The following is a 144,179-nucleotide window of genomic DNA, read 5'->3' as shown; positions in this document are numbered from 1 at the left end:
GGAGACAGAATCTTTATTTGGCTAGAGCTTCCAGCAGAGGCCAGCCTTTGCAGGCCCTTGTGGTCATGCTAGGTAAAAATTCTTTATCTGACAACAATAAGAACCATGAAAAAGCTTAAGCAAGGAGGATGATATGGTCAATTTACATCTTGAAAAGACCACTTAGCAGTGTCAAGAGCAGATGAAAAGGGCCAAGGCTAGATGCGAGGAGTTCAGTCAGGAGTCTACGGCACTCTATCAGATGAGTGACAACAGGGGCTTGAGTGAAGGTGGTAGCTGTGGAGGTGGAGGTAAGAAGATTGCTTTGAAACATATTGTAGAGACGTCACTGGCAGTACTCGACGATGGATTGGGTACAGGATTGCAGGAGAGGAGAGGGATGAGGCCAGGATGATGCCCAGGTGTTTGGGTTGCTCAAGAGAGGATTGTGAGGAACTGATGAGAGGAACACTTAAGAGGACTGGGTTTGGGGGGTATAATTGAATTAACTCTTGGCTGTGTTTAGATTGAAGAGTTTTTTGAGACATTCAAATGAAGGCCTTGAGTAGGCAACTGAAGTTCAGGAGTCATCGATGCTTTGATGGCAATTGAACTCACAAGTGTGGGTGCGATCACCTAGAGATTCTGTGGGAGCCAATGGCAATATACAACAGTGGTTGAAAACAGGGGTCCTGGAGTAAAACTACCTGCATTTTCAGCCCAGCTTTGTTACTTCTTAGCTGTGCAGCCATGAGGAAATGACTCAAATACTCTAAACAAAATTTTCCTACCTGTAAAACAGAGACAACAATATTCCCTACCTTATTACACTGCTGGGAATATGAAATGTCATGATGCATGAGGATGCAAGACTAAGCCTTGAGGAAATCCAACACTTAATGACTGGATAAAGAAGAATTTGGGAACAACCAAGTTATGGTCTGAAACTGTTCTGTCCAAATCCACCCACCAGAGAAACTAGGTCAGCAGCTTTATCTGGAGCCTGCTAAGGGGAGTTATCCCTGTTAAAGCAGCTAGAAAATGAACCAAAAGTCCTTGAAGGGAGCCCAAAGTCAAAGGCCTGGTCCAAGGAATAAAAGGAGATAGAGAGTAGGGGACAGAAAAGCAGAGTTAGAAACAAGCTGGAAATAGGCTAGAAACAGGTGAGAAACCAGGGAGGTAGGGGCTGGGAAATTACTGTTAACCGCAGGATGCCCAGAGCATCCTAATAAAGGTAGGTGAACAGGATGGAAGAAGCCACAGACTTTTATAACATTTTTGAATGATGCTTGCTGCTCAGAATCACTGATATGATGATAATGATGATGGTAATAGTGGTGTCATCAATGTCATTATCAATGTTTCCAGTGACACTAGGATCTGGTCAAATGTGATACCTGGGCTATGAAAAAAACACAGGTATCACATGTGTGGAGAGAGTGAAAGAGCAGCATGCAAAGGCAAGAAAACTTAATTAAAAGCAAATTTGGATTGAGACCAAATACAAAGCCATAGAATTTGCATTATTAAAGTATTGATATTGGCTCATACTCCTAGAAATCTATTCTCATTATTACGATAGCTTCTATTTCTCCCATTAGAGTGATGAATTGCTGAAGGAAGCAAAAAGTGAATTTGTCTCAGTAAGTAAAAATCATTCCATTGAGCATGAATTTCTTTTGGTCCAGCCCCAGTACTAAAATAGTCACAGGTTGAATATTAAATGATCTTTAGTCCAGACTATTCTCAGTCAAAGCAAATACACACTGCTTGTTCAAAGGGAGGAACATTATTACCTGAAATTTAACAAAGATCTTGGGAAATATTTAAATAGACTAAATCTACCTTTAGTTTTTTCTTCCTGAGTAGAAATGTTGTTCTGAAAGGTCTTCAGGCTGACATAGGCTGTTTACTTATTGATTGCACTTTCCCACAGTGCCAACAGCATTATAGTCCCTGGGATCCTTTCTGAATGTAGCTTTTTAGTGTGTGTGTGTGTGTGTGTTTAATTAGGGCATCGTAACGTATTAAAGGCAGGCAGAAAGTGGAAAGTACCTGTCTCTCCCTACACACCCACAGGCACACGTCCACTTCAACAATAATCTCTCATCTGGGCCTACACCCACAGTGCTGCCCTTGGTTTCTGTTGGGATTTGGGGGCAGGGTAAAAATCACTCATCCAGTCATCACCTTCCAATTCCACACAGTTAAGAGCTTGGCAAACAGAGCAAGCAGAGAGAGGATCAGAGCACAGCATCGGCTTTACCGTCCGTGAGGCTGGATTGGATAACACTGTGCGGTCCAAGCACAGTATCAGCTTGATGCGATGGGCCAGAGAGCACAGGGAGCTTTGTTTAACTACGTGGGAGGTGCAGCCGGGCCTGCTATTTCTGTGCCCTGTGTCTGCATCTGGACATACACTGAACCCTGACATCTTACCCAACTCCAAGCAGAGAAGCAACGACAAAAGACTTAGCTGGGGCCCCTGTGACAGGCGAACCACTTGGAGACTTGAGGTGGGCAGATGCAGCTCCTAGGTGCCCTGGATCTATGAGACCAAGAAAAAAAAGCCATGACCTATCAACGCATAACTTTGCCCAGTTAAGAAATGTGGCCAAGTAGGTGGCATGCTTTCCACAGTCTCGCTAATCAGGAAAATTGTCTTTCTCTCAAGGCTAAGTGAGCAAGGGCAGGGCTATAGCGCTTTCCCCAGAGGGGCCACTGACTATTCTAGATGCATATGGAGAAACCATTATATTTCATTATTTCTCCAATGAAAAGAATACTATATATTTTTTTCCTTTTCATATCAAGTATTGGTTATAGATGACCCAAAAATCCAAGAATGGGAAGGACTTTATTGAGGTAAAGTTTAATTACTCAGGTTCGCCATTTTGGTGACTATTAACCTTCTTTTTCAACTGGCAGCGAAGGATTTCCAGAGATCAGCTGATTCAGTCTCTCTGAAGAAGTGTGTACAGTTCGTTGTAAATGTGTTTTGCTCCACAAACAATAGTGCTGTGATGGAACGGTTAGTCCATGAGTCCGAATAAATGAATAAATCGCACACCTGTTAAATTGTGTGCTGCACATAATGAAGGGGTTGTGTGTGTGTGCATGTGTGTGTGTTTAAAGCAAAATGTGGCTTCTCTCCATTTGCTTTTCTTAAACAATTTCTTAATGTAATGCCTTGTGTATCTCCCCTTTTAATGAAGCTCAGAGTGTTTGTACGCACGAATTCTAACTCTATTTATTCTCCTTATCAATTCTCAGAATTGCAAATAAACACTGTGATTTGGCATATGAGCAAGTTAAAATATATTACCATCCTGTACCAGTCTGTATTATAAGTCAAATATGGAAAAGTAGGAACAATAGAGCCTGAACTGGTGCCATGGGCCTGCCACTCACCGGGGTGGGTGCCCTGTGGAGGGGTATAAGGCGTACCGGATCCTGGAGGAGCTGCCTAAGCCTCAAAGCCTCAGGTGCGAATTCAGCCACGCTCACCACAGATGCTCTCCGTGCCAGGAATACGGCCGTTGTGTTCACCAGCCCAGGCCAAAGGAAGAGAGAAAACCATGAAGCTGCGGGGTTGGAAAACTTGTGCATGGAGAGCTTCTGAGCCTTCAGTTGTATCTTGGAGCTTCGAAACTCCTCTTCTAGAGTAAGGAGACGTACTCCATTATGAATGAGGACATTACATCTTTATCTAAGCTAAACCATAATTACAACATTGATTTTACCCTACTTTGTACCTATTATCTCCCAAGATAGGCAAGGAAAAAAGTATAAGCTTTGGGGCCATACGATTTAGCTTTAAATTCATGATCCACATTCTACTTGTTATTGGCCAAGGTACTTAACTACCTGGATTTGTTTACTCAACCAAAAAATGGGCATACGATTATTAAAGTGCAGGGCTGTTGGGGAAATTAAATGAGATTGTGTGTGTGTGTGTGTGTGTGTGTGTGAAAATAAAACATATAACACAGTCAGATTGAAATAGACCTGTGGAAGATAGATACTTTTACTGGATTTGGTCATTTATGAGCTAGCTTATTTATTGGTCCATCTGGTCCATATTTATCTGTAACAACATCAAACAAAGTTCATTAACTTAAAATATCATAAAGACAAAGGAAGATGTATGTGTGAGAGAGAGAGAGAGAGAGAGAGAGGAAAAAAGAGAAAGAAAAAAAGAGACTTGAAAGTGACTGAATGCTGTATTACTAAGAGCTACACACAGTTGACTCAGGCACAGTTGCGCTGATAAACTGCACGTTGTAGACAGCGCAGCTCTGATGTAACTTACAATTCCGCCTCCCTAAGAACTTCAGAGACTTACAGGAAAGATGAATAGCACGTCTCCGGGCTGGGATAAACTTTCCTTCCTCCTTGTATTAACTCAGCTGAGCCGTGCCTGCATGCACTGAGAAGCTCTTTCTTCCAGTTGGCCCCTGTCCTCGCTGTTCTCCCATTCACTCGCTCCAAGTTCACTTTCCTCTGAAAAGAGCTCTTAGCACTGTGTTGCTAAGGAGGGTCTTATACTCTAGTAACTGAGCCGAAATGCTAGCCACTGTTTACTTGGAATATCACTGAAAGGCTTCTCTTTTTATTTTGTTTCTCTGAACCTACCTTTCTTTTTTTATCTGAACATTCTATGGCATACTGTAGAGGTGGGGAGATTTGACTTCAGTGTTTCTTTTCATTCTCTGCTCCTGTTGGTGGGAGGAGTGATTTCCATATTGGTTTCATCCTGAACAATGGATTCCCTCACTGGGTGAAACATGGAGACCATGGCACTTTCTGTATCATTTCTGTACCGTAAAGGTTCATGTGGCTCTGGTGTGGCATGGCTACACTCCTTAACCATTTATATCCATGCTGAGCAGGTTTCTAAAGTATTTAAAGTGGTATTTAAATCTGTATTTGTTACTTCAAGTGTTGTTTTCAAAGGTATGTCAGCAGGGCATTCTATCCTTCTAAAATAACTAAGTAGAAGGCATTAATGAAAGCCACCTGGCCTCTAAAATACTGCTTTCTTCTTCCTCACCCCATAATTTTTCTATAGCTCCTGAAATTCCCAGCATTGTTCATTCACTCTTCAATCCACAGGTATTTGTTGAGGTCCTCCAAGAATTCAATCACAGAGCTGGGTGGGGGAAATTAACATAATAGTAAGTGTATATGCATGTACATGAAGCTGTACACACGCAGAGCTCACAGGCCAACTGGAAGGTGATGTTGGTTTGCACCCTCAGAAGCTTCCTGGGTGAAATTTGAAATGGGCCCCGGTACATGCAGGGCAAGAGAGACCAAAGAAAGAGGCAGACCACCCCACATTGTTAGGTGGCAGTTTTAATAAGCAAGGGAACTTACACAGGAGGTGTGTCCTAGGCGCTGCAAGATGAGTAGATCTCCGCAGCCGCCTTTCAGAATCTTAAGATTTTACATAGAGGTCCCGTATTCCATCCACATGGGCCCAACAACACGTTGCTCTCTCAGGCTTTATGAGGTCCTTAGTGCAGGAAATATGGGCGGAACCTGCATTCTAAAGACGAGGGGTGAGGGGCCTCTGATTATCCAGGTCCAGCTAGCTGTCAATCAAGGGTCACATCCTGTCACATCCTCCAACAGAGGGACAGTTAAACAAGTGACCACAATAATGGGTGCTGCATGCCCAATCAGGAAAAGTACACATTACTGAGGAGCCTTACTAGGAACTTCTACCTTGTGGGGACAGAGTGAGGCTGGAGGAAGTGGGATTTTAACAACCCCACGGTGCCATTCTTTTGACCTAAGGCATTTTTGACCCCTGTTAAAATGCAAACCACTTATTTAGAAGAACAACACTTTTAGATCATAAGAACTGTGGTATTAGCACAGATAAATGCCCACCCAAACTGGGGCCATTAGGAAATAAATATCAGAATTGTTAAATTTTAGATGGCGGCAAAAGGAAAATAAAGCCCTGGGCACTGTTTAAAGAGCAGAGAGCCACTTATGTGGGTGATTTTGTATCTGCAGAGATTTGGGGTGCCCAGGGGGGAGTTGAGGTATAGACTCAAGACGTTGAAACAAAATGCAGCTACAGCAATAATTTACCCCTACATCACAGTTTTGCCTGAAGCCTACGATACACTTGAGCTAGTCCTTACAAGTCCCACTCATCAAAGAAAATGCCTCAACTTGGCTCCTAGATAGCTAAAAGGGAAGTGTGAGAGGAAAATTATCTTTATGAAATCTGACAGTCTGTCTAAGGTGGTTGTGTGCCAACACAAGTTCGCCTGGAAAAATCTATATTGTCTTCTTACAGGTTGCCTGTACAACCCCTCCAATGTGATTTATTTATGACCGTGTGCTTCTACACCCAGCATCAACATTGGTCCTTTATTATTTCATTATGTTACGTGAACATGCACCCACCCTTCCTCATTCCTCTAGCATTCCAGTAAGTGAGTTTCTTGTTTACCACCTAGAAAATCTCAACTGGGCATCGTCACAACATAATTTATATAGGCATTCCGGATGTCATAAAAACCTCCAACTCTGATCTCAACTTGTGTTCTTTTTTAATTCAGTTCAAAACATTTGCCAAGTTATTTGTTTCCTTCTATTAAGCAAATAATAGGAAGTGTTTCCTTGTGAAAATGAAGAGAGTTTACAGGTGTTCAGCAACCAGGAATTTTGTCTTGATGCCCCTCCCTGCTGTGAGAGGTGTGAACTCTGTGAACCTGTACCCCTACGTCTCCTCCTCTTACTGATTGTAGTGTGTGTGTGTGTGTGTGTGTGAGAGAGAGAGAGAGAGAGAGAGAGAGAGAGAGAGAGATGTCTGGAACGAGGAGGAATTAAGCTTAGAGTTCCCACCTCTGCTGCAGGACAAAGATCTGTCCCTGGTGTTTCAACACGGAAGCGTGGAAATGGGGCATGTTTCATGGAAATGATAAAGATCTGAATAATATTTTACAGTTTCACTTTCACTTTATCCCAACAACACACCTGTGAAGGTGGGTTAGTTACAGTCACTCTTCTGTTTACCAACTTTCAGCCCTCGGGTGTTCATAGAAGAAATCAAAGCTCCCCTGCGAGGACACTCTCTTGGTTCCAGCAGATGAGGTTGGAAGGCAAGCTGCTGCCTTTTGTTCTCTAAAACTGTGCTGTTGGCTCTCAGTGCATTTTGCTCCGTGTTTATTTTAAGATGTATTTCCAAGCATTATTAACCACATCAGGTCCAGTAAGTCCAAAAGCACTGAGAGTGTTAAAAGTCGTTGTGAAGATGTACAATCACCGTGGAAACAGAAGATATTTTTAAAACTTTAAAGTGGTGAGAAAAGGAGGAATGTTTCATGGAATACAGAGTGAATTATTCAGGAGTAGAAATGATTCTGAAAGACAGAGCAAATCATGTAACGCACGAAAGTGTGCCTGCACCAATGGATGGTATCAACAAGAGAATGGAAGAGACCCACAATGGAACAATTTTTAAGTGGGCAGCTAGACACTGGGTGGGTAGGAGCTTCATGTTCATTCGAGGTACTGGAAAAGTTTAAGGATTAGCAGAGGGGCCCTGCTTCTGAAACTCTAATCTCTAGCCAAAAAGAAAAACCTCCTCCAATCTGGCTTACATCCACACAAAATGTGGGGTGGTGAGAATGCAGACTGTCTGCTGAGGGAAGGCCCAGGACATCCCCAAGGAGGGCAGTAATCTGCCTCCACAGACTTCCAGTAGACACAAACAAGGATGATTTGGGGAAAAGATGTCATTCACTCATTCGAAGTATATATAGTTAATGCCTCCTACGTGCCAAACATTATTCTCTCAGCTGGGCATACCAACACAGGACATGTACGAGCAAGAACACTAGTCTCAGTGAAAAGTTTGGGAAACTGATTCATACTTCTATTCTTGGAAAAGCATTTGGTACTGCACGCTTAGTTGCTTTGGACTTCTCAACAGATGGCTTCACTCACAACTTGACTGTCAGTAGAGTTTCTATGTTAGTATTTTCAGTCTACTGGTGAGGAAAGGAAGCTTTGGAGAGGTTAAGAGGTGTGTCCCGAGTAGTCAGAGGTGGAATAAAAGTTTAAATCCAGCTGTTGACTTTAAAGCAGTGTTCTCTTCTACTACGGCATAATTCTTTAAAATGTGGTCTTATCCAAAAATTGACCAAAAACTGATCCCCAAAATTTCATTCCTTCAGTTCTTGGAAGCAAATGATATCCAATGTCTTAGATTTTCTTTTTTACACACGATGAGAGCTATTTTCTAGTAACCTACAATACAAACAATACAAAGTATGTTACTAAGTACTACTAAACATGGTATCATCGTCTAAAATTAACACTTTATTAGAGTTTACCAAGGATTTAATTCTATATTCTACTAAGAAGATGGAATAATACCAAAGGATTGTCAACTTTGGCATATGACCTACTTAAAGACGTGGAGACAGTTTGGGACTTCTGTAATTTTTAGTAAACACGCTGTACATTTTGATCGTGTCATCATGAGTGGACTGAAGATTTCAACTTCTGCCATTCTTACCTTTAATTATAATTCATTGTTGATTTAATTTTAAAATTCTCACTTTAGTTTGTGGTGGGTTGTTGGGTTAATCCTATAGTGAATAGTAATGCATCAGCAGTATTTTGGCTCAAAGTTATCTGATGACTAGATTTTAAGATATAGGCCCTTTGAAGCTTAAAATAAGCATTCATTTTGCGAAAGCACATATATGTAGAATCCACCTTCATCCAGCAAATGTACTTGCACAGAGATACTTCTTTTTTAAAAATTGATTGGAGAGAGAGAGAGAGAAACATTGATTGGTTGCCTCCCGGCCAGGACAAAACACTTCACTTTTTTATCAAGTAATTTTTTTATTGGAAAGTGGGAATGAAGAGAAGAGTGAAAGCAATATTTTTCACCTGTGCTCAAAAACATTTGAGAGTTGCTTTAACCTCTGGAAGACAATTACTACTATCCTTTACATGTAAGTACCATTCACTACTGGTTGGCTATTTAAGAGCTGCTCCCAGCCCTATCTCCCTTGCTGCCTCCCACCATAGAGGCTGGAAAGCAAAATACCTGCTTTCCCATTTTTCTTGAAACTAGAGACAAACATGTGATCCTGTTGGGGTCATGAGGTGTAAACGGAAGTCTTCTGGGGGAGGTTATTTAAAGAGCTTGTTCTTTGCCGATAAATAGAGACACCCCTCACATCCAAATTCTTCTGGCATTGAAGGCAATGCCTGGAACAGCAGCAGCCATTCTATAACTATGAGGAAAGTAGCAAGAGAATTACGGATGCACTGTTAAAACCCTGAACCTCTGCTGACAGTTGCCTGTCCACAAACTTCTTATTATGAGAGAAAAAAAATAAACTCCTATTTAACAAGGTCAGTGAGGGTTGAGTTTTTTGTTAAGATTCAAAAGCTTTTTCACTTGGGGAAGTAAACACACAATACAATATACAGGTGAGGTATTATAGAATTGTACACTTGAAACCTATATAATTTTATTAACCAATGTCATCTTAATAAATTCAATAACACTTAAAAAATAAATAAATAAATAAATAAATAAATAAATAAATAAATAAATAAATAAAAATAAAAAAAAACATTTTCCTCCTGGCCAGTGTGGTTCAGCTGGGTGGGCTTCCTCCTGTACACTGAAGTGTTGCCATTTCAATTCCCAGTCAGGGCACATGCCCAGGTTGTGGGCTCAGTCCCCAGTAGGGGGCATGCAGGAGGCAGCTGGTCCATGTTTTGCTCTCACATTGCTGTTCCTCCCTCCCTCTCCCTACCTCTCTCTAAAAACCAGTAAAAGAGAATATTAAAAATAAAGAAACATTTTTACTAATGCCTACGTATGGGAAAGTAAGGATTTAGGTACTGACTTTTATGTGTAATTCTTATTTATAACATTGTTTCGCGGGGGGGGGGCATTCTGGGTTTAAACAGACATAAATTTTTAAAACATGGAAACATAACTCCCTAACTGATAAACAAGTTCAAGTGTTCATTTTTGTTATATCTCTCTCAACTTGCTCTTGCTAGCACTGCACACACATTTGTGCACACACACCTGCTCAGAGACCTATATTTGCCCCTATTACCTAGTGCTGGGATGATAAATTGGTTTCATCTCAGGTGCCAACGGTGATAGATTGGCAGTGGCTGTCTGGATCGCCATGCTGAGAATAATTTTGAGGCAGACAACGCAAGTCATGAAGAAGAGTGCTGTGATCAATCGGCCAAGTCTGCCATGAATGTGAAAAACGGGAGTGGCAGCACCTGTGTTTGTGTGGCTGTTGACCTACCCCGGTGTATCGCATTTTAATTACTCAGTCTACTGTAATCCCTTCTCTTCTCTCAACCCTGTAGGTAGGAATTTTGTATTTTCAGATTGGGACATATACTCCTTACATTGGCTAGAGTTTACTAACTAGAATGTCAGGGTAGGCTAAATAAAACAATCTCCAGCTAGGGTTTGTAGGTTGGAATTGTAGAGAAAACAGCATGTCTGAAGGAAAATTTAATATATGCTGTGCTGGCCATGGGGTGTACCACTTGTCTCTCCCTTCAGGAAAGAGCTTGCCACTCAGCTGCAAGAAGAGCAGTTAGCTGACAGCATCCAGCTGCTGTGCCTGCAGAACTCAGCTCTCAAGCCAGAGCCGCGTGCTTGCCAGGCAGACCCAGACACTGACCGAGCAGGGCAGGGGGTCACCGCCCGCCGTTGCCATCCAGCGCAGGGCTCCACTGCAGGCAGCCTCTGCTCTGGGACTCCCAGCGTCGGCTTGGTTAAGACTGCATCAGATCGGCTCTGTGGTGGGAGGCACTCCCAGCTTGATTCTGTTTCCTCCCACCTGTACTTTCACAAATGCCAGATCAGCATCGCCGCCCCATCCTGCTCCCCCCCCTTTATGTTGCACAGATGGTAGCTCTTCTCTCCCTCCACGTGCCCCTAACTCCGTCCGTTAGGGTGTCTGCCTCCCGTGGGACCCAAACTGCTACCCGGTGTACCTACCATGGCTATGAGAGGGGTACAAGGGTAGAATAAAAATAGGACTTTTAATTTTCCCCCCTCTTCTCTTCCTTTCTCTTTCCTTTCCCTCCCTTTTACTAACAGAATGTGTAAGTAATTGATTAATCAACTGTATATGCTTAACCTTATGTTCTGGCTAAGATTTTGTTGCAGTTCCCAGTTAACCAGACAAGAACATAGAGACTTTTAACCGGCCCTGAACTTCCACTTCTGGCCCCCAGGAATTTGGAGGCTGATCCATTAGGTCTCAGAAACACTGGGATGACGCCTACCCGGTCACTGCCTGATGGGTTTCAGGCGCTGACCATCCTGTGATGAAGACATTCATCATGACCCAAGACCCCAGCAGGGACTCAAATTCCAGGGATGCAATTCACCAAGGAGACCCCCCTGTACTCCCTACCCGTATTCACTTGTATAAGCTTACTCTTAACAAGTTTAAGGGGAAGGTAAGTGTTAGGGTTTTTACCCGTTACCTTCCCAGATTTCTGGCATCTGATATTAAACGCACACCTGTAATTCACTCTCTGCCTCTGCTTTTTGGCTGGGTGGCGACAGGTAGCATGAACTCCGGTTTCAGATATGGCTACTTAACTTTATAGAGCATTTACATTAAATGTACAAAATTTCAAAAGAGGCAAAGTGCTATGTTGGCTTTGGCATCAGAGAGCGTGGATTAAAATCCCAGCCACTTATCATCAAGTGCCATTGAACTAGCACCCTCATGTGTAAAGAGGATACTAATGGCGATACTTGATGGGACAGTGTGAGGATTAAATGAGATAATAGCTGTGGAATTGATTTCTAAACTATTAAGCACTGCATAAAATTTAAGTATCACTATTATTATTATTCCAAGTAATATTAAATATCAAGTACCGGCTGATCAATGAACAAATCTTTATCACGCCCTTACCAGGGCATGGGTGCTGATCTAAGAAACGAAGCGAGCAAAGTCCCTGCTCCAGAGAAGCTTACACTTTCTAAATTAACCAAGTAAATATGAGTTTCATTTAAAAATACTCAGTTAGCAGCAGTTCACTCACAGGGGAGGCCATTTCTCTGGCTCACTTCAACTCTAATAGCAGTTGGGTCTTGTCCCAGGATTTGCCTTTGTTGAGCTTTCCTGCTGAACTGCCTTTCTTTTCATGTCACCATCCTGACGCTGTGAATCCCACAGGGGACTAACAGCCTAGAGTGATAGCTTCTCCCTCCACCCACGGCTCAGCTGGCCCAGCCGCTTGCCTTATACACTTGCTTTTTTTTCTGTTTGCCTTTCTCTCCTTTCTGAGCCTACCCCCTTTTCCTAAACCTTGGCTACGTCTCAACCTCTCTGCTCTTTGGCAATTTCGCATTTCCCCTTTTGCTATCACCCTCAGTGGGAGAGGCTCTCTCTGTGTCTTCAGATGACCCTGCTGTTCTGGCAGAAAAGTGCAAACTTCCTGGCAGAGATAACAGGAAGACACACTTCTCAGGAAACAAGATCACTGATTCTCACAACTTTCTGGGGCCTCTTGGTCGTAGAAATCAGCATTTATCTCTCAGAGTTTCTTCACTTTAAACTGACTCAGGTCTCAACGAGACAGAGAGGGATGCAGCCGTCATTCCGGCTGTGGTGAGGGCCAGCTGGTCACCACGCTCCGAGAGCCTGGCTGGAATTGGCTCTGCGCAGTGCCCGATGTCGAATGTCTGCATAACAGCAGAACCCTCTGGTTCGGTCCAAAAGATAAATATTTCCTCATATTTTACACCCATAAGTGCTTTTTGTTTGTTTTGTTAACCCTCACCTGAGAATATTTTTTCTATTGATTTTTAGAGAGAGGGGAAGAAATGGGGGAGGGAGCAGGGGGAGAGAGAGAGATAGAGAGAGAGAGAGAGAGAGAAACATTGATTTGAGAGAGACACATCGATTGGTTGCCTCCCTCATGTGCCTTAACCAGGCCGGGGATCAAACACGCAACCCAGGTGTATGCTATTGACTGGGAATTGAATCAGAGACCCTTCGGTGCTTGGGCCAAGGCTCCAACCACAGAACTACCCTGGCCGGGTCTACACCCAGAAGTGTTTAAATGGATTTTTTTTAGTTATTACCCTAATGTCCGGAATCCTATAGAGAGATCAGTGACTACCAAATTTTTTGGCCATGCTCTACTGTTAGAAATAAATATGTACATGTATAAATATATATAATACACATATATACATATGTGTATTTGTGCACACATATGTGCATACCTGAAACAAGTTTCACAAAATAATACTTAGTCTTATTATGTGTGGAGCTCAATTTTTAATTTTTTAAATTATTTTAAAAATATATCTTTATTGGTTTCAGAGAGAGGAAGGGAGAAGGAGAGAGAAAGATAGAAACATCAGTGATGAGAGAGTCATTGATGGGCTGCCTCCTGCACGCCCATCTGGAGATTGAGCCTGCAACCCAGGCATGTGTCCTGACTGCAAATAGAACCATGATTGCCTGGATCACAGGTGGATGCTCAACCACTGAGCCACTCCGGCAGGGCTGGAGCTCAATTTTTTTATATTTCTTTTAAATCTAGTCTATCATAATAACTTTTCTTAAGTGCTGGTCATCACCTAGGGATCGTTGCCCTTTTTGTGTGTGTATGTGCCATTTCTGTTCAATACAGTGACGCTTATGGATCCCTTCTTAGAGTGATGTTTTTAAATGCATAAATCAAAATTCATAGGATTATACTGAATACAGTCCTACCCTTGGGCCTGGGACAGGGGGTGGGGGCAGCGGAGAGGCCGTGTCCATGGACCCTGAGTTAAGAACCCCTACAAACTAAATTGATTTCACAGCCAACTGCTGAGCCACAGCCTGTAGTTTGGAAAATGGGGCTGTAGACAAAGCCTCAGCACATTGTGTAGTAATTAAATATTTCAGATGCTTATTATCCTGTCATGGTTTATTGCTCTCTTCCCCCCCTTTCCCCATGCTTCCCCTTCCAGTCACACCCGCCCCGCCATCCCCACCTTCCCACCCCATCCCCCCGACACATGCAGATCTTAGGTCATATATTTGAAATGAGAGGAGGCACCAGACCTCTGGGCCCAGGGCTCCTACCTCCCAATGCCCTGGCTACCCCTGTGTCCTGGCCCCTCTGGCTTCCTCCTGTAAAGTCTGGTTATCTCTGTAGGCCAGAGTTCACGGTTGTGGCTTTCTTGGGTTGCTTCCAATTATCTAACAGCCCCAGAATAACGGTGGAGGCTGGTGGTGAAACAGTCCAGAGCCCTCCACCTTTATTTTCCTGCTCCAGTGAAACTTCCCTGACAAGTGCTTCCTTTTGATAGGAGGACGCTTCTCATCTCAGCATCTCAGCCCCAGCCAGCGGCGCCCAGCCACTCCCAGCCCGCAGCTGGAGCCCTAACTCGGCCCAGGGTGACCACGCTGAACACACTGTGTCCCCAGCCCGGAGCAGCGCGGGCTCCGGAGAGCCGAGCTCCGCCACCCCGCGATAGGCAGGTGCTGTCTCCAACACCTGGCTGGCTGCTGCGGTTTTTCAGGGAAACGTGCACACGCCCAAAAGCAAAAAGAAAACAGGAAGCCAAGGGGGTGGCTCTGGGCTGTCACCTCTGCTTTGTTCTCGCCAAGTTCTGACCTGATAACAAGTCAGAATGATGCTGATGAACATTTTCACTAAACCCAACGCCCTTAATTTCAAAAATAGATTTTTCTGGGTGTTATCCTAATGTCTAGTAACCAACAAACTAGTGACTAGTTTGTTTCTGACCATGCTCTACAATTAGAAATGCAAATATACAGAATAAGACCTTGCAGGCCCAACTGACTTCATGCAAATATTTAGAACGGGGCCTCACAGGCATTGAATCCTACTGACTTCATGCAGAGAGGAGGACCCTGGGGCCCCCCCAGAAAGGGATGGGACTTGCCCAAGGTCACAGAGCGGGAAGGAGCAGATAGAGGCCCAAGTTCCTCCCTCTCCTCCAGTGGCTTCCATTTTGCATCCTGTTAAGGAGGTTTCCACACCATGATAATTAAATTTGTTTATTCATGCCTTACCACCCTTCCCCCAAACAAGCATTTAGAAGTTGAAAGTTCACAAAGGACTCATAAAATGACCCAGAAAAACCGAAAGGCATCTGATGACAGTACTTCAAAATCTGTTTTTCATGAAGATAGCTTTTATTCCTCAGATAAAATTAATTTTTCTCCCCCAGCCCCCTCCAAAGCTCTTCTAATTGTGCCTGGGCCTCCCTTTTTTAAGTCATTTGAAACAGTCCTTCCTTTCTGTACATTAATTATTTCACAATGCTCCTTCTTCTAGCAAATAAAATTCCAAAACTTTTCTTTAATTTTCATTTTAAAACCCTTAGTTTTTGTCCCTCATCATAATTCACTTTTATCCTGTTTAATATTTCCACCATTAATTATTTGCTCAGCTTCCAAATGATTGGCTATTGTGTATGTCATAGTTTTCTTCTGGATGAAAAAACTCTTCTTTCACACAATAGTGCCATTGCTTTGATTATCCCTCCTGTCACTGGGGGGGGAGGAGCGGGATCAAGAACCGGACAATTAGACTTTTATTTGCAGTCACTGCGGAGCTGTCCTGAAGGTCACCACAAGCCTCTGCCACTGTGTGCGTTCATCTTGGACGTGTCATCTGAGACACATAGGACGGCGGCAGTCTTCAAAACCACGATGTCTAATCCCTTCACTTCACAAAAGAAGAAACTGAGGCACCCAAGGCCACAGAGCAAACTAGGGGCAGATCCAGAGCCCAACTTGGGCCTCTGACTCCCAATGCACTCGCTGTCTTTTCTACCGCCTGGTGAGTCCTAGGAATTCCTCCCGACCTCCGTGAGGATCGAAGTCCATCTGCGTTCATCTCAGCTGTATGGAAAAAAGGGAATGTAGTGACTCCCGGCTCAACAACATGAGTTTATTATGTAACAATTTACCTAACCTTGTTGATTAGTTCCAAGTTGCTCCAACTCCAACTTCCAGTCTATCTTCGGAAGTTCTTTCAGGTATTAGAATTCAGAAGCTGTTTGCAAGATCCTGCACATGACCTTGCTGTGGCCAGAAGATGGGCTCTCGCATCAAACCTGGGCAAGTTATTAACCCCTCTGCCTCACTTTCCCCATAAGTAAAATACAAATGCTGATAGCATCTGCTCACGCTGCTGTTGTTGATGATTAAATGAGACAATGCGTGGAAAGGGCTTGATAGTTGTAATAACTCAATAAATATTAAAGATTACTTTTCTAGCTACCAAAAAGAAATATGACTTGACAGTGTTTTAATAAAATTTTAAAAAGAAATGTAGGAGGAATCAGTGCAACTGCAACCATTGCAGGGCAGTATATGGACACCATCTGCTGTGTTTTGGGAGATCTGAGCCTCAGATCCAGCTCCGCCACTAACGAGCTCTGTGGCCAGCAAGAAGCAGGCTCATCTCTCTGGGTCCCAATTTTTTAATCAGCAAATATAATTCTAATCTCTAAATGAGACACAGAGAGAGAGAGAGACCTCCTGAGAAGTACAACCTAAGGAACTCAAAACCAGTCTAAGAAACCCCATCTCAAGTCAGGAGAAGGTGAACGTCGGCCAAGTGTTACCGTCTTCTCTGGAGTGAGGTAGCTGGTTCCTTGGTCAGCCTCCAGGAGAAAAAACAATCGCTGGACATCACTCTGAAGCACCCTGTCCCCGCAGCAACCCAGGAATAATTCCACCCTCGCCTTCGAACAAGCCACCTGCCTTAGCTCCAGCCAGAGAAGAGAGCAACTGAACAATGAATGTCACAGCAATTAGTTGTGGCAATTAGGCAGGCAATTAGTTCTGCAGCATGTGGAATGGGGGAAGAAAGTAAATCAGCGCTGAGAGGTGACAGGGAAGTATGATTAGGACATCAGGTTCCAGTGACACCCGGTGGGGAGGCGTGTCTCAGGGTCCCAGCCTCCCCTTCCCGTCACTGCCCTGACAAAGGAGGCCTTTGAGAACAGCTACTCTAAAGGAAGGGGCTTTCTGCCCACTGTCCTAGTCTCTCTTTCAGGGACACCTCACACCTCCAGTGTTCACTCCAGGCTAGTTGCTCACCAGGAATTCTGCTCACAGTGTTAAATAAATGGACCAGAAGTTTCCTGGGGACTGAGAGTACGTTTGGTTATTTTTGTTTGTTTGTGTGTTTTATAACTTTGTTAGTTCTTCTCTAGGGACAAATTAATTCCACATTTTGTTTGCGTTGGAGGGACATATTAGGAAATTGTATTATGTCATGAAGGACAAACTGAGTTTGAAGGTCGCAGACCTGGCCTTGGATTCCAGCTTTGCCCCTTGCCAGGCTCTGAGCTTTAGTTTCCTCAGCTCCCAAATGGGCATAATGACGGGGTTCCCAGGGAGTAACTCTTCTCCAAGGACAAGTTAATTTCATACCTGGGGAGGAGGGGCACATTTATATTTAAAAACTACTTGTTTTTATGTGAAATTCAAATTGAAGTGGGCATTCTCTGGCTCATTTGCTATGTTTGGTGATGCTAGGTAATAATAATAACACCTACCTCAGAGATTTGCTGCGAAGATTAAATCAAACACTGTATTAAAACCCCTCGTAGCCTCCCTAGGAAGAAGTAGAGGCACAGCTCAGGTTACTTTCTTAGAACTTGCCTCTGCCGCTACCATCTGAAAGGTTAAGCTTGTTGTACTGAGGCCCATTAGCATAGAGCAATGGCCATAGTGACAGGTTTTGACTCCAGACAAGGTAAAACCTCTCTAATGGGTGGTCTCGGGCAACGGGTGGGAGCCCAGGCCCAGATGCCTAGAGGAGGAGAGTCGGGCAGAAGAGGGGAGGCTAGACAGACCCTCAGGTAGGTCCCTGACAACCCTGACAGCCTGGACTGGTATTTCGAGCTGATTTCCTCATGATTAAGAACTGAATAAAGCTTAGGAGGAGACAGAGGTGAAATCAGAAGTGTATGAACCCCTGAGAACCACAGCAGTTTGACTAACATGCAATGGTTCCTGGGAAAAACCAGGGGTGGGATTCAGTGGTAGGTTTCACCCTTCCTGTTATTCAGTGTCCACCTCATCAAAGGCACTTTCAGGCTTTGCAAGGTGTGAAGCTTACACACCTACGGGAGCCCTCTTTCAGGAAAACGAAGGCAGGTTTACAAATACAACATTGGGTATGACTGTAAATATTTACTTAGAACGAGAAAAGAGATCATGACAAATTAGAGGAGCGCTGGAGAATCAGGTCCCTTTGTTCTGAGATCTCTTCCAGTGATTTCCCAGGAATGCTGACATAGAAATGTTTCTGATTCTACCTCTGCTCCTCTCTCCCCCTGGAATGCTCTACAGCTCAGCTACTCAGCTCTCACAGGGCCCAGGCAAGGGAGCGGGGAACTTGCAGCTCACCCTTTATTACTACCATGGGATATCTTTGCCTGCACCTAACTACATACTTTTGCAACTGTGCTTATTACACAATAATATTGTAAGAGTGTTTATGGAAAGCTAAAAAATGGGGAGGATTCTCATAATCCCACCATTCTAACTAACCATCTGTTTCCTTTTTTCATATTCTTTTTTCAGCTTGTTCTTATATATGCATAATTTATGTACTTAAAATCGTGGTAAGGGTACAACGTCATATTCTTTTTCACTTAACGTGCCATCATTTCCCTGGTGTGTTTGGTTGTCTTAATGTGATATTTCAAGGCTGCAGAATAATCCACTATCCTAGCATTGTTAAAAATTCATATTATACAAGTGAGAATTTTGAAGGTAGGAGCAGAACTTTAGCCTGACTATGGAAAATTGTAACCTCCAAATGTTTTTTAAAGAAAAGATGTTTTAGCAGCATTGCAATTCACAGAAGCATAAGTAATCTGTCAATTTAAAGGGAAAAAAAATCAATCAAACCAGTTATTAGGTATGGGTAGGTAAAGAAACCATCAGTGGGCTGGATTTCCACTTTTCAACTAATTTCTCCAGTGAAGCAATTGAAAATCCAGTGTGGATGACCCTTCTCATGGGGCCGCTGAACAAAATAAATAGAGATCGTGACTAGATACTACAGTGGGCATTTTTTATCTAAGGACTGTTTCCTGATGGAGACTATTCCTAATGGAGCCACGCCGTGCCATTTCTATAGCAATAATTTAATTATGCCAATTAGAATACAAATTATTCCACAAAACACTGTGAGGACCCCCTCAAACTTCTGAACAAAACATCTCAACAGTGCTCAGTAGTTTTGCCTTCCTGGGTAGAAATTAGAAGTCGATTATAATATGATTCATAACTTCACAGAACAGTTGCTGTGGGTGGATTGGTGTCACTCACATCCCCCTTTACACCCATGGCTATACCTCCTTACCTTTTACTTTCTCAGCTTCTCAGTGGGGCGCAACAGCCCAACCACCCTGTAGAGGGTTGCGTTTTTTAAAACTCCAGTATAAAAAACTCAGGTGGTAAAGACATGGCAAAACAATCCAAAGTTCCTATTTTAAACTGATTGGATGTCAGTCATATCAGTTGGAAAGTTCAGGTTTGAAACGTCTTTTCTGTGGTTTGCAACTGCCTCCACGGCCCATTCAATTGGTAAGTAAAGGCGATCAGGGCTCTTCAGAATTTACTTACAGCGTTACACCAAACTGGGCATAAACTATTGAAATGATGGCTGTCGTGGGGTTGGGGCTTGGTGGAGGGGGTAAGTGTTGGGGGGGAATAGGGGACATCAGCAATAAAAAATAAACTTAAAAAAAGTCGGGCTGTCATTTTTAGAATGAACCTTCACATTCATCGACATGACTCATTTTATTTTGAGGTTCCTAATATATCAACCGTGGTGGCAAAGGTTCCCTATGGGGTTTTTAATCTGCATTTCTCATGTAAAGGGCAGGATGGGGGATCAGAGGGCATCCGAGAGAAGCCAGGTCTCTCTTTTAGCACAAGGTGTCTTGGATCCTATGATGAGACAATGTTGAGGCTTAGCCCCTCCCCACGCCTCAGCCTGTAACATCCCCTCAGACTTCAGGGTTTCAGAGCCTCGTCCTGAGAAATAAGATTTGGGTGGTAACTGCCAAGAACTGATTTCGTAGAGTCTCCTGAGGCATTAGCCTTCCTTCTGTACCAGTGACTCACCTGATGTCACAGGGATGGTGGTGATCAAAGGGCTTCTGTCTGGCAAAGACAAAAATGTGTACTTTTTTTTTTTTTTTAATTTTATAAAAGCCAACATTTATGTGAACCCCAAACAGGGAATGACATTCTGACCAGCCAATTTTCTCACTGAAGCTTTTGTAAAATGAGATTTCCTTTGCTTCCTATTTTTATGCCGTCTTCCAGTGTTGCTGGCACGGGTAACAATCACACTTGGAGCTTCTGTCGTGCTTTTCATCCAAAGATTTCAAAGTGCTCCGCAACAGGATCTCGTCCTCTCTGCAGGCAGCAAGCAAGGTCAGCTCTATTATGCCTGGTGAGCCGATGGGGTGCAGGGAGGTGACGGGACTTATATGCGTGCCCTGCAAAGCTGCAAAACCAGGGTGTTGCCCAGGCTTCCGAATTCCTGACTCCGTCGGCTGCTCACTTGCCCAGGCTGATGTGGCCTCTTCTTTGAAGGGCTGGGCATTAGGCTCAGCAGGACACACTGTGAACGGCTTATGTGTTTTACTGGAAAGCCACCACGCTAAGGTGCCTGACCTCAAGGAGAAACTGGAAGCCCAAATCAAAACAGGTTCGATCTGTTTTTGAGAATTACTTTTCAGTCTTTGAGAACTTGGACAAATAAGCCTCAAAAGTTAGTGCGAATCTCCTAAGTGAAAAATGACTACCAGATTTCAATACTTGAAAATATCAAAGTATTGGCAAGGAAGGCTAGCAACAAAAATCTTATACTCTGCAGTTGGGGATGTAATTAGTACAACCACTCAGGAAAACAATTTAGCACTAGCTTGTAAAATTGAACATGCACAAGTGGTTCAACCCAGTAATTCTATTCCCATGTATATACACGTATATATAGGTATACATCTTATATATATATATATATATATATATATTCATTGAATGAATTATATCTTTACATAAAATATGGCTAGATCTTATATATTGTACTTAATGGAAAAAAGCAAGACTGAGAAGATGAGATAAAGGATGAATCTATTTTTGTAAAGCTCAAAAATATAAAAAAACTAAACATATGCTCAGAGGCACAAACATATACATGATAACACTGTTTTTTAAAGCAAGAGAATGATGACAAAAGCATCTTGGAAAAGGCAGGGATCTGAAATTGGGGAGCGTATATTAGTCAGGGTTCTGCAGGGAAACAAAACCGTATAGGAAGAGATTTATTATAAGGAATTGGCTCATGCAATTATGGAGGCTGAGAAGTCCTGTGATCTGCCATCTGCAAGCTGGAGACCCAGAGCAGCAGTGGTGTCATTCATTCCAAAGCCTAAAAGGAGGGAGCCAACGTCCCAGCTCCAGTAGGCAGGCAGGAAGCAAAAGGGGTGAATTTTTCCTTCCTTTGCCTTTTTATTGAATTCAAGCCTTCAACACACTGGATGATGCCCACCCACCGTGAGGAGGGCAGTGTACTGTAATGAGTCCACCGATTCAAATGCTAATCTCATACAGAAACACCTTCACAGACACACTCAGAAATACTGTTTAATCTGGGCACCCCATGGCACAGGCAAGGTAGCCCATAGCATTAACCATCGCAGGCCGGAACACGGGGGACTTGGTATATTTTAGATCTTGGATTGGGTGGTGATTTTGTTTTACTAATTTTCCCAAAATTACATAGATGTTACACATATTATTGTCAAATAGTACAGAATAATTTTAAGACTGAAGAGCTATGAATGAAAGAAAAGGACTTTTAAAAGGAAGTGCAGGCCGCCCCCAGGGGTTTTGTGTGTGTGTGTGTGTGTGTGTGTGTGCACTCGCTTGCGCAAGTGCAGACTTTAACATACTGCTTGAAGATCACAAGCAGCTAAGATTTTTAAGGGTCAGTATTTTTAAAACATCCATCCAACACTAGATCACGAAAAGTATTTGAAGACAAGGAAAAGTATTAGAAGCAAAGTATGACGTAAAAAGAGTTATTATGGTTGGTCTGTAAAGAGTGCATATAAATTGAGAAAATACTAGAAAAGAATATAAAATCTGGGAAAATATATGAACAATACTTACAGGAGAGTCCAAATGAGAAAGATATGAAAGAGGCTTGAACTTCATAAGTAAACAAATAAATGCAGATAATTTAAGCTTTTTTTAAAACCTAAACTTTTTTTTTAAACCTATAACATTGGTGAAGATTAAAAACATACTTGGCATGGCAGGAGTTCAGTGGGCCAGACATAAACACTGCTGATGTGTGCGTTCCAAAAGCATTTTGGAGATAAGATTCAGTAGCTCTAACTAAGCCCATAACTTTTCACCCAATAAAGTCCCGGAAACCTTTCCAAAAGAAATAATTAGAAACCCAAAGATGTTCACAGCAACATTATCCTAACAGCAAAAATTAGCCTAAATGCTGAACAACATGGGAATGGTTAAGTAAAGTATCCTCAATGAAAATTATACAACCATTAGCAATGGTGTTTTCAAAAAGTATTTATTGAAATGGGACAATGCAAATGCATGTGGAAATCCAGATACAGAATTGTTTGTACTGCACAATTTTAGTTGCAAAATGTATGTACACACACACACACACACACACACACACACAGGGAGGGAGGGAGGGAGGGAGGGAGGGAGGGAGGGAGAGAAGCTCATGGAAGGTGTAATAAATGGAGATCTCTGCATTATGAGTGCAGTGCGGCTTTTAGTTTCTCTTCTATTTCCTTCCATTGTTTCTACCTTTTGGTTTAATGATAAAATATAAATATTTTTTGAGATAATAGAATGTATCTACAACAGAGGGACAGGTGTTTCTTGTAATAATACCGTGCTGGATCATAGAATGTCCATTACAGGGTAATAAATTCTCCCAGTTTGCCTGGGATATTCCCAGTTTCAGCAACAGAAGTGTCACAATCTGGAACCCTCTCAACCCCAGGAAAACCAGGACAGTTGGTCATCCGACCATTTGGCCTGAAAAACTCATAGGACTGGAACAATTTCCCTACTGTAAATTGCGCCAGTAGACTTGATAGTTCCTCCAGTCTCCCTGTACAAGTGGCTATTTTGACCTTGCAGATTTCTGAAGGTGCTTAAATAAGTCACATCTTAAAGAGCTTGTTGAAAGCAGAGCAGGTTGCGTAAGTGCTAAATAGGCTGGTGAAGCTACATTGTACAGGCTCTGCGTGTGCACTCAAATAGGTCAGGAACAAGAACTACCTCTCGTTTTAGGGAAGAGAAGCCCATTTTTGTTTTGTTTTTGTTTTGTTTTTGTGCTGTGCACATTCTTTCCTCTTGCAAGAGGGAGAGTGGTGGGTGTATTATGTCACCAGAGGAAAACTGAGCTCTGGGGAATCAGCTTACAGGGAGACGTGAACTCCCTGGTTAAGGGGAAGAACAGCGATTCAGGTTACAACTCTTTTTACCGTCTTTCTTACACAATCACAGTGATTCTCCTCCAATGCTCAGTCTCCAGGAAGTTTTTCTACATCTTTGCTGAGGGGAGCATCTTGAGATATGATAGAAAGATTGTGCTGAGATACTGTGTGTGCTAAGAGCAATCTCTGTGTCACAGAGGAGAGCCACATGTGGTGGCTCAGGGGTGGCGGGGACTTCGAGATGCCTGTGTCTGAGTCAGGCCTTGCCACGTTCCAGTCTCCTGAGTACCTCGGGCCAGTCACCTAGCCACTCTCTGTGCCTCAGGTTCTTCACCTATAAAAAGGGGATGCTAATAACACCTGTCTTATAATACTGTAAGGCCTGCATATATTTATAGTTCATAAGAGCACAGTGCTCGGAGATGAGCACATGGACGGTTTACCAGGGAGCGCTCCTAAAATCAGCACCAGGTGTAGCAAAGGAAGGAAGAGGCTGGGCTGGGATGAAGTCTCAACGGGGCCTCAGTGGGGACTCTCCTGATCTGTCCTGAGTTGGGCGAGTGGGCAGTTGGCCTTAACACCCCTGCAATCAATCAGATGAGTAGGGATGTGACCCTGGGGGGAGGCAGCCTGTGAGTCACCTCTCGGGACTCCTCCAGGAGTCGTAGGGGCTGGCATCTGAAATCCATTGCTGTGTTTCACTTGTAGGGATATTTAGACAGGCCTTTCCTGGGAGGTCAGGGACTGATTTGGTGGCTGATATTGTCTGGAGAAATCCCGGAGGGCCTTGTTGAAATTCCTTAGATTTCACGGCATTCTAGGATGACCCCACACAGCCTCCATCCGTCTCTCCTCTATCTAGCATCTGATTCCTTAAAATTTGTAGTGAACATTGTGATCTTTCGCCCCAACTCCCCTTTAGGAGCAAACTTTAAAATTTGCTATTTTTTGATCTTCTTTAATTTCATTTTATGTTTTAAATATGTAAAACTTTGCGATTCAAAAATACTAAACGAACAAACAAAACCAAGACGTACACCCAGAAAATTTAGGTGCCCACCTGGAAAGGCAGAAAACAGGGAGAGGAATTGTTCTGGACTAAAAGAAACTAAAGAAACACGGAGACCAATTGATTCCAAGGGAAATCCATGTAGCTATAGCTAGATACAAAAACAAACATGGCAGAATGCTAACAATTGTTGAATAAATTCAAACACTGATTTATTCTTTGAGTCTTTCCGTACACTTTGAAAATTTTCAAAAATATACATTTTTTGAAATAAGCAATTTCTCCAGGTTGAAGTGTCTAGCACTCAGGTTCTTATTTAACTGCAAACATGTTAAAGCAGGAAAGGCAATAGTGTGGTCTAAAGGGAGGCAAATGAGTCAAACACTTAAATTACAACCTAATTTCCTATAAATCAAGCAGGAGATTTCTGGTCGAGGGAGATCTCTGGGTTTTACTCTAAAACATCCTTTAATCCTCAATGGGATTCTACACAGGAATTAACCACAATCTGGGAGCACTTAAAAAGGAAAGCGGTGATCACCAGGAGACGACATATGCTCATGAAGACTAGGTCATGCAAGAATCCACCTTTCCCAGTGGGGAGCATCAAAGACATAATATAATTTACTTACAACAAGGCATTTGCGATTAAAATGGAAAAATATAAGCTGGGTTATTAGCTGAGCTTCCCTTCCCAGCCTTCATGTTTTTATCCTTGCAGTCATTTGTTCAATATTAATTATGTGTCCAGCACTGTGCTAGACAATCACCCTGTTAGAATTAATGAACACATCACTGTCAATTTAGACGTAAAGGTCACTTCTAAAGATGTTTCTAAAATGTGACCCAGGACCAAAAGCCTCAGGATAGCATGTGCTTGTTAGAAATACGCATCCCCGGGGGCCCATCCCACTCTTACTGAATCAAAATTTCTGGAAATGAGGCGTAGAAATCTGCATGTTTGACAAATGTCCCAGATAATTCTTTTTTCCACTAAAGTCTGAGAACCACGCTGAAGTTCTCTGCCCTCTGTCCTGAAATCGTAAATGTTAATCAATGAATTCGGTGAATTCCAATACAAATTTTGCCTATCAAATTTGTAGAAAATTGGAGGAAAAGCTGATAAGCCACATTAAATAATCAAACTTGAAAAAGACCTTGACAAAGGAGAAGGGAAGAAGGAAATTAACAGTATACAACTTAATAGGGTCAAATGTTAAGCTCCACATCTAAGTTCAAAGAATCAACTACTTAAATACAAGGTAGGAAAGCTCCGGGCTGACAGCAGCTCACTTGGAAAAGGTTTAAAGTTCACTGAGAGTCAAAAAATGTGGTATTATTTTTTAAAAACGGATACAAGTTTTATGACAAACTAATAGAAACTGAAATTAAGGAAGGGAGGGACAAGGTTACGCCCATCATATTTTGCGTTGGCAGAGCGCATCTGTTTTGAAATATCTAAGTTACTATTTTTTAAGAGGATATTGTCAAACTAAGAGTGTGTTCAAGGGAAGGTGACTAAGGAGTAGAGTGTCTTAAGCCCACACCATATGAAGAATTAATTCAGGAATAGAATATGTTCCACGTAGAAAAGTGAAGACTCACGTGTCACGATAGCTGACTTTATGGGATTGAAAGGAATTTATTTTTTCTGTGTAGTTCCACAGGAAATACCTGAGAACACTGGGGCAAAGTTATAGGAAAGTTATTTTTAGTTTAATGTAAGAAAGAATTATCTAAGAATTAGAGGGTTCTGTATATGGTATAGGCTGTTCCCTTTAGAGATAGTTTCAGAAATAGATTAAAACACCCATCAGAGATATTGAGGAGAGGATTTCAATCAATCAATCATTCAATCAATCAATCAATCAATCAATCAAGGGAGGCCTTGCAGAGACCAATAGTGACCGTGGGCTAGGAAGTAAGGAGCATGTTTAATCAACCCTCTATAACTGAAATACAAAACTTTTTTTTAAGGGAAAAGAAAACAAATAAGAAAGGATGCCTGCATCACATAGGTGGTCCCTTCAAACAAAGATCCATTCTTTAAATTTCTATATAAGTTTACCCAGAATTTCAGTTTCAAGAGAATTTTCAGACCCTTATCTGGTTATATTGGTTGCTTTTCCTTCCAAAGGAATTCTTTCCTAGCATCTTTTACTGGGATTGTTTTGGAGAAGGCAAGAGTCAGAATGCCCATGGCACACTTTTTCGGCAGAGGACACTGGACCACGATGAATCCTTAATATGACATAATTTTAATCCTTACACTGTGTCACTCTACTGACAACCTCACCAGAAGTGGGAACCGAACTGGATGGCCAATAAGACTTTGGCTGACAGGTGCTCTATGAGGCAGCTTGGCACAAAATCTATGTCAAAATAGGGATAATGCTGCCCCAGCCAGTTTGGCTCAGTGGCTAGAGCGTTGGCCTGTGGACTGAAGGGTCCCGGGTTCGTTTCTGGCCAAGGGCATGTACCTTGGCTGCAGGCTCAATTCCTGGCCCAGGTTGGGGCGTGTGTGGGAGGCAACCAATTGCTGTGTCTCTCTCACATCGATGTTTCTCTCTCTCTCTCTCTCTCTCTCCACTCTCTCTGAAAAAAAAAGTAAGAGGAAAAAATGACCTCAGGTGAGGATTAAAAAAAATAGGGATACTGGTGATTAATTGAAAAAATTATATTCCCTCCTTTGCAGAGTTTTGTATTTAATACACAGATTGGCTTGGCCATTTGAAAGATGGAGCAGAAGCAAAAGATACCCAGAAAGAAAGTAGGTTGTAGAGGCTGTGAAAGACTGCTGGATAGACTGAAACTAGTAGTAGGCAAAAGCTGTCACAAAGTAGAAAACAAAGCATACATAAAGCAGTGGGGAGGGTGCTTGGCTGGTGGGCGTGAGCCCTGTTGAAGCGGGCCTAGACGCCCTTGCCAGAGTTATCTTAAGGGCAGTGGATGAAACAGTGAGCTGCTGAGGTGATGGCCAGATAATTCATTTGCCAGAGCCACCTTGGGTTTTTTAGCTAATTGTTCTTTGAACAATATTCCAATCTCTATCATTAACTGTTGTGCGGCTCTTGCTATTTATCATCTTTATTTCTACGTGAGTCCTATACAATACTTCTCTGACTTTTCCAGTTAACCAAAGAAAAGAAATGAGTGTCTGCGACTAGCAGTCTGGGACTTGGCCCAAGCAGCTTATCACAAGTTCAACATTTCTTTGCAATCTCATGTTATTTTTATCTTTAAAATTGCATGAGAAATTTGCATTTTCCTTGTTAAGAGACCTGTACTACTTTTTGTATAAAAATTAATGTTCAAATCCATTGATTAAAGTGAACAACTTGGGGAGATATGCCACTTTATTTTTTTCCCAGTTGTTTCCCATCTCTCCTGGCTGGTGTAATTCTCTGAGGTGTGGCCTACAGCTGAGAAAAATGGTCTTACAATAAACTTAACATTACTTGAGGTTAGCTGAGTGACTGTTCCCTGAAGATTCCAACCAGCATAGTACTTTTAGGGAGATTGTGTGTGTGTGTGTGTGTGAGAGAGAGACAGAGAGACAGAGAGACAGAGAGACAGAGAGACAGAGACCTGGAAAGCAAGAAATTCATTCCACCTGTGTCTTCAACTGACACCCAGGTGATTATAATACTTAAACCCCTTTCTATAATAAAATAGGCATATTAGTACATCCCCTAGCCTGGATAACCATAGAGCTTATAAGAATTGCACCAGTTCCTCCTCTATACCCTCAAAATTCACTGGGGTATGGCAAGTGGACACACCTGTATGAATGATGCCTGTTAGAGTGAAATACAATACACTTTTTAAAAATTGTTTATTATTATTATTATTATATCTTTATTGATTTCAGAGAGAGTAAAGGAGAGGGGAGAGAGAGACAGAAACATCAATGATGAGTCATTGATTGAGCCCGCAACCTAGGCATGTGCCCTGACCTGGAATCGAACCCCAATCGCCTGGATCCCAGGTCGATGCTCAACTGCTGAACCACGCCCTGCCAGGCACAATACACATTTTTAAAAACAACTCTATGGAGGTATGATTGGTATACAAAAAGTTTTACAGAATTAATGTATAAGACTTGATGAGTTTAGAGATAAGTATAAACCTGTGAAACCATCACCACAATCTAGGCCATAAACATATCACCTCCAAAAGTTTCCTTCCACCTTCTTATTTATTACTGTTTCTGTGATGAGAACTGTTAACAGAAGATCTACCCACTTACCAAAATTTTGAGTATACAATACAGTATTGCTAACTGCGAGCACCTTGCTACACAGCAGATCCCTAGGACTTACTCATTTTGTACACCCAAAACTTTGCACCCTTTGACTAATACCTCTTCCCCTCAGCCCCAGCCGCCACCATTCTACTCTCTGCTTCTACGAAACGGACTCATTCAGATCTCTCATATAAGTGGTATCATGTATTATTTGTCCTTCTATGTCTGGCTTTTTAAATTTAGTATAATGTCCTCCAGGTTCCCCTTTGCCGTTGAAAAATGGCAGGATTTCCTTATTTTTTAAGGCTGAAAAACATTCATTGTATGTATATACTATATCTTCCTTCCCCATTCATCTGTTGCTGGACATGAGTTGCTTCCATGTATTGGCAACTGTGAATAATGCTGAAATGAACGTGGGAGTGCAGATACCTCTTTGGGATCCTGATCTTTATTCCATTGAGAATATACCCAAAAGTGGAACTGCTGGATCATATGGTAGTTTTCTTTTTAATTTTTTGAGGAACTTCCAAGCTGTTTTCCATAGTGGCTGTGCCAATTTGCATTCCCACCAAGAGTGTACAAGGATTCCCTTTTCTCCACAGCGCACTTTTCATAAACGTCTTCACATCGAAGTCCCATTGGACATCTTTCTGTGTTTTGATAGCACAGGTTCCATGAGTTCATTGTCCCAAAGCCAGTTTTCCAGCGTGCGTCTCCTTCTCTGTTCCCAGTGCTGGGCAGGGGCATTGCTATTCACCCAGGGCTCTTTCCAGGAACTTAGCAGTGACCCCTGACCCTCCCTCCCCTTCACCACTCACACTCAGTTCCTAAGGCCCAGGAAATCTAACTCCAAACACCAAGTCTGCCTTCTTCCTTCCACTTCTATTGTGGCTTCCTCAGTTCCTCTTCATTATTTCTACGTTTAAACAACATAATTGTGAAAGCTGTCTCACGGAACTCCCTGTGCCCAGCAGAGCTGTCCCATGCAGTGGCAGAGATCTAACATCACACATCTCTACTTATAATACTTCCAGGCTGCTCTGCTGTCTACAAAGTGAAATCCAAACAGGGTAGACAAGGTCCTGCCTGCTCTGACCCTGCCTCTTTCTCTAACCTCATCTCGCACCTCACAACACCTGGCACTCTGTGCTCTGATGATACCAAAGGGATTGGTTGTTTCCCAGAAAAACTCTGTACCTTCGCTCATGCAGTTCCCTTTGTCTAGTACTCTGCTACTCAAAGTGTGGTCTGTGGACCAGCAACATCAGCATAACCTGAGAGCTCGTTAGAAATGCAGGCTCTCAGGCCTCACCCCAGACCTACTAAATCAAAATCCACACTTTAACAAAATCCTCAGGTGATTCTTGCACACATTAGAATTTTAGAGTACAGCAAGTCCTCACTTGACGTCGTTAACAGGTTCTGAGACTTTAAGCAAAATCACGTATGGCAAAATCAATTTTACCTTGGGCTAATTGATATAAACAAGAGTTAAATCTGTTCTGTATGTCATCAACGTTACAAAGAAACGATGTTATTTGAGGACCTGCTGTACTGCCTAGAATGCTCTTTCCGTCTACTTTGCCCATCTCACTGGCTCCAGGCTTAGAGACTCAATGGCCCCTTTTTATATATTAAGAAACGGAACCTGCCCTTTACTATCTTGAAATAAATGTCAAGGATAACATATCTACACTCACAATTTTAAAAATCCAATAGAATATTTTAACTGTAATAATAAAAAAGGCAAGTAATATGAAATAAAACATGTACTGTATTTGTGTATGAAAATGCTTGGAGACGACTACTCCCAAAGATATAACAAAGTAATGAAATGTTTACCCAGGATCATTGGGGATTGACAGATATAAATGAAGATCGATTCAGGTGTATTGTATTGGTGACACAAAGACCATGAGCAATGACACAGCCAGTGATAAGACCTTTCAAGATGGTGAAGGACTCTTGGCAAAGTTCCAGAGAGAACAAAACACAATCTTTTTTTTGCTCATAAGGGAGTCTTATTCCTGGAAAATGCAGGTTTTATTAAAACTGCACAAAACATGTTTTGTGTTTATACATGACAGGAGTTGGGTGTGGGGTTCAGCTCATTATAATAGCCAGATTTTCACCTACATAAATGTCTGGGAGGACAGTGAAATGTCTTTGATATATAGGCTAAACCATGCATAGCAGGACATCTAGCATCTCTGGCCTCCCTCCAGTAAACACCAAAGCTGTCCTCCCATCAGCGACCACCAGGAATACCCCCTAAGGTTTCCAAACTCCCAGAAGGGGCAATACCATCACTATGGGCAATGCCATCCTGCTGAGAACTGCTGGTCTGGCTGACTCACCTAACGCTTCCTTGAAGCCTCAGTTTACACAGCCAGCCTCTCCCTCCCCAGTGCTTCCCTGTTCCCTTCCCGGTGCCCTCTTAGTTGCCCTCAACCTAGTTCTGGCCCAGTCCCTCGGAGTGCAGGAGGGCAGGTTTGTAGGAAGGACTGTCTCTTAATCGCCTTCCTACTCCCAGGGAATCACACAGTCTGAAACTGCGTAAAATCTTCAACACAGGTTGTTGAATAAATGACTTAAAAATAATAATAATAATAATTAATAAATAAAACAAACAACTCTGAGAGCTTGTAGATTAGCGATATTGTGATCCATAACTGAGTGTTTTCTAATATATCGACTTTACCCTGAAGATAACATAATGAATGTAGATAACCTTTGGCAATCTTTCCTTTTTCTTTTTTATAACAGCAAGTATTTCTGCACAGTCTTTATTCTTTCATTTGACGTATTTGCTCAGTGCCAGTGGTGTCAGGCACCAAGCCGCAAGTTCCTTTGAGGGCTGCACAGTGCAAAGTACATAACCTGGTATATTTAAATCTGATGTTACGCCTCCCTGGTGGCACCGAGGCTTGAAGGAGTGATTAATTCTGACCGGGGGATTTGGAATCTCATCTTCTACATATAACAGAGCAAAGGATCACATGTTGGGACTCTCGTATAAAGACGGTATGAAGAAACGTGTGATTTATTCATTGATGGCACTTTTAAAAAATATCTCTATAAAGAAAAAGAAAAACAGAAGGCAAGCATTTTCCCAAAGGCTGTTTGGTATGGATGGGTACATTATCTCCCCTCTGATACAGGACTTGGGGCCCTTCAGCAGCTCTTAGGACAGCTGTTAAAACTGGCCTTCTAAATGGGATGGCCTATCATAGTGCTCTCGTCAAAGAGGCAATCTGAAATTAATGTCATTGGTTCCTCCCCCCACTATTATAGGGTGTCCCCCCAAAATGCATACACACACTTTTAAAGAAAATGCATTTTATTAAAACAAAGTGTTTATTAAAATACATTTCACTTCCAAAATTGAGCTATTAGCTATCAAAGTGTGTATATATTTTTTTGGGACATCCTGTATACTGTGTTTGGTACTTGTGCTCTGAGGACATTTACCACTAAAAACTATACTTCTTGCTTGAGCCAGTTTTGCTCAGTGGTTGGAGTGTCAGCCCATGGACCGGAGGGTCCTGGGTTCGCTTCCCGCCAAGGGCACATACCTCGGTTGCAGGCTTGATTCCCGGCAAGGGTCGGGCCCGTGCAGTGATGTGTCTTTCTCACATCAGTGTGTGTGTCTCTCTCTCTCTCTTCCTTCCACTCTCTCTGAAAAGCAATGGAAAAAATATCCTCAGGTGAAGATTAAAAAAAAAAACCCAAAAACTTCTTTAGTTCAAATGGTGAATAGAATAGGTCTTGAATATATTTGTATTTTTAGGTGTGGGTTGTGGGGACAGTGGTAAAAAAATTAAAACAAAAAATACTTTTTACAGTTCTAACATTTAAGAATTACAATATATATATCTGCCTGGTCCTTCTCTGTCCCAGAGTATCCCACGGCTCCAGGCCTGTCTGAGACGTATAACAAATATTTGTCGAATGAGTTAATGCACGCCTACATCAATGAAAGGGTCTGTATTTCCACTTGTTCTGAACTTCAGAATTTTTATGAAACTTAGCAAGTTTTAAAGAAGTAAAAAAACCCAAAATGTTAAGGAAAGGGACTGGGGACAGGTTTCCTTCCCACCGGGGAGTGAATGCAGCCTTTGAGGCATTGGGGACTCTCGGTCAGGGAACGCTCTGACCTCCCAAACCTAGCACAAAGGTGGCCTTTTTTGTTTTCCTCCCTCTCTTCACTGGTTTCACGAGCTGGTGCCAGCTGGGTCTAGATGGTGCGCGTTTCACACTTGAATGAAATACTCCCTGCCCTCGGTTCTGGGAGCTCCACTCTGCTGCCTCCATCTGCTGCTCCTGATAAATGCTCACATTTTAAATATATTCCTATCAGCTCACTCCCAAAGTGGTTTGCCAGCTCTCCACACAGCAAACAACCCCACTGGCACTGAGCCCCTTCTTGGGTGGAAAGAATTTGGGCAGAGAGAAGACATATCTCCCAGTGGGGAGAGAGAAGGGGGAGGAAACTGCCCGGAGAAACCTGATGGCAAAGGCCCTGACTGCGTCCTGTCCTGCGGGCCTCCAGGGGCCTCAGGAGGAACTCGGGGCTTTGGGGTGTCTACACAGAGGGCCAGCGGGTCTGCTGTTGGGCCTTTCTAAGAGCAGAGCTGAGGTGAAGTTGAAGAAGATGCTTTTCTCAGAAAATGAGTTGGATGTTTAATGTTCTTGGCCTGTCTGCTGACAACCCTCTGTTATGAATAACTTCCAAGAAACAAAGATACCCAGGAATGTGCCTCCAGCCCTCAAAGCCTCCTCAGGCACGAGCATGGTTTAAGCGGCTCTTCCAAGTCCCCCTGCTAGTTTCAGCTGGCAGTTGCCTTCCCTTCAGTGTTTCTTCCTTCCAGCAATGGATCTCTAGCCAGCATAATCACCAATTGCATTTAGGAAAGATGGAGTAATGTGGAGTGTAAGGTCTCCCTGAAAAACATGATCGCAGTGGAAGCCAGCAGGGTACATGTTTATTTCCTCACAGTCATGGAGACAAAGACTATTAGAGCTAGAAGGGGAGTTAGGGAACGTCTAATCCAATTCCTTTTTCCTAAAGGCATCTTAAATTTTCATGTCCCAAACTGACTCCTGATATACCCCCCCCAAGCTCCATCAAACCTGCCTCTCAGTTTCTTGCCACATCAGCAACAGTGGTTCCATTTCTCCAGTTACTCAAGATAAAAATCCTGGAGTCATCCTTGGTTTCTCTCACAGCCCACGTCTGGTTAGACCGCAAATCCCACAGGCTCTACCTTCCAAGAATAGCATGTGCCTGACCCCTTCTTTCCACACCTACAACTACCACCCTGGTCCCAGCCACCTTCATCTCTCCTCTAGATTATAACAGCCCGAGGATCGGCATGGGCCAAATCTGCTCTGCCATCTGGTTTTGTAAATAAAGCTTTATTGGAACACAGCCGTACTCATTACTTTACCTTATGCTACCATAGCAGCATCAAGAGTTGCAACAGAGACCTCACGGCCTGCAAAAAATATTTACCATCTCTAGCCAACCTGTTCAATAGACTATTAAATTGCAAGTTGAATAATATCACTGCTCTGCTCAAAATTCTCTGACTCAGAGGCAAAGCTAAATTCTTAGGCTCTGGGTGAACCTCTGTGCCCCATATTCTTCTGAACCCATCCCCTACTGTTCCCCTGAGTGCTCATGCTCATCCGGCCACCCTGTCCACTCCCCCCACCCTAGGTCCCTCTACCCCCACCCACCCCTGCTCTTCCTCAGCAAGCCAGGCATGCTCCTGATACAGGGCCCTGTGTTCACTGACTCCTCTGCTGCAAATGATCTCCATGTTGACATCTGCCCAGTTTGCTCAGTTTTCATTCACTTTTTACTAAAATGTCACTGTCTACTGAGCCTTCTCCAACCTGTTTATTTAAAATGGTACTCTCACATATGCATAAGCCATGGACACAGACAATAGTGTGGTGGAGGCCTGGGGGGGGGGATCCAGAGTGGAGGGGATCAATGGGGAAAAGGGGGGACATTTGTAATACTTTCAGCAATAAAGATAAATTAAAACATTAAAAAAAATCAGTTGTTTTCATTCACCAACAATGAACAAAGTATTAAATAAATAAATAAATAAATAAATAAATAAATAAATAAATAAATAAAATAAAATGGCACTCCCTCCCCATCTCCCTGCACCACTTTATTTTTCTCCATGGCTTCTACAACCATTTAATAAATGTACCACATTTCCTTTATTTATTGTGTCTGTCTTCTCTCCCCACCTCCCCACTAAAATGCAAGTTCCCCAAGGGCAGGGGTTTTGTCTGTGCCTAGCCATGTACTAGATGTTCAATAACTTTTTGAATAAATAATTTTTTGAAAGTAGTGATGTTACAGCAAGTGTGAAATATATCAGTGACTCGGCAAGAATTTCTATGAGCACGTCTGCTTAGGGAAGGATCTCCAGGAGCTCCAGGCATAAATGACCTATGGATTGGGGGAGGCACTTTGTTTCCCATTTTCCCACTTCCCTTTTTTTTCATCTTATGTCTTAACCATGTAACTAGTATCTTTGTGCTATTCCTTGAGTCTATGGTATAGTTTCCATAGCATTTCAGGTCTCACTCTTTCTTTTCCACCCGTCATTACTAAAACATATCTCTCTGGCTTCCATCACCAAAAGACTCTTCTAAGCTGATAAACTCATTAAAGTCCAAATATTAATGAATAATAATGTCTCTACCTCGTAGAAAATAATTTGCATTTAAACAACTTTCAGTGCCTGGATCCAAAGAGGCCAGTGAGGTGGGAATTCCCAGCAGGCAAAAGGCCTGGGCCAGCTGGAATAGCCATGGAGAGGTCCCGGCAGCAAAATCAAATCTCAGCCACCCGGCAGCTGTCCACTTTGCCTCTGCAGGGTGAGTCCAGCCATGGGTATGTCCATCAGAATGTGCGAGCACACAGACACACGGGGTGTCAATCAGAGGCACTGAGAACATCTTCACTCGCATGGAAATGAGCCTGTCACTTATGATACATGTACACGCTTACATATATTACTATCGATTCCTCCCCTTCGTGCTTTGATAACTTTTCATCGAGCTTGCAGTCCCACTAGCACCAAGCCACTTCTTGTGGAGGAACAGCAAGCTGGGTAGGACTAGGACTCAGCTGCCAAAGAGGGGGAGGGGGGGTGACTATTGGAGCACAAATAGTTATAAGCATGTTCCATTGGCCTTCTGGGGTCATACTTACCAAGCTACAAAACACAGTGAGGGTTCTGAGGAAGAAAAGATTGAGAAGTGACACCTTTTCTCCAAAAAAGGACCCAAAAAATAAATTTAAAAAACCCTGGTGTACAAAATTTTATGCTGTGCAAGGAACACAGTAGACTTTTTCAGGCAATCTAGTGCTGCCAGACAAAATTAAGAGAATCACCTGAACAACTGCAGAAGAGGGATATATGCATTAGCCAACCTGACTGATTTGTCTTTCAGGAACTGTTCTGACATCTAAGAGGGAGAAGTGCTCGTGCTCTCCCCATGGACAGGATGCCGCTGGCCTCCAGGACTGCTCAGGTTATGACGAGCCCTTTACCTTAATTTACCAGGACCAGCTCCAGGCGGTCTAGCCCTTGTGGCTGTCGTAAATGAATGCATCATTTTCTTTTGAATTATGATAGAGTATTAGTCATTTCTCCCCTCCTTCACGGGCTACCACGGAGGTGCCTCTGAGTTTGTCACCTGGTGAAATGGGTATTGATCTGTCATTCCTCCAGGAAATCTTTCAGTTTCTTTACTTCATTCCCCAGACAATTATGTAAACATTGGAAAGATCAGTACATTTTAACAAAATGGCATCTCATAAGTGGAAACTCATGAGAATTAGCACAGACCTCAGATGCTAAGTATCCTGATGGACGCACAAAAAAGGTAGTTTGTAAACTACAGTGAAACCAGTTTTTTAAACCACTTCTAAACCCACTAAATATCGAACTAGAGAGATCCTCAAACCACTTGGAAGGACACACTGATTTCTATCAGAACAGGAGTAGGATATGAGCCCCTTTGCAGTAAGATGGTACAGAATTCCTCTCCACATGACAGCTTTCTCTTGGGGCTGACAGGATTCTGTCTCCTGGGTGCTGCCACCCCTCCCCCATCCACCTCCAAAGAGCACTTGTGACTACAAATTATACAAAATGCCCATTGGTCCAGGAGACAGCCAGGCTTCCCAGGGACTCCCCATTGCACTATAGGTGGGCCTTTCCTGCCAAATCAAAGGGGGCAGAGTTGCTGATAATATTTTTACAGAGATGCATCACCTCCTTGGCAGGCCACCTGACCCTATGCTGGTGGCTCTCAAACTTCAGTGTGCACCACAGTCACCTGGGGGACTCCCTAAACCCACAGATCTCCAGGCCCCACTCCAGAGTTTCTGGCTTAAGAGGTTCGAGATAGGGCCAGGAATTCGTGTTTCTAGTAAGTTCCCACGTGCTGCAGATCCAGGTACCACACTTTGAGAACCATCCCTCTAAGCCCAGTGTCTATATAACTTTTCGCCTCCCTCCCACTGTTGTGGTTCATGGAGCCTGTGTTTGGGGAAAAGAGGGTGGAAGTTACAGCAGCTGGCATGTGGGGGGCCTTCAAGTCCAGGCTGCCATTCAAGATAGACAGACATGGAATCAGGAAAACTTCTTTGTGATTCCAAATATGCCCTTCACTTTTGAAGCCCATCTGATGATAGTGTGAGCCCACTGGCCCACACCCATAGCAATTAGACCAGCATTAGAGACAAGTAGATCAGCACATGTAGAAGACCAGAGAACTCATGTAGCATTAATAAACAGACTTCATGAGGCATGTATCTCCAGCAGTTTTGCACACGTGGTCATAGCAGGGCAGGGAGGAGCACACTCAGAGAGCCCTGGTTTAGCCAGAGACCAACGTTTTCTCAGCAGACATTCCTGGCTGCTGCAGTGGGAGCTCTTCTGAAACCCAGGATGAGACTGTCAGCCTGAAAGGCAGACAGCTACTCTGTAGCTAATTTCAAAGAACACCCATGTGCTCTAGCTGTCACTCTTTTTTCCTCCTAGAAAACTTGCCCCTGTAAGGATACAAAAGGCTATCTTTAAATCTATTTCTTTCTACACCTTGGACCCAAAGAGGAAATATATAGTGCAGTGAAATATTGCCACTGGAATTGGGACTAAAAGGAACAGTGAGCCTGCAAACTAGCTTTGGTAAATGCCAGCATTCAAGGGTGTTTTCATTTGTAAGGAAAGCAGTGGGGGGAAGCCTTAGCTGCTGGGAAAATCTCTGAAGGGCTGGGCTGTGGTTATTGAGTCCTATCAATGATGTCTATCACTGGCTATAGTGGGATGAACAGTATCCTCCCAAAATTAATATCTACTCCCAGAATCTCAGAGTGTGACCTTGTTTGGAAATAGGATCTTTGCACATGGATTTAGTTAAGGATCTAAAAATGATATTACGCTGGATTTAGGATGGGCCCTAAATCCAATGATTTGTGTCCTTATAAGAAAAAGAGAGGACATAGAAATAGAGAAGAGGCCACGTGAAGATGAAGACCGAGGTTGGAGCGTCGCAGCTCAAGCTGGGGAACTCCAGGTGTCACCAGACGGGTCTGGGCCTGGAGAGGGTCTGCCTCTGGCTACTGGTAGTGTGTGGGTTCTTGACTTGCAGGAAAGATATCACAAAACAACTCCAGGTGATTTTGAAAGGATATTTGTTACAACTGGGGACAATGAAACAAAGAAGGGCTTAGGATAGAAGAAGGAACAGGAGAGAGCCGAGGCGGGGCTGCTTTGGCTCACTGGAAATGTTACAGGAAAGAAGCAGGCCACGCTGGGCTGCATGAACTCAGTGAGAAATAAAAGGCACAGTGACAGACGTGAGCCATGGTGGGGCTGCTGTTAGCTCACTGGGAAGTCAGAGAAAATGGGGCCTTGTAGACAGGTTCAGGGTATAAGCCTGGATGAGCTGATGCTGCCTGCTGCTCCCCTGGTTGCAAGTCTCATGGGGGCTGTTAGAGTTTAGGAGAAAAGGAGCGGAGGTACAAGGTGTGGGCATGCTCTAGTGAGAGTGCGCCGTGGCGGGTCCTTTGTCTTGAGGCTTTTTATCTTTCTTCAGCTGGTGGGAGTCCTAGGGTAGGTCTCAGGGGAGGGTCTTAACAGAATATCTATTAGCTTTCCAGGTGTGTCCTTCATTATGTTGATTCATCAAACTGTGCATATAGAGGGGTCAGGGTTATTTCCTGGTTAGTTTTATTTTCAAAGAACATCATCAAAGAGGGACAGACTAGAATGTATAAGCCACCTTGTGATTCATTAGCTGGCTGTAAATTGCTCAAATTATTTGGCCTTGTTTAATTATTTTGTCTCAGTTTCCCTCATCCCACTTGTCAAGGAATTTCCCTAGCTTCTAACTATCCCGCCTCACAGGATTGCCAAGATCTTCCAAAAGCTGGAATAAGGCCCTGCTGACACCCTAATTTCAGATGTCTAGCTTCTGGAACTATGAGAAGATACATTTCTCTTGTTTTAAGCCCCTTGCTTACGGTAATTTCTTAGAGCAACCCTAGGAAACTAACACACTGGGCAAAGCAAGTCACATTATACCCGACTCCAAGGGGGTGGGGAGGGACAGTCCCGCTGTGCTGAAGAGTCTCTCTCAGATCCACTCTCTCCCCTTCCCTACTCTGACCCTGAAAAGCCCAGCTTCAAGAACTGCATAAACAGACTTCTTTCCATCTAGCTTCTGGTTGGGATTTGCCCAAAGCAGAAGTTCGTAAGGTGGGAAGAGAGTGAAGTCAGAGTGTTTACTTGGCCTTCCTCTCTGCCAGGCAGGTATTGGCTGCTCCTTGGCCGAAGGTCACAGCTCCAGCCAGGCAGCCCTCCTTCAGTTCCTCCTTTCGGGGTTCTCATAACCATTTTTTTCCTTGCACCTCCAGCACTAGAGAAGGGGGGTGTGTGTGGGGGGGGTGACGACAGCTGTTGTTAACTAACAGCACTTCTCCTTTCCTTGTCACTCTCCTTTAACCCTGCCCACTCCTCTGTAAACAGTTCCTTTATTAATCTCTTCTCAGTATATTCATCTGAGCATGCCATCTGCTTTCTGCTGAGACTCAGTGGATACACACAACGTGCAATTAGGAGGAGAGCTGGAAACTTGGTGGATGCAGTGGGGATGGCCTCACTGAGCTGAGAAGCTGCACCAGTGAAGCCACAGTGGGAGGTGCAGTGGGAGGGACAGACCACGCAATCACTTTGCTTCCACCGCTCCTTCGCTCTAGCAGAGGAAGGGGCCTGAGCTCAGAAGCAAGACAGACTCCAGCTCCACCATTTATTACCTGTGATATGAATGTCTCTGGACCTCCGTTTCTTCCTATGCACAATGGGTATAACAACATTTCCCTTATTGGGCTGTTTAAGGATCCAGGGAGATAAATATAAGAAGAACCTAACTGAGGTGGGTAGAATAATGCCTCCCAAAGATTTCCAAGCCCTAATCCCTGGGAATCTTCCAATATGTTATTTTACATGGCAAAAGAGACGTGTGGATGCATTTTAGGATACAGACCAAAAGAGGGGGAGATTATCCTGGATTCCCCAGGGACCCAACCTAATCACTTGAGTGCTTTAAAAATAGAAGGGGAGGAAGAAGAGTCAGCCCTAGAAGTGCGGCGGAAGGGCAGGCAGAGGGAGCATGACAATAGAAGGCTTTAATGTGTCATTGGCACTGCACACAGTTACCCAAAGCAGGCCTAGATGCTAACTCCCACCAAGATGGCAGTCAGGAAGGAAACGGGGACCTCAGTCCTGCAGACACTGAATTCTGCCAACTCCTTGAACGAACCTGAAAATGGATTCTCCCCGAGAGCCTTCAGGAGGGAAAGCAGCCCAGCCAACACCTTGATTTTGGCCTTGGGAGACCAGAAGAAGAGAAACCACTGGCTTCTGACCACAGAACAGTGAGATAATGAATGGGTATTGTTTTAAGCCCCTCCATTTGTGGTCATTTGTTCTGGCTGCAATAGACAATAAATACACCAGCACAATGAGGTCTTGGTGCACAGTAACACCCACTACATGTATGTCCTCAAAGAGGAGAGTTAGGCAAGGTACAAAGAGGCCTTCCCAGGACCCCAAACATTATGTGCTCTCAAAGAAATACACCTGCTGTGATTTTACAACTAACCTAGAAGCTGGCTTTCTCTAGTGCTTTCCAGCTGTCAGGACTATGGCCCCCTACCTGAGCGGCCTCCAGCAGCAGCAGCAGGAGTAGGAGTGCTGTGCTTCTCTCTGGCTTAGGCAAAACAAGCCTGGGCACAAGGCTATCCCCATGGAAATTCATGCCAGATCCCACTGTCCTCTCTCTGGTAGACTATCCCCTACCCGAAACCCTCAATCCTACCATCCTCCTACTTGGAGGCAGCTTCTGATTCTAATATTTCCCCCTCATTGAAGCACAGGCCAGGAAGATCGTTTCCTGCTGCCAGAGCCTTCCTTCTGTTTCCCTAAACCAAATCCATCTCTTCTAACCACATGTCAATATCTCCCAGCTGCCTAACTATCTAAACCTGGTCCTTGCCTATTGAGCAGACACTCATGGCTACACTGCTTTATTGGATGACCGGGACAACTGTGCTTTTTTAAGTGGGTCAGGTTTAACTAACACCCTAGGACACTGGGCCCCGAGCCAGGTATCAGTGATGTGGGTCCCTCGGCATTCAATCACCAACAAAGTGTACAGAAGAACACACAGATTGAGGGCTACCCACTGGGCACAGACTTGTGCCTCTGACTTGAATAAAAATTGTAGACACTTTGCCAAATCACAGGGCCTCTTCAGGGTTTCAGACCAGCAATTGGTGACCCTTTAGACAATAATTGTCACTGTCCTTCTAGGAGACTCATCTCACTATAAGAAGATTGTAATAATAGGTGCTAATATTGATTGTGTGCTTACTGTACACCAGGCACTGTTCTATGTAACTGTAAAAGTGTTAACTGTAAATTCTCAAGGCAATTTAAGTGGTTAATTTCTATTATTTTTATCATCTAGCTTTACAAATGAAGAAAGGAGGGCTCAGAAGGGTTAAGTGACTTGTCCAAGATTAACCTCAGTAGGCGGGTAGAGCTGAAAACTCAAACCTGGGCTAGAGTGTTTGTGTACACTACTACACATCACACTGATTTTCTTGGTTGATTCAACACACACAGAGCTTCTAGATCTTGACCAAGCACTGTGACAGACCCTGGAAATATAAATATACCCAGGAAAAATTTCATTTTCTCCTAGCTAACATGACGGAGGAGGAGACAGATATGTACAAAGAAACATATAGATACATTTTATTAGCAGCATGCACACAGTGCAATGGAAGAGGTCATTAGATGTTACAGGGTGAGAAGGAAAAGTAGGAAAGAGGGCAGGAAAATAGACATAAAGGAGACAGAGAAAGAAAAGTACCACATAATCATGGGCAAAGTGCTCATTATTCCTCTTTCCCTTTGTTTCCGTGTCCTTAAAATGGAGATCATAATACCCACTCCATGGCTGTTATGAAGATTAATTTCAGTAATAAACCGAATGTGTATTACCTCTGTTCAAAATATTCTAACATACATTACTCTCTCACCTTCTACCCAAGAAACCCCTTAAGTAAAGATTAAGATGAGCTCAAAATCCAAATAAAAATGCTTGCAAATGTTAAAAGGAAAACAGAAATGTAAGGTAGTTAGATCCTGGGGAAAGCTATTTCGAAGAGAAGGTAATCAAACCTAGGCAGCTTGCTTTGGATTCTGTCTCTATAGTAGGCCTCCTCTTGCCCCACCATCAAAACACACCCCAGCCAGATTCCCAAGAGCCGAGGTGGTCACCCGGGTGGCTCCCTAATCACAGGACTTAAGATGACTCCATTTTCCCCACAAAGCGGCATTAAGTGCAAGGCCTCCACAGCTCCTGGTATAAAACAGAGCATCACTCCCACTCTGCTTCTGAAGGTTGGGGACAGTCCTTCCCAGTCGCTCTTCAGCTTTAGGGGGTTCGGTTGGTTTCAGGGACAGCTGACAGCCTTATTTAGCCAACCAGCTGCTCTGTGATACACAGTGTCCGGAATGCTCCAAGTCTGGGGGCTGATTCTTTTGTACCCACATAAGCAGCAGTTGGAGGATAATCCATCAGTTCCTTTGGTAGCCTCAGGGTGTCAAAGCTGCCGTTCAAATCGTGAGCTCCGTAATTATTAACCATTGCATTAGTGAGATAACTGTTTTTCTTTCTTTTTTTAATCATTAAAAAAAACACAATCAAATTTCACTGGAGCAATACTTGCCTCAGGTCAGGACACATTTATTAACCCCCTTCTGTTTACCCGAACGGGCTGTCTTAGAGGAGGGAATAGTTAAAATACTCTCTGATTTTTAAGAATTGATGGTGCTGTATGAAAGAGGTTTACACGAGAAAACCATGAAAAGTTCCATAGTATATAATGCACTGCTACGGTGTCAGAGAGCGGAAATGTTATTTCCTGGATTTTATGACTATGAGGATGGGGTGCGATGGGAGATGCCATGGGTAGGGGATTTGGAGAAGTGTGATATCCTGGTGGGAAATTGCTTTCTTTTCCAGCAGGTAAGAGAAAAACAACCACAGACGCGGACAGGATATGCACAGCCCATTAGAGTAGCCACTAGAGCCTGACTTTGTGACAAGAGAGTTCATCATTGAGGATAAATGTTACTGGTAGTTTCAAAAGGGCTTTTGCTTCAGTTTGAATGATGTGGCCTGTGTAATTCAATGAGATATTGAAAGAAGGTGAAGGGATTAGTCAACAAAGATGTGCGTGCGTGTGTGTGTGTGTGTGTGTGTGTGTGTGTGTATACATAACACAGACACCAGCGTGGTGATATCCAGAGGGAAAGGGAGTCAGGGGCTAGGCGGAAGTGGGCCAAGGAGGGGGTGGGGAGTGGAGTGAGGGGGTGGGGGTGGGGGTAGGGGGGTGCGGGGTCGGAGAATGGGGGCAGAAAGAGACTTTGGGGCGATTTGGGAGCATGATGCAACGTGTATGATGTTTTATTGAGTTGTACACTTGAAACCTGTATGGTTTTGTGAACCAACGTCACCCTAATAAATTCAATTAAAAAAAATCCTTATTCATACTGTGGCTTGGAGCCACACTTTCAAATCCATTATTTTTTCAAGCAGGCGAGGACAGCGGAGGGAGGAGCGCGGGGCTGGCGGCGGCGCGAGAAGCAGGGAGGGAGGCGCGGAGGGCGGGCGCGGTGAAGTCCCCAGCGAGCGTGGGAACACATGCCCACCCTCTCGTGGCGAGCGGGGACACGGACCCAGGCGCGGGGACGGTGGCGGGCGTGGCGTGGCGGGGCGGGCCCGGGAGGCCTGGGCTCGGGCTCCGGGTCTCGGCGGAACCCGAGGGAACGTGGACTCCAGTCCACGAATCCGGAGGACTCGCGTCAGCGTCTCGGCGTTGGGGCGGGGAGGCGGGCGCGGGCGCGGGCGCGGGCGCGGGCGCGTGCGCGGCGGGCGCGGGCCGGGGAGCGGGTGTGCGGCGGCGGGAGCTCGGGAGCGCGCGGCAGGCAGCCTGGGCGGTGGGTCCTGCTGGTGACGGAGGCAGTGCAGGGTCCTGATTGTGACCGCAGTGGCTGTTCCAGACGCCGGCGGCGGCGGCGGCGGCGGCGGCCCCGCGGCGCGCGCGATGTGGCCCCTGGTGGGGCTGCTGCTGCTGGGCTCGGCGTGCTGCGGTGAGTGGCCCCTCGGTGCTGGCTCTGCGGCTGGCCGCCTGCGCCGCACCTCCGCGGGCGTGGGGGCTGGCCCGGGCTCCCTGGAGAGGGTGGCGGGGTGCGGGACGCGCGGGCCCTGCCCGGCGGGTGCGGACGTGGGAGGGCCCCGCGGGTGATCAGGCGCCCCCTTCCTCCCTTTCTTCCCTCCTCTTCGTCTTTCCCTGGGTAGCCAGCGGGGCTCACCGCCTTCCCCCGTCCTCCGCCTCCAGACGCGCAGACCGAGGAAGGCTCCGAACCGTGCGCCTCGCGCAGAAATTAGCTGGAGAGAGAAAGGGCGAGCTCGGAGGCGAGTGGGTGGCAGCCGTTAGGGTGCCCCCTCTTTCGCACCCCTCTTCCCTCCTCAGTGCTTAAATGCACCGGGGATAGAGCGGGGAGAGTGGCAGAGCCCTGGCCTCTTGCGCTGTAAGTGCGCATTTTGGCGAAGTCTGCAAGACGGGTTTTTTGTGTTTTTTTTTTGTTTTTTTTTTTCCCCTCTTTGCTCTCCCACATGAACATAGGAGTTAAGGGGAAAGAACGGATATAGTTAAGTTTTATTTCCAACCCACCATGTAATCAAAAGGATCTTCTGGCCGCCTTTTTTTTTTTTTTTAATTTTTTATTTATTTATGAAACCCTAGAAATAGGCTTCCTGAAAACTCGCGCTACCTCCACGCCCCACCAACCCGTTTAATACCGTCCAAATTGCACATTCAAGTTTCCCCACTGTGTTTGGGGAACGGGTTAACAGTAATGCAGATTTCGCTTGAAAATGAAGACAGCAACTCCTAGTCAAAACATATTTGCAGCTAAGTGGGATTTGATGTTTTTCCAAGCCAAAGGCGTTTTGGCCCCAAGCTTTTGAAACCTATTTGGTGGTGGTTGTTTTTCAAAAACGTGTGCTTCGTAAAAACTGAGGAAGGAATGGGATTTTTTTTTTTTTTTTTTTTGTGGCTCTATAAGCAGTGCCTGTCACATTGCACATCTATAGAGCCTTTTGTGAACTTTTCCTAAGATTCAAATCGAGTTTGAGTAACAGTAGCAATTGTTATATTTAGTTGTAGAAAGCTAAATTAGCATCAGAACAGCCTCACTGTGCGGTTCCTAAAGGTTTGTGACTTCAGCTATTTTCAGGATGCTCTCTTAAGACCAGGCTTACCACTTTCCCCACCCTCCTCGTATATCCTGGGATGCTGGACATGTTAATAATCACTATATCTATTATTTAAAGGGTTGATATTAGATAAAGTAGTGTTCCCTGTCATTGTCGTCGATGGCTTGTTGCTGTTACTGTCAAAATAGCTAAAATAATACTGCTTTCAGAAATTTGTTTTTGATAAGAAAGCATATTGAACCAGAATCTAAACTTGTGATAAAATGTCACTAATTCATACTGTAGGCATCAAAAGCTATACTGGAGAATAAAAATTATAAATCATGTACTGTTTTAAAAACAAGGTTCCTGTTTTCAAGTAGGTTAGAAAGAACGGCTAGAATGGTACTTCGGGGGATGGGAATTCTCTTTCGGCCTCCTTTAGCAATAGTTAAGATCATGTATAATTAGCACTCATTTATCTATAATATTAATGTGCTCAAGTCCCTATGGAGTCATAGGATTCAGAATTTATGGTATTTTATTGTACTTAGTTAATAATCTGATTTTAAAAAACCAGCATAGAGACATTATGCATTTGAATTCTGTTAAGTGTTGAATGTAAACCAATGGATTTTTGTGTGTTTAATATTTAGTTTTAAAAGGGCATGTGTGAAGAGATGCGAACAGTTTTAGAACACAAGTGGTTATAAACCAGGGTATTGGAGAGACAGAATTTAGAATCTAGAATGAGTAAGAAAGTCTGTGGATTTGTGTGTTCATTTGTCTTTAAACATCGATTTTGCTTCCAGTTTCACTTATAAATTACTGGTAATGAAGGCCGTTTCCTGGTAGCCGCTACAGTTTTGGTTGCCTCAGTGGTCTTGACAAACTGGGAAATAAAACCTTACTCAAATAATGACAGTATATGATCTGTCAGTAGTCGAATGACTTTCCAAAGTGAATTTTAAAAATCAAGGGTGCACATGATTAAAAAACATGTTAATTGGGCAAGGCTAGTAGTAATTTGGCTTGCTTAAAAGAAAATGTTTTCTCCTAAAAAATATATTTGAAACACAAGTTGCCATTTTAAGGAAGTAACTGCCTATTTAAAAGTACTTATTTACGGGGCTGCCCCAGCAGTCTAGAGGCAGTGTGTTAAAGCATTATACTAAATGCCTACCATTAGGACATTTGCTCATGCTGTCATCTATATTTTGGCAGATGTTTTATCTTTGCCACTGAGTTGTTAATGGAGATTTGAAAGGCTAGATTCTGAAGATGAAAAATAGGTGTGTTTCTTCAAAACTGATAAATATTCTAAATCCAAAATTACCACTCATATTATTAAAACGAATTTTGTATTCCTTAATGTCAATTCAGCTATTGCTAGTATAAGCGTTGCTTTTAATACATTAATGTTATTTTTGTGACACAATTTTTATAAAGCCATTTACCCATATTTTAAGTTTTTGCTGTTACAGCTTTTTATAAAAGATTTAAAAATTCTATGTTTTTATATCTTGTGTCTTAGCCTAATATAATGCACTCTTGGGTGGTCATAAAGCTACTTTCACTTGTACTAATGCAGGTGTTTTTTTTCTATGATAAAAGAACAAGAATAATAGTGTAGGATCAATTTTGCTGAACTCATTGTAATACTAAACTAAGAAATATAAAGAACTCAGGCAATTTGACTCTGACAGACCTAGACTAAAACAACAGAACCTGGACTTTCCCTCTGTGTGGTTATGGGGAGGTGAAACAGGAATTAGAGGCAACACCCTCCTTTACTTCATTCCATATCCATGGACCAGTTGTATCTGACTCAGAACCTGGACATCCCCAGGGTTTGAGAATATTTGTGCATATTTGAATAGGTATCACACTTATGTGTTAAAAGACAGGGTAGGGAATTTGGCAAGGTGCAGGGTCTGTCAAAATTGCTTTTCCTGTTTCAAGCCAAGTATGAGCCCTTGCTATGCTCTGAGCACTTTGCAAGGCCTTCTTGGACTTAGAGACAAATTTCAGGCTCTATGCCTCTTAATAACGTAAAATGTAGTTTATAGATAGTAGGGATTTTTGGTTTCAATCCTTCAGTGGTACTTAATATATTTTAGGTGCTTAATCAGGCCTTAATTCTGGATGTTGCTGACTTTAAACTGCCCTCGCCTTATAAGTCTAGGCCAACCACTTCAGTTCTTGTAAGGCCCCTTTACAATCTAGTGGGGGACTACTTTGAGTCAGAACTAAACACTTTGTGGCCATCCCCACTTAACCCAAGGCCTTATTGGATCTTTATTGAGGACAGATCTGACTAAAGCCTCATTTTTGACCCTAGTTCTAGCCCAATTCAGTTTGAGGCTCTGGTTTTCATACCAGGGTCAAAGTCTGATGGCAAAAAGGATTCATTTCTAGCAGGTACCTTTACTCATGAGCTTTGTTTCCTTTACCTTAGTGACTGCTGGGACTTCTTACCCCGTTCCTGAACATCCATCCCCAAGTAGATAATTAACTCCCCACTCTAAGCTCTCTCCACTTCCCTCCCACCATTTCTAAACTTATCTATAATATCTTAGGCAACCTTCATCTCTTTCTCCTTTCTCACCCAGTTTCAGAAGTATACCTGTTCACTGTTTTTTTAAGGAAAAAATTACCTGTCTACAGCTCTTTCACTTCCACCACCTTGGAGACCTACCCAATCCATTTAATTCTTCAGTCTTGTATCTCAGGTCTTCCCTTTTCCGTTGGTTCTTTCACCTTAGCTTGCAGACATGCCTTAAGTTTTACCCCATATTAAAAACAAACAATAAATAAATAAAAGCAAACAAGCAAGAAGAACCCAAAAATATCCTGCCCTTGTCGTCTCCGCACTCCTTCCACTGATCGCCTTCTGTCTGCTCCTTTAGACTGCCAAAGTTCTTGAAAAAGTATCTTGCCTCTCCTTTCTCCCCTCCCATTTACTTGCCAAATACAGTCTGACTTCTGAGCCCACTAGTCTGTTGACAGTGCGGCAGATAAAGAAGCTAATGATGTAATTTTTAATCCGGAGGCTATTTGTACTTCTCCCACTTAACATCTTTTTTGTCCATATCAAGACCCTTTCTTGGTGTCTACAGTGGAGTTCTCTGTTTCTCACTTCCTTAGTTTGTTCCTTTTTAACTGTTTGTTTCATTAACATTGGAATTCTCCAACATTTAATTCTCTGGTGTCTGCTCTCTTGCTTTATAAGGACTGTCTTGGGCAATCTTGTGTATGCTCATGATTTTAATTATCAGCTATAGTCTTGGTGATTCCCAAGTCTTTGTAGCTCCAGCCTTTCTCCTTAAATCTGGATCCACCTATCCTGGGATCTACTGGATATCTTCATTTCATTGTACCACAGATACTTTAATACTCAGCCTATTAAATATTAAAAAGATACTCCCCCTGCATCTCCTAAATCTCTTTATAGTTAAGTCCACAGTCTAACTGGTTACACACACTATTTTGGTTAACAACTTTCATTTTTCTCCCCACATGTCCCACGTCTGACTTACGTTGACTTTATTTCTTTGTTTTTTTTTGCTATAATTTTTGTCCTCTCCAGTTGTCGTTTACCTGGACTGTTGTAGTGATCTCTGAATGGACCTCCCAGCCTCACCACCATGCCTGCCCTCAGTTCACCGTACACATTGCCGTAGTATTTTTTTTAGATGCAAGTGAATCTGAGTGGTTCACTATTGCTTGTTTTATCAAGTCCAAACTCCTCAGAGTTATATTTAAGGAAGCCTTTCAGTATTTCTTAATGATCTTTTCTAGTCCCCTTTTCTAGAGCTCACCTGAATAATCTGCTTCCAGTTATTAATTTTCTTCATTCCTCTGTACATGTTACTACTCTGCCTGGAAGGCCCTTTCTTTTCCATAACATTCCTACTCATCCTTCAAGACCCAGTTTAGACATCACCCTCTAAGAAGATCATTCTTTATATTCATGTAATTTTTAAAAAATATATCTTTATTGATTTCAGAGAGAGGAAGACAGAGGAAGAGGGAGAGATAGAAACATCAATGATGAGAGACTCCTCACTGATTAACTGCCTCTTGCATTTTCCCTGCTGGTGATCGAGCCTGAAACCTGGGCATGTGCCCTGACCGGGAATCGAACCTTGATCTCCTGGATCCTAGGTCGATGCTCAACTGCTGAGCCAGGCCCAACCGGGCTCATGTAATTTTTTAAGGAACTCTCCCACCTCACCTGCAATTGACTTGAGATTTTCCATTGAAATATGTAGCTTCATGATTCCATAATCAGGTCTAAAAAAGTAAGAAGAAGTGGAGAATTCTCTTTTGAAATATGGGAGAGGAGTGAATTCTCTCTGATATAATTTTTAGATATTCCTTTCTTAGGAATTTATACTTTAAATTTTTTACATTCATAAGGAATGTATTGAGTCTTACTTGCTGGACCCTGGGTTGAATCCATAGGATACCAAATGAAGAGATTGCCCTTGCCTTTCTGCCTTTTGAGCTTAATGGGGAGATCAGTTAAATCAAGCATTAATTAGAAGATTCAATAACAAGAGTAGGGGATGATGGGAGCAATAAGGAGAGGATGAATATAGTTGAGCCGTGCAGGGAAGAGGAACAGGATTAAACATCTCAGCTGTGCTTTAGCAGGAGGAGCCAAAGTTAGTCAACTCTAGCTGCCATTTACTGAGCATTTGCTATCTATGTGAAAGACACTGAGATAACTTCACGTTCCTTATCTCATTAAATCTTAACGAAATCTCTATGAAGTATATTCTGTCAGTTCACATTATATAGATGAGACTGAGGTGTAGAGGTTAAATAATTTGCTTGAGGTTATATCTCTAGGAAGGGTTAAGTCTTGAGCCCAAGGTCTGACTCCAAAGTGTGTGCTCTTACCTGTACACCCAGTGAAGGGTGTGGGGCCTCTTTAGGCTGAGGGAACATATGCAAAGGCAAAGATGTGAGAGTACCTATGCCTATTCATGGGATTTTAAGAAGGTCATTTTGATTGGACCTTAGTTTGGAAATGAGGAAGGACAGGAGGTGGGGCTGGACAAGGCCCTGAAGGACCTCGTTTGTATTCCATGCTAATACACTTAGAATTTAGCCTGAAAAGAGGGAAGGAAGGGTGTTGTTAAAGTATGTTAAGCAAGAGTACACATTTGCATTTAGAACATTTATTTCGGGAACTGTGGGAAATACATTGGGGCTGGGATGGGGAAATGTTGAGGCTGGAGTCAAAGAGCTACTTAAATGGCAGTAGTCCAAGGGAGAAATGATGAATGCCTAATTTATTCATACAGACTTTGGATTTAGGAACTATTCAATAGGCTGAGTCTACCAAAAATCCTACATGGCTAAAAAGAGGGAAGAATCCAGCATGGTCTTTAGGTCAGGTCTTGTTGACTGGTAGATGGTAGAAAATAGTTTATGGAGGTGAGAGTTTTGGAGAAGGGTAGGGAGAGGGTAAATTGACTTTTAGACATGTTGACTTTAATGTAGCAGTAGTCTAAGTAGAAATGTGCAGCAGTTGGCTTTCCCGGATCTTAAGGAGGAAGGTGGGACCTGGTTAAATAAAAACTGTGTACGTAGTTAAAACGATGAAGTATGGGAGAGTACTGGGGAGGGGGGGGGAGGTAGTGCTGAATAGGAAGGCCTTAGGTACACTAACATTTATTGTGAGGCAAGGAATAAGTTTCAGTAAAGAACAGAAGCTGGGATGGGTGACCAATGCAGTAGAAGGAAATTCAGAATCCAGAGATACAGAGGTCAAGGGAAGAGAGCAAGAAAGAACCTACACACTGGCTCAAGAACTGTAGGGAAGTTAAGATAGAAAGTGAGCCATACATACTCCATTTTCCACTAGGGATTATTGGTGGCTTTGGCAAGAGCTGTTGCCGTGAAGTAGAGGTGGAGAGGTGGCAGCCAGGTGGCAGAGATTTAAGAAACGAAATGGAAGTGAAGAAATGCTTTTAGTTTGTTATTTTAGGATGCTAGGGAAGTGAGAGACAAATATGGGGGATTTTTTTTTTTTTTAAGCTGGTGAATAGTCAAGCATTTTTAAAAAATGTTTATCCACCCCCCGCCCCCAATCCTAAGTAGATGGAATAGGGGCATGTGGGAGGCTGGTGATCAACTAGGGAAAGTCCTCGAGGAGATTGATGGGTGTGGAGGCAGAAATGGAAACTAGCTCTCAGGTGAAGGGATTCATTTCTGGAGGAGAAGAGGGTGTGTGTGTGGGGGGGAAGAGCTGTGGATTGTTGGGGTTCCAGGTAAATTTATAGGTGGAGAGTATTTAAAGCTTCTGGCTTCTCATGTGAAGGACTCAGTTTGAATTAACGAAATAAGGAGAGAGGGCTGCTTTGGAGAGTATGGGATAAGCTCTTGCAGAAGGAGATGAAGTTGTGATTTAAGAGCCATTACAAAGGAGAAAAAATTTACATGGAGCATGTTTAAAAAGATAGAGGACCACCCAAGTGGGTGGGAACTATGACAAGTTTCTATTGTTCCCCTGGTAGCAACACACATTTTCTTAGAAATCTGTAAGACTGATTCTTCTCCTGCCCCTCCAGAGCACGTTGTTCATACAGGAAGGATAGCACTTACATAACCTTGTGCTATAAAAAGTACGTATCATTCCTCCAAGTGAGAATTGCAAGCTTTGAAACGATAATTCATACTTTTTCCCCATCATTGTATCCACACATCCTATCACAATGCTTCAGATCAGGTAATTCTCAATAAATGTTTGCTGCATTTTAAATTTCTGAGTTTGACTTGTGTACTGTGACTGCCATTTATTGAGCCTTCTCTGCAACTACATGTTGGCTGTTTTTAGGGCTGGGGGACGAGATGGTTTAGGTTGGTGGTTTGCATTCACAGAGATTGTAAAGTCCAATATTTTTGGCTGTCAACATAAAATAATTTTCCCATTTCATTTTTAGTCTATTGGTGACCCTGGCATCACTGATGGTTATATTTATACCTTTCTATCTGATTTAGACTGCTATAGGCATATCTTGATGATTCAGAATTTTACTTGTGTTAATTATCTCTCTTCCTTTATTGGCTCTATTTCAGATCTTTTCTTCATTTTACTGTTCCATCAGAAGGTAGTAGGCAAAAGAGAGAACACCCAAATCAGATAATTTTACAATTTAATAGTTTCTTATTAAGTGTTTATAGAAGATAAAGTTGTGGTTAACAGCTGGCATTTTTGGACTACCCTTATTTATTATTAGTGCAAGGGTTGTTCAAGTTATGGTTTATCCAGGTTAATTTTACTTGAATTTTATTGACAGCATTAATTCTATTTAAATTAATTCAGTTATAAGATATTTTTTATATTACAACAAATAATGCAGTGCAATTAATACTTCCTGTATTCCGCAGGAAATTTATTCTTTAAGCATAAGTTATGGAATTGCAGAGTGTTTGCCGACCACTTTTTACTTACCTAGAGCATTCTAAAAAAGTTCACTAGGATAACTGAGCTCTTCACTCATATCTCTTTTATTAAAAGACAATTTTTAGAAAGTAATATCCTGACTCAAACAAATATAAAATGAACATGTGTCAAAGATTTTATTTCACGCATTAATACGCAAACTAGCAAGATGGTAAGACCGTCTTGGTTTTTAAAAACAATTGGAAGATCAGACACGTGTATAGGCAATCAGGAATGCTAAAATGAATTTGTGAATATATGCAAATTGGTCAACGTCCTTAGGGCAATAAACGTAGTTTTTTTTAAATCCTCTCTTCTACCAGGCGGAAATAAATTGCAGAACAAAGTTTATTTCTATCTCTGTGGACATGAATCATTTGCATTAGTATCAGTTTTCTACATCTTACAGAATTGTAAAATAGCTCAGTCAAATACAGTGAGAGGCACAGGCCCCTATAGAATCGGATATTCCCAAAGGATCTGTCAGACAATGCCCAGAGCTCCATTGAAAGGACACTCAGTAATCCTTTTCAAAGTTAGTCCCCATATTTTCTGACACTTTCCTTCTTTTCTAATTCCAACATCACAGCCACTTTCTTCTCTCCTTGTTTTACACTACAGCGTTCCTCTCAATGCTTCTTTCTCAGGGGAAATAATTTAGAGCCCCAAGGTTTTAAAAATTGCAATTGGAAGTCCAGGTTTTGCCTGGGGCTTCCTAATATTTGGATGGCTAGAAATGTAGAGAACTGGGAAGAAGCGAGCTGTGAATGCCCACAAACTTGGTTCAAGCAGCAAATTCCCAGAAATATAACAATTTGCACCTTCCAGTTAGAGAAGGTCTAGATCATTACACAAAAATGCTGTTTTGCCTAGTTTTTAGAGTATTATCCTGCATATTTATAGCACAGTATTGTTTAGAGGGCACTTGCCCATATATTTTCTCCTTCGATAATCACCACAATTCTGTGAAGTAGTCCTGTGTTCTTTTTTTGTTTTGTTTTTTAATCCTCAACCGAGGATATTTTTTCCATTGCTTTTCAGAGAGAGTGGAAGGGAGAGAGAGAGACATATTGATGTGAGGGAGACACATTGATTGGTTACCTCTGGTACATGCCCTTGACCAGAATTGAACCCAAGACCCTTCAGTCCGAGGGCTGATGCTCTAACCACTGAGCAAAACTGGCTGGGGCTCTAGTGTTTTGGTTTTTTAAAAATATATCTTTACTGACTTCTGAGAGAGGAAGGGAGCGGGAGAGGGAGAGATAGAAACATCAATGATGAGAGAGTCATTGATCAGCTGCCTCCTGCATGCACCCCACTGGGGATCAAGCCTGCAACCTGGGCATGTGCCCTGACCGGGAATCAAACCATGATCTCCTGGATCCTAGGTTGATGCTCAACCGCTAAGCCATGCTGGCCCGGCTCCAGTGTTCATTTTTGATCCTCTTATTTACAGAGAGTAAACCAAGGCATAGAAAAGTTAAGTGGATTGCTTGAGGTCATGTACTGAAAAGTAACAGGGTTTATACTCAGGCTTTCTGAACATTGTCCTGTTCATATTTCACTACACATCCTAGCATTCAATTCAATGGGCAGCTACTGAATAATATGTCCCTAGAATAATAGCATTCTATGCCTTTGATTTTTATTCCCAGTGTATATAGAAGGAAGAAATCATAAGGATGAACTATTAAAGTTGACATTTTACTTATATTTATATAGTGCTTTCTTTTTTCAGGGAAAAGCCAACTAGCTACTTAGATAAAAGAGTTGATAAGTGGGCCCTGTCCAAATGCACCCAACCTCTACATAGGGGACCTCAAGCTGTGGGTTGTTGATAGCTTCAAACAGGGTACTCAAGGCCAGTCACAAACAGTGTCTGAAATTGGCCTGCACCAGAGACCTTCCAGAAAGACTGGGAGCCCTACCTAATGCATAGAAACAAACCCAAATAGGCAGCCAAAATGGGGAGACAAAAAAGCAAGCCCCAAATGAACAAGAGAAGTCTCCAGAAAAAGAGCTAAATGAAATGGATATAAGCAGTCTATCAGATATAGAGTTCAGAACATTGATTGTAAGGATACGCAACAGCATGAAAATAGATATGGAAACTATGAATGAACAGTCAGAAGCGAAGAATGACGTTGCAGAAATAGAGAATACGTTGGAAGGAATAAACAGCAGATTAGAGGAAGCTGAGGATCGGATCAGCGAATTAGAAGACAGGGTAGAAAAAGCCATTCAGAGATCCAAAAGGAAAAAAACAGTTGAAAAACAGGACAGTCTAAGGGAACTGTGGGACAACGTGAAACATAACAATATTCGCATCATAAGAGTGTCAGAAGAGGTAAAAAGTAAGCAAGGGTCAGATAACCTGTTCGAAGAATAATGGCAGAAAACTTTTCTAACCTGGTGAAGGAAAAAGTCGCACAAGTTCAAGAAGCACAGAGAGTTCCAAGCAAGTAGAACCCAAAGAGGCCCACGCCCAGACACATCATAATTAAAATGCCAAAAATTCAAGACAATGAGAGAATCTTAAAGACAGCAAGAGAAATGCAACCTGTTACCTAAAAAGGAATGCCCATAAGATTGTCAGCTGACTTCTCATCAGAAACTCTGCAGGCCAGAAGGGAATGGCATGAAGTATTCAAGGTAATGCAAAACAAAGATCTGAAACCAAGACTACTATATCCAGCAAGGCAATCATTCAAAATAGATGGTGAAATACCGAGCTTCTTAGACAAAAAAAGGCTAAAGGAGTTTATCGTCACCAAACCAGCATTTCAGGAAATGTTAAAGGGACTGCTGTAATTAGAAGTAGAAATAGAAGCATTGCAAGAAATGTTAGGGGACTGCTGTAATAATAAGAAGAAATAGAGAGAGAAACATAAAGAATTAAAATGGCAATAAATAAGGACCTACCAATAACCTTAAGGACTTTAAGGGAGAGATCAACAGCAGTACAGTCATAGTTGTAGATTTTAACACCCCACTGACTTCACTGGATAGACCTTTCAGACAAAAAGTCAACACTGAAACAGTGACTCTAAATGGCACACTAGATCAGATGGATTTAATTGATATTTACAGAACATTTTACCCCAAAGCTGCAGAATATACATTCCTCTCAAGTGCACATGGATCATGCTGAAAGATAGACTACATGTTAGGACACAGAACAAGTCTCTACAAGTTCAAGAAGATTGAAATCATAAGCATCTTAGATCACAAGGGCATGAAATTAGAAACCAACTACAGTAAAAACACTCAAAAACATTCAAACACATGGAGGCTAAATAACATGTTATTAAGCAATGAATGGGTTACCAATAAGATCAAGAAAAATCAAGAACTTCCTGGAAACAAATGAAAATGAACACACAACAACCCCAAATCGATGGGACACAGCGAAAGCAGTCCTGAGGTAAGTTCATAGCACCGCAGGCCTATCTCAAAAAGCAAGAAAAATTTTCAGTCAACTATCTAACCCTGCAACTTAAAGAATTAGAAAACTCCCCTGTGAGGCTGTCTAGACCAGGGCTTGTGCTTGCTGGGAGGTTTTTTTATTGTTGCTTCGATTTCATCAGTTGTTATTAGCCTATTCAGGTTTTCTGATTTTTCCTGATTCACTTTTACATGATCTTACTCATATGTGGAATCTAATAAACAAAATAGACTGAGGAACAAAATAGATCCAGAGACATAGAAGATTGGAACAGACTGATGAATCTCAGTGGGAAGGCGGGGGTGGGGGAATGGGTGGGGAGAGATTAATCAAAGAACTTACATGCTTGTATGCATAACCCATGGACACAGACAATATAGTGTGGTGAAGGCCTAAAGGGTGAGGGGTGGATGCGGGGTGGAGGGGGTCAATGGGGGGAAAAGGGGATATCTGTAATACTTTCAACAATAAAGAAATTTTTTAAAAAGTTGATAAATGGCTGAAAAATATGGAAGACAACTACAATTTCTCCACAGTCTTGCACATTTTAGATGAAAGATGAGTGATTGCATTTACTTTCCCAATTCCTGTTTTGTAAGACAACTGTTAGTTTATCCTACTGAGAAGTGTTTGATAGAATATACCCTACTTATTGGCAGTATCTGTTCTTGGTTTCAACTTGTTTCTTAGCTTTACTTTGAGTGGTTTATGGTTTCTAGGAGGAAGGAATACCTGTAATATACATTTGGAAATTGTTCTATAGCTTCAATGGAATGTGGAAGTAGAGAAAATGCCTTTCAATTGTATATAATTCTTTATAATATTTGCATACAAAATGTCTGTTGCTGTCTGTATTTTGCAATGGGGAAATAGCCACAGAGAATATTTTTTCTCCTTAGTATTCTAAGACTTTCCATCTTAGAGAAAAGATGTGATGTGATTCATCGGATTTACTTTTTATATTAAAGTACACTGTAGCTCACCACATTTCTTGGAAATGCAACATAAAGATAAACATATCGGTTTAGCAAGTTCTATTTAGAGGAAGTATATCGAAGTTGAGACTGAATATAATATTTGGTTTGATTTTCTGTTCAAAACTTTCCCATGGTAAGCACAGTATTCTTCTACATACATCAATGAGCAATAATGATTACTTCAGAGCTTCTGAAGCCAGATACTATACCTGCATGTTCCAACACAGGTTGCTGAATTTATTCCCACGGCCATGGTAATGTATACTTTGTATTACTGAAAATGAATAAGGAAAAGTTACAGTGGTATCTACCATCTGCGTATGTTAATATTAAAATAATTTGTTTCTCTTTTTCACCTTGCCTGTGTTCTCTCTGTAGCTGACTGCTTAAGTAAATAATTGAAACATTGCTCTTTTATCTTAAGGATTTGTAACATACCTAAGATCTTATGGTATAGAATTCTATAATAAAATGAAACTTTTTTCTTTTCCAGGTTCAGCTCAGCTCATATTTAATATAACTAAATCGGTAGAATACACCAACTGCAATACAACTGTGGTCATCCCATGCGTTGTTATTAATGTGGGGGCATTAAGCCTTAAAGAAATGTTTGTAAAGTGGAAATATGGAGGAAAACAATTTTTCGTCTATGAAGGAGAGACAAATACTATCACCCACACCAACACCAACTTTTCGAGTGCAGAAATTGTACCAGAAGCACTACTAAATGGCATTGCCTCATTGAAGTTGGATCCGAAGGAGGCTGTCCCAGGAAACTACACGTGTGAAGTAACAGAATTAAGCAGAGAAGGCGATACCACCATAGAACTAAAATATCGTGTTGGTAAGAATTCTATAGAATTCCCTTTTTTGTCCTGCAGCAACCTAATCTTATTAGAAACGGGGCGCAATGGGGCTAGGAACTCCTTTGAATCAAAAAGTAGGCTCTTAATAATAAATGATTATGTAATGTTTAGCAGCTTTGAGACCATGAGTTTTATTTGCTCTTCTCCTTTTCATAATACAACTCTTTTGTAGTTTGTTACTTGTGTATTGTGTGGTTCTCAAACTTTTGGTCTGATAACTAGTCTTTTGGGATGAGTGAGGGGTCCTGGGGTCATCTATTCTGCATTTCTGCTTGCTGCTATCAAAAGTACTTTCTTTCATGTGATTAATTTTCCATGCTCCTTCCAGTTATGTAGCTTTAAAAAAATATATATATATATTACCTACACTTTGGTCAAGGGCTGACAAGCTCAGCCATGCTCCAGGTGGTAAGATTAGAAGGAGAGTCAAGAGATTAAAAATCAGGTTCTAGTGATGTTTCCTTGAGGTGTCCTGTGCTTAGTCTTGCTATACTGTTCTTTTTCTTGGCCAAGATGGGGGAGAGCTAGGGATCCAATTTAATTAATTTGAATTCAGCCTTGGTTATAGCACCCTGATTCTGCCCTTTCTTCACAAACTTGGGCTGGTGAGTTGCATAAAGCAGTCAAGTTAGCTGAAGTAAACAGTCTGCTTTCTTTTCTGTTCCTTGCTGTGCCAGCTGATTGCTTTAACCACATACAGGTGCATGCTGACTTTCTCTTTTGAAAGCTCTATTTAGAACCACTAGACATATTACTGATCGCAGGATTAGACAAGCCTTTGAGAACCTCTGCTTTAGATGGAATCAGGAATCAGTTCAGTTGAATCAACTCTTTGCCTCCAATTCTTCTAGTGTTCCCTAGACAAAGTTTATAATTTTTTTTTTTTGGTTATAAAATGTCTATTACCAGATTGGGAATGGGTGTTTAGTTTGATGGAATATTTTGACATTGCTTAGGGTTAGGAATCAGGAGATCTGAGTATATTCCCTATTCTGCAACTTAACTTTTCCTCTATTGAACTTGAGAAGTCACTTCAGTGAGTCCGAGTTACCTCATCTCTAAAGTGGGGATGAAAATAGATTCCTGCTTTTATGTATTCTGCAGTCGAATGAGCACCAAATGAGATCCTTTGTGTACAAGTCCTTTGTAAACCAAAGTACTTTGCAAATGTTAGTTGTCTTCCTGGGCTGTTCATTTTATCCAGTGAGGTATCGGGGTGTTGAAGCTGGGATGTTAGCAGAAGAGTGTCAGGGCAGTGCAGCATGGCGGAGATGGCTTAGAGCAGCCCAGCAGAACATGGAAGGCATTTCTGCTGAAAAATCTCTCCTACGTTGTGAATTTCATTAATTTGATATTAAATTGGGCCCCTGAGCTTTTTTTTTAAGTATACCTTTCAGCAGGGGTCTAATCATTGAGTCACATGCACTGTGAGTGACTAGAATGAGATAACCTAATACCCAGTTGAAATTTTTCTGAGGGAATGTACAGTTCCATGGAAATGAAGAAGAAAAAGACATGGGGGAATAGTAATTTTGGAGTATAGTGTAGGTCACTGAGAGGGAAAATGGTACACTCAAGAGGCTTGAAAGGCCAGAAGATGGAATGAAGATGGATGGGAAAGGAATGCCAGTATCTGGGATAAATACCAAGTATACAATTTTTTTTGGTAAATCCTCACTCGAGGATACTTCTTCCATTGATTTCTTAGAGAGAATGGAAGGAAAGAAGCGGGGGGAGGAGAGAGAGAGAAAGGAGAAACACTGATATGACAGAGACACATTAATTGGCGGCCTCCCACAGGTCCCTGACCGGGGGCCCGGGATCGAACCTGCAATCTAGGTACATGCCCTCGACCGAGAATCGAACCTGTGACCCTCTGGTGCACTGAATGATGCTGTAACCACTGAGAACACTGGCCAGGGCCAAAGTCTATAATTTTATGTGTGATTGTTTTATCTTTGTTATCAAAGTACCCCCCCAAAAATGAGCTATGCTTACTTTTTGGGGCCAGTAAAATGAGAAGGTGGTATTTTGTTGTAGAGAATGTAGAAAATTCTACCAGAGTTAGACATTCGTCTTTGCACCCATTTTTATTTTTTTGAAAAAATTATAGAATCATAGGGAGTTTCAAAGATAGAACAGAGAGGTGCTGTTCTTACCCAGTGCAGCTCCCCCCAGTGATTAATTTTATGTAACAGTAGTTAAATGTCAAAACCAGCCAGTTCACAATGGTACAATGTGTATATATTTCTTTGTTTTTTTATCACATGTGTACATTTGTGTAATCACCACCAAAATCAGGATATAGAACTATTTCATTAACACAAATATCTCCCCCATGCAACCCCTTTATAGTCACCCCCCCTTACTCTCCCTAACCTGGCAAGCACAATTTGTTCTCCATATCGATACTTTTGTCATTTCAAAAATGTTATGTAAAAGTTAACCTTTTGAGATTGACTTTTTTCCCCCCACTCAGCACAATGCCCTTGAGATCTATCCATGCTGCAGCATCATGTGTCAGTACTTCTCCCCTGCCCTACCTCTCTCCCGCTGAGTAATAGTCCATGGTCTGGGGGTATCACAGCTTGTTGAACCATCCACCTACTATAGGGCATCTTGGCTGTTTCCAGTTGTTTTTGGCTGTTGCAAATGAAACTGCTACAGACAATCGTGTGCAGGTTTTTATGTGGACAAAGTCTTCATTTCTCTGGATAAATGCTCAGAAGTACGATTACTGGGTTGTATGTAGTATAGGCTTAGTTTTAAAAGAAACTGCCAGACTATCCCATTTTTACTATGCTGTGCTTTTTTTTTTTTTTGCAAATATAGGCATATGAGGACTAGAAATTACTTAATAGAGAATTCCACTTGGTAGGATGTGGATTAATGGTGGCCATTCTTTGTTCCCTTTTGAGGAGCACAAGGACTGAATATGTGGAAAAATCATCACTGAGATATAGTTTTATATCCCTCTGGTGCCTGTGTAGACTATAATACTATGGAAGGGGCACAGAACTTGAATTTAGAAAGCTTTTTTCTGCACTTCACAATTTTTTAATTTAAGAAAACTTAGATAAGAAACTCAACCTATCTGGCCCTCAGTTTTTATCTGTGAAATGAGGATACCATCATCATCACAGGATTGTTTGAGATGTAAATATGTAATCTCTCTCTTACTTTAAAAAGATTTATTGAGGGTCTACTATGTGCTAGGCACTGTATTAGGCACTTTGGATTTAGTGGTGACTAAGACATTGATCCCTGCTTTCAATGAAGTGATAACAGTACACATAAGAGCAGTAAAATAACATTTATTTGAGCATGTGCCAGATACTTTATATTGACTCCTATGAGCTCAGGAACTCTAGGAGATAGATACAGGTCTTACCACTTAACAGAAGAGAGATTTAGGGTACTTGTTCAAAGTAAGAGCCATAGCCAGGATTTAAGTCTAGATCTGTCTTCAAAACCCAGTGTTTTCTTTTTATCCCCATGGTATATAGTTTCTGTTAAAACACCTTATAAACAGCCAGATGCTAAATGTAAATAACAGTTATAAAATGTTATTAATTCTATATTTATATTATTAATTATACAAAAACTTGGAAGCTTAAGATTTTACCTTTTTCTGAGTAAGCTATTAGGATTTTGTTTTAAAAGGTCAGTTCAAGTTCAGCAAAGTTGTTGCTCCCATCATTGTCAACATAATATACATTATGTTCATAATGTTGACATGAAGGCATTGCAAGATTCTTGTATTAGTTTTCTAGTGCCATATAACAAATAACCACAAGTATCATAGATTCAAACAACACCCGTTTATTACCTTACAGGTTTGTTGGTCACAATTTTGGTCATGGCATGACTGGGTTCTAAAATCAAGGTGTTGACCAAGCTGTATTCTCATATGGAGTTTGGAGTCCTGTTCCAAGCTCACCTGATTGTGGCAGAATTCAGTTCCTTGTGGTTGTAGGACTGAGGTCCCTGTTCTATGCTGGATGTCTGCTAAGAGCTTTTCTCAGATCCTAGAGGTTGCCTCTATTCCTTGCCGCACAGACTCTTCCATACTTAAAACCAGCAAGGAAAACGGTTCTCTTGTTGAACCCCTCTCACATAGGATTTCTTGAGCACAGACCCTTTTAAGGGCTCACTTGATTAGGTCAGCTCTCTCCCAAGGACAGTCCAGTCCCTTTTCTTAAAGTCAGCTGATTGAAGACCTAAATTACATCAGCAAAATCCCTTTTGCCATATGACACAATAATCACAGAAATGAAATTCATCCTATTCACAGTCCCACCTCTCCTCCAAGGGGAAGAAATTATAAAAGGCTGACTGTAGGGGCCAGGGATTCCGGGAACCACCTTAGAATTCTGGATTTGATCAAATAACAGGCTATCGCCATCACAATCCTTAAACATCAAGCAAAAATTCGGCTTGAATTTTAGTGTAAATTTTATTGCGATCTTCTTTTGTGGAAACTATGTTCCCTGTGTTTGTGGAGGCTTACCATGTACAGGCTTACCTCAAAGACATTATGGGTTTGGTTCCAGACCACCACAATAAAACAAATATTGCAGTAAAGCAAATTGTAATCTTTTTGCTGGTGGAGGGTTTGGCCTTCAATTGGTAAAACAAAACAAAACAAAACAAAACAAATAATGCAACATTTACCAGACTTTAACATTATAAGCTTAACACAAGCAATGCGTGGCTAGCATTATGGTTTGAAAGCCCACAGGGTTCCTCACATGCTGATACAGTGGAGGACTTGGAAAGGTTGATTTCAGAGCCACACCACTGCTTGCCTTGTGCAGGATTCCAAAGTGTTCCTCACCCCGCTAGTCCTCGCATACAGACAAACTCTGAAATGCTTTCAGTGCATTTATTTGGCTTTATTGTTACAGGAGGAATCTCATAGATAAAAATAAGGTCTTAAGCGTTGATCAGATGCAATTAGACTTAATTTTTAAAAATTCTCGACAAATTTCATTTGAAGTCTTAATATCACAACTTCCTTTCTGTAGAATGGGTGGCAGCATTTTCACTGTTTAAGTAACAAGTGACCCACTTAATAGGAACTTCCTTACTACCTAAAGCTCCTCATGTTACTTTTTATGGAAGCAGTCATTTTTTAGCTTAATTATTTGCTAATACATCTTCCCTTCCAAAGCTGGAGCTCCCATCTGTCTTGGTCTTAAGACACAGTAAGGGGAGGGTACACCATTCTCACTTCTCCCCTGAGTCAGTCTTTACAGGAAATTAACTCTTGCTTTAAGGTAAATTCTTGGCACGTTACACTTGCCGGTATTCACCAGAGACAGGAGCACTTGATAATAATTGTAGTTAATGATTACCGAGCACTTCAAGTGCCAAGCTTTGTTTTACGCCTTTTCCATTCCTAGACTTTGTTAACAGTCACAACAGTCCTTCAAGGTGTAGGTACTCGTAAGGGTGTAACAATGGAAGAATAGAGAGGTGTTAGACTGTCCAAGGTCACAAAGATTGTTAGAATTGAGTTTCAAACCCAGGGAGTGTGGCTGTGAAGCCTTGTTCTCAGCTCCTGGGCATATATACCTCCTTCCATAAATCACAGGCTATGGAGAATGATGGAAAACAAATAACTAGTTTTTTTGTTTCATAAATATTTGTTATATAAGTAAGTTATATGTGTAATTATTTATATATTGATTAAGGCCACAGTTTTAATTATTTTTATTTTCCATCTCCATAATAAAATATATTGTTGACCATTCATTGGCAGGACTGAAAGTTATTATAGTAAATATTAATTGTGATTTTTGTGTGTGTTTTTTTCTTCCCAGTTTCATGGTTTTCTCCAAATGAAAATATCCTTATTGTCATTTTCCCAATGTTGGCTGTACTTCTGTTCTGGGGACAGTTTGGTATAGTGAGTAAGTACTTAATTCTATTTTCTTTTATGTCTTAGTGATGCAATTGTTATTTCCAGGAGGCAATATTAGTGAAACATTCTATTTAAATTGTTATCAGGAAGTGTGATAATGTTATAAATAAGATACAGTCTTAATATTAATATTCTCCACGAAGTGTATATTATGAAGTCCCTGTAATTTGCTGCAGTTTCTAAGGAGTATTTTTTTTTAAAGGATGAATAATGGAACTCCTAATAACAACATACCTAAAACTCATGCTGATGTTCATGTTCACAGAACATTTACACACACATTCTTTTTGGTGAGAAGATGGTCACAGACTACATTACAGTGTTCAGATCGGATTTTGCACTTCTGAGTGCTGGGACTTCCCTTCCTTTATTTTCCCAGTTTGAACATCTCTGTATACATGTGTTCATCCTTGGAAAGCTGTGTTCACCATCCTCACTGTGCAAGTCTACAGCCTCTCAGGAGGCAGCCAGAGGAGGCTTGTGTGCTTTGATCATGTTTTGCTGTGATAACTTTGTGACCAGACTTCTCAGGGCAGATCTTGGTGCTCCATCAGATGTAGCATCAACAATGTAGAATTGTTACTGCTAAGTAAGAAAGCTGTGCATTCTGGTTAATGACTATACTCAACCTTACAGCTGACCCTAAACAGCACAGGGTTAGACTGTGCGGGTCCATTTATCGTGTATGGATTTTTTTTTTTCAGGAAATACTGTACATGCATTCCTTATGGCTTTCTTAATAACATTTTTTGTATTCTAGCTTACTTTGTTGTAAGAAAACAGTCTATAATACATGTAACATACAAAATATGTGTTCATTTTATAGGTAAGGCTTCTCATCAACAGTAGGCTATTAGTGGTTAAGTTTTTGGGGAGTTTAAAGTCATATGTGGATTTTTGATTACGTGGGGTGGGGGTATCAGCTTTCTGAACCCCTGTGTTATTTAAAGGTCAACTGTATTTCCACATCGATTTGGTAAAGGAAATTTACTAAATTAGTGAAGTTTTAAGCTGCTGGTCTAAACTTTTAAACTTTTAACATGTAAGATTTAGGTCTTACCCCCCATAGTGCACTGAAATAGTCAGTCATTGAAGGCCAGTTAACATTTATGCAAGGCAAGGAGTAAATAATGCTGATTTCATTTATTTATTTCATTCGGCAACCTTTAAAAAAAAATGAAAATTAGTAAAATATTATAGAGGATTGGCCTGTCATATGTTTCATAAATTTTACTTTTACTCGGAAGTGTAAGGCATATGTATCTAAACTGATTATATAAAAATGGAAAGAGAGATGACTGGATATATATATTAAGGGCTTTTCTCTATGGATGGCTCTCTGGAAATGCTTTGTGATTTCAAAGCCGTTCTCAATTTTTGTTTGAAAAGCCAAAAAGGGGAAGGAAAGGGCTAACAGTGACAACTGTCAAGGCATTTCACAACTCTCACTTTCAAAACGGTGTCTAGAATTCCTACGGAAATTTTAGAATTTTGAGAAGCCTTTTATCAAGCAGGAGACTGGCATAGCACCAAGACCTCATCAGTCTTCACTGATATTTGGGAAGGCTTTGAACCCTAGTGGCACACCCAGGTGTTAGGGCCTAAGTCATATAATTTAGGTAGGAAATTGCCTTTTTTTAAGATCATGAAATTATTTCAGAGTGTGATTTGTTGCATTTGGATTGACTGCAGTTTGATGATCATGGCATTCTCATTAGCAACATTATTTTTAGTGGACTGAACCAGGAATGAGGCTGTTCCTGTCAGCCATATTTTGACAAAGTAAGATTTACAATTTTTTTTCTGACTTAAAAAAGTAATACATGTCACTGTAGAGTACCTTATACAATATAGGAAGTTATAGAGAGAGAAAAAAAATCTAGAATCCCATAACCTAGAAATAAACTGTTGGTTTAGTCTAGTGAATTTTCTGGTTCCTTTTATTTTTCCTATGTATTTTGGTTACCTCTCTTAAAGAAAAACTGTAAATAGACTCATAAAGCTTATATACCTGTACATCCTGATCCCTCCCCCTGCCATGTTTTCAGAAATCTTTTTATAGCTGCCCATGCTCTGCTTTCATGATACACTATAATTTACTTAACTCTCATCTTGATGGATATTAAGGATGTTTCCAGGCTGTTGTTTTTTTGATACTAGGAAAGTAACTTTGCTAAAGATATGTAAGACTGTAAATGACAGAGATATTTTAAGACTTTTGATACATACTCCCAAGTGTTTCCCAGAAATGTTGTATCGACAACTACTACAGATGAGAATACCTGCCTTTCACTCACAATCCTGACACCATTATAATTCTAAAATCTTTGCTAATTTGATGGATGAAAAGACTTCCTGTTTTAATTTTCATGTTTGTTTTGATGAAGTGAATGTTCTTTTTTATATTTATTCTACTGGTCATATTTTAAGAAATGTGCTTATAACCTAAATATTTTGTTGGCAGTATTTTATTTAGGCTCATCTTAGAACAAATAGCTGTGTGGGGGGGTGTGTGCATGTGTGTGTAAGACACATATATATTTGATTCACTCAGCCTAGACTCAGATTTGAAGTTGTTTATAAAGATAGCCCGTAAACATTTGTGGAGTTCTTGTGCTGTGTGATGGGCTCTGTGTAAAGTACTATTCATCTTGACTTGTATGTCTCTTTCCTTCACCAGGTTAGGGAATTTTTTCATTATTTTTTCAAATAGGTTTTCAATTTCTTGCTCTCTCTCTTCTCCTTCTGTTACCCCCATGATGTTAATATTGGTACACTTGAAATTGTCCCAGAGGCTTCATACAGTGCCTTCGTTTTTTGGATTCTTTTTTCTTTTTGCTGTTCTGAGTGGGTGTTTTCTACTCCTTGTCTTCCAAATCCCTGATTTGATTCTCTGCTTCATCTACTTTACTGTTAATTCCCTGTAACGTATTCTTCATTTTAGTTATTGTATTCTTCATTTCTGATTGGTTCTTTATGTTTCCTATCTCTTTGTTGAAGTTCTCACTGAAATGGTTGAGCATCTTTATAACCAGTGTTTTGAACTCTGCATCTGGTAGATTGCTTGTCTCTGTTTTGTTTAGTTTTTTTGTGGAGTTTTGTTCTGTTCTTTCATTTGAGACATGTTTCTTTCTTCCTCATTTTGGTAGCCTCCCTGTGTTTGTTTCTTTGTATTAGGTAGATCTGCTAGGTCTCCCAGTCTTGGTAGAGTAGCCCTATGTAGTAGGTGTCTTATAGGGCCCAGTGGCACAGCCTGCCCAGTCATCCAGGTGTGCCCCCTGCGTGGGCTGTGTGCACCCTCCTGTTGTAGTTGAGCCTTGATTGCTGTTGGAAAGCCATTGGAAGGGATTTACCCCCAGGCCAACTGGCTATGAGGACTGGCTGCAGCCACAGCAGAGGATCCTACAGAGCAAGACTCATTTCAGCAGGGCTCTGGTACCCAATGAACCTGCCTCTTGAGTGTGTCTTTGGTGGAGGTGGTTTGGTGGTGCTCCAGAGTCTGAAGTTGGCCACCAGGTACACTGGCTCTGGTGCCTCTCAGGAGGTGCAGGCTGAGATCAGCTTTTGCCTGTGCCCTTCCCAGGGCCACCTGGCATGAGCTACAAAGTGATGGTTGTTAGTTGTGCTGGGGTTGGAGGTGCCCAGGAGAGGCCAAGCTGCGAACCAAGGCCAGCTACCACTAGTGCCAGGCCTGGGGCCACTTAGCAAGAGGATGGGGCACACTGAGGCCAGATGCTGCTTGTTTGGGGTTTGTGAATCATTGAGAGAGTTTAGGAAAGTTTGAAGCATGAGCCAAGACAGGTTGTTTGTATGGAAAAGCCACTGAAAAGGGCTTGGGTGAGCATGCAAGTTGGGTGGGATGGGGGTCTCAGGGAATCAGGGTCTCAGGGTGGGACTAACAAGTGTGAGCCAGGTTGGTGGATACTCAGATATGGGGCTGCTGGCTCTGTAAGAGGAGGTCTCAGCAAAGGAACAAGGGTTTTTACCAGTCCTTCTGTCTTGGAGAAAGCTGGCCTTTCAGCCCTTGCCCCGAAAGCTAGACAATTCAGTTTCTCCCTATACGTCCCTGACATGTCTTTGAAGCTTTGGCCCCAGAGCTGGGGTTCAGAACCTATGAGTAAGTCCATGGATGGGTTCTTTGAGATGAACGCCTGGAACTCCAGCAGCCCTTCGTGTCCCTCAGTCACAATCCCCGCTGGTTTCCACAGCCCGAAGTTATGGGGACTTCTCTTCCTGGCACTGGGACCCTGGGCTGGGGGGCCTGGTGGAGCTGGGACACCTCACTCCTCTTGACATTTATTCACCACGTGTGAGTGTGGGACCAGCCCATTCTGCATCTCTGCCCCTTCTACCAGTGGCTTTTTCTTTATATCCTTAGTTGTAGGACTTCCGTTCGGCTAGATTTTTCAGTAATGGTTGTTTTATACTTTAGTTTCTATAGTTTTGATGTGGTTGTGGAAGGAGGTGAGTACTATGTTTACCTATCTGCCATCTTGACTGTAACTTGTACACTTTGTAGAGTGTGGTATCTTGTAGCCCCTGAACTATAAATAGTAACTGTGCCTCATGACTTTTACTTTATATATCGATTTCTAGTTCTCCTTGCCTTCTTCCGATGACCCTTTATGGTCTGTACTTGACAACAGGAGGTTTCAGTGGTTTTTCTAACCCTGCATGTCAGTCTTTGGGTGGTTCAAAATAAACCCTGGGCCTTCTGTAGGCTAAACATTCAGCAGAGTCAGCAGTGTATGCCTTCACTTTGAGGAGAAAAGGGTATCTTTATACCAGAATGGCATCTTGAACTGATCTCAGGAGGCCATGGATCCTTGAGGAAGAAGCCTGAAGAGACTCCTGAACTCCTGAAGCCAAGCCAGGGGATCTCATACAGTGATTCCTAGACCACCTTTTGAGGACAAAGGTCTCTTATAGGGAAGTGTTCCTACATACCTTCACCTTTGGCTTTAACTTGTGAATTTGTAAGCTGAGCCTTATGCTTAGCAAACAACTTGGCGATTACTGGAATCAAACACTGAGCTTTAACCAAAGTAACAAATCTCTAACAGTGCTGCCTTTCAGGCACTTTGTTCTGACTCATAGTTTTCCATTCCACTGACAATTAAGGTCCTTGTTGGTTTTCACTGTTTTTCTTCCTCATTCTTTGATAATATAACAGGTACTTGTGACCATTGAGATATTGGGAAATGATTTCAAGCACTGCTTATCTAGACCTCTTGTTCCTGTAAGATTAAGGTTCACCTCCACATCAAGAACTGGCTAACGCTTTGAAATTCTTTGAGATAGGTATATCCAGGCTTACTTTTCCCTTCTTGGAACTTCTATTGTATACGAGTCATCTTCGCTTTACACAGACCTGTGAGACTGTAGGCATGACCCTGTGAGCTGAAACTCTGTAACAAATATGATAACAAATATGAAAAAATCGATAACAAATATGAAAAATTTCTGTTGCTCCATGACCTCTAAAATGTTTGTCAAAAGATTAAAAACTTGCCCTAGCTGATTTGACTTAGTAGTTAGAGCGTCGGCCCTCAGACTGAAGGGTCCTGGGTTTGATTCCGACCAAGGGCACGTACCTTGGTTGCGGGCTCGATCCCTGGCCCCAGTCAGGGTGCATGCGGGAGGCAACCAATCGATGTGTCCGTCTCACATAGACGTTTCTCTCTCTCTCTCTCTCCCCCCACCCCCCTCTCTCTTCCACTGTCTTTGAAAAAGCAATGGGAAAAAAATCTCCTCAGGTGATTTAAAAAAAAAAAAAGATTAAAAACTACCTATACACCTGAAACTAATATAATATTGTATGTCAATTGTAATTGAACAAAAAATTTTAAGCTTTCTTGCTGTCAGTAATAACTGCATTAGGAAATGAAAAAAATAATAAAATGAATATTTAGTACATGATAAATTAAAACGTTACAAACATTGAAAATGAAAGTGTTTTATCAAGAGTAGTTTTAACATTGCTTGTCCTGTCGTGTAACTTTGAATACAGAGCAGGCATCGTTTCTATGCTCTGGTGAATGGTCATACTCCTTCTAAGTTCCGATCAGCTCCCAGCATCTTATCCTTTGCATTTTCAGTGTCATGAACTGTCTCTTTAAGAGTTCCTTTCTTTTTTTTAAAATATAGCTTTATTGATTTCAGAGACAGGAATGGAGAGGGAGGGAGATAGAGAGAGAGAAACATCAATGATGAGAGAGTTGTCCTTGATCGGCTGCCTCCTGCACGCCCCCGAGTGGGAATCGAGCCCACAAACCAGACATGTGCCCAAAGTTTTTTTGCCAGAGTCACTTCTTATGGGATATCTTTCTTCTTTGTGTCACAACCTCCTCACTGTCCTAAGTTATGCCAATAAGCTCACATTTACTAAGTTTCCCTGGCTGCATATCTAGAGTTCCTTGAATAGCAGTAGTGTTGACATCCCCACAGTCAGCTCTTTCTTCTATAATGTCATTTATGTTCTATTCGAATTTCACTTTCAGCATTATCACTTTTCATTTCTTTGCTCTTTCATCTTTATTGCCCAGTTTCCTCTTTTGATTATCCATTGTAAAATGTCACAGTGGTTTATCATTGGGAAACAGGAGGCAGCACAGCATATGCTTTGCCATCCGTGCGTGAGGTGAATAGCAGATGTGTAGTGACCAGTCCCCAACGGTCTTTGAAAGAAGTGACAGGATTGGTCACTGGTCATGATGCATAGCTGTTATTTAGGTAGTGATTTGGGGACTGAACAGATGGCAGTGGAGTTTGCGCTTTATGCAGTCACTCAGTTAATATATTGTGGTAGTGAAGCTTGAACTATGATTTTAGGGGACTTTTTTGGTTTAACTGCATCGTGGTATCTGAAATTCATGCATATCAGAACTGGGCAAAGCCAAGACTGCTGTGATTTATTCCAAACTTGTGCAATCTAGTCATCTTTTATTTCATTCCTTCACTTTCTAGTTCCTGCACAAAATTATTCTGCAAGGATTTTGGATACTGCTCAGAGATATTTGAGTAGCTGTCCCTGTAGAAATCATTGTTGGGAAATTCAAGGGAAAACATTCTCTGTCTCAACAGCCTTGAGATCCTGCAAAGTCCTTGAGTTCAGTCTTGAGGACTAGCTTAATATTGAAAGTAATTAGGCCGTGAAAGCACATTTTAAAGAAGTAGTGGGACAGGGAATGTCGTTGTAGATTAGAAAAATCATTCTGAAGAAATGAGGACATACTGTACATTAACCTGCTCTGGGAAATTTCTATCCAAGAAGGTAAAATATCATCATCATAAATATTATTACAAAGAATCATTCTGTGACCTGCTTGATGGCCTCTATTAATAGAATTTTGTTATTAAGTTTACTCTGAATTCTATTAAATAATACTGAACTCCCAGTGCTTCTTCTTGGTCCTGTCCTCATAGTTATCACATTCTGTTACTAAATAATGTTTTATGCACTACTTCTATTGTAGGAGGAACAGAACTGTAGCTCAGCTGTATACTCTCCCCGTAGACATTAGGTACTTATTCTTTTGACCTTTTCCAAACTCAGACACCCCAATTTCCTGTACACGCTCTGAAGATACGGCATCGTCCACAGATCAGGGGACGTTTGGAACCAAGAAAAGGAAGTTAGTGTGTTGGGCAGCTGTTCTTTAACCTTTTATATTCAAAGTATTGGCTGCGCAAAGCGTGGGCTCTTTCATTCCTGGGTCCTGTAGACCGAGAATGTGATTTCTGGTTATGATTTATTTTGATAGAATTGTGTCATCGAAGCAAGCTGGACAGTGTATGGAGTTAATTACGAAATTATTTTACCTGCCTTCTGGCAAGTAACTAGTTTGTCGTTGGCATTAATATTCCTTTTTCCCGGCACCAGTTTCACACCTTCATCTCCCCCCCGCCCTTCCTCCTCCTCTCTTCTTTTTTATGAGTGTTTTAAGTATTTTTAAAATAGTATTTTAAATTTAATTAAATAGTTTTTAAATTTGAAATTGTAATTTTATTTTTAAAGTTATCATACAGGCTTTACTTTGCATTGACGACAATATTGACTTTCAGCTCAACAGATACCAAAAATATCCTAAAATTACTTTCCTAAAGTTATCAGGAAATTGCACTATGATAGTAAAATCAGCCACATCAACCCTTTATGATTTATTGCTAATCCGATCAGCATTATACCTCACTGGTTAACTGCCTTGGATCATTACCAAGTCGCTAATCACTTAGTAAGTGAGTATCTAAAGGTCATGTCTTTGAGTAGGCTTTCAATTCGTGGATTTTTGGGTTTTGTTCCTAGACTGTGGTCTGTGTGGGCCTACATGGGCTTATCAAATTCTGTCTTTGGAGTACCATGAAAATAAAGATGATAGATATTACTTGATCTCCAAATTGACCTGCTAATGGCACTAGATTTCATCAACCACAACCTGAATTCTCTTATATGTGCTTTATATCGGTGACAGGGAGACAGGAAAACCCAACTGGAGTATGTTTCTAACTATTAGCTGTTTCTTCAGGTGACTAGAGGGACGTGTCGTTTCTTCATTCACATGAATTTGAAAAATTACTTAAAGGGACTTTCTTAGGTTAGAGTAGACCCACACCTTTTATTTAACTGGGGACGAAGATCTGGGACTAACACTTCTCAGCACTCACCCCCATCCATTACCAAACACACCCCCTCACTCATACATTAGAACCCAAGGGTCTTGAGGCAGCACCTGGAATTGTGATCAGCACATGGTAGGTGCTCACTCAATACTTGAATAAAGCAACCTCCTCGTACCTGGATTTAGTTGAGGTGGACTAATAAAAGGGCCTGCTACTTTGTATCTACACAGCAAATATTTGTAGAACAAATGACTGAAGCAACCTAGTTCCTGCTGAGAAGTAGCTAGCTAGAAAACTTTAGAATTCCTAATTTTTTGACAAAAATGTAATACTGTCTCCCAGAATTTTTGGTATTCCTGTGTCAGGTAGCACTAAGGTTATAAGTTTTGTTTAAAAATGTAGACGCTGACAACACCACATGCTGATGACAATGGAGCAGCAGGAACCTCTCACAAAACTGCTGGTGAGTGCACATGGTACAGCCACTCTGGAAGACAGTGTGGCAACTTGTTGCAAAATTAAACACACTCTTTTATATGATGATCCAGCAGTTGTGCTCCTTGGTATTGATCCAAATGGAGTGGAAAACATGTCCACATAGAAACCTGCACATGGATATTTATAGCAGCCTAAACATGATTGTCAAAACTTGGAAGCAACCAAGATGTTTTTCAGCAAGTGAGTGGCTAAATGCACTGTGATACATCCAGATTAAAAGAAATGAGCTATCAAGCCATGAAAAGACACAGAGAAGCCTGAAATGCATATTACTAACTGAAAGAATCCAATCTGAAAAGGCTACATGCTGTATGATTCCAACTACAAGACATTCCGGAAAAGTCAAAACTGTGGAGTGGGTTCAGGGAGAGATGCACAGGCAGAGAGCGCAGAGGATTTTCACTGCCGTGATACCACGATGACAGATAAATGCCATTTTGCATTTTTCCAAGGAATGTACAACACCTAAGGCAAACTATGGACTTTGGGTAATTATGAGGTGTCAGTGTAGGTTCATCTCGGTAAAAATTGTACCATTCTGGTAAGTGATTTTGATAATGGGGTAGTGATGCATGTGTGGGGGCAGGGAGTATAGGGGGGTGCTCTGTACCTCCCTCTAAATCTTGTTATAAATCTGAAACAGTGCTTGAAAAGTAAATGTGTAAATACTGTTAGTTCTCATATTTTATTTTGTGTATTGATTTCAGTACTTTTAGTTGAGGGCGATCTTTTAAAGCATGCAGATTTTTAAAATTATATAGATTGCCTTGTCAAAAAGCCAGAAAATCATACCAGGAGGTTTGATAGGAGCCTGCTAAGAACACATTAAATTATCTTTATCTTAATGCTAAGTGTTTGTGGAGTTACTTGAATTTATTGTCTTTGTTTACATTTAAAATTTTTATAGATTTGATAAATAAGGATAAATCTACCTATTAAAGGACCAAAAAAAGATCACCAAAAAAGGATCCTTGTGATTACTGAGTTTTATAGCATCTATATCAGATTCTAAACCCTTTAGCTACACTGCAAAAACTGACAGCTGGGCTACAAAATGCCTTCTCCCCACTTGCTGTGGGATGTGCTAAAATGTGGCCACTGTGGCAAAGGAAATGAGTCAAAAGAAACTCTTTTAAAAAGAGTCACTAAAGAAAACATGGAGATAGATACTTTTCATTGCCTGTGATTACTTAAGTAGATCTCACTAATGCTTTTGTTAGACATGGTTGATTAATGTAAGGAAGAGTTGGAGGTAGCTTTGAAAAGAAATAGTAGTTGAACCAATCAACAGAAACTAAAGCTACCTCCAGTATCTATATGCAAAGGTTTTGAAAAGGTCACTCTGTGGTAAAACGCTGTTAATCGGAGTGTTTTATGGTGTTTTATTTTTGTTGCTATTGTTGGCATTATTTTTCTCCTATAACTCTTCTAAGCCTGAAGAAGTTGAATTTTTGTATGAGAATCAAATTCTCATTAAGCCAGCCTTTTTGCATGCACTTCTACTATACTCTAAAGGTGAATTCTTGCTGCTTGATCTCAGCAGCTCTTTTATGTATTCAGTTAAACCTGGAAGAGTGTCTGTGGAACATTAGATTAATTGTGAGGCGCATTTGAAACAGCTTCTGTTTCATAACCCTTTTGTAGAACTTTCAAGCTCTATTTAGATAACAATATGCAATGAATTAAGTGGAAAACTTGACATTTGTCTAGAGAAAGTTTATTTTCCTTTCGATGTCTGTGCTTTTTGTAACCTATACACTGAATTTTATCCTCAGTAGACCTTTCGAGTCTAGAAAATAGGGAATCTGTGAAAATCTGTGCCCTCGTAGAAGGCAGGGACATGACTGAGTCATAGTCATGACTTGGTGACCAAGGGCTGAGTTCCCAGGCTGGATGGATCAATGAAAGCCTGGGGAACTTGCCATATTGTTTTTCACTCTTTCCTGATTAATGTGGATTTCAGTCACTCAGCTTCAGGATTGATGATTGATTAGCTCTCCATCTCCCCCTAAAGAGAATAAAGTTGAAGTTTACAATCTAAAGTATGAGTAGGTGGTGATTTTTAAAAGTCTTCACGTGCCTGTATCATACCTCAAATACCTTAACCATAGGTTATCATATAACCCTGAGTAATAATACCTTAAAAATAGATTTTAGCGTGGTCATTTAGGGGGTTATTTGTTGTCCTTACTTTGTTTGATCTGTTTGTCACTTTAGTGGAAGCAAATGTAATGCTAAATATACCATTTTTAAAAATTTCCCCCTCGGGACCTTGATTAATGACCTGGACAAAACAAAACAATTTCAATCATGCACTGTTTCTCTGTTACTCAGTCTGCTTTTAGGTTACCTTTAACAGCTTTCTTGGTAAAAACATTAATGCTAATATTATCCAAAACAAAACCCAAAAGGTGAAGATATAGTTAAAAATATATGTATTTTTAGGCATATCCATTACATTGTTCTTTCAGGAAGGTACCAGATATTTGACAATAGAGCTGACAGTAATCTGTATAAAGAGTCCTATTGAGTATAGTTTATTTCTTATGAAATTATTTTAGTTGAACAATTTAAGCATTCCCTCCCCTCAGGATTTCAGGTGGGTGTGATTTGTCCAATTTTATTCTACTTTTTCAAAACAAAATATCTAGATTTCCAGATGCTTTACTAATTTTATATATAGTGAAACAAAGTTCTCTTCCTCTCAGTATTACTAATTAGCCAATTATTTCCCATCAGCATTATCTATATCAGTTGTAAGCCCGAGGCAGTTTTATTCCTCCCAGGGACATTGTGCAATGTCTAGAGACCTTGTTGGTCGATACAACTCGGGGGCTGTTACTAGCAGGCAGTTTGGAGGGAGGCAGGGATGCTACTAAATGTGCAGAACAGCCCCCTTCGTCCACCAAGGCTTAGCTGGCCCTAAATGTTAATAATGCCTCAGTTGAGGAGGCCTGATGGATGTGACCTCATCTTTCAAGTGCAGGGGAATGAAAGCATCACCGGTAAGTATTTGTGCTGCCAGGACACTGCGTAGCCGTTGACTCGCTACGAGGAGGATTTGAGGTGGCTCGCCGTGGTATGACCGAGCTATTCCTCCAAGGTTTTCAGTTATAGCACGTTACCAATTTGTCTCTGCACTTTTTAAGTTACAGAAATGGCTTCACTTCTTGAGACTGAATTAATGGGATTCTTTCTTTGTGTGTGTGTGTGTTTTTTAAGCACTTAAATATGCCTCCAGTGTTGCGAAGGAGAAAACCATCCTTCTGTTCGTCACTGGGCTGCTGCTCACTACGTTCGTCATTGTGGGAGCCATTCTCTTCGTGCCTGGTGAGAAGGACGGTTACTCTGAGGGAAGTCAAGTTGGATAAGTTTAAGACCATTGCGGGGGGAGGGCCTTCTGGTTTCCTAGGGCTGCTGTAACCAACGACCACAAACCGGGGGTCTTGAAACAATCGCAGTCCTCTCAGCTCTGAGATCAAGCTGTCTCATGACTCTGCTCCCTCCCAAGGCTCTAGGGGAGAACCCAGTCCTGGTCTCCTCTGCTGTCGGGTGTTTGCTGGCAATCTTTGCCCCTCCTTGGCTGGTGGCCGCATAACTCCAATTCCTCTGTGTTAAATCTCCACCCGCCTTTCTCTTCCAGAGACACTTATCGCTGGGTTTAGGGCCCACCTGGTTAATCCAGGATACGTGCCTTCTTTCAAGATCCTAAATTTATTCACGTATTTTGCCATATAATGTAATACTTACTCTTTGGCTGTATAAATGAATATTCACAGACCCCTGGGTCTAGGAGATAGACAGATCTTTAGGGCCACCATTCAACCCCCTGATGAAGGCCAACTTCATCAGCCAAGACACGGAAGTGGGAGTGAATGTGGGAAACAAATTGATCTGAAACTGTTTGCATTTGGAGGACGGGAAATAGGCTTTGCCCAAGCACATGGAAGGAACAGCAAGGACAGGCTGGGACTCAAAGTGTAGACTGTAGAAAGCCACTGTGGTGTTTTGTTTTTTTTTTAGCAGAATACAGTATGGGTGTAATGCTTAGGAAGAGAAATTTGGCAGCTCTGTTTGCAGCTGGATTTAGGATGTGGGGAGGAAGGAGATGAATTCAGAAGACAGAAAGAATAACTATTTTGATTTTGGGGCAGATTGAATATTAGCAAATGAAGGGATTGGTAAGAGAGGTTCCAAGGTAGTTAAGGAGGCAAAGCCAATTCAAGGTTTCAACATGTTTGGACTTAGATGTTGACATTTAGATGTCTTATGTTCAGTCTTAAATTTAAAAAAGTCACGTATTTTGTGTGAACTTTTGGGGGAAGTATATATTTTTAAACGCTTTGCACTTTATAAGAACAGTATTGAGATGAATACATTTAATATATTATTTTAACTTCGCAGGAAGTGTATAGGAAAATATTTTAAATATTATTTTTATTTATTTACAGGTGAATATTCAACAAAGAGGGCCAGTGGACTTGGTTTAATTGTCGTTCCTACTGTGATATTGATATTGCTTCAGTACTCTGTGTTTATGATATGTAAGTATTTGTTTTAGTATGATCGTCCCCAGCTTTTTCATTTAAAAAACAGCATTTTTGATTAAAATACTCTTATATGGGTGTGTTTTTTAATAATGCAATAAAAGTTGGTTTATCTCCCTAGCCGTTCTTGGTGAAATTTTTCCCCATATGGATTAATTTTAAGGTTATATTAGGTTTTCAAGGTATTTATTTTCTAAAAAGTGATTTTCGAGATATATTTAATGCCAGTCAGTGGATTTTTAAAATTATGCTATATAATTTCTTAATGATTACCTTCATATACTTATTTAAGTTTTTGAAGTTATAAGTAGCTATTAAATATTCTCGTTCTCTTCTTTTGCTCAGCCTCTCTTTTAAAAAAAACTAGTTCTACAAAATAGGGTTGTAAATCATAAAGAGTGGAAATACATAAATATATATATAAGTTATTGGCAAATCTTAACATTGTAGCTTTCAAAGATGATATAGATATCCAGCCTATAATTGGTAACATTTTCACTGCATTTTGGAAGTAAATCACTAAATATTTTTGTTGTTATTAAAGAATCTCTCCCCCTCCCCCCCCATTTGCTCATTGAACTCTTGGTGTTAACCCGTGTCTGGGTTGCAGTACATTGAGGGCATTCATCTGCTGTAAAAACACAGGTGTAGCCCAGGTAGAGGTTATGGTGTCTCAGTGGCAGGCCTGCAGAGTGGCTCTCCACGAGAGCAGTTTTGTGTGCACGGGCCAAAGCCCTGCATAACGGCCGTTCCTATTGTCAGGCCTGCAAGGGTGGTAAAAGCAGCATTGTTCTAAGGTTTTGGTTAAAAACTGCCAGTTCAGCTCAGCTCGCTGCAGAAATAAAAGGCTGCTGAGTGTGTGAATGTGGAGCTGACTACTTGAGTGGGAAGCTGTGGTTTAGATCTCTGGGAAAGCATCTACCGTCTGACAAGGAACTCCCGAGTCAGTCTTTGGTTACAGGATAGTGGCCTCGATTGTGCAAAATACAGGTCGGTGGGATTGCTTCTTAAGCACTCTCAACATGCTTTCTCCTCGAAGCTCCAGCTATCGGGATGTCGTCCTTCAGCATTGCCATACTGATCCTGCAGCTGCTGGGCTTCGTGCTCTCTGTGGTTGGACTAAGCCTCTGTGTCTCAGGTAAGGGTCACGTTTCTAGTCCCTTCTTACCGGGAATTTCTCTTGGACAGAGCTCTTTTATTTTTCTTATTCTTTTTAAAATACATAGACTTTATTTTTTTTTTTTTAGAGCATTTTAGGTTCACAGCAAAAATTGAGGGGAAAGTACAGAGGTCCCCTGTACCCCATCTACTCAAAGCCGCCTCCACTGTCAACAGCCCCCATCAGAGCGCTACATTTGTTACAGCCTGTTGAACCAACACTGGCACATCATTATTACCCAAAGTCCATAGTTTATATCCGTCTTGGTGCTGTGTGTTCTGTGATTCTGATAAATGTATAATGACTTGGATCGCAGGTGTAGAATATCATGCAGAAAAGTTTAACTGCCCTAAAAACCCTTTGTGCTCCGCCTGCTCATCTCCCGTATCCTGAAACCCTCGCCACCACTGATCTTTTCACTGTTTCCATAGTTTTGCATTTCCTAAAATGTCTTATCCTTGGAATCGTACAGCATCTAGCTTTTTCAGATTGGCTTCTTTCACTTAGTAGTGTGCATGTAAGGCTCCTCCATGTTTTTTTGGCTTGATAACTCATTTCTTTTTAGCACCGAGTAATATTCCATTGTGCGAATGGATCATAGTTTGCTCATTCACCTGTTGAGAGACATCTTGGTTGCTTTCAGTACATTGAAAAGGTATTGATTTGTTATAAAATCACAGTGGACACAATTTTCAACTTCATTTGGGTAAATACTAAGGAGTGCAACTGCTAGATTGTTTCTTAAGGGTGTGTAACAAATTACCAAACTGTCTTCCGACCTGGCTGTACCACATTTTGTGTTCCCACCAGCAATGAATGAACATTTCTGTTGCTCTGCATTCTTTCCAGCATTTAGTGTTGTGAGCTTTTGTTTTTTAATTCTCATTTTGCCCCCCCTGAGATCATGCTTTCCACATTGGCTGTGTGTGGCTTATGGGCTGATGGTTCTAGCAGCCAAACTTCAATGCCTGTATTCGTGGGAGAGCTTTTAAAAAAAACAACAGGCTTCAATTGGTTGGAGGCTTAGGCTTTACAGACTATTTCCCATTAGTCTTGATGTGATAAGGAAGATGTTATATGAACGAACGCTTTTTTATTTTAATAATTTGGAATTATTTCATTGACTGAGTTAATAATGGATGACCATGTGTAGGTATTTTTTTGTTTCTTGATAATGAGAAAAATAATTATTCTCCTTAAAACTTGATATTATTACTATTATTGTTTCTTTTAAGAGGTTCGGTTATTTCATGTGAATTTCTAATATAAAATTTTATTTGTTTTTACAGAGTGTACACCAATGCACGGCCCTCTTCTGATTTCAGGTTTGGGTATTATAGCTTTAGCAGAATTACTTGGATTAGTTTATATGAAATTTATTGGTAAGTAAACTTTATTTTTGTTAGTCTATGCCTAGAATTTCAAATATACAGGGTGTGGCAAAAGTAAGGTTACAGTTGTGAGTACACAAAACACAGAGTTTATTCTTATATTATTATTTATTAACTATTTCCCATATGAACAACTGTAAACCCACTTTTGCCCCCACCCTGTACAGTTTGGGAAATGCTTTTGGTTGGTTCTTACAGCTTAGGAACAAAGAAATGTATTGGTAACTAATTAAAGAGGGTAGATATCATATGAATTAATGAAAAGTTTAGATTATAGACTAGTTTAGAAGAAAATGGCTTTATGTTTTAGAATGTATAAACCTTTTTATGCTATGGAAAAGGAGAGCAGGTTGAGGATTCATTTTAATAACTAGAAAATGATTTTTAATTGGCCCATTGTTTCTATGGTAGAGCTCTTTCACAGAGAACCATTTGTCACTTGCTCTTCTTACAGACTGTTTATAGACCTTGACACCCCTAAGTGGACAGGAATTGAAATTCAAAATCTGTCACTTTTCCTAATTAAAGAGCAGTGTTCTCTGGTACTTGACTTTAAAACATTTTTAGTTAAAAGCAATATACTATAACAAAAACATTGAGTTTTAAAATTTAGGCTTTTATTACTTTAAAATTAATTGTTACTAAATATGGAATCAACTTATTGTTTTTAAACTTTGTATTTAATCTGACAATTTTCAGTTGATAGGTTTCTGTATGTTATTTTTAATATATATATATATAGAGAGAGAGAGAGAGAGAGAGAGAGAGATGCTTTTAATAGTGTCTAAAGATGTTTCTTACAATATGGGAACTAATATAGTGTCCCTTAAAAAACTCTTTGTTTTGCTTATGAAGTAAAACAAACAAATATTTGTCAAAATAATCAAAAGTTACAAACTGATAGAGTAAAAACTTCAGTCTTTCTGCTTTGCTTTAGGCGAACTTGACTGTATGTTTCTAAAACTTTATACAAACCTTGAATTGTTAAATTCAAATAATTTTTGAATTTATCAAATTCAGATAGTTAATTTTCCACGTGACTTGCACAGGACTTTCAAAGAAATTTTATCTCTATTTTTTAACATCAGCTTTTGCTGACTGGTTGCTGAGTTCAATTCCATTATATGTTCTGTTTCCCTTTACTTAATGCTTATTCAGTAAACAATTAAAATACAGTACTTAAATAAAATTTACCTATCTTTAGTTTATGTGTTCATAGTCAGAGTGGCTTTGTCACTGAGATTTTCTCTATTCATGCCTCCGAAGTTCCTAAAATACAATTAAGACTTCTAAAGCTGAATGGCATCCATTGGGTAGCTATCGTGAGCATCACTTTGTGAATGCTGATACATAATTCTATTTTTGTTGAGTCTTTCTTCTAATGGCCATTTGTGTGGTTCTCGAAGATGACACGTCTGATTATATCGCTTCCTATGAGTGCCTGAGAACAGTGTGAGCTACAGTATCCGTACATCTTATGTAGTATTAGGTGTCACTGACTGATGGTCAGTCTTTGTTCTGCTCTTCCCTTATTATCTGGTTTGCCACACGTCCCCACGCCTTCCATGTCTAACAAAGAATGATGTTCGGCACCATTGCCGGTAGGTCTGGCGATGCCGACTCAAGTGGAAATGGGCATTGCCTGGCTGCCACCCCTTGGCCTTGCTCTCCCCGCTTCTCCACTGCCAGCATCCCTGAGAAGCCTACGAAACCAGTGTAATTGCAAACGTACTGTTCTCACATTAAGATCAAAGTGAAGGTGAAATTATGACCCTTTCCCCAGGCTATTTTTTCTTTATCATAGTTTAACATATAAATATACCATATGTAAGTTAAGAATTTAGCCCACTTTTATTGACATGGTGAGAATATTCTACATTAACTTTTCACATCGACTTGTCTAACGCCAGAGCTCAGTGACACATCTGCCTTCAATTGAAGGGCAAGAAGAGCAAAGGTACAGGAAAATGCTCTTTGTATACTATCATGAACTAGGAAAATGGGTGTGGTTTTCTTCTATAGTCTGTAAATCTGACTTATGTAATATTAAGGTTGCAAATTTGAGCATTTGAATCAGGAAGTGAAAATTGTAAATGTTTTTAAAATAACTTTTACTCATTGCAAATACTCTGTTTTGGAAAAGCGTAAGGAATATGTCTCGACTTAAATGCAATAAAATACTCAGATAGTTAAAAGAAAATCCAAGCTGTCTTTTTAAGATTAAGTTAATGTCCCTATGAGAAGTTCAACTTTTATCATTTTCATTATTTCCAAGTTTAAATTTGTAGCCTTACCTGTTACTTTAAGGAGTAAGATTTTAACTTTCATTTTTTCTGGTCTTTTTTAAAACTACGTTGGATTTTTTAAATTTTTTTTTAATGGAAGCATTTAAGCTGTATAAAATGAAATTAGGGGCTGGGAACAAGAACAATGTGAGAGCATATAGAAAGTTAAAAGGAACTAACTCAACTGGGTCAAGTTAGGCTTGTTATTTACATAGGGTATTTATATACTTGTTTAATTTTTTTAAGGTCATTACCAGTATAAGGACATATAATTGTGTTTTGATACAAATCAACCTACTAGCAGTCAGAAAACATATTTATCACATCTCAGATATATGAGAATGACGTGGAATATAGAAAGTTATAAAAAATTCAGCGATATTGGCTTACTCATTGTTGAGGAGAGGTGAATCTGGTATCGCTAGAAAAAGTATTCCTGAAAATTCATGATCTAGAAATATATTTATGATGTGTCAAGTGTTTCAGGGAGAGAAGACCATATCAAGAAACAGTGCAAGTGAGCTCATATGAAATGCTTAAGGCTTTGCGCTTTTATGAATGTGTAGCTACGGCTGTGGAAGCTTAGGCCCGTGGCGGCAACGTAAATTACAGTCATTCTCTTGTTACATAGGTCATACGCTTATTGGAGAGGATTAACTCGAAGCGAAATTAACTTCTCCATTGTTTGGTTTTATAATGTTAGAGGGATCACAGCTGACCTTACTCCCTGTTCTTTATAGATCCCTTTTTTCATAATGGGCTAGCCAAATGTGACGTTCCTTGTGCCTGAGACTCGGAGCTCAGAAACTATTCTTTACACATGATTAGGATAGAAAAGGAGCGACGTGGCAGTTCTTAATCCTAATTCTGATGAATAAACTTCTGAGCTCAGAAATATAACTCTAAAATCTTACCTCTGCCTCTTCACATTAGCAGTCAGTAATTTACACAGCTGTTCGGTTCTCTTTCCCTTGATCGAATATAGAGGGCATGGCTTAGCTGAAGTGAGCCATGTTCGTGTAGCAATCGTAACGGTGCCTAATAAAGTTCTGTAATTCTGCCCGGCTTATGTGGAAGGTTACTAAATGTGAATTCGCGCATTCCTAAACCCACTTCACTACGTAGTACTTTAAAACAAGGGTTACTTCTCGTTTGGTTGCAAGGACCAGACCACTGTCCATGTACCTGCAGTGAGGGAACTTTAAAGCCACACATGACAGTCACAGAGATGGGAGTCTCGTGAGGGCAGATACATAGCTGGGCCTCAGAGCGTAACAGGAAGTAGTTTAGGGATCTGAAGGATCCAGCACATCTCAAAGAACCGAGTCCTCATGTCACCCTCTCAGGAACAAGAGTCAGTCAGCCCTTCGGCCAGTTATAGTCACGTAGTTCCTTTCTCTCTGGTTCTTTACCTGCCAGTCAGTTAGCTCGTCCCCTCCTCTTATGGCCTTGTGTTTTCATCCCATTTATGTCTTCTCGCTCACAGCTTATCTTACCCAGAGAGAGCTCTAAGCTTTGAGCTTCTCCTGGCTCACTTTCCTTGTCACCTTCCTTTACCGTCACCAACTTTCTAGTCTTCATTGTTTCACTCCCTTCAGATTTCAGTGGCAGAAAGAAACTTCCGGCCAGTCGATTGTCATTGTCCCTGTTTCAGAGCCTCATCAACTCTGGCTCGCCTAAAGAGCGGCTGCCCTCGGGTTGGGTCTCACCCCCCCCCATTTCCCATCAGCTTCAGAAGCTTGATAAAGTGGGTCTGGAGGAGTGGTAGTCAGTAAAGAGCACAGAAAACGAGAGCAGTTCTGGGGCCTGCCTCAGCCCGCTCATAAGCAAATCCGGTGCTGTCGTCCAACCCAGAGAGCAGTGGGATTGAGGGTCATTCACAGGATGTTGCTGCTCGAGGCTTCCGTATCTGCAGGATTCTGGTTCTGTATTTAGGACTGGTTTTAGCTGCTCTGGCTCCTCCTCACTTGGTTTTTGTAAGGAAGTTCTCCCTTCTTCCCTATGCCACCAGAGCAGTTCTCTTTCCTTTGGCACATTCACGATGCCCTGCATGCCTTCATCTTCATTAACCAATCCGTTTAGGAGCGGTGAAAGGTGAGCTGAGAAATAACACACTTGTGTACAATCAAGAAGGACTTGACTGTAGCTAAAACCAGGCGTCTAGCATAATTCCTTAAACTCGGAGGGATCTGAATATTTGCTTTCGTTTGGTACCTGTCTGGAGCTTTGTAAACTGGAAAGATGAAAGAAAGGAGAAAGACTAGGCTGCAAGGAACCAGAGCCGTGAGCTCTGGGTGGGCGATGGAGCAGAGGCGGAGATTGGTCATTGCCACATTCTGTCTACTTGGCAGGGAGGGATGGAGAGTCTACAGTGGGGTGAGCAGATGACAGTGTTTGCCCACCACAAAGTCAGGAGGTAGGGCATGCACAAGCGAGCAGGGGGATATGTTTGTTACTTGATGTAGGTGGATTATTTCCATCATTTTATTCTGTCATTTCGTATACTCAAGAATGTTCTGTACTTTTTAATAGATTGTCAGAGCTGGAACTCTTTCACTGGACTTTCTGGCACCTCTAGCTTTAGCACTGAACATTTTATTTTAAAATTAAACAGTGTATTGGCTTAATTTCTTTCATTTATTAAATTCATTTTCTTATTTTTTAAATTTTATCAGCTTCCAATCAGAGGACTATACAGCCTCCTAGGGTAAGTTAATGTTTCTTAAATGAATTGGGTCTGATCACTTGATGATTTTGACTGAGGGATGGTAACTGAGATACTGACCCTTTTGCTGTCTGTTTAGTGTAACATCAGATTAAGAGAACGTAGGAGTCCTTTCATGATCTTTGCATAAATAGATCCAATTCTATTTTAAAACCCATGTTTGGTCATTTAGTAGCAATGGGATAGAATAAATAGTTCCGTAAGATGATGCTGACTTCTCGTACCTAGAACTGGAAAGTTTATGTGTAAGAATGATGGTGGTTGTCTCTGCTGAAGGAAAGCTGATTCCAATCTGTTGCCTCATCTGTTGGATTTTTTTTGATGTGCATATACAAAACATGACTTCAGGCTTGAACTGAGGGAGAAATTAATATTAAATTGATTTTATTTAAAATAATCTGTAAAATAAATGGAAATATTGCTTTAAAATATCTGTTCTGAGGTATGATTCATTTCCCTCATTTTATAAGCATTTTTCTTCCTCCAAACTGTACTGTAGTTTTCACTATATCTTGGATATCTTACTAAGCTATCTGAGAAGATTCCAAGAAAGGGCTATATTGTAATCAGTTTCCCATAAAGGATTTAATGACACTGTGCCTGGAATGCTAAAGTGAGACTCCTGTGTGTGGCAGGAAGTGGAGACTGCATATGCTGCTAAATCGGATAAGCCTCAGCAGACCTGCCCGAAAGGCAGGCAGGGGGGAGTAGGGGTGCTCTGCCATGGCGTTTATTCGAAAAAGATTGGTGCCGTAGCTGCCTTGGTCACAAACACACAGCAGTTCTTCCTGTTCCTTTATTAGAGATAATCCAGCCATTAAACCCTTAAATCCTAATGCGTTTTCTTTGCATGACTTAAAAATGATTGTTTTGCTTTCATCTCTTGTTTAATGGTATTATTTATTATGTTGCTATTTATTTTGAACTTTAATAATTTTTTCAAGAAGTCAAGATTTCTTGAACTGAGAGAGACTTGGGTGGGGTGGGAAATTCTGCATAGAAAAAGAATGTTAAAGAGAATAAGAGTTATTATTAAACCATTAGTGAGACTTGGCAAGCTTTGCTTTTTAGACTTTATTGTCTTGCTTTTAGATTCACTGTTTAACTGCATAGCTTTAAATGTTAGCATATATAAATTTTAGTACGAAGGACATGAAATAAATTCCACTTTTATATAAATATATTTTAAATATTTTCCAGAAAGCTGTAGAGGAACCCCTTAATGGTATGTGATTATTACAGACTTATATATTTTTCTTGATCCGTTACCAGATCATAATTTGAACTGGCCCCAAAAGCAGTTAAATGTTCTGTCTATGCCTTGGGAAGAATCTAGGTTTTTTTGTTTGTTTGTTTTTCCTTCTTTGACCTTTCTTTTTTTTAAAATTATTAACCAAGAATTAAGAGTATTGCCTTTGTAATGTTCTCACCTCTGAGAAAACTGCGCTGCTCTGTGTCTCCCAAGTAGTTGCATGCATTGGCCAAGTGATATTGGGGGAGGGGACTACTGCCTTTTTATATTGGCCAAAATGAAGTGCTGTAGCACCCCCAGGATAGAAGAATCTCAGTTGATTTTAATTTCTGGTTTATAAACTCTAGAAAGAGACAGTCTCTCATTGTGGAGTACGACCAAAACACTTTGCTTTCTTTCTCCCTAAATCTAGATCCGTATTCTAACAGTCTGACTCTGTTTCCTTTGTGGGGGCTGTGGATATTGTTCACAGAAAGGCATCGTAATCAAATGCCTTAAAGTTAATTTGGATTTACCACTGTGGTATAGTTGGCATGATGTTACTGTAAATCTGTCTATTTAGAAGTGATTTTTCATTGTGGAATCTTACTAACTGCTTGCTTGGCTTATTACTAATTCTTAGCATTTAAAGAATCAAAAGGAATGATGAATGATGGTAAGTCTAAAATGCACCTGAATTATAGATTGATTAAAATACAGACATTGAAAAGAAATAAAATTGCTTCTTGAAAATTAGGCTTTTTAAATAAAAGGACACTGTCAAATCATAAAGGTTTACATGTCTTGATTTATAAAACCTGAATCTACTATGTTAAAATTGCAAAACTAGTAACATAAAAGTTGTACGGTGTCACCAATCAGACTCCTCAGTCATATTGCTCACAGCAAAGAGAGACTACTGCTTTTTAAAAACATGTTTCAGATCCAGTGACTGTAACTTCAAAATGGTTTTTATATGACACATAGATAATCTGGCACAAATCTTTATAATCTTGACAGTTTCTTTTTGTGCTTGTGTTGGTGATTTTGTTGCATTTAACCCACAGAGGCTTAATATCTCTGCTTTTCCATGAAGGAACTTGGTTCTGATCTTTAGGGAGAGGATTTAAAAAGAGAGAGAAAAAATGGTTGGTCACTCCAGCTTTTGCTTTTCTGGGGGGACTCCGGGCTAACAACTTAAAATTTTTATTAAATATTTCAAACACATACATTTGTTAAAGAAGTCAGAGATATTGAATGCTATAAGTATTCATTCATCTTAATGTGTTTTTATCTTATCAAAAACTTCTTCATACCTTTGGTATTTACTGTCGTGCCTTGATAATGTAAATAGTTTACGTTCCATTTTACTGTTTTAAAGTCTGTGACCTACCTGCTCCCCTCCGTAGCAAAGCACATCATTTAACTCAAGAAGGCTATATTCCCGAGCACAGTGAACGTTGGCATCAGAGTAAAAACATGCCGATTGTGTGTTGGTGGATTAAGTTTAAAACAATGTTTAGGCTGTGTTCAGCAAGGAGGCACAGATGGCCCCACTTTTTTAGGTTTGTGTCACAGCCTTTATTACAAAAGTGCATGTTTTATTATACTAAAAAAATCGTAGTTAGTAGGAATGAACCAAATGGTATGAAACAAGGAACTGGTGCCTGGGACTGTGGCATGGTTTGGTCATGTGTTCATTCTCGTGTTCTATTTTTCAATTTTGTTGTTCTCCCCTTTTCCTCCTGTGGAGTCATTCTTCTGTAGATGGGTAGAGAAACAGAACTCCTTTTCACCATGGTCAGAAAACCAGTATAAGAACCTTGAGTACCTCCTGCTTTGTTACTTTCCCCTGGGACGTGACTTTTTTTGAACCACTGTATCCAGGAGATACAACAGTTTTTGTTTGTTCATAGCACATAAAATCTATAATGACCTTTGAAATGTCCTTAATTTTGCTAATATTTCGCTGTTCAGGATTTGTCAGTTATTTTTAAATGTCTGTCTGGTGGGATCCTCCAGCTGACATCTAACAGCATAATGCTCACAGCGTGTCTGCTGCATCCGTGAGTGAGGCTCAGAGCGCCCTCCTAGGGACCTTAGTACCATTTCCTCTGACTTTTACCTAATCACATGTTTATTTCACTGACATGAAGTGAATGATGCAGATCTAAAGTGAATGCGATGAAGTATTAGTCTGTGAGCAGTGTGTTTTGCTTTTATAAAATCAGCATCCCTTGGCTTCTCCTCAGCTGATCCAGCAAATGGAAATGATCAGACTTGGCTGATCTTTCCTTTCCCTTGGCATTGCCCTTTTCCTTACCGCAACAAAGACGGCTGATGATTTGCCTGCTTTATGTCTGTGACCTCTGCAAATTTAAGATTAAATACTTTACTTTTAGATATTATATATCTGAAACAATTCCAAATTTTTAAGATACATCAACTTGTTAATGCATAGAAAAATAGACACATAGTAATTAAATGTTCATTTTTCCATTTTTCAGAGTAACTAAATTGAAGAGATGGACTCTGATTCAGAGAGTAGTAAGACAAGAAAGGAATGCACTTGTGTTTAAGCATCATGGCCTTGATTCACCCACTGTTCAAGAGAAGAAAACAAGAAAAGCAATTGACTGTCATCATAAGAGAAAATAAATCATGGACTTTTAAATGGTTATTATGGCTAAGTTTTTATTCAAACCCTTTGTGATTTAGTTAATAAAAGAATCATGATGTGTTGTGTGCCCAATGGAGATCCAGTTTTTTATTGTTACTTTTCTTCAATTAAGGGCAAAAGTAGAGTGGTCAACTTCCAAGAATGATGCCTTTCAGATCCTAGGACTTCTTGACTCTAGGTCCCACCAGTGTAAATTGGTTCAACGTGAGAATTACCTGGCACTAACCTGTTGGTTACTCAGAGACATCGCTGAAAAACAGTGGCTTCCACTGAACCTTAGCAAGCTCAAGTTCACAGCCACTTTGCCAGTTATGGTGTTAGCTGAATAATGTGTCTGCCACTTCTAGGTCAAGGGAATAGCAAAAATTAAGTAGGGATAGGAATTTGGTTGGAAACATGTTGTATTTTGCTTATATGTGATGTGATACTGATGGAAATCATGGTGTTCATTCTTGGAGGTTGCCATTCACACATTCTTCCTTCAGCGGATTTAGGGTAATTTTATTGACGGATGTCTTTTTCTTTTTACTCACACAACCCTTTAAACCCTGTCTTGTCCTCCTGTTATTTGCTTCTGCTGTGCAAGATGTAGCACCTTTTCTCCTCTTTGAACATGGTCTAGTGACATGGTAGCATCATTGCAGAAAGGAGCCAGACTTGTTCTCAGAGAACTCTGTTCACACTTTTCAGCAAAAATAGCTATGGTTGTAACATATGTATTCCCTTCCTCGGATTTGAAGGCACAATCTACGGTGTTTCTTCACTTCTTTTCTGATTTGGGGCATGAAAAACCAAGATTGAGGTTTTTAACTATGTGTCCCCTGCATGGCAACATTCTGTGTGTCACTGTCAGGCCAATAGGCCAGCCCTCGAAAGGGTGGTTTTATCGCTATTGTATCTATGTTGCATGATGAACACTCATCATCTTCCTCCTGTAGTCCTGCCTCGTATTCCCCTGACTCCAAGATTGAAAAAACATGACCCCCACGTTTTGTACCCCGTTAGAAGAAAATTAACATTCTGACAGCTGTGATCGCCTGGAGTACTTTTAGATTCTTAGCACTCGTTTCCTCCTTTGTGGGTGTGTGTGTGTGTGCACATGTATAAGGTAGGCACATGCATCTTCTGTACGGACGATAGTGGGGTACCTGCAGGAGAGCAAATGCTCATATGCTGTGTGCAAAAACATTTAAAAACAAAGATCTTTATTGGGTGGGATTATATTGGATGAGAATATTTGATCACTTAAAACTTTTAAAACTTTTAAAACTTCTAGGTAATTTGTCCAATCTTTTGACTGCTCACCAATACCCTCTAAAAATACTAGTGGTTTGCCCTGCTTGTGTAATAATAAGACTTGCATATTTGTAGTTATATTATGAATAGTTATTTCTCAGTCCACTGAGTGTGCCCATGTGCCTCTTTTATGCCAAATTGATTGTCATATTTCATGTTGGGACCAAGCGGTTTGCCCAGGGCAAACCAGAATTTATGATCTTCGGATGCCTCTCAGAAAACCGAACACACTATGAAGACAGCGCTTCTTGGAAAAAAATAAATAAAAGGAAATTAGTATTTCCCTGTTTGTGTTGCTGTCCAAAATATTATCATATGTAGAGGGAGCTGTATTCCTTTATACAAATCGCATGGCTCCTGCTGCTCTTTCTTCCTTCTGAAAATATTTATATTTTAGTAATATCGTTTGTTACTGTTCATACTTGATGAAAGGGAAAAAGCAGATGGGCTTGAAATAAAACATCCAAACTCTTCTTCTCTATTAAGAAAGAGTCAGGCATGAAAATCTCTGTACTGAACTTTTTTATAAACCAATGTCGTGCCCTTTAATACGCAGTAAGCTCTCCTTTATGTGGGTGCAGCCTTGGGACTTACCCGTCCTTTCGTTCCATGCTGCCTGTCTTGTGAGGCACTCACTGCACGAGACAACGAGGGAGCAGGAAGGAGGCCAGACGACGCCAACTCCTGCTCTTCCTAGTTGTCAGCTTCTCTGGTAATGGGACCACAGCGGGAGCAACCCTCTTGCTTGGGCATCATTGGGCCAGTTTTTTCTCATTCAGTCAGACTTGTAATGGCTCCCAACTTTCTGTCACACCTAATTAAAATTGTTTTGGGCATCACATATCATTCCCCCCCCCTCCATAATCTGCTTTTTACTCACTGATCTGATTTTTTGCCATTGACTCTTCTATTCAATTTTATTTATTGTGTGTCCTCAGAGTGATGCCATTTGTCATTTTTGCAACAACCGTTTCAACCTTCCCGGCCAAATCAAATTTTCCCTCTGCCTCAAAACATTATCCTTCAGCTCTCCCTTCCCCGCTGGCCCCCCTTTGCGGTCCGCCCCCACCCGCCTCGCTGCCTCTTTCATCTCGACTCACCTTTCCTGGTACGTCGTGTCTCTGCTGAGCCCTGTTGGTTGTCATGCTTTCTGTCACTCAATTTGAAAAGTCCTCCATAGCAAGAGCCTTTATTTTGTTCCCGTCTCTTCCTGCAGTGTTTTGCATACATTAGATACTCAGTATATGTTTGATGACTGCGAGTTGGCTGTATGTAGACTTCCCACTATTTTTAATAGGGTGAGCTAGAGAGTTTTCTCTTTCTTTGACAAATTTCACATACTCTGAAAACCCTCAAAGGAGATAATTTTTCACCTGGAAACTCCAGGTTCAATCTGTTAAAACTTCTGAGAATGTCAGAATTCAAATGATGAGGCTATCCCATCATTGGAAGGATGGTGGTTTTTAGGAAAGCTGTAGTCAGTTTAGTGACCAAACAAATTGTGGCTTGATTAATAAAGCTCAAAAGTGATAAGTTTACTCCTCCATCTCAGAAAGAATTAAGCTGTATACCACTTCTAGATTTCTCTTGTTCTAAAACGAGTACTCAAAAATGGGTATCTGCGGTGTTACGTATGGTAATACATAGCCCCTTGTCTACCTACCCTTGGAAACCAGAGAAATGATTGTTGGGCAATCCTTTATTTTCTTATTGTGTTTTATTTGATGGTATGTTGAGAAACAGTTTTACATGTGTCATATTTTCAAAATCAGTAACTGCCATCTGCCACTGGGGTCCTTTGTCATTTTCCATGGCTAACGGGGATAACCCAGGTAACTTTCAAGAGATGAGCAGTGAGTGGGCAGTTTTCCTGCCTTTGGTTTGTGACAGCTCCTACTTATTTAAGACCAGCTTTCCCATAAATGTAGCCTTTTGAAAAAAGAGAGCATTTGTAATAAGCTTCTCTGTAAGGTAACATCAGTGGAATCTTAGTCATGTTGTTTTTAGGGTTGGTGAGAGAGGGAAACATTTTTGTTTTTATTAAATGGAGCATTATTTACAAGAAGCCATTGTTGAGAATTAGATCCCATACCAGATGAATACCCATTAACCATTCTAAGTACAGAAAACTCCAGTGTTGCTATGTGCGAGATCCTCTCTTGGGGGCTTTTTTCCATAGCAATTAAAGGTGTGCTATTTGTCAGTAGCCGTTTTTCGCAGTGATTTAAAGACCAAAGTTGTTTTACAGCTGTGTTACCGTTAAAGTTTTTTTTTTTTTTAAATATGTATTAAATCAATTTATCACTGTTGAAGCTTTGAATATCTGCAATCTTTGCCAAGGTTACTTTTTTATTTAAAAAAGCATAACTTTGTAAATATTACCCTGTAATATTACATATACTTAATAAAACACTTTAAGCTATTTTGTTGGTCTATTTCTATTGCTGCTACAACAGACCACACACACTACATTTCTGAGAAATTTTATTTATCAATGTATTTTCAAGTTCATTTCCTAGTAACAATGAAAAGGACGACTTAAAAATATTAATTTATAAATTTTTTAAAAGTATAATATACAATAAATATACTTTTAATTGGAGCAGAGTTTTAATTGAAAGTTTTAAACAAGTCCAACTTGTTGGTTTTTCCCACAGTAGCGTGAAAACATCACATAAGAAAGCGAGAGACTGGACCCTAGTCCTGGCTATGCTGCTCACGAGCAGAGGAGCTCGGCAGGTAAGACGAGCCACCTACCCTCGTCTCAGTGTCCCTCTGTAGGAGGAGATAAGCCTCTTCCAAAACTGAACTGTAAACCCAAACGCATCTCCATTTTAGTTGGTTATCAATTAGGACCATTTTGATTGCAAGTGAAAGAAACTCTAAGAAAAAAGGGACTTACTGGCTAATACAACTGAAAATTCAGATGTACGACTGGATTCAGGGGACCCAGTGTCTCACTAGCTTTCAGCTTTCCTCTCCCCCCTGTTGCTCTCTTCCCAGATTGTGTTTGAGGGCAAAGGGCTCACTGCAATCCCAGACCCATTCTCTCCCGAGTTCAGGGAGAGGAGGGGAGAAGAAAGTGGCTCTCCCTTTCTCAGGAGTCCCATCCACCCGGGATTGCACCTCGACCGGGGCATGTGCTTCCCCCACTTGATCACCGAGCCCAGGCATCTCTGATGCTGTGACTGAGCCCACCTGAGGCCTGGGTCTAGCCTAGAATGGAGGTGGTGGTTCCACCTGGAGTGGTGCTGGGCCACTGAGGCGAAGTTAACCTGAGGCCAAATCGAGGGATTACTACCAGATGCTGAGATGTCATTAGATTGGGGGGCACGGAATTCCTAGTCAGTGCTGCATTCCTTGCAGGCATGGGCTCGGATTCTGCATCGTATGAGTGATTGTAGACCATTTGAACAGAAAATAATCTTTGACAGTCAAGTACTATCTCATTCCTTACTCATAGGCAATTTAATTTTCACGCATTTATGAGGACTTTTTCAGCCTGAGTAGGAGGAACTGATGGAGTTCAGAAAGCATTTAATGGCCCACCTCCTGCATAGAAAGCTGTTCCATGTGCCACAGTACCTTCCTCTGTCTTATGAGAGCTCCCATGATGGTGCAGGCTTCCAAATGCAACTGGATTTCATTTCTTTGCGGCACCTTTCCAGCCCAAGGCCTCAAGCCTGACACCTTTAGAAAATAATGGATTATAGTAACACCATCCATGTATGATATGATTTCACCGGTGGCTCCGAGATTTAAGCACCGCTGACAGTATTTGGTGTGAGGAGTGAGACTGCTGGAACGCGATGCCCAGTGTTTATTTCGCATGTGTAAGCTTCGTGCTCAGAGGGAAATGAAGTTTTTTACCCTGAGTTATGGATAATTGGACTGAGGATAATGTTGAAGACGGCTCTATGGACTGCATAGCAGTGAGTGGACCTAATGATCAGAACTCGACTTAACAGTCATTTATTTATTTGGCCATTGGACCAGGAGGCAGCAGCTTTGCAACTCTGATAATAGGCAGCTGGGGAAGAACAGGTATCTTTTCCCAATTTGTACTTTAAGAAATGCTTGGTAAGGAGTCCGGTTTGGAGAGAAACAGTTGGTAAGTGTGCACACAGTCCTAATGCTGATTTGCAGATGTGCCACACTGTGGCCATGGTTCTCTTACAGACCTTCCCACACCATGCCAAGGCACTGGCTCTGGGATCCTCCTCTTAAAATAGTCCTGTTTGATCATAGGCCTGCCTTCCAAAAAAGGACAACTATCATTCTGCTTTCTAATATTCTGTGAGTTGCCTGCGAAATTCCTCAAGGTTAAACTGACAACAGTAAGCTGATGGTGTTCCTAAACAAATGGATTATTTGCCAAGTTTAAGTGTATTTGTTCAAAACATGGAGAGTATCTTCCATGGAAACGCTCTACTTTTTATTTATTTTATTTATTTAGTTACCTACTTATTTATTTTTAAAATAGTAATTTAGCTCTTTCAATCAATCCATAAAGGATTTCTTAGTCATTTTTATTAAAAGCGTTGTTTGGGGATGATGTAGGTAAGCTGCAGGATGGGTGAAATGAACTTTCACGTACAAACCCACCATCGTCTATGTAATACATTCTGTGGGGAGATGTCTCTCGCATGCTGACTCCAGATTGCAGTGTGCACACTTACCAACCATTTCTGTGCAAACTGGGCTCCTTACCAAGCATTTCTTAAAGTACAAATTGGGAAAAGATACCTGTTCTTCCCCAGCTGCCTATTATCAGAGTTGCAAAGCTGCTGCCTCCTGGTCCAATGGCCAAATAAATAAATGACTATTAAGTCGAGTTCTGATCATTAGGTCCACTCACTGCTATGCAGTCCACAGAGCCGTCTTCAACATTATCTTCAGTCCAATTATCCATAACTCAGGGTAACAAACTTCATTTCCCTCTGAGCACTAAGTTTACATGTGCGAAACCTTCGCTGGAACCTTCTCTCTCCCCCCACCTTCTCTAGCATTAGTAGGACTAGCTGCCCAGGCACCTGGGGGAGAGCCCCATGGCGAAGCACCTCCAACCCCACCTCCCAGGCAGCTCTTCTAGGAACGCTTCTCGCTCCCCAGGGAGTCTCTAGACATTTTTAGAATGTAATGTTCATAAGCCTCATTTTTTACAAGTGAGAGGATACATATATTTGGTTACCCGAAAAAACCTTTCTTTATTACAGGGTTATCAAGTGTTCAATTCTCACAGTTGAATTGGTTAGGTATATATCTTGGATTTTTAAAGATTTGGTTATCATGGATTCAATAGGGCCCAAGTCTCCTATCTTGAGCTATATGCCAAGCTATCAACAAGGATTGTTCTGGTAACAACTATTACTAAATGGAAGAGAAAATATTGCTCTGGATTCTGTGTAGGAGTATATTTGAAAACATCAACATATATCCATTTTTCTCACCTGTATTCAAAGAAATCTATCAGAAAGTGATGGAATCTTTCTTTATGCTTTAAGCTAATTGGTAGACTGTAGGGCATAATTGCCTGAAGGAGTTGTTTGAAATTATACAAAAAAAATATTTTCTTCAGCTTTTTCAAAAGCATTACATTTAGTAAAATAAAATACTCTTGTATTATTTTTATGTCCCTGGAAAAATATTAAATACAATCTCCTGGAAATCATTTAGCTAAAGGTTTTGCATGGAAGAGTTACCAAATCCTATCCTTGGACCTTCTGGCCAGCATTGTTTTCTTCATGAATAGACTAGGCTTAGTAGAGAGACCAGCAAGCTCTTGGCCTCCCTCCTCAAAAGCAACTGGGATTCGCCAGAGGATTCATCATGTAAAGGGATGAGAAGTGCTCAGAGAAGATTTTTCCTGAGTGACCGAGTCCCCTGGGAGGCCACTGAGGTGCTTTAGCAGGTGTTAATGAGGCCGGCATCTCCACCTGAGCCAGGTACTTATTTATACCACTCTGTCTTGCTCCTCAAAGGATTTAAAGTGCCCGTTTTGAGTTTTCTCACACAGAGAAAATCTGCTTTCCATGATTACAGCCACTTTAATGCTGTCACAAATAGGTCTGGGTGTCCAAGGACAGTGGAGCTATGGTGGGTAAACATCTCTATGCAAAACCTTGCCTCAGAATGCCTTGCTGAAAGCAGCTCGGCACGGAGGCCGAGATTAATTTATTCATAGACAGAACAGTTCTTTATTTTTTTCCCCCTGAGAAGCAAAACCACCACAATAATTTTCACTATATGTAGAAAACGAATTTAGGGGGAAAAAAAAGAAAACAAAACAAAATTCCAGCATCGACACATTTCAGGTGCCTGGATGCTGCCCAAATGAACCTGGCCGTGACACAGGTGCTGGTGAAAACAACATTTTATGAGTCTACCTTCTCTGGTCCTCCTGGGCATTTTTATTCTTCAAATTGGAGATAAAATAAGAGCTGATATCTCAAGGGGAGATGAGAGAGAGCAGCGTGTGTTCTTCAAAAGACTCCACAAGATAATAGATTTTTTAAAAGCTGTTGCTGAGTGTAACTTACTTATAGTTTCACAGGGCTTTTTTAAAAATAAAATCTTTGCAAGCAATCGTAAAGAAACCTAGAGCCCCCTGGGGTGATGGTTAGAGTTCTGTCAGGGATTTAAATCTAATTATTAGCCTGAAAGTAAAGAAGAGAAAGAACCCGCTAAGTGTCAGACGGAAAACAATAATAGCCGTCATTAGTGCCCTAAAGGCTAGCTGAGCGAATTCATTCTTACCCTGGGAAGAAGGCACAGAGATTCACTGGTTTCTGATAATAGTTTCTATGGAGTAGAGATGCTGCATGTGCGTCTAGATACCACCTCTTCCTTGCACCAAGCAGACCAGGAGCTGGCTCCGTGCAGGGCTCCGAGGAGAGGCCCTCGCAGGGTCGGAGCGCCTGCACCTGCGCTCACCAGCTGTGTGACCCTGTGCAAATAACCTGACCTCTGTGTGCCTCCCATCTGTGCCTGTAAAATGCAGATTAAATAGGAAGATTAAATGAGATAATACATGCAAAGTATTTAGCACAGAGCCTGGCTGGCCCAGTGTAAACACTTGGGAACTGTAAGCTTTTTCTCTCTTTTTTTTTAATTCTTATTAAACATTGGCAAAGTGTGGCCAATCTAGAGATAAGCATGACATATACTCGAATACGTATTTTCCTGTGCTAGGTTATTGCCAAAGCAGCAAACAGAACATAAAATGGCTTGGAGTGTAAAATAGTATGACAAGGGCAGCTACACTGGAGACTCACTAACTCCAAGCACACTGTTCTTGTTAGGACACCCTCTGGTTCCCTCAGTGACACCAGAGGACAGGGGCTGACATTAGAGAAAGGCACTGAGTAACCCTATTTACCCTTTCCTGGAAGGCAAAGAAGATGGAAGCGAAAGGGCTGGTCTCCGGATCCTCACTTCTCCAGCCAGCATCACTCAGCTCACCTATTGACTCATTCGTGTCAGTGACTGATTATTAAAACTTCTAAACTGTGTTAAGAGCAGGCCCTCCAATCACTCTAGAGAGAATTCGATTATGAAGGTATCGCTGTCGTTAGGCTAATAACCAGCAGAAACTAAATTCAAGTATATGGGAGTGAAGATGGATATTTAATATATTGAGGCCCGGTAAATATTTCACAAATGGAAGTATTTCAGTCGAGGGGTTTTGCTTAAGTTATAATCAGGCCGCTCTCTTCTCTAAAATGAGTCTTTGCTCCATCAGTCCTCCTGGGTGGATGTGTGTGGGGGGAAGGCAGTAGGAGACATGCTGGGAGTTGGAAGTGGCTTCTGTCTACTTCTTGCCCGCCTGCTCATGTGGCCCCGCTGATGCGGGTTCGAGCGGGAATCAAACGGCAAGCGGGGCTGCCTGGCCTCAGGCCTCCCAGCTGGTGCCGGGCCCGCAGTAGAGGGTGCTGATTGAAAGCCTCGAATTCCTCTGAAGGCATGGTTTTCTATTAAGCCTTAATGCTTACAATTCTATATATTTTTCATAGAGAGGAAATCTGAACTGTCCAATATGTGGGTGTTCTAACTCCTGACTCCCAGCTTATCCAGGGGTGCACGGCGAATCAGTAAGTCACGGGCCATTCAAAGATGATTCACTGTTTGTCTTTGTTGGGAGCCTGGAGATGCCGCAGCTATACCAGTCTTTTTTTAGCCTGTCACCTGTTCCTGAGGCACAGAAAGAGATGCAGAGAGCCAATCACAGCACTGATTATATCAAAAAGTGTGGGCACTTGTATCCTTCATTAAGACATGCTACCTAATGAAGAGCATTTTATGGACACCTCCCTCTCTTTTCTTTCTCCAAACCAATCCCTTGCTTCCTTCCACCCAATGTAAAAGTACGCCGTGAATCGTGGCTTTGTCGATGAATTTTCAGTGGGAAGGATGTTCTGAGCAGTGAAAACTACAAATAAATTGGCTTTACACTGGAATTAACTGTGGAAACAGGAAGATAAACGCAGCACAACTAATTGCATCCAAGCAAGGTTAACAAGAATGCTGTTCTACAGGGGAGGGGGGATTCAACAGCATGGATGAAAATTAAGCAATTTCTCAGTGGAACTAGTAGATAAATAAATATACATCTGTTTAATTAAAAGCAAGACCCATTTATGTCTCATTTCTTACTGAGCTGCTTATATCAAGAAAGTCTAACGTTAAATGAGAAAAATCAGCCCAGGACATCTTGTTATCAGCATTTAATCAAGACTTCTGTGTCCCATACAAGCTTTTAAGACAGGTGGTGGCAAAGCTGTATTTAGGAGTCTTTTGTGCACCTCCTACTGAACCTGACCAATGGGAGTGCCCTTAGAGTTCAATGACCAAAATCAACACATACAGATAATTACATGAAGCTTCGCAATAAATGGGCTAATCCCAAACTACAGGTAGCATTCACACATTTAAAGGAAGGGAATGAGAATCGGGAATGTTAATAAACTTTGGAGCAGAGAGGTCTAAAGAGGTCATGGTGGGCTAACCCCCACCTTGCCTCTTTCCCCTGACAAACCCACTGAGCCTGTGTCCGACAAGAGATGGACACATCAGACACAGAGCCCAAAGTCCCTGAGTCCTCAGGTTGTGTAACTGACTGCTCTTTCCTCTGATTCCAGGCTCGCCATGAAACCCTGGGATAATTGGCTTCCCAGGGAGCCCCCCACGCAGGGAGAAGCTGTCTAAATACTCCAGCAGTTACTAAAAGCCCAAGGTGATATTCTACTTAATCGTCCTTGCGGAGTTTAATGATAGTCCCTCCTAAGTGATGGGGACGGGTGGGGGGAGGCCCTCTCCCTAGAAGTGCCTGCAGAGAGAGAGAGAGCGCCCTGAAGTCTCCAGGGGTGCAGAACGAGTGGACAGTGAGTCTGGCCCTTACTGAATCATTCCGTGCCACATGTCCCCTCACTTGGCAGGAATACTGCCAGGTTGGTAACAAGACAAGTGAGCTAACTGTCAAACACCTCCAAACGCGTGGAAGAAAGATGGTGTGACATACCAATCATTCTTAGTTCACTATTAATTATGCAAGCCTCTTCTTCATCCCACAAGGTCTTTTTTCATCTTTCGTGAAGGTCTCATCACTCACTGGCTCCTTCACCCTGGGAAATAACGTTATCAGCAGTTATTTATTGAGCACTTGTTCCATGCTAGGCACTGTACCAGGGCATAAGAACACAGCCAGCACCAGACACTAGAAGCTGGTGCATATATTTAGTAAGTTTCTTGCTTTCTCTGAGCCTTGGTCCCCTCATTTGTCACAATAAATAAATAAATAAATAAATAAATAAATAAATAAATAAATAAAGTAATCACTGCTTCCAGAAATGTTTTGAGAACTACATGAAATAAGGAATGTAAAAATGTCTAGTGAAAGATAACTAGATGTTTAATAAATGTTCCTTCCCCATCCCCATCATAAGCTTCTGTTAGGTAAAGAAAGGTAGGAGGTCTGGCCACCCTGGGCCCACATCCACCCCGCAGTGACCAGCTGGGGTTGCACAGCTTCTGCAGTCTCTGGGTGGAGCACACGCTCCCCAGGTCTCCATAGCTCCTTCCACGGTTGCTACTTAAGCCTGTATTTTAGTATTTTGTTTGCGGTAGAGAAATAATTTCTCTGTGCTCATGAATCCACAAAAAGTGAGAAAGCAGATCACACATCCAGCAGAGTGCTTGTTGTACCAACAAGTAGGGAAAGCATCTTTCTGGAAGGGTGGGACATGGCTAATGTTGGCTATGCAAACCCCTGGCATGCTCCACTCATTTGCATTACCTGCCTGGCTCTTAAAGGCATTGAATTTTATTTCCTCTCCCTGGAAAACTGGAAGGCTGGAAATCTGCAGCTACTCTGTAACTTTTGTCCAGCCCTTCCTCCTCCAGAGCTACCCAAGGTCACAGTGGGATTGCCTTGGCACCTGACCTTGGCAGGATCTCTGTTGTCTTTGGCCCTTTGCCTTCATCACCTGCAGCAAACTTAACAAATCTCATCCATCAGTCCTCAGGCAGGTAGGAATTTGGGAAACTAACCTTGAGCTTGTTTCCTTGGAGTACTAATAAGATGAATTTCTATTATGATCTCTGTCTTTCATATAGATGGAGAAATTCAGGCTCAGACAGGTGACTAGGAGGTAAAATTCCAGCACACCGGGTGTAGAAAGGAGATTCGGAAGGGAACATTTTCTTGCTTCTTTCCCCGGGAAAAGCAAGGTGCCCTTCCCCCACAGCACCCTTCCTCTTCTCCCAGCACACGAGCAATATGTGCACACAGGAGCCCTCAGGTTGTAAGCTGGCCAGCTCCCCCCAGCCCGTAGCAGATGGGGTGGTGCAGGGAGAGGAGCCAGTTGGCGTCTGCATGCTGTGGGCCTGCTGCCCATGGTACGGCTGCTGCCAGCCACTGTCAACCCAGGCTGATCACAAAGAGCTGGCTCCTGGAGTCCTCAGCAGGGCCACTGGCCCCTCAGTAAGAATGGGCCAGCAGCTCTCCCAGTTTTCTACCCACAGCTGCCCAGTGCTGCCTGGTTCTCAGGAGGGAGGGCATGCGGAAGGGGTTAAACTCTCATACTAGCTCTGAAATGGAACTGAGGCCCGTCTGCCAAGATGCAGGGCAGCAAGATCAGTAAGAACAGGAAGCATGGGGCCTATATAAACATCCTAGAAAAAGGATGCTGGTGTTGGTGGGGCAAAAGCACAGCCTGGGATATGGACTCAGGGGGACCTCTCTCTGGCCACACTCACTCAGCCCCTCTTTGATGAGCACCTGCTATGTGGCAGGTACCTAGACAACACATAGTTTCCTCTGCATCTTTGGCTAAGACCACGTAACCCACAGAGGAATTTGTCTGCTGAGCCTGAGTGAGATCTGGGGAAAATCCTGAGAAAGCTTCGAGGCTTCTGTGTTTGAGGTTCCGAGTGAGTGTGAAAGCCGCCAGTTCACCTGCTATGGACTGAACGTGTCTCCCCAAAATTCATATACAGGGTGGGGCAAAAGTAGGTTAACTGTTGTGAGTACGCAAAACACAGTTTAGTCTTGTATTATTGTTTATTAATTCTTGTATTGTTTTCCCTAGGAACACCTGTAAAACTACTTTTGCCCCACCCTGTATTTAAGCCCTAATCCCAATGTGATGGTGTTTGGGGTCTTTGGGAGGTGACTAAGGTTAGGTTAGGTAATGAGGATGGAGCCCACCTGATGGGGTCAATGACCTTTTAAAAGAGGAAGGCAGCAACCATCTGCAAACCAGCCAGTGGGCTCCTATCAGACACCGGATCTTCAGGCACTTTGATCTTGGACTTCCAGCCTCCAGAACTCTAAGAAATAAACGTTCAAGCCACCCAGCCACGCTAAGATATCGCCCAAACTCAATCCTTTGGCAAATGACCACTTCATAGAATGACCAGTTAACCGCAGGTACCAGTCAGAAGGTTGGGCTAAAAACTTCCATCCAGAGTATGTGCTTGGCCTGGATTCCAGAAAAAAATGGTAAGAAGAACTCGAGTTTCTACTACGTCCTACCTAACATGACATTAGGGGCTTTTAAGTATGTCATTATTTCATTTAAATCTCAGAACACTCGACAGTAGGTTTCTCTAGAGATTTTATCCATGAAGGTAAGAAACACATCCAAGTTCACCAGCTGGTAACTGATACAGCCAGGTTTCAACCCAGTTCCTCTGGCTTAAAGCCCCAGTTCCTTTCTCTGCAGCTGTGCCCAGGGAGGCTCTGCTAGAGAAAGCTTTCTGGGTCTCGGACTGTTGAATTCACCTTGAACCCTTGGAAGCATTTTAAACAAGCTGCAGACATAGTTTCTAAGGACTGTACCCATAGTTCCTTCTTGTGTCAGTATCTTCTTCCAGATGACTGAGAAAGGTTTGCTGGTGACCAGATTAACCTATTTCAACTTGATGACTGGATTCTGACACCCGGAAAAAAAAGTACATAAAGGACAAACCCCACAGTTCCACTGAATGTAATAATATTTCCTCTTAGGAAACCCTCAGGTTTTGCAACCAAATATTTACTATAGATCCAAAAGAAAATAAGAATTGCCATTTTTCCTTGATATTAAGATATAGTTTGGATAGCCTGAAATCAGGATGTGTTTAAAAATCAATGTGCGACTTGAATATGGCAGTCTTTCTCAGCTTCTCCCCCACCCCAAGTGAGCTTGGAGCTCTGACCTTCAAGTCAGGAAGCATCAAAAAGTGCAGCTAAAACGACGGTGTATCTGAAAATCAATGGCATCTTAGAAAGAAGAAATATGAAGAAATTCAAAGAAGCCTGGCCCTGTCAGGGCAGCTCAGTTGGTTAGAGTGTTGACCCAATATACCCAGGTTTCCAGTTCGATCCCTGGTCAGGGCACACACAATAATCAATCGATGAATGCATAAAGAAGTGGAACATATTGATCTTTCTCTCTCTCTCTCTAAAATAAAAAAGTTAAAAACAGAAATCTGACCAGAAAACACTAATTTGTTTTTATATCCCCAACACCTAGCATGTAAGAGCAATATGATTTCAATATGTTTGTTAAAAGGACAAATACTTCAATAAAATAAATATGATTTTTTTTTATTAGGGAAAATTTCAAACACATCCCTAAGTACAGAGTCTATTATAATGAACTCCCATTACCCAGCTTCAGTATATTCAGCTCAAGGACTATCTGTTTCTTCCCTCATTTCCTCCCTGCCCCAGATCATTTGAAAGCCAATCCCAGATGCCAGGGCATTTCACTGCTAAGTGTTTCAGTGTATACTTATAAAAACAGAAACCACCCTTTTTATTTTTTTTATTTTTATTTTTACCCTTTTTAAAAACAATGAAACCATTATCACACCTCCTTAATATCAATCTAATAATTCTTTAATATCGTCCAATATCCATTTAGTATTTACATTTCCCTGATCATCTTATAAATAACCTTCCTCTCTCTATTTCTCTCTCTCTCTTCCCTCCCCTTTTCTTTTGTCTTAGGATCCAAATAAGGTTTATACTCTTTCCCCCTGTTTGTTATGTTGTTGAAGGAACCAGGCCTCTTTGTGTGGTAGAGTTTCCCATAGTTTGGCTTCTGCTGATGGCATCCCCATGACATTGTTGACATTGTTTAATATGACTCCTATCCCCCTCTATTTCCAGTAAAGTGGTAATTAAAGCTGGAGTTTTTTCTGCAAAATTGGTTTGAATTTTCCCCTCCAACTTCCGTCAGGAGCTAAACAATGCTTGGTTTTCTCTGTCTTTGAATGTTACTAGCTGTTGATGATGACTGCTTAGGCCATAACCAATACTTTTGAAATGACTGCCCCATTGAACGAAACTACCAAAAAATACATAAAGAATAATAAATCTGAGATGTTGGAAATGGTAACTGTTCAGTTATAGGTCTTTTGGTTACAAGGAAGCGTGATTCCCCTGGATTTCCCCATAACAGGAAGCTTTAGTATAGTCGTCTACAGTGATATGAGTTATGTATCCAGGTAACCTACCCTTAACCAAACAGCATTATACAAACTTGTGTTTCAGTAAAAAAGGGGGGATGAGGGCTGTAAGAAAGGCTATCACAAAATCATTGTTCATAGTTTGAAGAGTAGAGTGGAATGCTTAAACGTACACGGTACCATGCTGCTGTGAGTCCGCCTCGCCCTCGCTCAAGAGTCATGTCCTAGGCCGTCACCGGCACAGCACCTCCCACACATCTCATTACTTTTAGCAGAACGAAGGGGCTGGGACACTTACGCAACAGGTCTCTCCCACTCACTGCCCACACAATCCACTTCTGTATTGATCGTAAGAGTCTGCACATGTGCCCTAGTTAATCCATCATGTTAGGTCTCATTTATCTACTCACGCTGTGTGCACGCATAGTAACAAGGGACATACGGGTCTCATGGGCATTTGGAGAAAGAGCCAAGGGTGTGAGCAGACCTCCCGGAGACCTCAGCTGGGTCCGAGGCAGGGGCAGGGACCGGGGTAGCCACTATTGGCGTGCTTCCACCTGTTTGGCTCTGTCCACTTCTCATCCAGTATAGGCCAGCTTCATTATGCTTTACTCTGCCTGTCTCTGTGGGTGTGTCAGGCATTAGAGTGCCCAATACACACAGCAGAGGCTTCCAAACATTTTTGGCTCCCATCTGATAAAGTTTCATCATAACCAAGTACACACGAGCATGGAGATGTGCTGGTGGGCCTGTGCGCGGTCACACAGACACACAGACAGGTTGTCATTCAGACTGAGTCTCATGCACTATCATCCTGCTTCATGTGACATATCCTGATATTTTCTTTTCTATTTTATTTTTTTGTAAAAACAGAAAATGTTGGTTGTGAGCCACTAAATTTATTTCAAACCCCAGTGGCGGGTCATAACGTTCATCTTGAAAACCATGCCCTGCAGTGAAGGCGGGAGATTGAGGAGTATCAGTCCTGGGAGCTAGACCGATTCCAAATGCAAGAACTACAACTCTTAAGAGACGGCAGTGTCACTACGCTGGGAATTTGATCAGAAATCGAAGCATGTTTATATCTGCCACATAGTAGGACAGAACGATGTCAATGTTAGGTGATCAGACAGCCCTTTGGTTGTAATTTGTGATCAGGTTTATCTGGGGAGGAAATCTAACAGGAGAGACAGAAGCCCAGCGGCCTCTGCAGGCCATGGGGAGCCCTTCCTCTGCCATTGTTTTCATGATGGATCTGGACTTCAAAACAATAAGCATCCATCACATGAGCCCAGCTCTGTTTGTCTAGCTCGGCAGGGCACACTGTGCTCTGTGGAACCACAAAGGGGAGAAAATATTCCCCCACCACTGTTGCATGATGACTTTTTCCACCTCAACATAAGGGGCCTGTCGTTTTGGCCTTTTGAATATCCCAACTCTGATGGGGGAACGGAGAAAAGAGCAATAACACCGCTGCTGCAGCCAGCTCAGGTGGCCCTACATTTTCCACCTCTTTCCTTATAAAGAGCTCCCAGCTCTAGGGAAAAAAGGTAAGAGGAAAGGAAAACCCACCAGTATCAATGAGTTTACCCTTGAGTTAAGTCCCTCTCTCAGATGGTGTTTTCACAATATAATTTTTATGCATTTTGCTTAGATTTTAACATATTTGGGCAGGCCCAGCTAAAGTGGTTCAGCAGTTGAGCATTGACCTGTGATCCGGGAGATGACGGTTCGATTCCCAATCAGGGCTCATGCCCGGGATGCAGGCTTGATCCCCAGCAGGGGGCGTGCAAGGGGCAGACAAACAATGACTCTCATCACCGATGTCTCTCTCCTTTCCTCTTTCTGAAATCAATAATATTTTTTTTAAAAAGATATTTGGGCAGAAATAAAATTTCCCTTTAGCTTTCATTCAGCACCACCTCCTTACACACACACACACACACACACACACAGTAGAAAGTGACATATGACAGAGTTAATTTCCCATTTCTCGGGAGCAAGGAGGTCTCTCTCCAGAATATGATCAACTTAGAGTTGTTAGTTCATACACTTAATGATATTTTTTGTAACTAGAAAGGAGGAAATAACCTATGAGTCATGAAAACCTGAAAAGATTATTCTGATGTTTGTTTATCTTGAACTAAATTTGCAGGGGAATAAAATCACTCTGGCAGCTAAAACTGCACACTCACATTCTTTTGTATGAATTAATTATACTTAACTGCTCTGTAATGTTCTGATTAATTATTTCCTGTTCCAGTTGGTTGATTGTGCATTTTTCATACGAAACCTGCATCATGATGAGAATCTTGGACTTATTTCCCATCTTGCTCGAGGCCCCTATAGAGCTGATCTGAATGACTAGCTTCCAAGTAAGCCAGCACCTTCATCAGCATCCTAGGAGGGCTGTGCACCAGTGCAGGCAGCGACAATGCACCTGTATTTGGGCCTAGGGAGTGGAATCACCATATATGCGTATGCAGCCAGGAGCTGAAGAAAGATTTTAATGCTGCACTGCTTGTGACAAACATAGCTCTCACCCTGCATAAACACTGGGTACCTTGTCTCCCACCAATAGGCTCTCTGGTGTGTCTGGAGTGATGAGGCTCTAGAGAGCAAGATGGGCATTGCCAAGTAGGAGAAACTGAGTGTATCAGTTTCTTACTGCTGCTGTAACATATTATAAAAATTTAATGGTTTTAAACAAGACAAATTTATCACCTTCTGGTTTTATATGCCGGAAGTCCTCAAATCAAGATGTCAGCAGGGCTGTGTTCCTTCTAAGGGCTCTAGGGAACAGTCTGTTTCCTTGCCTTCTCCAGCTTCTAGAGGCTGCCCATTCCTTGGCGTGTATCTCCTTCCTCCAACTTCAAAGTCAGCAGAATAACATCTTTAAATCTCTCTCTGGCCTCTTGCTTCTGTCATTGCATCTCTTTCTCTCACTGTCCTGTCTGTTTTCCTGATAAGGACCCTTGTGATACACTGGGATCAGATAATCCACAACAGTCTTCCCATTTCAAAATCCTTAACTGCACACATCTATGGAAGGCTCATATCCACGAGTTCCAGGAGGAGGCATTACTCTGCCTTCCATGCTAAGTATCCAGACTGAAAGGAATCAGTGAAGGTCAGGCCTGGTGGCAAGGCAGCATTTAGCCAGGGCTGCACAGGGACCAGGGAGAGGGTGAAACAGAAGTCAAGAGGTGTGAGTTTGTATGTTGGCAAGACGACTTAACTTATACCCCACAGCTATCCTGCTTTTTACCTGGTTGAAGGGTGATTTACATTCAGCTAGCCCTAAAACCATAGATATACCTGTTACTACAATGACCCAAGATACCAAGTTAGCTTGTAAAAGTGGGTAGAGCACAGCAGAAGGGTGACACCAAGAACCTGAACAATGGGAGTGCCCTTAGAGTTCAATGACCAAAATCAACACATACGGATGATTGCATGAAGCTGCGCAATAAATGGGTTAATCCCAAACTACAGGTAGCATTCACACATTTAAAGGAAGGGAATGAGAATCGGGAATGTTAATAAGCTTTGGAGCAGAGAAGTCTAAAGAGGTTATGGTGGGCTGACCCTCACCTTGCCTCTTTCCCCTGACAGATCCACTGAGCCTGTCCCCAACAAGAGCTGGACACATCAGACACAGAGCCCAAAGTCCTTGAGTCCTCAGGTTGTGTAACTGACTGCTCTTTCCTCTGATTCCAGGCTCACCATGAAACCCTGGGATAATTGGCTTCCCAGGGAGCCCCCACGCAGGGAGAGGATAGGCTGTCAATCTGTGGTCTGCCTGACACATTGACACTGTTTCTCACAGAAATTTAACAAACTGGCATGCTGGCCTGCATATATTAATGCCTTGGGAACTTAGTTAGCATGAGTCAGCACCTCAAGGCTGTCAATCTCTAGTCTGTGTGACAGACATACACTCTAATTTCTCATGAAATTAGCAAACAGCTATGCTGGTTTATATTTATTAATGCCTTATGAGTTTAGTTAGCATGAGTCACTATCTAAACTCTGATCGGCTCAGGGGTTCCTCCCACCATCTGCCTCCCACCCCCACCACATTTCCCAGCCAGCCTTTGGATCCTTTCCTTCCACATCTCCAGAGTGCAGTGGGAAAGGTGTCCCTGGGGTCATGCAGCCCTGCAGCCCTGCCCTGGATTACTCCCAAGTGTCTTCAGGGCTTCACTTCAAAGTGGTTTCTTTTAAAGCCTCCCATAGCCCCTCAGGTTTCTTCAGACCTTCCTGTTTTATATCCTAAGAGTGTTGCCCTTTCTTACACTCCTCTCACCCTCATTTGGCAGCTATCTTCCCCACCACAAAGTGGATCAAGTTTATTTTACTCACTGTAGATGCCCAGTGCCCAGCACAGTGCCTGGCACAAAGTTGGTGCTCAGTGAACAATCAGATGCTGTCCTGCGCCCCTCATGGCTCTCAGCCACTAGAGAGTGGGAAATGGATGCTAACACACCAAAAGATGCAGGAGTAGATATCGTAAATTAAGGAAAAGGTCACCTTCAAGATAAGACAGAGAAGGCCTTTGTGGAGTTAACTGGAGCTGTCTTCCCAGCAGCGATGGAGAGACAGCCCATTAGGACAGACTGTGACAGGACAATGCCGCGGCAGTGACAGGCCGCAATGAGGCATCTCTAACAAACAGCTGGGCATTTCTGTTTGAATGTCCTGACATTACTGCAACTCAGTGTCCCAAAGCAGGCTCATGGTCTTTTTAATCTTGACTCCCAAGTGTTTCTACTTCCAGGTGTTTCCCAGGATCTTAACTCCGGGGTTATTTAAGATTCCTCTCTCTCTTCAAAGTTCACATTAATAACCCAACAACTCAGATGGGTCTCTAATACGACTGCTGCCTTCATTCCAAGTCCCATCACGCCACACACCTGGGCAACCGCAACAGTGGCCTGTGTTGATGTCCAGTTTCTGGTCACTCACCTTTCTGTACCTATACCGTGTCTCCAATACTTTTCTTAAAAAACAAATACCACTTTTATAACCCCCGCGCCTCCCTTTTCTGAAGCTCCTTCGATGGCTCTGTGACCACACTGTTAACAGACGGGCCTCAGCTGAGGGCCTGCACACCCGCCCGCTTTACCTCATCTCCTGTTTCCCACCCAGACCCTGACTGTCTATCTGTTAATCCTGAGCCATTTCTCCCCTCCTTCCCCCTCCAGGGCAGCAAATCCTCTCCGTCTCCCTCAGGATGCCCATGCTCCTGCTGCCCCCATGCTTTAGTTCAGGCTGGACTGTTCCCACTTTCTTCCCCCTATTTAAGCTCCATCTGTCCCTCGCATCCCAGTTTAAGTCCCGAGGCCTTCTTAGAATTTCCTGGGTAATTTCAGCCACATGTGGAGACTCACAGAGCACAACGGTGTGTTGAAAAGACTTAGGCCTCAGTGCAGCCCTCTTTACAGCTCAGGAAATTGAGGCTGACAGAGCCCAGCCTTGCTTCTTCTCTGAAGCTGTCACCTCTCCTTACCATTCATCTTGGCACTTAATCGTCGCTGCCTGGTTCTTACTGCTCCATCTTCTTTATTAGGAGGGTTGGCTCCAGAAGGACAAGGGAATCTATTAGTCTTCTCCTATAGCAGCCTCAACGTCTCATTCAGTGAGGAGTTTAAAAGGCTCTGGACAAATCCTTGCATGGAAAGAAACTAGAGAAAGTGGGTCGTGGTGAGTATGAAGGAATGAAAGTAAAGGAGATAGAATTTAGCTGTGGATGTTTCCATTCATCCTGTCATAGGCCAGGTGACAAGGTGACCTAATTCTCAGTGACCCACCCCAGTTTTCTACAATCAGTCTAATGAGGCTCTTTCATGGAGCTGATCCCTCGGCCCCTGAAGCAGCTGACGGCCAGAGTCTACTTACTTGCTGAATCTACTCTTCACAGTTGGACAGTAAAGTGGGTTGACCAATGGCCTCCCAAAAGGTACACCCACCCCCTAGACCCCACAACCTGTGGTTATGGCCTTGTTTGGAAAAAGGGTCTTTGTAGATATAATTAAAGGTTTTGAGGTGAGATCATCCTGGATTACCCAGGTAAACTCTAAATCCAATGGCAAGTGTCCAAATAAGGGACAAAAGAGCTGAAGGGACAGAGAAGAAGAGAAGGCCATGTGAAGACAGAAACAGAGATTGGAGTTACACAGCTACAAACCAAGAAACACCTGGAGCCACCAGAAGCTGGAAGAGGCAAGGAGGATCCTACCCTAGAGCCTTTGGAGAGAGCATCACCTGCTGACCCCTTGACTTCAGACTTCTAGCCTCCAGAACTATGAGACAAGAACTTTCTGTTGTCTAGCCAACTGGTTCCTGGGAATTTGTTTCAGCAGCCTTAATACACTACTATAGACAGCAAGTTTTACCTGAAGGGAGACCTGAGAAGTACAGCTGTCTGTCTCTTCCACACTGTCCTCAAGGAACATTAGTGGAGCAGTAAAGAATGCACAGGTCATTGTAATTTGATCAGTCTTAGGATAGTGTTCCAGGTTGCGATGTGCACAGAGGAGAAGCACTGGTCCAATCAGTGCTGGAGTAAGCGCGGGCAAGAGGAGGGGGCAAAGAGGGACAAAGTGAAGGATATCCGAGGAAGGCTTCTGGAAGGAGGAGACCCTGAAGGGAATCTTGAAGGATGAGAAGTTAGTTGGGTGAGGAAGTTGGAGGAGATGTCACAGCTCAGCAGTAACTGTTGACAGAGAACCAAGTGTGTGGGAGGAGGGCAGAAGGCCATCAGTCTAGGTAGAGGTAAGGAAGACTTTGTAGACCATATTAAGAAGTATGGACTTTTCTCTTAGTGGGGATCATCAGCTGGAGCGGCACTTGAGTATGTCTGAGAATGTGTGTCACAATGACTGGTTGTCACAATGACTGGTTAAAAATGCAGGGATTTGTATTTGAATAAGAGACTGAATCTCAGATTTCTGGTTTAGAGGTGTCATTAACAGATAGTAAGAATAGAAAGAGTTACTGGATCATAAGTGAATTGGGGGCTTTTTTTGTTTTTGCTTTGTTTTAATACATCTTTATTGACTTCAGAGAGAGGAAAGGAGAGGGAGACGGAGAGAGAGAGATAGAAACATCAACGATGTGAGAGTCATTGATAGAGCCGGCAACCCGGGCATGTGCCCTGACCAGGAATCGAACCCTGATCGCCTGGATCCCAGGTCGACGCTCAACCGCTGAGCCACACCCGGCTGGGCGAGTTTGGGGCTTGTTGATGTTAAGTTGCCTACAAGATACTAAGCAGAAATGCCAACTGAAACCTAACTTTCAAAGGATGGTATAAACATTGTAATCTCTAAGGAGAGTATTTTCAAACAGACCAGCAGAAGGTGGTTTCTGTAAGTGGACAATCAGAAGCCTATAAAATTACTAGTCTCACTCTAAGTGGTTTGTGTGCTTATAATTTAGTGCCATTTCACAAGACTTGATTTCTTTTTAAGTAAAGGATGAAGGATAGTCTTGACCTTCAAATGAAGGGTTTTGTTTGCTCTCAGATTGGTTTACAAAAGAAAGTAACCGCTCAGGTGCTCAGGGTTCATGCCTCTTGTGTAATAGGGAGCTAGGTTGTTCTTATGAAACAAACAGCTGGAAAAAACAAAGCATTAGAGTGGTTTAGACAACTAAGATGAGTAAATGTTGACTCTTGGCCTTTGAAAGAAGAATCTAGCTTAAAGAAAGTGATATTTCGTGTTGAAAACCTTTTTCTTTGGTATGTTACCTGGAGCACTTGAAATACTTGTGTTAGCTTATGTTTGGTTGTAAAAATAACTTCACTATTCTGTCTCAGTTTAGTGGGGATACAATTTCCAATACTTTTCATTTTCTTTAGCTATTTCCAGTTCATGAGAGCTCCCAAAAGGTTATTTTCACTTTTTAATTTGTTAGCTTTAAAGAAAATCCATGAAGGTGGAGACCAAATCTGTCTATTTCACCATTGAATCCCCAATAGCCAGCACATCACCGTGCATACAGTAGGTACCCAGCAAATATCTGATTTTTTTTTTAAAGCTTTCATCCAATGAGGGAGATGGGCAATTAACAACTAACTCAGCAGTAATTCCTGAATTGTTCTTTGATGAAGCTTTCCAAGGGGAAGAATGAGTAGCTATGAGAAAGGATAGCTTGTAGGGCTGATCTATTCTGGGGAAAGGAAGGCTGGGAAAGAGTCATAGGAGCTGAGATCTGAATGCTAAGATGAGTAGCTATGAAGACAAGGAGGAGGAACAGAGGCAGTGGATGATTGAGGGCTATGACGGATGACACAGATGAGTGATGTAAATAGGAGATCAGGAAAGACAGAAAAGTTAGGCTTTGTCAGCCTCAGTTTCCTGAGCTGTAAAAAGGGGCTACACTCTGAGGACTAAGTCTTTTTGACACTTGGTTTTGTTCTGTGAGTCTTCGTATGTGAGTTGAAATAATCAAGGAAAGTTGCATGAATGTCTTGGGACTTAGGGTGGGCTGTGAAGACAGGTCAGGGTTAAATGAGAAGGGGAAGGGAAGGGAAGGGAAGGGAAGGGAAGGGAAGGGAAGGGAAGGGAAGGGAAGGGAAGGGAAGGGAAGGGAAGGGAAGGGAAGGGAAGGGAAGGGAAGGGAAGGGAAGGGAAGGGAAGGGAAGGGAAGGGAAGGGAAGGGAAGGGAAGGGAAGGGAAGGGAAGGGAAGGGAAGGGAGGACACACTAAGTGGTGGAAATACTCTCAGCAGAACTACAGGAGCAGAAAGGATCATGGGCCTCCTGGACAGAGGGGGATATGATTTGGCTGTCCAAGAAGGGAAGAAGAAATTTAAGAATCAAGGAAGAGAAATATTTATGGTAGAAAATATTAGGCCAGATTATTTACCACGCCAGGAATAGATGATCTCGTATAATCTCATAAAACTCTTTGAGGTCTGGACTGTACTTTTATTGCTGTAATATTATAAACAAGAACATTGAGGCACTGAGAAGTAAAAGAATGTTCCCAAACACAAGTGACAATCAAGTGGTGGGGACAGGAATATAACATGGGTATCTGAATCCCCAGCTACCACTGGGAGGGCAGGGGCAGGGGGTGCGCATAACCGGTGAGGTACATTTCTCATACAATCCTATGAGGCACTTCACAGCATGACTTGGGTTTTTATCTCCTTTCTCCCCAATAAGTTTACAAACCTATGGTGGAGGAAGAAAGAGTCTATCAAGTTTCTTATAATTCTTTATAGTTCTAGAGGCTATACAAGGACCTTAGATTTTTGATTGAAGAGGAGTCTACAACTGTACATGTGTGAATGCCCCACCCAGGACCCCCTTTTGTCCATTTGCTTTTGCCATCCTGGCCAGGAGTGTATAACTGAGTGAAGGTCAGCCTATGTCTTTGACTTTAATTACTGCTAAGGTTCTTCCCAACAAAAATGATCTCTACTAGATAGTATTTCAACCTATCAGACCCTCTCTTATGAGGGCTCTGAAAATGAGACATTTAGAGAAAATCATCAACCAGTAGCAGGACAGAGGCCAAGTGACACACAGAAAGAAGTCAGTAAGTGGACACTAAAAAGCAGAAGAAGTAGAGTAGAGTCAACAAAGAATCAAAGAAGTTGAAACGGAATAGCTGAGCTGCCATAGTGGAAAGTACTAGGACAGAGAAGGTGTGACTACCAGCAGGGCAGCTTCATGGGTGTGTGACCTATGCCATCCCATAGCCCTTTGCTCAGAAAGGCACCCCTGTCCTTGAAATTCTTAGTAATTTATAAGCAAGAGGCTCTGCATTTTTACTTTGTACTGGGCCCTGCACCTCATGAGTGAAGGTAACCACAATGACAATGGTGATTACAGAAAGAAAGAAAGAAAGAAAGAAAGAAAGAAAGAAAGAAAGAAAGAAAGAAAGAAAGAAAGAAAGAAAGAAAGAAAGAAAGAAAGAAAGAAAGAAAGAAAGAAAGAGGGGAGGGGAGGGGAGGGGAGGGGAGGGGAGGGGAGGGGAGGGGAGGGGAGGGGAGGGGAGGGGAGGGGAGGGGAGGGGAGGGGAAACAAGGTTGGGGACTTGGGCAGACTTAAAATTAGCAGGTACTAATATTACCCCCTCCAACTCTCCCCATGCTCAGTTCTCCAGACCCACCAATGGTGGCCTGTGCGGGGTTCCATCCACTGCCTCCAGGGTAGTCAGCTTAGACCATAAGCCTCATCACTCCGTGTAAAGCCCTCCAATGGCTCCCAACACCTTAGGTCAGCCCTCCGTGTGATCATGAACTCGACACTCTCCAATTCACCTATCCTTACCTCAGAGACAGGCTAAGGACAGGCCTGGAGCAATTCCATTGGGGGCGCCTCTGTAGAGACAAAAAAACATATCCAGGCACCAAATTGTTACCAGAGAAATGTCTCCTACTAGAGATTACTGCGTGTTTTTGGAAAGATTAAGACTGAGTGGGTGGGGGAAGTTGAGCCGGGAAATTTTGACTCAGGAATGTTGGGGAGAGAAGGCGATCCCCAAGGGGTATACCGGAAATTAAATAGATGATGGCTGGGGCCCGATCCAAGGTCTGTGGAGAGGGACACTATGAAGTAGGGAGGTCCCAGCTACCTCCGCCTGGCTAAGTTGTACACGATGTTTGGGTTCAGAGCAAAATTAGGACAGTGGAGCAAATGAGCACAGCCAGTTCTTCTGCCCTTTTCCAGGCAGAGCTTGGCCTCTCAGTTAAACAAATGCCAAGTAAATATTTAAAGAACAAACTTTTAAAGGGTGCCAAGTTCTTGGGCCGCAGGGTTAGATAACATCTTTCAGTCTAGCTTTGAGCCTCTCTCTCTCTCTCTCTCTCTCTCTCTCTCTCATTTTCTCCCCATACCACTCTTATCTCAGCTCCTGGAAAAATATTAGCTCAGTGACTTCTCAGAGTCTCTTTTCTCTGCCTAGAAAGTACTTTCACCCTGGCTGAGTGCCTCAGTTGGTTGGAGCATCGTCCCATGTACCAAAAGGTTGTGGGTTTGATTCCTGATCAGGGCACATACCTAGGTTTTGGGTTCGATCCTTGGTTGGGGCACTTATAGGAGGCAACCAATCGATGTTTCTCTCTCTTTCCCTTCCTCTTTCTCTAAAATCAATCCTCACGTGAGGATTTTTTTTAAAAGTGTCCTTTCTCTGTAATTTGGTCCAATTGGTGGTGGCCTCACGGTGGCAGGATCACACGGGCAGAAGGCATTGTAGGGATGGCAGGTACAAGGTGAAATAGGCTTCTCTCCAATTCCAAAGGAAAACTCTATGACTACAAAGAAGTATAAGAAATATGACAGAATCTGGGTTCTTGCTCTGAGTCATCTTGGTGGACTGTGAGGTTCTCAGCGATAGAGACTGTGTCTCCTCATGATATCTCTGCCGTCTCACTTGCACGGGGCCCTGTCCCTCCCAGCAAAACTAAGAGCACAGACTGGCCGGCTGGATTCCTGGCCTCACCACTTAATGTTTATGTGTCTTTGGGCATAATTTTATTTTGTTTTTATTTTTTCTTTTTCTCCATGTATAACCCTGGTTCTTCATCTGTGAAGTTAAGAAAAAAGTAGTACAATACCAACTATAGAGCCAAAAGGATTGAGTGAGATTGTTCATTACCTAGCACCATAATTGCACAAAACATTTTAATTACTAATATATGTCTGGCACTTGGTATTGTTTTGAACCACTCAATCCAATAAGTGCTCAATAGATATTCTCTGCATTGAACTGAATGCCAAGTCCCAATGCACCCTATCATCACATCCTTACCTCTCTCTAACCCCACTATACGCCCTGCTGGAATCTTCTCTCAAGTCGAGACAAAAATAAAAGACATAGTTCACATTCTCCACTCTTAGATCCTATAAAATATTTTTGATTGCAAACAGAAGCAGAATGTCTTCTGATGGAATACTCTTGTAATTTTTGAAGTCTTAAAACGTTCATCTACCATACTTAGTACAAGACGTCCAGTTTGCAAAGCAAGTGAAAGATATTCTGAAGTTCTCTGCTGAGCAGCAGAAGAATGTCAGTTCACGGGGATTTACTGTGTGCAGTTCATGAGGCCCCAGGGTTGTGATGTTGGCATTTAAACGTTAGCAAGAATAGCGCAGAAAGCAAAGCTGACATATGTAATAATGAGTGGGCCCTGGTGCTGCCTTTTCGTTTTTTCAGAAAGATCATAGCATATTAATGGCAGTGACTCCTAATTCTTCCTTAGCAGCTGGCACACCAGCCTGAACACAGCATCCTCAGTCCTCTAGATGGTCTATTTGGTTATGATAGAATTTATTTGAACAGGGCTTGCCTTCCCTTCCTCCCTCCCTCCCTTTCTTCTTTTTCCCTTTTCGTTATTAATTCACTCAAGGATATTTAAGGCCACCTACTAAGGGCCAGGCAGTAAACCATATTGATCTGATACCCTTGTGAATCTTACAGTCTAGCAAGGAATATAAACACTGACAGCTAGTAAATTAGAAGTTGCCTTGAGAGTGAGAATATATAAGACCCAACCTGCTTGGATGGGTGAGAGAAAGCCTCCGGCAAGAAATAAGTTTCCTCTAAGAGCTGAAAGCTGACCAATTCAGCTAGGAGAAACTGGTTGGGAAGAGAAGGGTATGGGAGTCAGTAGAGCAGTAGGAGAGGGATCTGAGTTTTTCTGACTAGAAGGACACGAGGTCCTCATGGTCTAAACACGCAGCTTCTCTGATGACCACCAGCGTCCTTCGCTTCTGCTGCATCCTGTACTAGGGATGACTTTGCTTTCAGGTGAAATCAGTTGCCACCTTCTGTTGTGATCTGAGGGGATGCTGTACCCTAATCTGGGCTTGGGAATAATCACCGATCGCTTCCAGTTCGCACACTTGGAAGTCTAGTCTCTGAGAAGCAGAGTAGCTTGCCCCAGACTTAATGCTTCAAGAGGCAGAGCTGGGACTGAAACCCAGTATTTGTGTCTCTAAATCATGTGCTCCTCTCACTATACTAAAGTAACTCCCAAGGAATCTTCTTGGGTAAATCTTCCCACCTGAAAATACTATCTTCACACAGGTGCCTGAAATTCCTCCATCAGAGAAAGTTTAATACCTTAGAACAGAATGTGGTCTTTTCCCCATGCCCATTTTGAAAACAAACACTGAGCGATCTTTGGAATGTTGAAAATGCTCATGATAAAGAAAAGTGGGTTAGAAGCTTCTTAAAGTTGCTCTTACTGCTTCAGTCGAGACTACTTCCCTATCTTGAGATCTTCTGTACCTTAAACAAATACAAAATAAAAAATTTAAAAAATTTTTTAAGAAAGCAAGTACCCTTTGGGAGGGATAACCTATTAAGTCAGTAACACTTAAAAACGTATGTTTATTGGGAAATTTTCATCCTAGCAAGAGAAATGAGGGTAGTGCATAAATTATGGGTACCCACCAAAGTTTGAGATGGAGAGGAAGAGATTACAGTGTTATATATAAATATTATGTTCTTCTAAGTTATAATAAAATATCCTGCTTTCCCCAAGCTTAGCTCCCATTGTCACTGGACATTTGCTTCAAGTGTTCTCTCTGGGTAGAATGTCGTCTTACCCCCGATAAACCTTTGCAGATCTTCTTAGTTAAAATAATCTGTGTCCCTCTCTCTTCCTGTAGTATGTGGTGATATCTCTATTACTAAGCCCTTATTGCACCAATACTTGTCTTAAGGTTAATTAGGCATTCATTTGTTTCCTCTTCTAAAGTGTGAGTTCTCAAGAATCATAGCTAATTTGCTCATAGTAGGGGCTTAATAAAAAATTAAAGATTTGAAATAAAAATATGTTCTTCCTAGCTTGATTAATATTTAGTAGGATTTTCTCCATAAATGACCATAATGAAGAGTTTTTCAGCTTGAATCATTTGCAGGGTTGCTTTGGCCTTTATGAATTCTATTTGATAGAAGAGAAAAGAGTAACCCAAATACTCTTTCCATAATTGTAAGAGACAGAGCTGTTCATAAGTAAACATTTTGAATTCTGTACTATGTTCTGAGCCAATTAGAAGCAATTGGATTTATGAATTTTTAATTTTCCTGATTGATTTTCTATTTAGTTTCTCCTGAATAAGTACTCAAAAATCTTTCCATAACATTCACACTTTTTGTTGATTTCCAGCTCTAAAGAACCAAACTTTCAGCAATTATCCAAGCCCTTCACACACTTTTTTTTTTTTTTGCATTCCACTTCTTTTAAAGTAGTTTATTGAAACCCTCTCCAGATAAAAACCTTGAAATCATTAAGCAGATCACTGTTCAGAACCACATTAATTCTTCTATTTTTCTCCTGCAAGGAGATGACTGGTGGACAGCTTAGAATCACAATGAGGTATGGTATTTATCTATAATACCGCTTCCATGATGAATAGCTAATTTACTTAAAATCCCATTACTCGGAACATTTCAATCATGGTAGAATGAGGTCTCTGATTTGGGTTCTGGTTAATTTAGAAATGGACTTTTCCCCTGGGGGCATGGATAGTTGCTGATGCCAGCTGGTGATGGGGTCTGAATTTAAACACTGCAAAGCTAAGAATGTGAGCAAGAGCTTCTTCATTCCTGGTTTAAAATAGCCTGCGAGGTCTGGGGCCTTGCCTACCTCCATTTCCTCCAGGGACTTCAGCACTCACCTCAAGGATCCACAGCCGCAGAGTGTCCTGATGGCTTCGGTGTGTACAGGGGAGTGGACTTTGTCAGCACGGAATGTTGTTGCACTGTGAAGTGCCTAGACTCTAGGAGTTCCCTCCCTGGCCACAGCTTCTCCTGGCCTGGCCCTGGCTCTGAGAAGCCCTGTTCCTAAACCTAATCACAGGGCTCACCATTTATTTCTTCCTTATGGAAGAGCTGTAGGGCCTTGGTCCTGCCCAGGCCCTTGGGGAGCACCTTGCTCGGGATTTTGCCCTGGGACCCTTTCCTTGAGTGACATGATACACGGAGCCCCATAAGAAAGAGCAGACAAGGCCAGAGCTGCTGTGACGGGCACCTGTGTGTAGACCCCTAACCATTCATCATGTCTTATGTTCGGTTTTTGAATCACAGAATGGAGGCCTGAACACATGGGATTTTGAAGAAATTAGGTTCGCAGCCTTAGGCTTTTTTGTTAGTTAGTTTGTTTTAAAGTGTTGATCTGTTTCATTATCTGACTGGAAAACTAGACACTGCAACAGTCTAGGCGCTAAATGAGGGGGCCTAATCCTCGCCGCAGTTACCAGCTCCAGCCCCGTCCTGGCCCTTCCGGCTGTGCCTCCTCCTCACACAGCCCGGGTGGTCACCCCCAAGTCGGGAACCGGAGGGAGAGGCTGATGTGCTTCTGGGAGACCAGACGGACAATGAAGGACGGGATGTTCACCACCTGCTGGTGGACCTTGATGTCACATTGGCGGATCAGCATGCGAGCATGGTGGATGCGCTCGGCCAAGCCCAGCTTGAAGACTTGGGTCTGCAGGCGCGTCTCCAAGAAATCCTCGATCTCAGACCCAGGGTGTAACCCAGCTTCACCTTGCCCTGGTCCAGCACCCTGATGTGCTTGAGGCGCCGCAGCAGGGCATTGCCTCCCAACAGACGCCATTGGTCTTTCTCGTAGGGTCAGCAGCTCACGGGCAGCCTTATGGGTCTTGGCCAGGGTAAATTTGATCCGCCAGACCTCACATTTCTCCTGGAGCCCATACTCTCCGATCAGTTTCAGCTCTTGGCCTATGCAGTATTTCTCGAAGGATCTCTGCGGGGTCACATAGGTCTTGCAACAAACCCAGCTCTGGGCCACAGGCATACTGGCTGCTCTCCTTCTGCACCTAAGCACAGCCCCGGGTAACTGAGAGAGAGCAGCCCTAGCTTTTTATTTCTACCAGAAATGCAAAACCTCAGCCCCCCAGGAAAATCCCCTTCCACAGTCACCTCTTACCTAATATTCTTGGAAGGCTGCAGAGAGCTTGTCTCATATGAATGAAATCATTTAGCTCCCCACATGGGTCCATTGTGCCTTCCCCACTCTGTACCCCTCTCTCCCTGCCCTGTTGCCCTCCTGGGCTCCAGGCAAGGCTCCTAAATTTCAAAGGCTTTGCTACTACCTTTGCTGGCCACGTCTGCCACCCCCCGCAGGCATGGCTCAGCTTCCAGGAGAAACCCGGCTAGAGCAATGGAGATGGGGAGATCCTGAAGTTGATCTTCTCTTTTATGTATAACATTCTGTTAAAAGGGCACCAGGTTAATCTCTTGGAGAATCATTCATGAAAATAGCTTTTTGTATTCACACACAGCTTTCTCTCTCCAATGACCTGAATATCAAGTCAGTAGAAGGCTGGGATGAGGACCCGCCTGTGTTACTGAGAATTAAGGTTTTGGTCTTGAGTCTGACTGATTAGTGGGATTCTGCCTTGAAGATGAGTTCCCATCTGCAGGCTCTTCAGTTTCTCAGGCAAATCCTTTCTTCTGACAGTTCACCAGATGCACTGACTTGCAGGGGTGGGTAAAGGCATAGACACAAGCTGAGCCATCTCCTCTGGCTCCATCTCTGGCTTTCTCCCTACTCATCCCTGCCCCCACACAGTAGAAAAATATGAAGAAACTTAATTTCAGTCTGATTGATTGATCTTTACCAAAATGAGAGATCAGGGTATTTTGGCAGAAGACACATTTCCAAAAGTGAAAATTATATTTATCATGACTATGCATCAATGGGAACTGATACTTGAGCAACTAATTTAGAATTTTGATCAAGCAAACCAATCATTGTGCAAGATCTGAAAAGAGCACAAGGATATAGCTATTTACTAGGAAATATGGAAAATATGAGCACATACAAGCACACCCACTTTCCTAAACAAAGGAGACAAAGGAGGGAAATTTCCATTTCCATTCTCTCTCCTTAGGGTTAGTTTAAAGCTTTGCTACTAATGAGGCAGGATAGTGAGAAGCTAGGGAAATTCCTTGACAAGTGGAATAAGGGAAACTGAGACAAAATAATTAAACAGGGCCAAATAATCTGAGCAATTTACAGTCAGCTAATGAATCACAAGGTTTTGTCTTCCCTAACCAAGGACACTGAGGAGCAAATGGTTCACACACCCCAGACTGTCTCAGGGCAGACCTGCCTCAGTCGGGTCCCTCTTCAATGACACTCTTTAAAAATAAAACTAACCAGAAAATAACCCTGACCCCTCTATATGCACAGTTTGATGAATCAACATAATGAAGGACACACCTGGAAAGCTAATAGATATTCTGTTAAGACCCTCCCCTGAGACCTACCCTAGGACTCCCACCAGCTGAAGAAAGATAAAAAGCCTCAAGACAAAGGACCCGCCACGGCGCACTCTCACTAGAGCATGCCCACACCTTGTACCTCCGCTCCTTTTCTCCTAAACTCTAACAGCCCCCATGAGACTTGCAACTAGGGGAGCAGCAGGCAGCATCAGCTCATCCAGGCTTATACCCTGAACCTGTCTACAAGGCCCCATTTTCTCTGACTTCCCAGTGAGCTAATAGCAGCCCCACCATGGCTCACTTCTGTCACTGTGACTTTTACTTCTCAGTGAATTCATGCAGCCCAGCATGGATCACTTCTTTCCTATAATGTTTCTAGAGAGCCACAGCAGCCCCTCTAGGCTCTCTCCTGTTGTTTCTTCTACCTTAAGCCCTTCCTTTGTTTCACTGTCCCCAGCTTTAATAAATATACTCTCAAAATCACCAGGAGTTGTGCTGTGAAATCTTTCCTGCATGAAATCAAGAACCCACATACAACCAGTTGGCCTGAGGAAGACCCACTCTGGGCCCAATCCCTGCCCAGTAGCACTGGGCAATATATATTGTGGAAGGCCAATATAAGGTGGAGGCCAATATATATATGTATTTCCACCCTCACAAGGGCTCCTGAAATCCTTGTAAATGTCTACGTGACAAGAGCAATAGGAGCATCCCTTATTCTACTGAGGCAACTCTGGATGGGCTCCTGGTTGGAGGCTGGTAACCAGAAAGACCAAGCCAGGACTAGAAACTTGGAATTTTCAGCCCCACCTTTCATTTCCAGAATGGGGAAAAGGGCTGGAAGTGAAGTTAATAACTGATCATGCCTACATGATGAAATCTCCATAAAATCCCAAAAGTATGGGGTTTGGAGAGCTTCCAGGTGGGTGAACACATCCATGTATCGGAAGGTGACACATGCCAACTCCACTGGGATGGAAGCTTCTGTGCTCAAGACTGTCCTACACCTTGCTTCATCTGGCTGTGCATCTGCATCCCTTATCATACCCTTTAATAAACTGGTAGACATAAGTAAGTGTCTCCCTGAGTTCTGTTAGCTGCAAAATATTGAACCCAAGGGGAAGGAGGTCATGGGAACCTCGGATTTGTAACCAAGTCTGACGGAAGTCTTGGTAGCCTGGGGACCTATCACCACTTGCATTTGGCATCTGAAGCGTGGAGGGGGCAAACTTGTGGGACTGAGCCCTTCACCTGTGGTATCTGACTCTCTCTCCAGGTAGATAGTGTTAGAATTGAGTTAAGTTGTAGGGCATACAGGTAGTGTTGCAGAGAACTGGTTGGTGTGGGGGAAACCCATACATCTGGTGTCAGAAGTGTTGTGAGTGTGGTAGTGCAGGAGTAACGGAGAAACACAGGGAAGGACTGGAGGTCTCACCAATGCGTTGCTCAAAGCATGGTCTATGGTCCAGCCGCATCAGCTTCACCCGAGATCATGTAGGAAACAGAGTCTCAGACCCCACCCAAAGCAGGAATCTGAATTTCAGCACTGCAGAAGGGTCATACATGCTGTGGAGCTGAGAAGCACTGCTCTAGACATGATCAGCCACCTACACATATAGTGTGGCTCAGATCTTTGCAGAGTTTGCATGTGGATGAGGTACAGGAAGGGGGAAGTCCTAGGGAACTTGGAAAGGAATAAAGAGGAAAAGTGATTGAGAGGGATGCTGGGAATCTTAGAGGGAAACAAACTTCATACTTCTCAGTTTGCCAAAGATTGGCTCTGGGCACCAGCCTTTATAGTTGAAGCCAAGAGAAACAGCATCCAACTGTATAATCTCAAACAGGAATTGTGGGTTTTCTCCAACCCTGGTGCTAGGCTGACATCAGGGAGTCTGGCCCAGCTGACCAGGACCCTGGCCTCCCCATTCCTAACTGATTACCAGAAGTACTGTTGCAGAAGTTGATAACTGACTGGCTTGGGAAAGAACAGACATATTCACTGCTGCCTTTTCCTTTGAACAGAATCAGTGAATGCTCTGCCTCAAGGTTTATTTCCAGCCACAGACAACAATGCTCCAGACACGTAGGTGGCGGAAGAAAAGCCTAACTTGAGCAGGTAACGATGATACATCCCATTCTGTTTAGCTGAGGCAGTCAGATATCTGCAGAATAGAAGTAGGTAAGTAGCTGGTTTTGCAAAATAATGCTATCTCATTTACAGAAGATGGGTGGTCAGCAACTAGAACGTCCGAAAGCAAATCAGCACCCTTGGGCTCTTGCATTTCCAGGCATGCTGTCTCAACCATGAATTTCTCACTGGGAGAGCACCAGACAATGGCACTGCTGGAATGGGGGTGAAACCCACACAGGCATGTCTCTGCTGCGCCTTCTCCGGCTCACACTTTGTCCAGGGCTGAGATCAGTCAGGGATGGAGCGCCGCTGCACACACACCCTGTGCTCACACCCAGCTCTGGGTGAATGCCATCGCCCTGTATCCTTTCCTTTTCCACTCAGAGCATCTGTCTTGGTGACTCAGGAAATCCAGGGCTTGTAGCCAGACGCTGTGCTGAGGACCACAGGGCCTCTATCGGGCCAAACAGCCACGTATGACAATACAGAATTAGAGGTGAAGCCAGGGCAATGAGTGTCACTCACGCCCTCAGAGCTCTGGAGACAGGCTGCTATTAATCACTCCACCACATGTATCGGGCTCTAGCTCATAGTCACGGAGGCACAGCCAGACTCTCCTGATAAATCAAATCCAACAGTTATGTGATAAGGATGACACAGGGGACAAAAGTGTACAGTTCTAGCCAGGTGTCCACAATATTAAAAAGTGAAGGAAATGCTTACTGACTGTCAACCGAGTGCCCCAGACTATTATTTTCTCTCTCTCTTTTACTCTATCTACCTCACTCCCTCTCTTTCTCTATATGCCTCTCTCTACTCTTATTAAACCTCCACCCTAGCCCTGTGTGGAAGTCAGAATTATCCCTGTTTTCAAATGAGGAAACTAAAACTCAGAGAGGTCAAGAAATGTGCCCAAATTCACACCGTTGGTAAGAAATGTGCCCAAGGTCACCCAGTTAGTAAATAGTGAAACCAGTGTGGAAATTCAGGGCTAGGAGAATGGGCAGAAATAATTAGACTAGAGAGGAAGATAAACAGGGAAGGTAAAAAGACAAAGAAAGAAAAAGAGGGGAAAACAGAATAAGACAAAAGGTCAGGAGCAGAAGGCGAACTGCCCTCATTACCAGAGTTCCTGCACTGGGATCCTAGCTTTGCCGCTTACCTGCTGTTGACTTGGTACAAACCATAAAACCACAGGTTTTTTTTATCTGTAAAATGAATTCAGTGATACCAGCTAACTGCATCACTGGTTTGTTTTCAGGATGGAAGAGGAATCTACATGGGAAGTTCTGCAAAACTGGAAGTACTGTACAAATAGAAGCTACTCAAATGGTGTTTGGAGAACAGAAGGCCAGATCCCCAGTACGAAGTGAATGAGAGTGTCTGCCAGATGGTGAGTGACACTGCAAGGAACCCCTGCTTCAGATCTGGAGCCAACTTGCGTGAGGACCTGCCAGTCTTGTTTCACAGGGAATGGGCCCCACTTAGGTCCACTCACTTGCTCCAGGTGGAGACAGCACAGGGCTGAGCCTGCTGGTCTTCTTTCCACTGAGGTTTCGGAGAGTGGAAGCTCCTCCCAAATCCTGCCTGGAATCAAGAGTAATCACCCCCTTTCTTCCTGGGCCAGGAAAATATCACCGAGTCGTCCAACGCTTGTGTTTTATGCTGTTATTAATGAGAGCCTGGGAAGACGGCGAGAGATGAAAATGTGAATGTTGGGGCGGGGGGGGCGGGTTGGAAATCTGGGAGGAAGGAAATAGGAAATTTGAATGTTAATTTCTTGCAAGGGACTGATGTGATATGATTCAGGAATGGGGGAGAAGAGCACTGAAGAAGCTTTTTAATGAAATAAGGCCCAGAAAGAAGACGCCAGCAGGGAGCAAGTTAGCTGAAGAAGCTTCTCTTGCCTGTTTTGTGCAGGCAGAGGGCCAGAGAGGAGAAAGACTCTTTTGAGTAGTTTCTTTGAAGTGAGGACTGTAAAGGAATTTTTGACCAGGAATGTTGTGTTGCCTGAACTGGAAATAAGGCCTGACAGAGTCTATTAATGTTGCCCAACCAAAGAAGGCCAAAAAGCTGCATTTGCAAATATTTCCCTGTTTAGTGTATCCTCAAGATTTCTGATTTTTTTTTTTTTTTTTTGGCACTGACCAGAAGATACTGGAGGAAAAATGCTACAGAATGAAGGAGAAAGGCCCAGACACGAAGATGTGCTCCTGAGAGGAGGAAGCAGAAAGCTCCTCCTTGCATTTTCCTTTCTCCCTTGAGAGAGGGCGGGGTAGCGGGCTGAATGATGTCCCCAAAGATGTGACTGCATCCCAAACCTTGGAACCTGTGAATTACCTTATTCAGGAAAACGGTCTTTCAGAGATGATTAAGTTAAGGATCTTGAGAGGAGGCGATCATCCTGGGTTAGCCAGGTGAGCCCTAAATCCCATCACAAGTAGCCTTAAATGACAGAGACAGAAAGAGATCAAATAGATACAGAAGAGAGGGCTCTGTGGAAAAGTGAGGTAGAGGTTAAACTCAGGTGGCCTTAGGGAAGGAATGTCTGGAGCCACCAGAAGCTGGAAGAGGCAGGGAAGGCTTCTCCCTGAGAGCCTCTGGAGGGAACATGACCCAGCTGACACCTTGATGTCAGACTTCCCGCCTCCAGAGCTGTGAGAGAACGCATTTCTATTGTTTTAAGTCACCGGGTTTGTGGTCATTTATTGCATCAGCCATGGGAAACTAATACAGGTTACAATGCAAAAAAGTCACCCAGCAGCAGAAACAACTCCAAGTCTTCTGACTTCCCTCTGCAGTCCAGGACAGGGTCCATTTGCCAGAAGCAGGCCTCAGCAGTATGGGCCAGCACCCTCTTTGCGCAGACCATGGTGTGAAGGAGACCACACCGTGCATGGTGTCCTCAGAGGTGCTCACTAAAAACAGGGGCTAATGGTGAGCCGTGAGGATAAGGGATAGAAACATGAAACGGGAAGGGCACATCCAGCATCTATCTCATCTACTCCCCAGCAAGCCTGCGAGTTGGAAGTGGAAGCCGGGAGAGTCCAGCAGGAGAGGAATTTTCCACACCTGGGTTTGAATCCCTGCTTCCCATATGACCTGCCCCCCTCCCCAGTTTCTTCATCTGCAAATGGGAATCATAAAACCTACTTACAGGCTTGGTGGTGTGAGGCTTAAAACACTTTGCAGAGTCCTGGGCTTTCTGAAGTGGCTTGGTAAATGACTACTGCTAATATTGCTCCAGATCCCAGAGCCAGTAAAACAGGTCTGTCCGACCTGGGAGATGTGACTGTTCCGGAGCCTGAGGCTGTCTCCTCAGGGATCAAACTGTCTGTATGAAGGTGCTCACTTCAACTCCCAAACAACACCGGGTCTGTGCCACATATTGCCTGCTCAGCGCCCGCTTTCCTATGCTCCCTAGATCACCAGGGCTAGAAACCTGCAAACTACATTTCTCAGATTCCCCTGCCAGCAGGGTTGCAGTTTTTTTCTGCCCATGGGAGGCATGTGCATGAGCAGGAGGCAGATAGAGGGATTCCTTTTCTGGCTCCAGCTTGGATGGCAGCAGGCTCATACCAACCTCTGCAGAAGTGCTGCTGGCAGCAGTGGGCTCCTGCAGGGCTACAGAGGATGCCTCCAGAGCGACTGAGCACTCAGGCAGCTTGGGTGCGAGTCCTGTGAGCTCGGAAGCAGGTAGGCTCCTCTAGGGCCGGAGAGATTGACTGGGCTCCTCTCACCCCATTTGTGCTCCTCTTCCAATAACTTGGAAACTTTAGTCCTTATATTAAATTGCTCTTTGCTTGAAGTACCTACAATGACTTCCATTTTCCCGACTGAATCGATAGCCATCACATCAGTCCTCTGCAGAGGCACAGAGGTCAAAGCACAGAGATCTTAGGGGGTCCCAGATGGCCACCTTCACTGGAAAAACAATTAGAGATAAGTCTTAAAATGAAAGTACACCAGGGAAAGCTATCATATTGGCCCAAATACCTACAGGGGAGCATTAATGGAATCAATCTGTCTTTAGAGAAAGTTTTGTAATTGGGGAAGAGGGAGAAGAGTGCAGAAAGAACTACGGTAGAGAGAGGAAGCTGGGATGAGAGATGGGAGAGTCCCTGAGGGAGGAAGAAGCCTCAGTGGGGAAAAGTACAGGTTTGCCCAGCAGTCCTGACCTTTTTCATTTTTTAAACTATGATAACGTGTGTAGGTAACATAGAATTTACTGTTTTAATCATTGTAAATGTATAGTTCAGCGGCATTAAGTACATTCACATTGTTATACAGGCATCACCACCATCAGTCTCCAGAACTTTTACATCTTTCCAAACTGAAACTCCACGCCTTTGTAGGCAACTCTCCATTCTTCCCGCCCCAGCCCCTGGCTGCCACATTCTACTCTCTGCGTGACTTTGACCGCCCCAGGAACCTCATGTAATTGGAATCGTGTAATATTTGCTCTGTTGTGCCTGGCTCATTCCAATTAGCATAATGTCTTCAAGGCTCACTCATGTTGTAGCATGTGTCAGAATTTCATTCCTTTTTAAGGCTGATTAATATTCCATTGCATTGTATACACCACATTTTGTTTATCTGTTCATCTGTCAATGAACACTCAAGTTGCTTTCACCTTTTGGCTACTTCAAATAATGCTGCTATGAACATGAGTGTACAAATATCTGTTCAAGTCCCTGTTTCCAATTCTTTGGGGTAGAAAAATTCTACCTAGAAGAAGACTTGTTGGGACACATTGTGATTTTAGGTTTAATTTTGGGGGGATCCACCATACTGTTTTCCACAGTGTCTGTAATATTTTACATTCCTACCAGCAATGCACAAATTTCTAATTTCTCTATATCCTTGTTAACACTTGTTATTTCCTGCTTTTTTTAAACTTGGTAATAGCCATCTTATTGAATGTGAAGCAGTATTACATTGTGGGTTTGATTTGCATTTCTCTAATAATTAGTGGCATTTTACATCTATTTGTGTGCTTATTAGCCATTTATGTATCTTCTTTGGAGAATGTAACTTGACTTCTTACAGGAATTAAAAAGAGAATAAAGAAACTTAAGGTGTAAATAAGAAAAAAAATGCAATTCCCCTTGCTCCCCACCATATGAGCTTCAAAGACTATGAAAAATATATTTTAAAGAATGTGTGAGATCACGTTTTTTAGATATATTGGGTGTAAATGGATGCAGAATGGGACTTTTCTGCCTAGTCAAAAAAAAAAAAAATTTAATCAAAAAGCAGATTCCAATATAAATTCAAACAAGTTGTGAAATAAAATGCATAAAAGCACTTCAGTTTCTATTGAAGGATGCATAAAACTCTATAAAAATAAAACTATCCTTGTCATTCAAATTGTGAGATATATGTGTCTGGGCTTCAAATGTTGGAAGCTGCATTTTAGGCTCATGAGGTAGGGAGGAGGGACAAATGTGAAGAAAACAGCAAATCAGTGAAAAGAATAAAAAGGACTGCTTACTGGCTTCTCTCTTTCACATTGCACTTGATGCCCACGCAAGTATTATCAGAAACTGTGCAGGAGAGAAGGCTCTCGGGGGCAGTGAGGAGGAGGGTTGTCTGCTCACGTTTGCCAAGGGCATTTGTCTGAAATGGTCGTGTGGGAGGGATTCTGTCTTCAAACCTAGACATAAGAGAGATCTGTTTGCTCTTATAATTCCCTTTTCCCTCCCTCCTCATATTCTTACTCTAAAGTGTGCACAAATTATTCAAGCATCTGGGGCCATCACTCTCTCTACAGCTTTTATTAAGCTTGTGACATTCACAAAAGAATAGAAATGAAGTTAATTAATGGCCAAGTTAATTGGAATCTACATTACATCAAAATTTTTCTCAATATTTTTAATTTTTAGAAAAGTACCAATTCTAACAGTTAACAAAGTGGCTAATACATAGCAGATGCTTGATGTATATGAATGAATGAACAAATGAACACCTGATCCGCCATCATTTCTTCCCTGAATTATTATAATTGCTTCCTAACTGCTATTTTTGCATCCGGCCCAGTTGCCATCTACCTGATCGTATAACTGGAAGTCACCTTTCACTCTTCCTTGCTCCCACTGCACTAGCCATCCAGTCAGGAGCTGTTGTATTGCCTTCTAATGAAATCTACACCATTTCTGCTCCTCTCGGAGCTCCCTGCCACAGCTTAGTTCAGGCCCTGATCAACTGTCACCTGGATATTTTAATAGTCTCCTAATTCTCCTCTTTTCCAACAAACTCCACATGTTAATGCATCCACTAAAATTCCAACACAGTGATCTTCTTTACCAAATCAAATGACATCAGAAATACCATTTCTAGAAGCTTATGTGACAGAAACTGGAAGCCTATGTAACAGAAGCCACAGGCATGAATACATGAAGAATATATGTACAATGATGTTCATTGCATCATAATTTGTAATGTAAAAAATTGCAGATGAACCAAATATCAATCTATATAAGAATGGTTAAACATTGTTCGTCTACAAAATGGAATATATGTAATTATGACAAAGAAGTCTGTAGACCTAGCTATGAACTAGCATGGAAAGATGTTCACAACAGTGATATCTTAAGAAGAACAGTTGTGTACAGACAGACAGAAGAATATATAGTGATAGAACATGTTGTACAAAATGTGTGTAGTAACTGTGTAGGAAAGAGTCAATTTAGCAGGCCTGACTGGAATCCTTTGAAAGTTCTGCTTACAAGGTTGGCCCTTGGTTGGATTCTGGGAAGCTGGAATACAGAAGGGCTCCACCATCCTGACTGATGAAAGTGGCTCACGGTGCCTAAATTGTGTGTACAAACCACATGGTTCATACTGAATCTCTGCTTTCCTTCTGGAAGTCTGAAATGATGGTATGTACCAGTTAGAGGCTGCCTCTGTGCCCAGTTCTCAATAAAAACCCTGGGTATTGAGTCTCTAAAGAGCTTCCCTCGTAGGTAACATTTCACAGGTGTTGTTTCACCCACTGCTGGGAATTAAGCAGATCTTGCTCGAGTCGTCTTCCCAGAGAGAGGACCCTGGGAGGCTTAGGCCTGGTTTCTCCCAGACTTTGCCCCATGGTGCTTCTCCCTTTGTTGGTCTTGCTCCTTGCCTTCTCACTGTAATAAAGTTTATCCATCGGTATTATTATATGCTGAGTCCTGTGGATCCTCTAGCAAATCATAAAACTTGGGGATGGTCTCAGGGAACCCCCAACACATAAAGACACAGCTGTATTTATATACGTTTTTATATTTATTTTTACATAGGAAAAAGTTTGGAATTATTAAGGATTTTAAATTCTTAATAGTAGGTTGAAATTGTCACTGTCATTTTACCTCATACTATTGTTGGGGCCCAAGACAGACCACTTCAAAATGTCCCACAATGACATATTGATTACTTTGAATTAAAGTTACCTGACCAGTAGCCAGTGACACAGGACACCTCCACCCTCCCTTGTCTCCTTGGATACAGAAAATAATCTCCCATTTGGAAGGTGTCCTCCCTGTGCCTGGAAGACACCCCTTTATCACTAGAGTTAAATGCAGAGCTGAAAAGTTTGTGTAATGAGATCTTGTTGCCTCTTTTCTAATTCATCCCTTTGTTGAGATTCCTCACTAATGAACACCCAAACCTTGCTGAGATTCCTTTCTAATGAGCACTAACTTTCTTTGTCCTGTCAATTTCTCACAAATTTATTGTTTATCTAAACAGCATTAAAAGGTGCCTGGTTGAAGCATTTCTTTGAGCCTCATTTTATGATCTGAGGGTCAAATTATGATTTTCCCATGAGCATGTTTTAAATTGGGTTTTCTCCTGTTTACAGAGTCTTGTGTAGATTTTATTATTAATCCAGCCATAAGAAGAAAAGAAGGGTAGAGGGGGAATCCTCCCCCTCCCTGACACTATGTAATGTTTTTAAAGCTGTAGAAATACAACTGAGTTTTAATTCTGTGTGTCATTAGTGACTTACCATTTTGTAATTACTGCTTACAGGTATGTCCCCACGACATGAGGAATCCCTTGAGGGAGAAGTCCTGTCTCATTTTTTTGCAGTATCTCCAGTGACTAGAGTAGGCCTTGTCCATGGTAAGTGACAGAAATGATTATGCTAATTGAATTTAAAGGTAAGCTAAGGACCTAGAGATGACTTAGAAATAACCTGAGATGTAATATTTATATGTAGGGACCTCCTTTCCTTTCAAGTTTCAGATCTTCGGTACCCTTGATTTCCCAGCTTACTTCAAGCCTCCCCAGTTTTCACTTGCATTTGAAAAAGATGGAGAAAAACCTAAAATAAAGGACAATAAAAAGAGTTGAGATAGAGGAAGATGGAAAAATCACTCCAATTTAAATTTCCTCTCTCCTCAGTGAAGCCAGAGGCAAGCAGCCGGCTCTTTCATTTAACATAGTTTATTCTAAGAGGACAGTATGTTTTCTTTCTCAGAGAAATCTCTGTTGACAGCATGACTGTTATATCAAAGAAGGACATAGTGTGTGTGGTAAGTAGGGTATGAAACAACAGTGGAGCCCTTTTAAATATGCTTTCTTTTGGATGCGCAGTTTTGTATGACTGATTAAGTATCTGAGTGACTCTAGGGTACAGCTGTGTAAAGATAGCTAAGCCTAGTGTTTCTTCATTGCCTTGGGCTATACTAATACTGAACTGTTGGTTTTGCTTTTATTTTACTTAAAGGTACATAAAGGTAAACCATCTTAGATTCAAGTTCTGACACCAAATCCTGAAGACCTGTCAGAGTGTAGATTTTGAGGGGATGTGAGTCATTAAAGAAACACACAGGAATACTCAACTACTGAGGAAAACATGTGTTGGGTCCAAGATACTTTGTTTTGAGTCCTAAACTCTGTATTAACATGGAGTCTATCATTTAAGCTGGCACCAAGTCCATTTCTTGAGTAATCATAGCTATACCGTATATTCTATGGACAGTCACAAATTGAGATGGCACAGAAATGCATACTTCACATGTGTGTCAATTTTTTATCTCCATGTTGCAGCCGACCTGCAAAATATTCTCACTAGAAAATGAGTATATTCAAGGGGTCAGCTGGCTCTACTCAGGTTCTGAGAATAATTTACAGGCTTCCAAAACCATAATTTAAAACCCATAAATTCATCTCTGAGCTATTGCTACCATGGGCTTCCAGCCATCGCCTTGAATAAGCTTTTATCCTGGTGAAAGATCAGAACCTGTTTTACATGCCGAGGATTTGTAAAAAGGTGAATCCATCTACACTGGTTACAGAAAGCGTTTGCTTGACATTTTTATTACTCGTAGCCATTTTTCAAAGTAAATTCACACTTCTCGGTGGCCATAAATGGTTGTCAGAACTTACCCAGGGTTCATCTAGGCAGTCCCTTGAGACACACATATTAGCGAGTGGACAGATTTCTTCTATATGCCATAGTACATAGCTCGCATTTGGGCAAATACAAAATAGTGTCTGTGTGTGTACTTGTGTTTGTGTTTATGTATTTGTGTGTGTGTGTATAATTGTGTCAAATCTCAATGGATGGGTAGCTTCCTTAAGAAAAAAAGAGGAGGAGATCCATGGCAGCAGATTGAGTGGAAGCTACACAGACACTGTCCCAGGACCAAACAGGAATTACAACTGAAATATAGAAAAACCATCTTGAATAATCAACTGCAACTGAAGACAAGCTGGAGAGTACCTTCATAACCAAGGAGGAAAAGTGGAGACTGCATAGAGACTGGTAGGAAGTGTGGAGGTGCAAGAGGGCTGGCCAGGCTCCCACAGGCAGCAGCTGAAGGTCCGGAGGGATATCTCAGCTGTAGGGGGGAGGGCTTCCCACTGAGGACTCTGGGGTCTAAACCCCAAGCTGGGATCTCTAGTCCAGAGCACCAGAAGTGAGAAAGGTACCCACATAATATCTGGCTGTAAAAAGCAGCAGGATTTCTGTCTGTCAGGGAGGGATGGCTGGAAATGCAGGCACATTCTTAAAGAGCCAATGCACAAAGTTTCATGTACAGCCACTCACTTTGGGCTCCGGGAGAGACATAGTGGACTATGGCTGTGTTAGGAGAATTCAGGGGAGCTGGCTGGGGGAATAGATCTCAGAGGGTACCCATCTGGATCCCAGTACTGATTCATTCCCCCATATGGCAGAGGACATCTTTCTCAGGCAGACATTTACCTTCCAAGCAGCTTTTGCTTGGGGGGCTGGGAAACAATTGCTCCACCCTGCTGGAAAACCTTTGGCCTCACCCGATGGATTTTCTATAGCCTGAGGCTCCTAAAGGACTCATAACAATCAGCCATCCCACCTTGTGGAGTTTCTACAGCTTGAGGCTCATTAAGAGACTGAATAACAGCCTCTGGGTGCTTTGAGTCTTTGCCTGATTTGCTTCTGGACCCAGGGCTTGGAAAAGCAGACCTTGGTGCACATCTCGGTCCTGTCCAAACACATTCAACCCAGCAGAGGAAACCAGACCTGTGAAGTGTGGTAAAACTTCAAACAAGGTATGCAAGGCCAGTTGCAAACAGTGTCTGACATTAGCCTGCACCAGAGACCTTCCAGAAAGACTTAGAGTCCAAGAAGATCTACCTTATACACAGAAACAAACACAAACAGGCAGCCAAAATGGGGAGAAAAAAAAAACAAGCCCCAAATGAAAGGACAAAAGAATTCTCCAGAAGAAGAGCTAAATGAAATGGAGATAAGCAATGTATCAGATATAGAGTTCAGAATACTAATAAAGATGCTCAACAGCAGGAAAAAAGATATAGAAACTATGAAGGAAATTAAGAATGACATAGTAGAAATAAAAAAAACATTGGAAGGAATGAACAGCAGATTAGGGGAAGCTGAGGATCGGATAAGCAAATTAGAAAACAGGGTAGGAAAAAATCACTCAATCAGAGATCCAAGAAGAAAAAAACAATTAAAAAACAGAACAGTTTAAAGGAGTTGTGGGACATGAAACATAAAAATATTCGAATTATAGGAGTGCCAGAAGTGGTCGAAAGTAAGCAAGGGTTAGAGAACCTGTTTGAAGAAATAATGGCAGAAAACTTCCCTAACCTGGTGAAGGAAAAAGTCACACAAATTCAGGAGCCGCAAAGAGTCCCAAGCAAGAAGAACCCACAAAGGCCCACGCCCAGATACATCATAATTAAAATGCCAAGAATTCAAGACAAAGAGAGAATCTTAAAGGCAGCAAAAGAAAAGCAAGCTGTACCTACAAAGGAGCTCCCCTAAGGCTGTCAGCTGATTTCTTATCAGAAACTCTGCAGGCCAGAAGGGAATGGCATGAAGTATTCAAGGTAATGCAAAACAAGGATCTGAAACCAAGACTACCAAGCAAGCTATCATTCAAAATAGATGATGAAATAAAGAGCTTTCCAGACAAAAAAAAAGGCTAAAGGAATTAATTGCCACCAAACCAGCATTGCAAGAAATGTTAAAGGAACTGCTGTAATAAGTTGAAATAGCGAGAATGAGAAACATAGGCATAAAGAAATAAAATGGCAATAGATAAGTACCTATCAGTAATAGCCTTAAATATAAATGGATTAAATGTCCCAATCAAAAGGCACAGGGTAGCTGAATGGATAAGAAAACAAGACCCAAATATATGCTAGGTCTTGAGATCCACCTCAGAATGAAAGACTCACACAGGTTGGAAAAAAAAACAAAACAACCTAAAAAACTTCTGGAGGACTTTAAAGGAGAGATCGACAATAATACAATCATAGTAGGGTACTTTAACACCCCACAGATTTTACTGGATAGATATTCCAGACAAAAAATCAACAAGGAAACAAAGGCACGCACTCAGTGCCAACCTGCAGGAGGAAGTAAAGGGAGTACAAAAGCAAGGGCATCTTCTCCTGGTGGAAATTCAGGATGGACTTCTTCAGAGAAGGGACATGCTCCTGGATTCCCACCATGGAGCCCTCCTCCACTTCACCTGCCACAGACTCCACTGACTTGACCTTGATCAGCTTATGCCGAATCTGGGCCATGAAGAATTCCATGAGGAAGAAGAGGGCCAGGAAGATAAAGAAAAAGAAGTACCAAGTTCCCACTACAGGACTGCTAAAACTTTTTTCAACACAATCAAGCAAGGATAGGTGGTGTTGCCATGGCACCAGAAATCTTCATGCATGGAAGACCAGGGCATGTGGACCACATACACCACCACTTCATACACAGCAGTGAAGCCAAACCACAGCTGCCGCCCGATGTAGCAGCCAGATTTGTCACCAGCCATGGAGCATAACACAGGGCTCAGTCCTGCCATTGCTGCTGCAGCCATCTGCTCAGCTTCTCAGGAGACGGTGGAATCTGAGACCAGGAGAACTCCGACCACACCTCAGGAAAGGAAGGAGAGAGAGCGCAGGGTCAGAAGGTGAGAGCAGGTACCAAGAATCCTAAGCACATCTGAAAAGCCTGCTCAGGTTTAGATCCACCACTGGCACTCAGTCTCTTATCTTTACACACAGCAGTATTTGTACACCCACGGGGTGGTATTCCTTTCTCCACGTTTCAGCCTATGTTAAAGGCCGTCCACCTCTGGACACGCCAACCACATTATAATATGTGTGTATGTCATCTCTCCTACTAGGTTATAAGCTTCTGGAGGTCAGGAATCAAACTTGACTCACATTTACAATGCCCATATCATCAGGCATAGACCACTATATACAGTAAGGATCTAATTAGACTTTATATGAATGAAAAAGGAAGGGACAAATAAATAAATTTAATAATTCTGGTTGTGCTTGGCTGCTCTAGAAGCTCTATGGCAATCTCTATAACTTCATATCTTTGCCAGGAAATGTCCTAAGACTACAGAGAAAAGAAGTAGAACATTTCTTTTTCTTTCTTGCACATGACTTCTGTTCCATCCACAACTCTTCAGAAGGTGCCTATCACCATACTTTATTTATAATAATAATAAAAACATTGACCACTTATTAAATGTCTATATACAGCAAGCTCTGTGCTGGTAGTTTAGATTCATTACCTTTGCAGAAGGGTAAAACATTTTAAATATTTTTATTAGCTTAATTTGAGCAATTGTGGGTGTTTGCCCTCTCTTATAAATGATAGTTACCAGTCACTTAACTTGAGGTTTAGAGTACTTAATAAATGCTTTGGGTATTTTATGTGGTAAATTACACATCACAACATTTATCATTTTGACTATTTTTACTAGTTATGTGGCATAAGTGCATTCGCACTGCTGTGCAGCCATCACCTCAGTCATCTCCAGAACGCTTTTATCTTCCTACACTGAAACTCTGCACCCAGTAAACAATAACTCTGCACCTTCTCCTTCTGCCCAGCCCCCAGCAGCCACCTTTCCAGTTCCTGTTTTTATGAATTTGACTATTCTGGGAAGCTCCTCTGAGAGGAATCATACCATATTTGTCTTTTTGTGTCGGGCTTATGTCACTTAGCATAATGTCTTCAAGTTTCATCCAATTTGTAACATGTGTCAAAATTTACCTCTTTTTATGGCTGAATAATATTCCATTATATGGATATACCATATTTTGATTATCCGTTCATTTGTTGATGGACATTTGGGTTGTTTCGTCTTTTTGAGATTGTGAATACAGCTGCTATGAGCATGGGAGAAAAAAAAGGGGGGGGGAGGAAATTTGTCTGTGCAGATTTGGGGAAATTTTCTTGTCTTTTACATATAGGATTCAATAATTAATATGAAACAAAGGCTTCAAGTCAAATACGACCTGGATTTAGAATTCAATGCAATGCAAAGTAATTGAATAATTAGTCATTTAAGTAAAGCTCAACAGGCAGTGAGTCGTGCATGTATTTGGAGGAAGGGCTTTCCAGAAAAAGGAAGTAACAAGTGTCAAGGCCCAATGGCTGGAGAGAAATGTGTCAGAAGAGAGCAGGGGAAGAGTTGTTCAGAGAGGTCCTAGGGGGTTTTGAAGCTGAGACAGGATACTAAGAAGTTAGGGAAATTCCTTGGCAAGTAGAATGGGGAAACTGAGACAGCTAGCTGAAGAAACTGGCCCTGGGCCTTGCCCTCAGGATGGTTTTCCTCCCCTGGCATATCAGTATTCATGCAGTGTAGATCCTCTGATCTTTCCTCCCTAGAGATTACATCTAGGCCTCAGCTGTATTTCATCTCCAGGCCCAGAAAAGCAGCAAAACCAGGTGGGTGATGCCAGGAACGGCTGCAATGACTAATGACCCCCTACACTGGCACTGACCAGTCAGTGGAGACCAGGACCCTGAAAGGGCACAACTGGAGTAGCTGATGAATAGTCTATTGAAATCTCCCCTAAGACGTCTTCTAAACTCCCAGCCTTTGAAACCCTCAAAACAAAGAACTCAGCCTGCGCTCTCCCTCCTAGGAGCATGCCCTCACCTTTCCCTTCACCCTCTTCTTCCCCCACTGGTGTGTATCTCCTAAATTCTAAGGGACCCCATAAGACTTGCAACCAGGGGAACAATGGGCAGTGACACCTCATCAGGGACTAACCCCCTGAATCTGTCTCCAGGTTCCTTTTTCTCTGACTCTCCAGTGAGCTGACAATAGCCCCACCTCAGCTCATTTCTTTCCTATAACATTTCCAGAGAGCCAAAGCATCCCTGCCTAGGTTCTCCTATTGCCTCTTCTATCCTAAACCCTTCCTTATTTCACGGTCCCCAGCTTTAATAAACATACTCTCAAAATCAACTGGACTCATATTGTGAAATCTTTCTTGCATGAAGTCAAGAACCCAAACACATCAGGCGGGCCCTAGGCAGATCAGCTCAGGGCCAGGTAACAAAGCCACTGTAAAGACTTTGATTTTACTACCCCCCCCCCCCCCCCCAGGTAGAATGTTGCTGGAGGGAGAGTTTTAAGCAGAGGAGTTACATGATCTGATTTAATTTTAGCATTGTCACTTTGCTGCATGGATTAGACCATGGAGTAGCCCAGGTGAAAAAGAAGGGAGATGTCAGGAGCTGTTAAAAGAGATGACGGTGCCTTGGAGCAGGGTCGCAGTGGTAGAGGTGGCAACGAATGGTCACTGTGAATGTGTTTTGTCAGTAGAGCCTCAGGATATGCTGACCAGTGGAGTGAGGGGTGGGAGAAAAGGAGAGGTGTTGGTCATGAGCAACTGGAAGAATGAAGCTGGCATTGCTAAGTCTGCTTTATCTAATTTCTTCTCTCAGTGAGCTTTTCAGCCATCTATTTTCCTGGAGGTAGAAAGACCCAGCTCAGGGAACCATTGGGCTGACAGCCTCTCTCAGCCACAGGGCAATCCCCAGGGTGTGTCCAGGGACTGGCCCAGCACAGCTGCAATCAGTCTGAGCCTGGACATGTGAGGCACGGGAGGTTCCCAGGAGGGTGGAGGGCCTAAGATTCTGAGGAACCGAGACTTTCCCCAAGAGAAAAAGGAATATGAGTCCAGGACAATATGACAAACATCCCTGAGTAATAGAAGGAAAAGGGAACTTTCTGAGTCAGCACGTACACTGTCTGACCCCAGGTTCTTCCCAGCCCAGATTTCCACTGACTTCTGCCTGGGTCCTAGAGAGAGGATTTGACTGACAGCTGAAACAGCAGTTCCCCCTGAAACCTCTGCGGGGGCCCTGGCCTGAGCTGTACCCAACTGAAACCCTCCTGTCAGAGTGTGACACCGGCCTGTTCCTACTTCTCACCCCATAGGGCTGCGTGGAGCTCACGAAAAGAAGAAGCACAAATCAGACTGGTCTCATTTTGTGAGTGAATGTAGGGATGCCTTGGTAACTCCCAGAAATGCATGATGGGAACCACGAGGGCAGGAGTGCCTGCATTCAGGGCTAGGAAATACCACCAATGAAGCGCAGACTGTGATCTGCAGTTTTTCAGGCAGGAAAAGGCCTGCCTGCCACTCCCACTCAGATCTTGGACAGGATTACCAGCCTGCCCCCAGCTGGGATTGTCCCAGGGATGGCAGGGGAGCTAGCACCAGGGCTAAATCTGGGGACAGAAGGGATAGTGGAGATCCTCACCAAGGGGCAAGGGGAGGGGACTTCAAAAGGTTTAACACAGATTTAAGTGTTCTCACTATTTTTTAAGTGTAACTCAATTGGAATTAATCTTTTCAATCTCTTGAGTGAGGATTAACTTGCAAAGGAGAGAAACTATGAGTGCTGGGGTGATATAAGGAGAAAGCACGCTCAGGAGAGCATCTTGCCAAGGGCCCAGGAAACAGCAAGCATCTGCTCTGGTCCTAGCTACCTCCACAGGACACACTTAGGATTTATGGCCTTGGTGTTAAGTATAAATGCATAGGGGAGAGTTAGGCAGAGTCCCTGCTCTCACTGTAGGCAAAAAAAGGGATGGGGGTGGTGGTGGCTTTCTACAGAAAGTAACTTTGCAGGGTGACCGGATCATAAATTGCTAACTGAGCAGGTCGTGGTGAGTAGCCATGCCCCAGCCATCTAACTTTTAAAAAATTTATCTTTATCTTAGATATTCCCTAAAGGTTTATCTTTGTCTTTAGCAAGCCCTGTCCACCGTTTCTGTGTATTTGTTGACACACCTTTGAAAGAAGCCTTACCACCCTCAAGAGAGCACAAAATCTTGTTAACTATTCTGTAATCTAATCCCCACCTTGCTTTCTCCCACCTTCTTGTAATTTTCCTTCTTAATTTTAAATGCATAAAAGTAACTGTAAAACTGTTATTTTTTAAAGATTTTGAGATCTTCCTTCTCCGCAATTGCTATCAGTTTGCCTCAAATAATATCTTATAAAAACTCTTTATAGGTTTGGACATTTCTTATGCTGACATTTACTTAGCAAAGTTGACAGGATTCTGAGGAAGCTCACCCCAGACCACCCTGCAGGCCCACACCTGGGGCTAGATATCAGCAAGGACCTGTTGTGCCCCATGTTGAGTGAACTTGGGTAAGCTTTCTCTCAGAACCCCAGGCCTCCTTGCTTTAAGTAGCTTTAAGTCCATGACCTTATATGGGCTCTTCTTAGAAGATCCTTGAGGTGGATAAGGGTTGAGATAACCAAGGCAAAGGGGTGGGGAGTATGGGCTGCTGTTTTTAATTTCAGCTTTTTAATCGGATTCCTTCTGAGTGTCTGAACATAATATTTGCTGGTTAAATGAGAAACTGAACTCTCTTTAGCTCTGAAAGAGAAAGGACACTTGCTTCCCCAACCTGAATAGCCAGAGGGGATGATGATACATGTTGCAGAATCCCAAATCCAGAGTGGTGGAGATAAGTGCTCTGAGGCGTCCAGTGTGGTAATGCAACCAATTCTGGAGAAACCCTGGGGAGAGCTTTTGTGAAGGGCAGGGCACCCTGGAATGGGTTCAACCCCAGAGAGGGGCCGGCGCCTTGGAAATCATCTTGTTTCCTGCACCATCCCAGTAAGCTTGCACTAGCTCTTGCTCAGGTATCCTTAGGTGACTAAGAATCCAAACATTTCCTCTGGAGCGGAAAGCAGTCCTATAGGGATATTCAATGCATTTGACTCATCTGGAGATGTACATGTAAAGGCTGCTTTTCCTTAGAAGTTTGTTCAAACTACAGATCTCAAAGGAAAAACTAAAATTAATGTTGTAAATAATGTCTCCAAGGCCAACAAACCCCAGGACCCTCATCCCCCCATTAATGCTAACATGGCTGAGATGAGAAGCCTTTGATACTTCTAAATTAATTTTTTGCACACACAATTACCAAAGGCCCACTGTAAAATTACGCAGAATGAAAACATTTACCTGGTCTCTAGAAACTTCAAAAATAAGATTTAGATAAATGGATCAACCTACAATGTTATTTAGGTGTCAACCCAGTTCTTTGAGGTAATAAAAATGGCTGTCCTTATTTCAAAAGGGGGAAGATCATTTAAAACTCAACCTGTCAAGGACAGATATAAATTGTTAATGCCTCCAAAAGAAAATTTGGATTCAGCTGTTAGTGGCAGATGGTAACAGATGTTAAACCTCGGTTCTTGAGTTTTAGCTAACGAAGAATTCAGAGTCAAGACTCAAATACAAGCAAAAATTTATTTAGAAAATCACAGAGGTAGAAGAAGGGAGCTGTAGAAAAAGTGAGCCAGCTGGGCTGCGTGGGCTCAGGAAACAAGTTATAGAGGCAAAAGAAGAACCCTTGGAGCTGAGTCCTTTGTCTTGAGGGTTTTTATCTGGAGGTCTCAGCGGGAGGATTTCAACTGAATACTCATCAGCTTTCCAGGTGTGTCTCTCAGGGTTGTGGTCTTTACTGATTAGTTGGTGCCAGGGCAGGGGGCCATTAGTCATTGCATCTGGTCCTGATGTCAGTCATGGTGTCTTCCCACCTGGCCTTGCAGCTCTTTTGGGCCTGGAGCTAAAACACAGCTGAGGCCAAGATGTTCTTTCTAGGGTTTAATGCTTAAGAAAGTGGTCATGCAAGGGCTTGTATGGGAGCCATGTGAGGCTATTCTCTGGCCCCTCTTATTTAACCTCTAAAGGGGATCTACCACATTACTGGAGACATGCCAGGGGAAGAAAGATCAGGGGAGGGTCCAAACCACATGACAAGCAATATGAAAGATCAGGGGATCTAAACTGTATGACCAGTGATTTGCTAGGGGAGGAAATGTTACATTGAGGGTGAGGTTCTCACCCTAGTTTTGCCATTGCTAGGTACCTGGGGCTTTCTTCCACCATGGTGACCTTCCTTACCTGGCTTATTGTTCTTACCCTGTTCGCGCCTGTCTAACTACCTAATACACAACTGTTCTGTTATAAACAAATGACTTTTTTCTCATGCTAAAAAGTCAATGTTTGTGTCTTTCGGTGTGTGTCTACATATGTATGTTGCAAATGTGAGATATTTTTCTGCCTTTGGATGGTTTTTTAAAATTAAAAGCAAGTGCTTGTAAGGATTGGTATTCTAATATTCTCAGAAATATAGAAACTAACACAAATGCTTTTTAAGTTCACATGATTTAATATTAATCTTTAGTAAATAAAAGCTAGCTTAAGTTTATTGGTCCAAGTAAAGCAGACATGTCTTTTGAGTTATTGATATTATAGTTTACATGGGTTTTATAAAAATAAGTCTATGTTAATAATTGACTTTAACATCTATAAAATATGTTTCTTGAGGTTATAACATGTCTTCATAAATCTGAGTTCTTAGCTTTTAATAGAAATTGAGGTTTTAGCCTGGCAGGGTGTGGCTCAGCTGTTGAGCATCGACCTAGGATACAGGCAATCAGGGTTCGATCCCCGGTCAGGGCACATGACCAGTTGTGGGTTTGATCAATGACTTTCTCATCATTGATGTTTCTATCTCTCTCTTTCCCTCTCCTTTCCTCTCTCTGAAATCAATAAAGATATATTTAAAAAAAAAAAAGAAATTGAGGTTTTAAGGGTTAAAATCTTAATATATGCAGGAATAACTTTGAGATGTTTCAGAAAACCCCCTGTAACACCTCAAAGATTTTGGTTTTATGTTAAATTACATGCAGGGCATTGCAAAAGAAGTGATAAAAAAAACTTCTAGGCTATATAGTATGAGTAAACAATGGTTGTAAATTAAACAGTCAGGGCTATGAAAAACCAAAGATGGCTGTTTGGTTCTTCCAGGCTCCCACGCATAACCACCCCCTTCCTTTTTTTATCCTTTCATGCATCATAACGCATTTAAACTGGACATAAATTAGATAAAGGAACTTATGAGCTGACATTATTGAAAGGAGACAACTTACACTATTGCCAAGGTTTGATAGAGTCACGTCAAGGAAATGCCAAGTTGGTAACGGCTTTCTTTCACAGGGAGCTCTCAGGAGACAAAAACTTTAAAGATCACTGACTGCCGCTTTGAGATTTTGTTTATTGGAAAGGACATGAAATAAAAGACACTCTCCAACTTCGTTGGAAGGGATCTTATCAGGTGCCTAACCACAAATGGATATCTACTCATCCCTGTCTTGACACATACCTCTGCCTACTATGGACATTTGAGAAGCCGCTGACATCAAAGGTAGACAGCTATTGTTAACAAATTAAATAGGTTTGATGCCTGTGAGCATCAAAGCCCAATCAACTGAAAACAGGAGTTTGCTGCCAAGAAAGTACAGGTTTATTAATTAAGGAAA

The 144,179-nt window shown here is 42.2% G+C and overlaps 1 protein-coding gene and 1 pseudogene across 5 annotated transcripts; one reads left to right on the top strand and one right to left on the bottom strand.

Moving 5' to 3' along the window:
• The first annotated feature begins 44,463 nt into the window (after positions 1–44,463).
• On the top strand, positions 44,464–89,546 carry CD47 (CD47 molecule). 5 transcript variants are annotated; one of them, XM_087818139.1, is made up of 11 exons: positions 44,464–44,558; positions 58,041–58,391; positions 64,239–64,328; positions 76,679–76,786; positions 77,908–78,000; positions 79,043–79,141; positions 80,452–80,544; positions 85,514–85,545; positions 86,764–86,788; positions 87,438–87,470; positions 89,302–89,546. In XM_087818139.1, the coding sequence occupies exons 1-11, from the start codon at positions 44,513–44,515 to the stop codon at positions 89,304–89,306; spliced, it is 975 nt and encodes a 324-aa protein (XP_087674265.1). In that variant the 5' UTR covers positions 44,464–44,512; the 3' UTR covers positions 89,307–89,546. The 5 variants fall into 5 exon arrangements, with proteins under 5 accessions (XP_087674265.1, XP_087674266.1, XP_087674267.1 ...); XM_087818144.1 differs by lacking the exon at positions 44,464–44,558 and adding an exon at positions 55,354–56,549; XM_087818140.1 differs by lacking the exon at positions 87,438–87,470.
• Positions 89,547–119,926: 30,380 nt separating this feature from the next.
• On the bottom strand, positions 119,927–120,506 carry LOC107523960 (small ribosomal subunit protein uS4 pseudogene; annotated as a pseudogene).
• Between the last annotated feature and the right edge of the window lie 23,673 nt (positions 120,507–144,179).

The sequence above is a fragment of the Miniopterus natalensis genome, chromosome 6 (genome assembly GCF_054644295.1).
Source record: "Miniopterus natalensis isolate mMinNat1 chromosome 6, mMinNat1.hap1, whole genome shotgun sequence".
NCBI lineage: Eukaryota > Metazoa > Chordata > Mammalia > Chiroptera > Miniopteridae > Miniopterus > Miniopterus natalensis.
Note: the sequence above shows the minus strand (reverse complement) of the source record. Positions and strands in the feature narration are given on the sequence as shown.

Coding starts and splice junctions, on each gene's coding strand:
- CD47 (XM_087818139.1), top strand. CDS start 44,513: ATGTGGCCCCTGGTGGGGCTGCTGCTGCTGGGCTCGGCGTGCTGCG. Junction 58,392..64,238: donor AGAACTAAAATATCGTGTTG/GTAAGAATTCTA, acceptor TTTTCTTCCCAG/TTTCATGGTTTTCTCCAAAT. Junction 76,787..77,907: donor AGCCATTCTCTTCGTGCCTG/GTGAGAAGGACG, acceptor ATTTATTTACAG/GTGAATATTCAACAAAGAGG.